At 38.4% G+C, this 140,170-nt stretch overlaps 16 protein-coding genes, 2 long non-coding RNA genes and 1 other non-coding gene across 32 annotated transcripts; 6 read left to right on the top strand and 13 right to left on the bottom strand.

The window, feature by feature from the left end:
* Positions 1 to 6,336: 6,336 nt before the first annotated feature.
* LOC103403322 (ethylene-responsive transcription factor ESR1-like) lies at positions 6,337 to 7,834 on the top strand. The gene has a single exon (XM_008342136.3). It carries the CDS (start codon positions 6,337 to 6,339, stop codon positions 7,627 to 7,629), a length of 1,293 nt encoding a protein of 430 aa, XP_008340358.1. The 3' UTR covers positions 7,630 to 7,834.
* Positions 7,835 to 12,875: 5,041 nt separating this feature from the next.
* LOC103403063 (abscisic stress-ripening protein 1-like) lies at positions 12,876 to 13,431 on the bottom strand. Its single transcript, XM_008341881.4, has one exon. The coding sequence runs from the start codon at positions 13,414 to 13,416 to the stop codon at positions 12,940 to 12,942; it is 477 nt and encodes a 158-aa protein (XP_008340103.1). The 5' UTR covers positions 13,417 to 13,431; the 3' UTR covers positions 12,876 to 12,939.
* Positions 13,432 to 27,495: 14,064 nt separating this feature from the next.
* Positions 27,496 to 29,073, top strand: LOC114822221 (uncharacterized). Of its 3 annotated transcripts, XR_011577425.1 has the most exons (3): positions 27,496 to 27,584; positions 28,014 to 28,306; positions 28,595 to 29,073. It is a non-coding gene; the product is annotated as an uncharacterized lncRNA (long non-coding RNA). The 3 variants fall into 3 exon arrangements; XR_003770380.2 differs by lacking the exon at positions 27,496 to 27,584 and having other exon boundaries at positions 27,595 to 28,291; XR_011577424.1 differs by lacking the exon at positions 27,496 to 27,584 and having other exon boundaries at positions 27,595 to 28,306.
* Positions 29,074 to 31,860: 2,787 nt separating this feature from the next.
* LOC103403059 (BTB/POZ domain-containing protein At1g67900-like) lies at positions 31,861 to 35,774 on the bottom strand. 2 transcript variants are annotated; one of them, XM_008341873.4, is made up of 5 exons: positions 35,423 to 35,647; positions 34,777 to 34,907; positions 34,600 to 34,669; positions 33,198 to 34,469; positions 31,861 to 32,661 (listed from the first exon to the last, which is right to left on the bottom strand). In XM_008341873.4, the coding sequence occupies exons 2-5, from the start codon at positions 34,833 to 34,835 to the stop codon at positions 32,164 to 32,166; spliced, it is 1,899 nt and encodes a 632-aa protein (XP_008340095.1). In that variant the 5' UTR covers positions 34,836 to 34,907; positions 35,423 to 35,647; the 3' UTR covers positions 31,861 to 32,163. The 2 variants fall into 2 exon arrangements, with proteins under 2 accessions (XP_008340095.1, XP_008340094.1); XM_008341872.4 differs by having other exon boundaries at positions 34,777 to 35,774.
* A 12,300-nt stretch (positions 35,775 to 48,074) lies between these two features.
* LOC139192973 (secreted RxLR effector protein 161-like) lies at positions 48,075 to 48,608 on the bottom strand. Its single transcript, XM_070815917.1, has one exon. The coding sequence runs from the start codon at positions 48,606 to 48,608 to the stop codon at positions 48,075 to 48,077; it is 534 nt and encodes a 177-aa protein (XP_070672018.1).
* A 14,478-nt stretch (positions 48,609 to 63,086) lies between these two features.
* On the bottom strand, positions 63,087 to 63,753 carry LOC103403321 (uncharacterized). The gene is made up of 2 exons (XM_008342135.1): positions 63,749 to 63,753; positions 63,087 to 63,612 (listed from the first exon to the last, which is right to left on the bottom strand). Exons 1-2 carry the CDS (start codon positions 63,751 to 63,753, stop codon positions 63,087 to 63,089), a joined length of 531 nt encoding a protein of 176 aa, XP_008340357.1.
* A 2,437-nt stretch (positions 63,754 to 66,190) lies between these two features.
* Positions 66,191 to 69,058, top strand: LOC103403060 (uncharacterized). Its single transcript, XM_008341874.4, has 2 exons — positions 66,191 to 66,801; positions 67,526 to 69,058. Exons 1-2 carry the CDS (start codon positions 66,721 to 66,723, stop codon positions 68,621 to 68,623), a joined length of 1,179 nt encoding a protein of 392 aa, XP_008340096.1. The 5' UTR covers positions 66,191 to 66,720; the 3' UTR covers positions 68,624 to 69,058.
* Positions 69,059 to 73,298: 4,240 nt separating this feature from the next.
* LOC103403061 (probable E3 ubiquitin-protein ligase XERICO) lies at positions 73,299 to 73,995 on the bottom strand. The gene has a single exon (XM_008341875.4). The coding sequence runs from the start codon at positions 73,913 to 73,915 to the stop codon at positions 73,529 to 73,531; it is 387 nt and encodes a 128-aa protein (XP_008340097.1). The 5' UTR covers positions 73,916 to 73,995; the 3' UTR covers positions 73,299 to 73,528.
* Positions 73,996 to 75,493: 1,498 nt separating this feature from the next.
* On the bottom strand, positions 75,494 to 80,372 carry LOC103403062 (uncharacterized). Of its 9 annotated transcripts, none has more exons than XM_070815721.1 (16): positions 80,214 to 80,341; positions 79,988 to 80,137; positions 78,934 to 79,020; positions 78,710 to 78,821; positions 78,475 to 78,630; positions 78,127 to 78,231; positions 77,509 to 77,592; positions 77,315 to 77,430; positions 77,132 to 77,233; positions 76,927 to 77,040; positions 76,771 to 76,827; positions 76,595 to 76,661; positions 76,433 to 76,486; positions 76,240 to 76,314; positions 76,104 to 76,139; positions 75,494 to 75,948 (listed from the first exon to the last, which is right to left on the bottom strand). In XM_070815721.1, the coding sequence occupies exons 3-16, from the start codon at positions 78,978 to 78,980 to the stop codon at positions 75,835 to 75,837; spliced, it is 1,239 nt and encodes a 412-aa protein (XP_070671822.1). In that variant the 5' UTR covers positions 78,981 to 79,020; positions 79,988 to 80,137; positions 80,214 to 80,341; the 3' UTR covers positions 75,494 to 75,834. The 9 variants fall into 9 exon arrangements, with proteins under 9 accessions (XP_070671822.1, XP_070671819.1, XP_070671823.1 ...); XM_070815718.1 differs by having other exon boundaries at positions 78,934 to 78,995; positions 80,214 to 80,340; XM_070815722.1 differs by lacking the exon at positions 78,934 to 79,020 and having other exon boundaries at positions 80,214 to 80,340.
* Positions 80,373 to 91,286: 10,914 nt separating this feature from the next.
* Positions 91,287 to 92,391, top strand: LOC103403320 (uncharacterized). Its single transcript, XM_008342134.1, has 2 exons — positions 91,287 to 92,129; positions 92,302 to 92,391. The coding sequence occupies exons 1-2, from the start codon at positions 91,287 to 91,289 to the stop codon at positions 92,389 to 92,391; spliced, it is 933 nt and encodes a 310-aa protein (XP_008340356.1).
* Positions 92,392 to 93,161: 770 nt separating this feature from the next.
* LOC103403056 (GDSL esterase/lipase At3g26430-like) lies at positions 93,162 to 96,598 on the bottom strand. Its single transcript, XM_029096104.2, has 5 exons — positions 95,648 to 96,598; positions 94,497 to 94,706; positions 94,212 to 94,381; positions 93,758 to 94,028; positions 93,162 to 93,592 (listed from the first exon to the last, which is right to left on the bottom strand). Exons 1-5 carry the CDS (start codon positions 96,069 to 96,071, stop codon positions 93,333 to 93,335), a joined length of 1,335 nt encoding a protein of 444 aa, XP_028951937.2. The 5' UTR covers positions 96,072 to 96,598; the 3' UTR covers positions 93,162 to 93,332.
* Positions 96,178 to 97,121, bottom strand: LOC139192972 (GDSL esterase/lipase At3g26430-like). Its single transcript, XM_070815916.1, has 3 exons — positions 96,866 to 97,121; positions 96,389 to 96,598; positions 96,178 to 96,260 (listed from the first exon to the last, which is right to left on the bottom strand). The coding sequence occupies exons 1-3, from the start codon at positions 97,119 to 97,121 to the stop codon at positions 96,178 to 96,180; spliced, it is 549 nt and encodes a 182-aa protein (XP_070672017.1).
* Positions 97,122 to 97,212: 91 nt separating this feature from the next.
* Positions 97,213 to 98,777, bottom strand: LOC103403319 (GDSL esterase/lipase At3g26430-like). The gene is made up of 4 exons (XM_070815716.1): positions 98,405 to 98,777; positions 98,040 to 98,209; positions 97,682 to 97,952; positions 97,213 to 97,583 (listed from the first exon to the last, which is right to left on the bottom strand). The coding sequence occupies exons 1-4, from the start codon at positions 98,589 to 98,591 to the stop codon at positions 97,309 to 97,311; spliced, it is 903 nt and encodes a 300-aa protein (XP_070671817.1). The 5' UTR covers positions 98,592 to 98,777; the 3' UTR covers positions 97,213 to 97,308.
* An 11,737-nt stretch (positions 98,778 to 110,514) lies between these two features.
* Positions 110,515 to 111,450, top strand: LOC139192647 (uncharacterized). The gene is made up of 3 exons (XR_011576880.1): positions 110,515 to 110,757; positions 110,841 to 110,938; positions 111,114 to 111,450. It is a non-coding gene; the product is annotated as an uncharacterized lncRNA (long non-coding RNA).
* A 4,881-nt stretch (positions 111,451 to 116,331) lies between these two features.
* On the top strand, positions 116,332 to 116,404 carry TRNAR-ACG (transfer RNA arginine (anticodon ACG)). Its single transcript has one exon. It is a non-coding gene; the product is annotated as a tRNA-Arg (tRNA).
* A 77-nt stretch (positions 116,405 to 116,481) lies between these two features.
* Positions 116,482 to 118,862, bottom strand: LOC103407253 (GDSL esterase/lipase At5g14450-like). Of its 2 annotated transcripts, none has more exons than XM_070815715.1 (6): positions 118,636 to 118,862; positions 118,072 to 118,349; positions 117,782 to 117,991; positions 117,520 to 117,692; positions 117,082 to 117,352; positions 116,482 to 116,975 (listed from the first exon to the last, which is right to left on the bottom strand). In XM_070815715.1, exons 2-6 carry the CDS (start codon positions 118,211 to 118,213, stop codon positions 116,725 to 116,727), a joined length of 1,047 nt encoding a protein of 348 aa, XP_070671816.1. In that variant the 5' UTR covers positions 118,214 to 118,349; positions 118,636 to 118,862; the 3' UTR covers positions 116,482 to 116,724. The 2 variants fall into 2 exon arrangements, with proteins under 2 accessions (XP_070671816.1, XP_070671815.1); XM_070815714.1 differs by having other exon boundaries at positions 118,072 to 118,457; positions 118,636 to 118,791.
* Positions 118,863 to 119,383: 521 nt separating this feature from the next.
* Positions 119,384 to 123,154, bottom strand: LOC103407261 (eukaryotic translation initiation factor 4B2-like). The gene is made up of 3 exons (XM_008346209.4): positions 121,767 to 123,154; positions 120,155 to 120,628; positions 119,384 to 119,752 (listed from the first exon to the last, which is right to left on the bottom strand). Exons 1-3 carry the CDS (start codon positions 122,903 to 122,905, stop codon positions 119,728 to 119,730), a joined length of 1,638 nt encoding a protein of 545 aa, XP_008344431.1. The 5' UTR covers positions 122,906 to 123,154; the 3' UTR covers positions 119,384 to 119,727.
* A 1,906-nt stretch (positions 123,155 to 125,060) lies between these two features.
* LOC103407277 (sufE-like protein 2, chloroplastic) lies at positions 125,061 to 126,183 on the bottom strand. Its single transcript, XM_070815713.1, has one exon. The coding sequence runs from the start codon at positions 125,943 to 125,945 to the stop codon at positions 125,259 to 125,261; it is 687 nt and encodes a 228-aa protein (XP_070671814.1). The 5' UTR covers positions 125,946 to 126,183; the 3' UTR covers positions 125,061 to 125,258.
* An 8,346-nt stretch (positions 126,184 to 134,529) lies between these two features.
* LOC103403046 (uncharacterized) lies at positions 134,530 to 139,004 on the bottom strand. 2 transcript variants are annotated; one of them, XR_003770063.2, is made up of 14 exons: positions 138,683 to 139,004; positions 138,136 to 138,274; positions 137,770 to 138,027; positions 137,351 to 137,525; positions 137,143 to 137,204; positions 136,854 to 137,017; positions 136,659 to 136,756; positions 136,249 to 136,307; positions 136,029 to 136,163; positions 135,678 to 135,943; positions 135,419 to 135,578; positions 135,194 to 135,309; positions 135,037 to 135,087; positions 134,530 to 134,949 (listed from the first exon to the last, which is right to left on the bottom strand). XR_003770063.2 is itself a non-coding variant. In XM_008341859.4 (14 exons), the coding sequence occupies exons 1-14, from the start codon at positions 138,742 to 138,744 to the stop codon at positions 134,729 to 134,731; spliced, it is 1,929 nt and encodes a 642-aa protein (XP_008340081.1). In that variant the 5' UTR covers positions 138,745 to 139,004; the 3' UTR covers positions 134,530 to 134,728. The 2 variants fall into 2 exon arrangements, 1 of the variants encoding a protein (XP_008340081.1); XM_008341859.4 differs by having other exon boundaries at positions 135,194 to 135,272.
* Positions 139,005 to 140,170: the final 1,166 nt, after the last annotated feature.

Genomic DNA, 140,170 nt, shown 5'->3' with positions numbered 1-140,170 from the left:
GATTTTCCGGAGGACGAGCCTAGCAAGAAGAACTTTTTCTGAGTAAGGAATTTGAAAGAAGTAAAAAGAATGAGGGGATGAGATATTTGATGAAATGAATTTCAAGACATTCCTTACCACTCCAATTCTCCAAGTCCACAACCAACAAAACCTTGATTCTTGAGAAGCTCAATTATAAAACATTATTTTAGTAATATTTTGACATTCGTATCGATGATATATGGAAGAAGAAAAAGGACGTAAAGTCTCTGGGCGTCTCATTTACCATCCACCCAACTGCAAACAAAAAAGAACAAAGCTGCTCAAATTACTTTCCATTGATTCTATTGCCCCTTCTGACTGACAGCCTTCGATCTCCTTGTCGTTAAAATCTTTGCTGCTCCTCTCTTTTTCTGGTTTGGCGTCTCCGCCCTTCTCATCTCTCTTTAATTAAAAACCCTCCACCGTCGGTCACTTGCTCTCTGAAACCCACCTCTCTCTCTCTCTCTCTCTCTCTCTCTCTGACTACTAATAATAATATTTATTTCTTTTGGGTGGGTGAGTTTTCATGTTCATGAGGCAATGCACATATCATATCGTATGCTAGCTAGGGTTTATAATATTTTAGTCATGTACCCTGAAGTGACCGTCTAAAACAAGGGAGCCACTAGTATTTTTGATAAAATCCCAGATATTTATGAGCATTGCATGACAAAATATGTTCAGATGATCATAGCGTATGTGAACATTAACAGAGATAATTTTTCTTGCGACTTGCGACTCGCGAGATGATCATATACAAGACGTACATCCTCCATGGTTTGACATGAACCAGATTGACGTGGATGTGTGTGCATACTGTCATTCGGTGTTGATTCATGATGGACAACGTTTTCTTAAATTCAAACCAAGTGATCTAAACTGTTGGCAAAGGTGTAATGCCTATATTTATACAAAATATATAATTAAGTAATGCAGTTAAATATACAATTTAATTGGGGACATGAGCCAAATTTTTTTTTTGTTCACCAAAAAAAAAAAATTAATGAAAAGAGTTTGAAAACTTTAAGTTTTAACGATAAGGATAAAATAAAAGATAAAGTAAATAGTATCAATATTGATTTTTTAGTGTAAAAATATAATTTTTCGTTAAAATGAATAATATTGAGAGTTTTTTTGTTAAAATTTCCAAAAAAAAAAAAAAGCAAACATAGAATATAAGTCAGAAAGGGGCCTATCTACATTCCCAGACTAAAAAAAGTTTAGGGAATATTTGTTATTATCACCACCAGCATTGGCGCATACTCTTAATCTCGAGCCATAGAACTTACGATGATACTTAACTATCAGCTGTCATTGGTATAGATTTATAGGTCGCACATCAATGAGGACTGCTGGCAGCAGAACTCAAACCTTTGATGGAGCAATGCATAAGACAAAGACCTCATCAACTAAGTCAACCCTCTTTGGCGAGTTAAACGGAAAGAGATCCTCTTGGATCTCTTTCCGAGTTAAACATAGTTTATTTTCACATGTATATTGTACAAAATAACCTTATACTGTTACACACTGTTGTGGTTCATACGGAACAGCCTCCCTATATATAATCCATGGGCAACGAGTGCAATAACCAGACTGTAAATTGATTTAATTAACCAAATCATTAACTGCCTGAAGGTGATTCACACAAGAACAGTCCAACATGCTGGAAAATTATCTATCCACTTATAACTGAGACTGAAATTAAGTATCTCAACCTATATATTCGAATTATTGGTACCTAATTAATTAAAAGTTTGCAAAACTTGCTGAGCATGAACCGGTTACTTTCCCGATGGATTCCCTTGGCTAAACCCCCAAGGTTTCTTCGTCAGACTAACGGTTTGTTTGGCGCCCTTCGTCCTTGCCTCATTTCTTTTGGTGTCCTAGGATATCCCATGTTTTGAAAAAAACAGAAGGGCACGTATAATCTTGAACGGAACATGCCCAATATGTATTGAAGTTAATTACATTGGGAAGAAAGAAGTTGTACCTTATCTGTGCCTATTTTCAGCTGGATAATACTTGCATCCATCGCACGGGTGTATCTCATTGTACATCTAATTTTGATTGACGTATTTCACTTGTAGAAATGTCATAATTCAAATTGTTCATTTCCTTAAAAACATTTAAAGATGTGTGAGCACAAAATCAAACAAACTGACGGTCGTAATTTATTCATATGTATTAAAATGATCTGTTCATCATGAAATGTTAATTGTTTCTAGACACGTTTATTTGCTCGCACAAGGATTTGCAAAAAAAAAAAAAAGATACTTAAATAACGATTAAGAAATGAAATATTTTGATCATGACATTTGTGCAGTTAAATTAAGAATAATATACTTGCATCCACCTCTTGGGCACACCTTGTGCATCTAAATGTGATTTACATATTTTTACCATAGTTAATGTATAATCATCATTAAATATTATTTATGCAAAAAAATTAATCAAATTGTTGATTGTCTAGTCTCTATAAATTCAAACAAATGGACGGTTGTTCTTGCAAATTAATGTTATTTGTTGCACAAGCCCTTGATTTATTCTATACATTAAACAAAACTAATGGATTGCCAAATTGATTGTTTATTTTTTTTATTTTTTTTTTTTTTTGTGAGGAGATCTTTGAATGATTTCGATGACAACTGATGTTCTTTTTTTATTATGAAATATGTACAATAAATTACATCAACTACCGTTAAGCGAATAAGAAAGTACGACAATATATAATAGATAGACACAAATATTTTCTTTAAAGTGAAGTATTCACACATGTGTTAACAAAGAGATGTACTGATTTTTAAGTTACGGCAAACACTTGTAAACAATGAAAGTTAAACATATGCAATAAATTTAGGAGAGCATTTGGGTTCGTGGAAATTTAACCTTCTTTCCTAGTCTTCTCTTTTGACTAAAACACAAACAACTTTAGTCTCCATCTTACAACCAAACAGAACCTAACAAAAGGTCTAATAACAAACCCTTTCAAAAAAGAACCTATAAAAAACCCCTAACCATGAGACAAGTCCATGTGACCATTAAAATCCTTGGTTTTCAAACCCTAACTCATCTCACACTAATAAATTTGAAACTGCAAATATGGAAAAAATTGCCAGCATGAAGCCATAAAAAAATAGCAAAAACCAAAGTAGGAGGAACAACTTCTGAGCGCCGCCAGTGTAATCATTCAGAATGTTAATCACAGTCGACAGAGAAGGAAGGAGGGAAAGAACTCTTGTTCTCGGGACAACTTGCATAAATCAGTTTCACAGTTATTAAGACACAAAAGCGACACAAACACGATAAATACGGATTTCGATCCTCATCTGAGCTAATGGAGAGGATCCTCCTGACCACTAATCATGAGCCGTTGGATTTTTATCCAACGACTACAAACAAGGGATCCCTTTAAAGTTATAATAATTATAGCCGTTGGATAAAAATCCAACGGCCCATGAGTAGTGGTCAGAAGGATCCTCTCCATTAGCTCAGGAGAGGATCCAAATCCGATAAATACATATAGTTTCTAAGGCTTAATTAGTGATTATAAAAGAAAATGATTCTCTCCCCTCTTAATGTCTCTTTTTTTCTATTTGAACGGTTATAATTTAATCACGTCAATATCTTATATTGATATTTTTATAAAAATAATAAGATAAAAAATAATATGTAAAAGAAAAGAAGAAGAGACGATAAAAATGGAAAAGGAGAGAATCCTATTCTGATAATAAAATCACTTGGTATATGTTTATCCTTCTTCATTTCCGACTCCCCGTAATTCGTTTCTATTAGTTTATTAAAAAACTAAAAAGCTGGCAGCAGCGACCTGTATATACTTGTCCAAAACTCCAGGCTCTTTCGTGCTTCCATTGGGAACCGGATCCCCTCGTTACCTAATAAATTTGAGTCTAAAGGTCAAATGATTTGAAAGTTAAAATTTGATTTAACAGTTATAATTATTATAACTTTTAAAAAGTATCATGTTTGTAGCCGTTAGAGTAAATTTTAACAGTCCGAATCATTTGATCTTTAAACTCAGATTTATTGAGTCCAAAGGGGATCCGGGTCAGTTCCATTGCCTCTTGGATGGAGACGTGTGGATGTTTATAGGGAAAATTTGAAATAGGTTCAATTTTATAGCCATACTTTTGAAATAGGTCTAATTTTTAGTGATTTTTAACTTTTGAAATAAGTATAATTTTTAGTACTTTGGACCCATATCAAAAGACCCCTTGTTTATAACCATTTTCAGAAGGGATGTGCTATCCACACATCTCTTTTTACTTCTCACACACCCCTTGTTGATTTTTCTCCTTTAATCTTCTTCAATTCATCTGATCCAAAAATCAAAAATTAAAAAAATGTGTAAGAAAAAAAAAAGAGTGAATATCACACCCCTTTCAGAAATGTTGTTTCGTTTGGTTTTTTGTTTTTTACTTTGTTTTTGTAGTGTTTCCAGTTTTTTAATTGAAAAATAAAAAATTGGAGGTTGAAAAGAAACCTACAATTTACTCCAATATCATTAAATCTGCAATCTACATCAGTCATATTCTTACTTCCACTTTATATTTCCTGGCAAAGAAATATATAATAATTCTTACTTCCACTTCCTCCACTTTTCTTCTCTGCTCTTGGAAATTGCCGAAGATACTATGCTTTCCCGGTTGTTGTCGTCGGATTAGGATTTTCTTCCTTCCTTTTTACTTTTTACATTTCTTTTCGTTCTTCTCCTTTCACATTTTTTATTTTATTTTTATCTTTTATAAAATATTAATATAAACTATTGATGTAGCTTAATCGTGACCGTTCAAATAAGAAAGGAGGGAAGGAAAGAAAAAAAAAAAAGAAGAGAGAATCATACTTCGTTACTCTCAACTGTCGCAGGAAATGCCCACTCGGATGAAAATTGGTCCATATATTTCAGGCAACGTGGATATTTGAGTAACACGGTTAGAACTTCCGATCAAAATAAAAAAATTTAACTGGCAAATAAGAATAAAAAGTTGTAATAATGGTATCTAAAAATCATTGCTCTATATCGCTACAAATTCAGAAAAAATACTTGCAAATTTTTAGTTCAAAAACTAAATATCCACTTTGATCAATGCTCTAATTGTTTTCTAACCAGGTTGTAGGTGGTTGGTTCTATTTTATGACGATTTTCATCCAACAACTTCTGGGTTGAAATTTCTACTCAAAGAAGTTAACTATGTCGATATGATTTGCTTCTGAGTAATTAAAGAGGGTGTTCCTCCACTTTCTGCTACACCAATGTAAATTATACAGCAAGCTGTGCCAACATTTATTGACCATTTTTTTCATTTATTTACTTTTGAAAAATGGGTAAGATCTAACAAATGATAGACATACTTTAATTAAATTGCAAAAGAAAACAAATACAATCGCCCCAAGAAAATGAAATAAAAATAGGAACATAGATTGAGGAAATGATCATGACCCTCGCAAGTCAGAGACGGTTGGGCCAGTAGAACATCCTAGTCGTTAGAATTTTACTCTGAAAATTAAAAACCCATCCCTTCCGATTCTCCTTTTTCGACTTTTGTGTTTCATTTTCCATACAATATGTTAACACATATTTTTATCATTATTTGTACTATTTTTTTTTAATAAAAGTACAATCTCTAATACAAGTAAGTTTCATTTTTATTAGAAAAATCATACATATGATAATACAAATAGATTGTAAGAATAGTATTTTTATTTTTCACGATCATAATATGCGAGTTGGTGTAAATATTATTTTATTATGAAAATGACCCTTTTTGAGTTAATATTTAAAAAAAAACTAATGAAAATAGTTTGAAAATTTTAAGTTTTAACGATAAGGATAAAATAAATGGTAAAATGAATAATATTAAGATTAACATTTTAGTGTAAAAATATGATTTTTCGTTAAAGTGAACAGTACCAAAAGTTTTTCGTTAAAGTTCCCAATATTTTATATCTCAATAGTTGAATATTTTTTAAAAGTAAATTATACTCCTCTACTTTAATAAGAAGGAAATCACACTTGAATTTCTCTTCTATTTTCCTTCTCGTCTCTCTATCTCCAACATGAGTAATGATTTACTGTATCCGAGTCAAATGATAATTGGTAAAACTATACACAATAAATATAATATAAGTTTCTATATGCATAAAATGGAATGAGAATTTAAAATCAGTCAGTTTCCAGGTCCTCACTTGATCTCCGGCTATAAATATACCCCCACAGGTGCTCTTCCAACCCATCATCATCAACAAACCCAACGCATAAAAGTTTACAAAACCCCATTTCTCTCTCACAAAAAGGAAATGGAAGAAGCGTTTAGAAGAATGAACGGGTTCTCTCATGCATCCGAACCCGACTTGATCACTGACCCTCCAAGCAAGTCAACAACCGCCGCCACCAACAAGCGCGCGCTGAGAGACACGGCGGCAGCCGCTGCCTCGGGCGCAATGAGATACCGCGGCGTGCGACGCAGGCCTTGGGGTCGTTACGCGGCGGAGATCAGAGACCCGCAGTCCAAAGAACGACGTTGGCTTGGGACCTTCGACACGGCAGAGGAAGCCGCCTGCGCCTACGACTGCGCCGCTCGTGCCATGCGCGGCGTCAAGGCGCGGACCAACTTCGTCTACTCTTCTTCCCCGCCTACCGACGTCGTCGCTGACCATCCTTTCCCTCATTTCAGCTTCCACAAGCACTCTCAGCCGTCTGCTAAAACCCGTAACGGCTACGGTGGCGCCAACCACTCTCCTAGTTGGAATTCCGTACCGTTTTCGCAGTATCCATCTCCTAATCAGACTGACGGCTACGGCGGCGCTCCCACTCCTGCTGCAACATCTTTCAACATGCCCTTCCTCCAGAATTTCATGAAATATTCCTCACCAAACCCATCTCCCGTTTACAATAACCAGTTTCCGTACAACATCAACGGCTCTTCTTCAGCATCTTTGGTCAACACCACCTCTTACGGTCAACACCATGAAACCAACATCTCCGGAAGTGCTTATTTTCCTATTGGTTCATCTTCTTCCATGGCTACTGCTCCTACTTCTACTACTACAACTCTTCCCTTCATAGATATTACTTCACCTCCTCCCACAAAACCCACCTCCCACGACGATCAACACGACTACTCCTCCGACTTCTTCCCCACGGAGCCGGCGTATTCCGGGCTGTTGGAGGAGGTGATCCATCGCTTCTTCCCAAAACCCACCAAAAAATCATCAAACGACGATCCCATATCGACTCAAGACTACGGCCATCCTTCAAGTTCCATTCAAACAGCTTGCTTTGACGGGTCTTCAAAGAGGACAGTCGGAGGGTACTCAAAAAATGATCAGAGTCAGGTAAATGTTTGTTACAATTTCCACGAGCTGCTGCCGCTGCCTCAGCCGCAGCAGCATCAGCAAGGAAACAGTCTTAACGGACTAATGGATCATAACCAACAGCAAGTGTCACAGCCACAGGCAGTACCGGTCTACAACGATCACGTGCCATTCAACTTCCAGATGGGCGGCGGTGCAGATCACTCCATGGGAATGGATAACATGTTTCAATACCCTGAGTTTACGGGTGGGTTCGCAGCCAGGGTCCAGAACTAATAATAATTCCTAGCTTCTCTAAAATGTTCTCATATGGTAAGGTAGCTTTATAAGATAGCTACATAAAAAGAAAAAAAAATGGTATGGATCTAACCAGTTTGCATGTAATCTTTCTCTTGTTCTTCCCATTTGAACTTAGGGTTTCTGCCTTTAATTTTTATTTTTAAGAAGGTTGGCGGAAACTGTTTGTGTTTTTAGTTTTTAGTTAGTCGTGAGGAACAGAAAGGAAGATAAAAAAAGATCTGAATTGTCGTATTTTGATTACATAATCGATATAAATAACTGTATGCATAATCTGGGTTTCTAATTATTTACATTTTAGTTTTGGAAATTTGTCTCGTTATAATTTTTCTTTTGTTTATCTGAACTGTGATAATAATTGTTTGGTTGGCTTTACAGTGATACGGTTTGACCTTGGAAATCTGGCAACTTGTAAGGCCATCATTCGACTTTTCGGTTCCATCTTAATTCCTCTCTAATTGTCGATACCTAAATATTTGATGAGCTCCGTATCCAATATTCTTGAACTCAACAGGCAACTAGTGCTAGCTTCTAATAAATAAATAAATATAAAAAATTAAAAGTGAAGTTGCATTAGCTGGAATGAGTTTAATCAAGTTCTCCCTGCTCCAATGTCCGAATTGTTCGTATACAAAAAAAATATTGAGTTGCATTTGCCTTGCATGGCATAAAAATGTTGCACAAGTTTGTTTCAGGACAAAGTTTTTCTTTCCTCTTGATTTTGGTGAAAGTTGGAGTTTTAATATTAAAATCAATACTCGTTATAATCTTTTGCATGGTTAGATCCCTCACCGATGTGAAACTTTATTCTTACATTTTCATTAGTCTCCTCACGTGATAGATTTTCAAGCCTAACATATGGACAATACTAATTGAATGGTTTGGAGCACTTATGGATCTTGCGTTTAACACGTGGGTCAATTTAATCTGATACCATGAATAAAGTTGAAATTCATAAGATCAGTTGACGATATAGGGAATAACCTAACTACTTATAAGCACTTGCATGGTGGTTTGATCCCCCACTGATGTGGGACTTTGATTCCATGAAGGAACTTGTGATTCTACTAGTAGTTCAACTTCTTATAAGCCTTTGCATTATTTCGTTTCTTACCGATATGAAACTTTGTCTTCACATTCTTATAATTTTTTATGTATTCAGTATGCTGGCCGATGGCAAGAGAATAGTCGTGCCTCTTTCGATTCCAGATCGGCCAAGGGTGTTAGGAGAGATGATTTTCGCGTCTCATTTTTATTTCTTCTGCATATCATCTAGTGTCTTTAATTTGGTTTACTCACACATTTTTGAAGTTCATTGAGACATCGAGTAACCTAAAAACAATTTTCACGAACTCCAAAAAGAGAGAAAAAAAAAATCCATGCAAACACAAGAAATATATAATTCATTCAAATTATATGTTTTTGAGTTTGTTAAATTTCTTAGGTTTTATTTCAAACCTAGAAACGTGTATTTGGCACCTCCCTGATGAAAGTGAATCAAGGGATCCTACGAACATCAGGTGACATGTGGGACACCCTTCAAAAAATTGATCCTGATTAATATTTTAAAGGATAATACTTGTGTTCTTCTATTTATAATTAAAGTAGGATTTTTTTTGTTCCATTTTCCATTCTTTTAGTCAATTTCTATTTGAACGATTGCGATTAAATCACGATAACATTTTGTATTCATTTATTTATAGGGAAAGAAAGACAAAAAGAAAAGTGAGAGAGGAAAGGAGGGAGTAGGATAGGAATAGAGTTAGAGAGGAGATAATCTCTCTCTCTCTCTCTCTCTTACGATTAACGAATCTTTACTGTCCAAGCATTGTAATCGGAACCGTTCATTCTCTTTGTCATCATCTAAAGATCAGATGTGCAAAAAAATCATTTGATTTGGAGATTGTTTAGTCATCCATACGTGTTAACGGTTTTAGTAACAAATAACATCATTATGTGAACCATTTACTTGTTTTTATGTGTATGAATGGAGAAAAGAACTCAAAATTGAATATTTATTGCAAATATGATCTTTAGATGATAATAAAAAAAATGAACAATTTTACTTATAGTCTTCAGATGATTAAAAAAACATCAATTGTAAGTGCGTACACAAGTAAAACCCCATAAAGAGGACACAAACATAATCGACTTTAAATTAGGGATGAATCGACCACCATTGCCCAAGTTTTCAGTACTTGCTGTGTTGTTTAAGGACTAGGATTCTTTCCCCTTCTCTTTCAATTCCCTTCCATCCTCTCCTTTTACATTTTCTTATTTTGTCTTTCTCTTGTTATAAAAAATTAATATAAGATGTTGACGTAACATAACCGTGACTGTTCAAATAGGAGGGGAGGGAAGGGAAGGGGAAAAAATAAGGGAGATGTTAATGCACAAAACCGGAGGTCTTGGAACAACGTAAATCCGACCGTGAATCTGCAAGTAACGTAAATGACACAAGATGTATCGTGGTTCACCCCAAGGTTTGGGCTACATCCACACTGATTATGTATTTATTTGAGAGTATTTGTGAGGGAGAGAGTGTGAGAGCTTTGCTCTAGATAGGAGAGACTTAGAGTTTGTGAGGGTGAGGAGGTCCTTTTATAGAATAAGGGCTCCTCCCCTTTTTACATATTTGCCCCTTCCTTTATTACATAATTACATTTAAGTCCCCCGAGTATTTATACGAGGTCTAAATACGAGGCCCTAAATATGGTATAAACAATAGTCCCCCAAGTCTTCAGTTAAGAGAGTCTTTTGGCTGGAGACTTGAAATTCAGTCCATGTGTGGGCCAAAGTAACTAGATGTTGTCTTGAACTGATGCTCGATATAAGGCGGTGCTCAATCTGAAATGATGCTCAACTAGAAGTAGCACATGTTGCGAGGCTGCTCGGTTCGTGGCTTATGTTTGCCTTGGTTGGCTCGGCTTGTGGCGTTTGAAGGTGAGGGAGTCCCTTTTATAGAATAAGGGCTCACTCCTTAATACATGGATGATGGGTTAGAGTTGATGCTCTCTAATGATGGTGAAGGAGTCCCTTTTATAGAATAAGGGCTCGTTCCTCAATACATAAATGATGGGCTAGAGTTGATGCTCATGGCGATGCTCTCTAATGGTGGTGAGGGAGTCCCTTTTATAGAATAAGGGTTCGCTCCTCAATACATAAGTGATGGGTTATGAGTGATGCTCGCGGTGAGGCGGTTGCTCAGCTGGCGGCGTTGCTCTCTAATGATGGTGAGGGAGTCCTTTTTATAAGATAAGGGTTCGCTCCTCAGTACATGAACAATGGGTGCTCTCTAATTAAAGTGAGGGAGTCCCTTTTATAGAATAAGGGCTCGCTCCTCAATACATAAGTAATGGGCTAAGTCCCCCAAGTATTTTTCATGAGGCCCAGTTGAGGCCCAATATATGGTACATAATGTAGTCCCCCAAGTCTTCGATCAACAGAGTCTGTTGGCTGGAGACTTCAAATTGAATCCATGTATGGGCCGAAGTGGCGGTTGTTCGGAGGCGGTATTTGTATACCTTGCACTGAAGCTTTGCAAATGAAGCTTTGAAGCTGGAGCTCTGTAAATTAAGCTTTTGAAGCTACAGCTATTGTAAATGAAGCTTTTGAAGCTTTTGACGTTGATTGACATGAGTGATACTCATGAATGTTTATGTTGATTAACATGAGTGATGCTCATGAATGTTGACATGAATGATGGTCATGAATGTTTATGTATGTTTGTCATGAGTGATGCTCATGAATGTTTATGTATGAATGACATGAGTAATACTCATGTATAATTTTGGAGTATTGGGCGTACTTTTGATAACCTGGTTGGTGACATGAAGGGGAGTACGGGTTGTACATTTCATCACCTGGTTGGTGGCATGAATGGCTAGTTGCCAAATGATATTAGAGTACGGGTTGTACATTTCATCACCTGGTTGGTGGCATGGATGGCTAGTTGCCAAATGATATTAAAGTACGGGTTGTACATTTCATCACTTGGTTGGTGGTAATAGCGGCAGGTTGCCGAATAATTGTGGAGCACTGGGCGTACTTTTGATCACTTGGTTGGTGGTAATAGCGGCAGGTTGTCGAATAATTGTGGAGTACTGGGCGTACTTTTGATGACCTGGTTGGTGCTATTTCGGCTTATGAGCCTTCGCCCTCAACAACATGCCAGCCCATTTATTTTGGGCTTTTCCCTTTTTTTTTTGTTTTTTAATTTTTTTTAATTACCCTCTGATGGGGTTTATACATATTACCCTCTGATAGGGTTTATACAGATATCTTCGAAAGATACGAAAAATAAATTACATCATTTAAAAAATAAGGAAAGTAAACCACATCATTTTGGTGGGGTGTTTATTCTTTGCTTTTGCTTTTTCTTTTGCTTTTCTCTTTTCCCTTTTGCTTTCTCAGAAAATAGGGGCATCTTCTTCGCTGTTTTTCATTTTTTTTTAATACTGAGCACGGCAAGCTCCACGTTACTATTAGAAAATCAGACGCTTTGCAATACTAGTGCTGTTGTGGGACTCTTATCTTCTTATTCCCGTGGCTTTTCCCGTTGGTTTTTGGGGAAAGTGGAGCACTATTCATAAAACAATTGAGGAATAATCATAAAGAAAACAATAAAGTCTTATCTTCTGCTAGCCATGTTAAGGCTATCTGGAAGTGGGAATTGTATCACCTTTACTTTCCAGAAACTTGTTGAACCAAAGTAGCTGAGACAGGATAGACTTGGTGCCTGTCAGTAACCTCGAACATCTTAACGGCTCAATTGAGGAGCGGCTGTTTCGCCTGCCACGTCACGATAGAAGCATTGGCAAGAGCAGCGGTGATAGAAACCACGTCAGTAACCTCTAACATCTTAACGACACGATAGAAGAGCTGGTCATCAATCTCAATGTTCTCGGACTCAGTCTCCCTGTAGAGCTTGAACGTGATTGGAGAATCAATCTTGTTGGAGTGGGTAAGGGACTGAATGATCAAGCTGTAGTTGACAAAATCGAAGCCATAACCGTCCTGGCGCATGCGTGACATCAAATTGAGGCGGTATTCTCGAGTTCATCGTTGTGAGCACAGACGCCGATGAGGGCCTTCCCGGTCTTCTCGTCCGTCTTCAGCACCAGACCTCACTCGGCAGCTCTCGTTTGCGTCGACAGATGAGGAGGAGATTGCCTGCTGAATATTGGATAGTGGCGATGGGGTTGGCATGTGATCACACCACATGATAACTAGTAAAAACACAACATTGCATATGTAGTCAAAAGATGATGTTCCACAATCCACATAGATCTAGAAGTGGTGATGCTTCTTCTTTCCATGAGCCTCTTCCTCTTCTTCCTTTGTCTCTTTCTTCTCATGATGCTCATGGAAAGCAAATCCACCCGAACCAACTGCAGCTGCTGCAACAATCTCATCTTCTATCTTGTGCCTGTGGGCATGCTCTGGGTCTTTCTTTTCATTGTGCTTCTCATGCAAGGTAAAAGCGCCGGCAGCAGCCACACCGACTTTGTCGAGGTGCTTGAGATGCTTGTGGTGCTCCTCCTCCTTCTTGTAATCAAGTTCAGATTCATGAGTGGTGGTGCTGCCATATGCCGCCGTGGTTTCACTGTACCGGCCACCTTCGGGTTTTTCAACTCTTTCCTCAGAGTAAGTAGTGGTCTCGTTATAGCCACTATAGCCGCCGGGACGTCCTTCACCAGAATAAGCATTGGTGTCGCCGTAGCCACCACCTAGGCCGCAGGTACGTCCTTCACTCAGAATAAGCATTGGTGTCGTCGTAGCCACCACCTAGGCCACCGGTACGTTCTTCACCAGAATAATCATTGGTGTCACCGTAACTACCACCGAGGCCACTAGGATGTCCTTCATCAAAGTGGCCAGACTGAGGGTAGTTTGAGGGTTTGTCTTCATCCTTGTGGTGGTGGAAGAGACCGCGATGGTGCTTCTCTTCAGACATGATAGGCTTTTGGATATTATGCGGAAAACAGAATGGTTATGATGAGGATGAGGATTTGTAACGTGGGTTGTGATGGTGTGGTCCGGACTATACAACTTGGTAGGATGCATGATGATATGCCAAAGTTTGGTTTGTTGGGATTATCAGAATGGTTGGTGACTGGTGGGTCCCGATCAGAAGCAACCTGAGCCGTTGATGTTGGATCTGTGGTTGTTAATGAGAGATTAAAGTCGGTCAGCATCTGATTTATCTGTAGATTCACGGTGGAGATCGTGAAGTTTTCATAATGGTGAGATGAAAAAAATGAAAGAGAACCGACATAGCTTTTCGTGTCGTTTCCTACAGACGGCGCCAAATGTTGATGCACAAAACCGGAGGTCTTGGAACAACGTAAATCTGACCGTGAATCTGCAAGTAATGTAAATGACACAAGATGTATCGTGGTTCACCCCAAGGTTTGGGTTACGTCTACATTGATTATGTATTTATTTGAGAGTATTTGTGAGGGAGAGAGTGTGAGAGCTTTGCTCTAGATAGGAGAGATTTAGAGTTTGTGTGGGTGAGGAGGCCCTTTTATAGAATAAGGGATTCTCCCCTTTTTACATATTTACCCCTTCCTTTATTACATAATTACATTTAAGTCCCCCGAGTATTTATACGAGGTCTAAATACGAGGCCCTAAATATGGTATAAACAGGAGATAATCCTACTCCGTTGTTTAAGCACATGACTAAGGTAGCATGCACAAGATATGTGGTCCTCCTAGCCCTAGCATTTTAATTTTGTATCAAGAGTTTAATGCTTGCAAAAAATAATGCAAGCCCTTTTCTCGGAGGCAGATTGTCTGCTCTCCTGTTTGGGTGCCCTTCCCATCCCTTCATATTTTGTGCGGTCACAGTTAAGCCACGTCAACATTTTATATATATATATATATATATATATATATATTATAGAGATAATAAGACAAAAAATAATAAGAATATAAAATTTTGACGTGGCTTAACCGTGACCGCACAAATAGGAGGGGATGAGAATGACACCCAAACAGGAGGGCAGACAATCTGCCTCCCCGTTTCTCTTCATCTTTCCCTTTAATAGATGAGAGATTATATTGACACATTCCAAATTACTTCTTCTATGTTCTTTTAATTTTTTAATATTTTCTACACACCACTAACACTTGATAAAAAAATATTAAAAATTTAAAAAGAATATTAAAAAGTTAAAAAGATATGAGGAAATTAATTTAAGGTGTGTGAATATAATCTCCCTTTATAGAGCTATAGCATACCTAACCCTTTATCTATTTCCGTTTTTGGAACTAAAACTATAGCGTACCCAACTCTTTCTCAACTTCCTATCAAAAGTGGGAAATGTGGACAAATAGCCTAATTTAGACCTCATATAGAATTATAACCATCATTTTAAGTTTATGATAATTAGGAAAGTGTTATTGGTACTTCAAAAATCTTATTCTACACTTCTCATAAGTGTATTTTTCTTTCTAAATATAGAAAGTTTAAAGTATAGATTGAGAATTTTAGAGTGCCAATAACAATTTCCGATAATTATAATAAAAAATTAATATGAAATTATTAATATACTCTTTAATACACATTATAATTTTGTATTAAAATTAATCTCAATAACTGGCCAGTTAAATCCCCTTCCATTGTCAATTCGCCCACCCTCACCACCACTACCCCGCAGGTGGCGCTTCGAATCCGGAAGAGCCTGCCCTCCCCACCCCACCCTGGTTCAAGATCTGGTGGTGGGTAAAAGTTCTGCAACGAATAAAACGCAAGTCCACATCAACCGTGAAAATCAATCACACTAATGAAAACCAAAAAGTTCAAATTGATCACACTAATGAAAACCAAAAAGTTCAAATTGATCATACACCCATTAGCCCATAGCTTTGAAAATAAAAAAATTGAAAACAAAACATAAGATTGCTAGAGGAGGAATTGTTTACTGTACACACAAATGTGGGGGGTGAGGTGGTGAGAGAAGGCTGCAGCCGCCAACGTGTGGTGGTCGGGGGTGGGTGGGCGGGCGGTGGAGGACTGAGTAGTGGGATAGGATAGCTGCTAGGTTACGTGTATTTATTTTTTCAACTTTTAATTTAATTTACATTTGATTTGAATTTTTTTAATCTGTTTTCAAGCTCTATTCTTTTTAAGGAAAACTAATGAAAATGGCTTGAAAACTTTGAGTTTTAATGATAAGGACAAAATAAAAGGTAAAGTGAATAATACCAGGTTTGACTTTTTAGTGTAAAAATATGGTTTTTCGTTAAAGTGAACAGTACCGTGGGCTTTTCGTTAAAACTCCCTTCTTTTTATCTCTCAATTTCTATTCTAAGAGTATATTTGTACTTTTACATCAACTTTTGGTTATAATTACTGTAAATTTAAATTAATAGTTATAATTCTATATGAGGTATAAATTAGTTAGTTTTCAAAATTTCCTATCAAAATTTAAGAATGAATCTCATATTGATAGGAGAAGAGATCTTGCATGAGCTTATAAGTTACTCTTCATATTACCTGCCAATTAGGTTTATGGTGGAACCCAACTGCTTTTTTGGTATTAGAGCAGATTATCACACGTATGAAGCTCAACGGTCACACGTGCTCCGCGTCACTCCTTTGTATTGTTCACATGTAAAGCTTGAAAATTCACCAAATATGATAAGGCGTGTTGAGAATGGATCACATATTAATGAGAGAAATTATCTTGTATAGGTTGATAAGTAAGTTGGGTTACTTCCTAAATTGAGAATTAGTTTTATGATAGAATCTCAACTTTCTTTAAACATTTTTTTATCCGAAACAATAATGGTATTTCATTAAAAGTTAAAACACGATTGCAAAAAGGTTGCCGCTGGGTGCATTTCTCTAGTGACTAAATTCTTGATCTGGAGAGAGTAAGGCACAACAAATAAATCACCAACATGGCCACCACAAACAACACAAAACACAAAAACCGTCGATGCAAATTCATCACAATGGATCAGTTGTGACAAATTCAAGGAGGAACACAAAAAGCCATCACAAAAGTGGGGCCACACAAACCAAACACACTAAAAAATCTCTTGTGAAGTAGCACGTGAGCCCATAGCAACGGTCAACAATGCAAATAACGCGGTTCTATGAAACATGGGAGAGTTCTAACATTTTGACTCCAATGATCACTTTAATTCAATGGTCACAATTTATTTCGAAAGAAAAAAATTTAAAAACAAATCGTTAGAAACTAGGAAAAAAAAATATCAAGAGGAAACAATTAAAAATATTTCCTAACACGCCAAGTGAAAATGCAAAAATTCATCTTCTGTGATAGTAAAGCTATGAGTTTAATTTGTCTCGTGTCTCCAAAAAATATTTCTTAATCTAGAAACAAACACCAAAACCATTATTCATCAAAAGTAAAATTGAACATGTGGCACAATCCTAGCGACCTATTCTAAATTAATTCCACTCCCTCTCAAACCACTTTCATGATCCACCACCTCCGAATTCCTCACACAAAAATCTCTCCACTCCTTGATGCTAATCTATCAAAATAGGTGAAAATCCTCTAACATAAGAGAACTAGTATGTATCATGACTAAGAGAGGTTGTGGATATCAAGGGTAATAATAAGTGTACAACTTGTTCCTCTAACCATACGAATCAAAGACCCTTCCTATTACAACTTGCAATGGGCAGGCTTTTTTTTATATTATTATTTTTATTTATTTATAAATAAATTTTTTACTGTTATTAAGAGGAAGGAAGGGTACATTAATTAAGGAGAGAAGATTTTCGAATCATGAACGCATTGGTAAAAATGTCCAACCTATTACATTAATTAAGGAGAGGAGATTTTCAAACCCTAGGCGCATCGGTAGAAACCTAACACCATATCCACTATTATACTGAACCACATGCAAGGGGATTCTATTTAATTAGAAACTTTGACTTTAATTAGGAATAGTTAATTTATTTGTCCTATCAACTTTAACTTTGACATTGTTTGACAGCTCGGACTATACTGACTATTTCAGTCAGATAAGATAAATAGTTGTCGGATAGTACTGACTAAATTAGTCGGGTGTTTGGTGTAGTATCAGACTAATGACCGTATTATTTATACTGTGTTTGGTACTATATCGGATAAGAGGAATTCAAGTATTATTACTTTTAAGATAAAAATTCCTGATTAATGGAAAAAAAAAATGTTTTTACAATTAATAATAGGGAACTTTAACGAAAAGCACCTGGTACTGTTCACTTTAACGAAAAACCACATTTTTACACTAAAAAGTCAATCCTGGTACTATTCACTTTACCCTTTATTTTGTCCTTATCATTAAAACTCAAAGTTTTCAAGCCATTTTCATTAGTTTTCCTTTAATAATATTCACAACCACAAAGTGGATCAAATATAAAAAAAGAAAAAAAAGAAGCCTTTTGTCATTTTGAACTTCGATATTGCATTTCCTACTTGTCCTCCATTTAAATCAAATTATTTAAAGAAAAGTAAAAAAAATTGAAATCACCCATTCTCCAGATCTCTCTGCCGCACCACCCTCTCCAAACCCTTACTCCCTAACCAATTCTTGGCCCAAAAAGGGTTGAAATGCATCGTAGCATCTCCTAATACATCTGAAACCAAGGTTTTAAAAGATACTAGATGCTAATCAGGCGGCGGGCTGGGGCCTAGCGCTTAGGCGGCTAGGCAAAGCCTAGGCGGAATCTATTGTATTTTGTGTAAATAAGTGTCTGTTTATACTTAAAATATATATAATTTCATCATAAACTAAAAAAATAGAATGACATATATGTGGAACAAAAAATAATCGAGAAAAGTATGGAGGCAACACGTGGATTTTAGTGTAAAAAAGATAAAATTACTCTTAAGGCAAACCGAAACTTCTACGCATAAGTAGCAGACAATCATGGCTTAATCAAGGTCAAAAGTGATCAAAATAGGTATTTATTCAAGACCTATTTCATCCATCATCATCAAAATCTCCCTCACAAGGTAAGTCCCAAATTATTTCTCTTAAATTATATTAATTAGCTAATTAATTGTAAATTACACCAAAAAAACCACTAAATGTGGCCAGTTCCATCTCTCCCAAAGGGGCCGGCCACACCCTTATAAATACCACCCAATTTTCTCCAAAAACCTACGTTGAATCCTCTTGCAAAATTCTCTAAATTCTCCAAACACTTTTCCCTCAAAATTCTAACTTTGGCATTGGAGGTTCCAAATCCCCCCATTCATCATGGGCGCGTGAGGCTCTTGACCTTGACCTAAAGTGTTAATTGTTTTGTAGGTGCAATTCTGTCCAAGAAGAAGAATGCGGAAATTTACATCCACAAATTGGTGCTTTCATTGAGAGTTTGATTCACACTCTCGAAGAAGACTCTCGCATTCAACGTTTATAATTTCTCGTTCGTTTGTAGATTTTTCGTACGTTCTACTTCCTAGAATTTTTTATAAAATTATTTGAATAAACGTAAAAGAAAAATACAATGATAAGAAATTTGGAAACCATAACGAACGAAACTTCTTACGTTCAAAGATTCAGATCAAGTGATGGAGATTGCGATGTAGCCCCACCACGACGATCTACAAGGCTCAACGCGACGGCAAGAGGAACAACTTTGCCACCACGGAACACCACCACTATGGCAGCCATGGGGACCACCGTGGTAGTGGGAAGTGGGCCAGCTCTATGGTAACATACTATGGCCTTATGCGCTGCCATTACGTCAGTCCAAACCCAAGACCAGGCCTAGGCCAAGGCACTGGCAGCAGCTGCGCAAGTAGCTCAGTAGGCAGCCCAATCTGTAACCCACGCCGCAAGGCAGCTGAGCCAAGCCCAGTACGAGCAGGCCCAAATTGCTGCCCAAGACGCATCGCACGCCTAAGCCACTCTGACCATTCCCTCAGGCCATATCTAATGCGCTCCCAACGTCGCATCGCGCCTATTCGCCCCACACGTGGCACGACCCACTTCTGCGGCCTAACCCGCTCCCGTGGCTCACTTGGTGATCTCGATCCCGGAGTCCATTACACTTCCCTTACTCAAGGACACTCATACCGTCAAAGCTCTTGCAACCCGAATGACGAACCACACTTGTCTCGACAAGTCATAAAATTGACAAGCGCCCTCGCACAGTAGACGACCTTGGTGAATTAGATTTTACAACGCACCAAGATGTAATGTGCCCTAGATGAGGTGTCCCGAAGCATGACAAGGGCAGATGACGAACTTCTCCAGCAAAGTCCCGGTAAGCAGCCCCTCAACCAGCCACGATCCAAGCGTTCTAGCAGTTTATGCTCTTGCTTGGGTCATCGAGATAATGTATACTCTCATCTTAACGCGCGGAAGAGTGTGCACTCCCAACCAAGCCCACAGATGAGTATACGTTCACGGTTGAGGCCACACTCTGATTATCAACATGGACAAGCTTCCAGGTGAAGTGTTCATTCACAACTAGGCTCGCAATGAGCATTTTCCACCTCACATTGGAGTAGGCAGCACGGCAGATGAAGAGAAGTAGTCACTCAATCAGACTCAAGTTCAATTGGCAGCCAGCAAATAACTTAATTGCTTTCCAGGAATGTGCTATATGCATCGCAGCTACGAAATAGATGAGTCGAGCATAAGGAATAATAGCCTAGAGCAATAGGTCACGATCGGGGGCAGTTAAAAGTTCCACTGCCCTAGCAGAGGAAAATTCAATAAGAAGTTGAGAGGCTTCTAATTGAACGATTGTACAATTTCTAGTGCAACAAGGCTGCTGACGATGTGATTCGACAAGACATGACCAACATAGACATGTCACCATTCACTGATGAGATCGAGCGGACAGATCCACCTTGCGGGTTCATTATGCCTCACTTCACTCCGTATAAGGGAGACAAATATCCGAATCGACATCTCAATCACTACTGCAGTACCATGATCCTCTTTAGGAAATACGACGCGCTTATGTGCCAAAATTTTACCACAACTCTACAAGGCGAGGCGCAAGACTGGTTTCACACCCTACTACCACAATCAATCCGGAGTTTCAACAAACTTTCCTTAGTTCTCATTAAGGAGTATTCGTCTAACCGCTCAATCAAAAGGACATCCGACTATCTCTTCAGCATCATAAAAGACCCTTGGGCGACAATTCGCGACTATGTCAAGAGGTTCAAAGCGGAGAAGGCCAAGATTGTTGGCTGTAACGAGGACATAGCAACGGCAACATTCAAAAATGGGCATCTCACCAAACACCATTTATATAGAAAATTAATCATGGGAGAAAAATTGACCCTAACAGCTTCGTATGCTTTGGTGGAAAAACACGCACTACAGAACGAGGCTAAACAGTCTAACAAAAATGAGTCAGAAAAGAAGTGCATGGAACGTTCCCCGACTAGAGAAGAATCAACGCCCAAAACATTCAACAAGTTCATAGTTCCAATCGGCCAAATTCTCCTCAAGCTCAAGAACGAACCTTGGTTCGGGCTACCGCCACTCATGAAAGGTGCTCTTACCAGGCTGGATCATACAAAGTATTGCGCATTCCATTAAAGACCGGGCCACACTACCAACGGCTGCCTAAAGTGGAAGCAGTACCTTAAGAAGCTGACAAATGAGGGTCGGTGTGACAAGTATCTTGACAAGTCAACAATACGGCCTGCACAAATAGGGGAAGTAGAACCCCATTAAAGTTTCTCCAAATAAATTCGAAGTCTTAAGCAGCTCGACGAACAAGGCCTCGCAAGTCAATGATTATCCAGTTTGTTATGCAATTTCTACCTTCTAGCATAGTTGATTCATTTATTTATTCTCAATGAAGATTCAAAAAGTTATTCATACGCCTGGCTCAACTGTTGTTTACAACAACTGCTCAAACCCCTATCTGGGTTTGCTCTCTAGTGCAAGAGGGTAAACCAATTCTCTGACACCTATATGGGTATGCTCTCCAGTGCAAGATGATAAACTAATTGCTCCCCAGTGTGAGATGATAAACTAATTGCTCTTCAGTACGAAAGGGTAAACCAATTCCCCAACATCCATATGGGTCTGTTCTCCAGTGCGAGAGGGTAAACCAATTCCTCGACACCTATATAGGTTTGTTCTCTAGTGCGATAGGGTAAACCAATTCCCTGACACCCATATGAGTCTGCTCTTCAGTGCAAGAGGATAAACTAATTACTCTCCAATGCGAGAGGGTAAACTAATTGTTTTTTAGTTCCAGAGGGTAAACTTATTGCTCTCCAGTGCGAGAGGATAAACTAATTCTCCGACACCTATCTGGGTAAGCTCTCTAGCGCAGGAGGATAAACCAATTTCCCAACACCCATTTGGGTAAGCTCTCTAGTACGAGAAGACCACATAGCTTAAAAGATCGAATGCTTGACAACCAACTAAGCAACAAATGGTCAAGAGGCAACAGCCACTTTGTACTTAACAGTTCGCTCATCCGACATTTCATCTTTAGTACCTATATCCTTGACTGATTCATCTACGGCAGTTGAGAAATCAAACTCCAGCAGTGTCTTCATGTTTGGCAAACAACCCAAACCATGGCCCATGCCACGTCACTTCCTAGGCCCATGCTGAGCCAGTCTTTGGCTTTAGTCAAGCTGAGTAGCACAAGCAAATGACCATTGCCACACATTCTCCTTGGCCCATACCAAGCCAACTCCTGGCCCCTGTCAGCCAACGTGCTGCACCACCTCAACGACTATCATTTGGCAGCACCATCCAAGAAGAAGACAAGGAGAATAAAGTTTTTCTTACATTGGAGAGGCGCAGAGAAGGCAAAGAAATCAACGGAAGACCGTTTTTTGCACGGGCAAGAAAATAAAAGTGCTAGAGGAGGGGGAACAAATATCTTCTAGTTTTCTCTCTTTCTTGTAGGGATAAATAATTGCCCTTCGTAGTTGATTTAATCTCCTACTTAAGGTAGGCTTAAATATGCTTTGGATGTGATTTATTTCCCTTTCCTATAAGAATCTAATTCCAAGTCTAAGTGAGAATCTGCATCAAAGTTTGAGATCTCTACACCTGCTGCCCTTTGTTGCGAGCAGCCCAGCAAGTGTGGGGGCATTTGTGGAGCAAAAAATAATCGAGAAAAATATGGAGGTGACATATGGATTCTAGGGTAAAAAGACAAAATTACCCTTAAGGCACACTGAAACTTCTACGCGCACGCAGCGGACAATCATGTCTCAATCAAGGTAAAAAGTAATCAAAATATGTATTTATTCAAAACATATTTCATCCATCCTCATCAAAATCTCCCTCACAAGGTAACTCCCAAATTATTTCTCCTAAATTATATTAATTGATATTAATTTATTAATTAGCTAATTAATTGTAAATTACACCCCAAAAACCACTAAATGTGGCTGGTTCCCATCTTTCCCAAATGGGTTGGCCACACCCCTACAAATACCACCCCATTTTCTCCAAAAACCTAGGTTGAATCCTCTTGCAAAATTCTCTAAATTCTCTAAACACTTTTCTCTCAAAATTCTAACTTTGACATTAGAGGTTCTTCGGCCAAAGCACCCCCCATTCATCGTGGGCGCGTGAGGCTTTTGGCTTGACCTAAGGGGTTAATTGTTTTGTAGGTGCAATTCTGTCCAAGAAGAAAAATGCGGAAATTTGCATCCACAATATATATTATGAAGTATTGGAACATAATGAAAACATGAGGAGCAAACATCTAAGATCTGTTTTTTTAAGTGTTCAAAAAGTCTCTTACAATTTATTGGAAACAATAAAATGCAAAAGGAAAGTATTCTATTTTCTATCTAAGTGAGTTGAAACCTAGGCAGGTGTCTAGGCAGGTCTAGGAGGGCTAGGCGGGTGCTTAAGCGGTCTAGGCGGGTGACTCAGCAAGTCTAAGCACCATTTCTTAATTTTCAAACGCCTAGGCATTAATCGGGGCAGTGGCCAACCCCCTAATGCCTAGGCGGAGATTTTTAGAATAGTGTCTGAAACTAATTCAAAAACCAGAAATTAAGGAAACTAAATTACTATCAAAAAACAAAAAAGAGGAAACAAGCAAAATCATAAAACCCATACGAAATCCTTTCGAATTTTCAAATCTTATCATCGTTTCGCAGTCAAGGTTCCAAAACCCAGATGAAATCTTTCCAAATTTGTGCGGTGGTGGTGCGAGTGGTCTCTGTGAGCATCTCCAACTATCAGACAATGAAGGTGACAGGGAGAACAAATCCGGTTGGTGAAGATGAAGATATGGCGAGAAAAGGAGACGGAGAGAAGGGCGATGGCGAGGGAATTTAAGAGAGAGAGCCCAGTTCGTGCGAGAAAGAAGGAAAGAGACCCGACTAATAATACGCCCATTTTGGACAGTTTTAGTAAGAGGGTGTATGTTGTGTAAAATAAGTGGATCAAATTAAATTAGTCTGGTCCAATTTAATACGAGAAGGTGCCAAACACCCAACTCCGTATTAATAGTCCTATCCGGTTTTATATATGGTATACCAAACGAGACCTTTAAGTTGAATGCTTGAGTAGTGTGGTACAAATCTTTGAGTAAATGACTAATTACTCGCCTACAATGTACAAATGATTTTCATTTGCAACAAGACTCTGCACTACGTAAGCAAAATGACGTATGTGATCTACTATAGATTAGACTTATAATCGGAACTGTAGAATTCAACACTGTATCTACTACGATGTTTGAAACTATTATAATAATAAAATCAGTAATATTACTTAGGACATTTTGTATGCACAAATTATTAAATCAAATAGGAAAACAAAACTGGGATTACTTGATAAATGACTGAGCTAGTTTAAGGGTTGTTTGGTAATATGGAGAGTAACTCAATTTTTTATAAATCCTTACATGATTTGGTACTCACTGACGTCAAACTTTGTCCTCACATTCTCACATACCCTCTCATGGATGACGAATTTTCAAGCCAAACACGTGAACAATACAAATGGAGTGATGTAAAGCACGTGTAGCCGTTGGGCTTCACACGTGAGCCAACATGTTTTGATACCATGAAAAAAGTTGAGGTTCCACCACAAAACCAAATGACAATATAGATAGTAACTCAATCTCTTACAAGTCCTCGCATGCTTAATTGGTCTCTCACATATGTGGGAATTTGTGCTCACATTTTCACACTTAGATATGAAGAAAGTGTATAGGGCAAGAGCTTATCGTGTTTCTTGTACGGCTACATGCATGAGAATGCACCCCACTAAAGCATAGCTAAAGAGCCTTTCTCCTCCACTTACTACGTGTTTAAACTGACTGATGTACCTGTTTAGTGCTTTTAATAATGGTTAATAATTGAGATCAATAGAAGCTGGACCAGGGTTTAGGACTTGAGTGATGAATTTACATACAGATGCAGTTGCCGTCCACAAAGATGTCAACATAACCTTTCTTAGAGCTCCTAATGACTCTACTAATTAGTAGAGGGGAGTTATTAGCTACTTCACTAAACTGTCTTTTGGGAACTACCATTCAAATTCCAAATCAACGGATATAAGAGAAGGAAATTTAGATGGATTGGACTTGAAGAATAATATTCAACTAGAGAATGACCCTTATTAGGTTTGGAGGAAGCTCTCTTGGATCAAGTTTTAGGTCTCATGAGTCGTAGTTACTGTGGCTATGCACTTGTACGCTCTCATCGCTTTCAACTAAAATCTTAACTGCGGAACCTCTTTAGGATTGATTAGTTTGGCGGGTAGGATTAAGTAGTGGGAGTGGATTAGTTGTGTTTTTGTCTCTTTATGTAAAGTCTAGGGTTTAGGTAGGGAGTGGTCTCAATTGAAGATAAAATTAGTTAAGGTGGTAGTATGAACATGTGAATAGAAGACGTACATATACTCCGGTTAGAATATGCGATTATGAGACAAAGACTTTGACAAAGGGTAGAGGACGATCTAGGGAGACTTGGAAGGAGAATAAAAAAAAGAAAGATATGGAGTACTTGGTACTAACGGAAGACTTGATGCAAAAACAAGTCCAATAGCGTTTTAGAATTCATATAGCCAATCTTACTTAGCGGAATAAAGCTTGATGGTTGTTATTGTTATTGTTGTTGTTATGTAAGGTTCCTTGTTTGAATCCTATCTGATGTATGGTACTTAAAAATCAACAACGTTGGTTGAAAATAATCAATACCACACTTCCATGATCATATTATGTGCATTTTCGTAGGATTACTTATCCTACTTGTACTTAATCTCACTACTTCGACCTTGTGGCCTCGGGATTAAGACACCTAACTCAATACAATATTCGGGGACCTCAACGCCATGGATAATGCTCATTAAAATTGAATTCAAAGAATATAGGAGAAATTAGGTTTTCATTCCTCTTTTTGTTACTTCATTGATTAAAATCTTATTTCTTTTTAATTTTTGATTAAGGTCATTGAGTATTAATAACATCATTAATTATTTCAATAATACAATATTTTTAAATATATTCCTTTAGTGTTAAAAATGTTACAATTAGTATATTTATATTTATGGCTATTTTTATCATATATTTTTATTTTTAGTTTGTACCCATTTTTAATTTGCAAACCTTTTTTAATTTGTACCAATTTTCGTTTTCAGTTTTAATTTGTACCCATATATATATATATATATATATATATATATATATATTTTTTTTTTGTATTTGTGCCCATGTGTTTACCTTCACGTGACATTATATAATTAATCAATGATAGAAAAATTACGTATAGTATATTTATGTTTTATGGCTAAACTTTGTATCATATATTTATATTTTTAGTTTGTAGTTTTGTACCCACTTTTAATTTGCAACTTTTTTTTTTTAATTTGTAGTATTTTCTTTTTAGTTTTAATTTGTACCCATGTATTAATTTCTTTTTGTGCCCATATTTTTTTTAAATTTCATTTGTACTCATAATTTTTTAGTTTTAATTTATACCCATTCTTCTTTATTAATGTACCAATTTTTTTCTTGTAAAATGTACCAATTTTTTTTAACACTCTGGATACATTCTTTTGCCATTTATTATTTCTTATTGTTACATAGTTTTTATCCATTTATTCAATCAAAATGTTTGAATTTTTTTTATTGTAGCCGTTTCTAATAGTATTATAATCAAGGATTTTAAATTTATATGATTATAAATCTCATAAAATATCAAACAATTAATGGCAAAACTATAAAAATATAAATAGTAATAGTAATATAATGAGGTGTACAAAGTTAAGGGATTTTGATCAAACTTTGAATATCATTAAGGTTTTAGTCAAAGAGTGTTAAGAACTAAGAACCGCATCCAAAGTATTCCAAGAATATATTACCAATCCATCCCCCTAATCATGTTTAGCATTAAAAGGAGTATTGGATTAACATGCAGAACTCTTTTCTCTTTCCGCACACCCTTATTTGTTATTTTGTCTTTAATGTTACGCACTTACAATTCAATGAATCCATAATCCCATATTTTCTCATCAAGGCGTGTGCTATCCACACATCTTTTTTTACTTCATACACTCCCTCTTAATTTGTGGACGTTGAATCGATTGAATTAAAGAATATCAAATGACAAAAATTAACAAAAAATATGTAAAAAGTAAAAATAAGTGCATGAATATCACAACCCTCTCATCAATGCCATACATTAAGAAGCCCAATTGTCCTTTAACTGGGAAGTTGAAACTGGGTCTGTTGAGCCCTGAATGGAGTTTTCACCCTTCAGAAAGCTTCTCACAAAGGCTTAAGTAATCGTGGTTGACCGTGGGCCACTATAAAGTCAAACAGACGGTACTAGGCCCAGATTGGCAGGCCCAATAGTACTAAACAAGATTGCTAGATGGAATTTCTTCTCATTGCTTGAGAAACACTTTGAGAGAATTTTATTTTTGGCCAAATCGTTTACCTTTTCTGTCCAATTGATGACAATTTGAACCAAGATTTGAGAAGAAATTGAGGTACGTTTCGATGATAAATGTATCAAAAACTTTCTTTTAATCATTTCCTGTAAAAGTGTCTTTAATTAATGTATAACATGTGTTGCATATGAAGGACTTTGTGTTGTCCCAATTTGTAGGATCAGAGCATTTCTGTGAACCCTCACCCCATTTTCTTGTAATAATCTTGACTTTCATGTGAATGTACAACCTAATTGGGCGTGTTGATATAAGAATTAGACCCCTTCTATCTACTAGGGTTTCATTCATATTCTTAGATTGTGAGAATACCTGCAATTACACAGACCCCTAGATTCGAGAGGGGGTATCCCAATAAAGACATCTCCATTTGGAGAAAAAAACTGGATCAATTATTGAAGAAATAACACCGTCTAACAGATACATGAAATCTCTTGTCTTTTGTATTTTTCATTTTATATATGATTTCAGATATGTGAGTTGTTCTAGTAGGACAACGTATCGAAGTTTCTCTCTATATATGATGTAGTTTCATGATCAATGCAACTTTACAAAAAGAGTTGGAGCAGAATTAGCTAATGCTCTCTATGTTATGGATGATGATGATGACGACGATGACGGGTTTCCACAAGTGGTTGGAGCATTATCAAAAGGTGATAGAGATGTAGGTGGGACGTTAATGGACTATTATCACACCCGTGGAGAGAGAGAGAGAGAGATCATGCATGGCCTCCTCATCAACCATCAAGGTTTTTAAATCAAGTGTATACACCCAGCACCTTTTCTTATCTTTTTCTTGTCCCTCTTTTCTTTCTTTCCATCTAATAAGAAAATAGTAGCAGCAGCAGCAGCAGCCATATACATCCTTCAAGCAGAAACTTCACAATTTTTTCGTACCAAAATATTAATTATTGGTTCAAATTTCTATCTTGTCACACCAGTCACCAGTTTTCCAGATCACCAAGTTTTTATTAGGTGCAAAATTTACGACTTCTTTCTTCTTCTCATTGTTTTATTTTCTTTGTTTCTTTCTTTTCCGATATAATTCAAAGTGTGTTGATCGAGTCTAATGGAGAGTGACGAACAAGTAAGCAAGAAGGACGTGATAAAGGTGGGGATTCCATCGGATCATCAGACTGATCAAGTCGTGTGCGCAGGGCTTATGAGACAGCAGAGCATGACCAAGAACAATTGCCTTTGCTCCCCGACCACGCATGAGGGTTCGTTCCGTTGCAGGCTTCACCGGGCCCCGAGCCTCCAGCGGACGAAAAGCCTGAGCTATGCTTCCCCCCGAGCCCAAGACCCAGCGTCTAAGGCTGGCTTCTAATGCAACCTACCTCTGCTCATCACCATGATCCTAAGCTTGTAACGCTAGCTGTAACGATCCAATGAAAAATAAGAGCGTTACTATATGTATTATTTATATCATATATGGCATGGCTCTTTGCTAAAGTTCGGAAATTTTGTATTTTCTCTGTACTTTGTAACCATCCTTATTTTGTATTGAGAATTAAAAAGATGGCATTTTATCTAGGGTTTTATAAGGATCATTCATTTATTAAGTGACATGGGCAATCGCTGTAAAACCTAGCACATCTGTAGTATAATTTATATAGAATTTCTTCACTAAAAGGGCGATCACAAACTAATAAGGCTCTCTGCTTTGTGATGGTCCCAAGGGGGAACGTCTACCGTACACAGTCTTACACTTGCTTTTTGCAAAGAGGCTGTTTCTACTACTTGAAATATATTTTGAATGAAATCTGGTTGGTTCTTCTATGGTTTGTGTCTTATTGCAATACTTGAAGCTCTGTGTGTGTCAATGTTTTTCTATACAATTCGACATTTACTTAAGTTCCTCATATAATGGAATGGCCTTACTAACTGAATGATTGGGGAAAAAAAATTTAAGACAATGAAATTGCAAAGTAAAATACATTTGTTTTCACACAATTCTGGAGAATGTGAAGGAAAACTGTAATAAACCATGATGACGGTAATCATATTGAAAATATTGAAAGGACAACGATCGCCGCCACAATTATGTTATGTGTCGTGTCACCGACTTAGCAAGTGTCCTCTACTAAGTTCAAACCATACAGGGATATTCGTAATTGTAGGTTATTGTAGTATTACCTCAACGTGCTATCCTGCACATCTCGCACATAATTCATTTGGCTTGTATCGAGCTAAACAACACCAAATTATGAAGCACCAAATCAAAGGTTACAAGTACATACGAGGGAAATTCCATCTCTCTCTGTAGTCTGTACGACTTTCCCCAAACAGTAAGATGTCTGTTTCTGCATGCAGAATTCGATCTCAATGATATATTGGCATCTGACTCACTATATTCCTAATAGCATTCCAACAAGACAATAGCAATGGAATTCCTATTGCTCTAATCATTTTTGGATGGCAAACATGGAACTTTACGTATCAACAGGAGAATGAAAGTGACCCCAATTTGTTCTTGCCGATTGGAAGTCTCAGTTGAATTGCCAAGGATGGTTAAAATTATTGCATGTAAAATCCAAAAGCAAGCAAGGTAACATTTGTCTATCGATTGTACTAGTTTCTGCAGATAATCACCAATAATTGTTGTGGGCGTCGTTGAGATTATTGCTAAAATATGAGGAAATATTCTGAATTGTATTTGTCTTCTCCATACGGAAGAATATAAATAGGATTACACGCAGCGGATTATACAAATTAAGTCGTAATTCTAGAAAAATCGAATTTACAATAAGTCAACTAAGCTCAATTGTGTTGAGCTTACCTTAACATCCGGCACCAAAGGATGAACGCGCGATAGCATAACTGCTTAAAAAGTCTTGAGCCGCTCAGTAATTTTGAATTGGATATTTACATTCTAACACGATCGGATGCTTGTATTGTAACATGAGCAACCTTTTAGTAGGTGCCAAATAGGCTTTGACATTATGATTAGTTCCATGCAACACAGGACCAGGTAGTTTGATGTCATCTTCAATTTGATAAAGATTGTAAAAAACAAGAAATTTGAGGTGAATGTCGGCCAGTTGATGGGGTATGATTGTTGTAAAGACCGTATTTGTAAAATATGAACCAAGATCCTCTCCTGAGCAGTTCCCTAGGGATCCTAGGGATCCCGCAATCATGTCCGTTCATCGTATATCGTGCGGTCAGAAATTATTTAAAACTTAAATTTTAAAATTCAAATATAAATAGTATCTAACGAAAACTGACCGCACGATATAAAATGAACGGACAAGATTGCGGGATCCTTAGGATCCCTAGAGAACTGCTCAGGAGAGGATCCTAGTTCGTAAAATATCATTCAATTTGGAGATCATTTTGTCATTTATACATGTTAAACTAATCAACGGTTTTAGTAACAAGTATCATCTTCACGATGAACTGTTCATTTGTGTTATGCATATGAATAGCTAAAACATCTCCATACTAACTAATTTTTTGTAGGATCAGGATCCTCTCTTGAACTTAGGAGGCTGAGCCTCCTGAGAATATCACACGGACCATTGATTTTAGATCAAACGGCTACAATTATTATAACTTTTAGAGGAGCCCTTTGTTTGTAACCATTGGATAAAAAATCAACGATTCGTGTGATTTGCTTAGGAGGCTGAGAAACATCTCCATACTAACTAATTTTTTGTAGGATCAGGATCCTCTCTTGAACTTAGGAGGCTGAGCCTCCTGAGAATATCACACGGACCATTGATTTTGGATCAAACGGCTACAATTATTATAACTTTGAGAGGAGCCCCTTGTTTGTACCCATTGGATAAAAAATCAACGGTTCGTGTGATCCTAAGTTTAGGAGATGATCCTGATCCTTTTTTGTATATATAATCTTTAGATAATGATAAAAATAATGAACGGTTCAAATTATGAGCTCTGACGATATCGTAAATGATGAGACAAGTAAATTCCCCATAAAAGACCCAAACATTATTCATCTAGATTTTACTCCAGGTAAATAATTTTTTGTCTCTTCTTGTATGCTTTTTTGACTTCTTTACTTTAAATCCTTTAATGGTGCTTTGTTCACAGCAACTTGTTTCAACTTTGCAAAAGATTTCCCTAAACCAACCGAAAAAAAAGTACATAATTTTTCTGAGAGAAAATATAAGTTTCTATTATACAGTGGAATTTAATTTGCAGAAATTCCAAAACTACAGCAGTGCATTTAGTCAGGTACATGAACTCCCCTCTCACAACGCAGGAATAAAATCTGATTAGAAGGTGAGGATCCAATGGAGGTGCAGCTAGGAGACAGACAGGTGTTGCAGATTCATGGACAGTGACAACAAAATTGGTCCCACAAATGGTTTGATCTAGTACAACGAATTGAGATTTGCAGCAGCCACTTGATCATGCCCTGAAGATCTTCTTTCTTATTACAAAAGATTACATGACCATTAACTAATGCGCATTGGAATCCTTCTTAATTTTTGTTCCTAGTAAGTTTACAAGGAATGAGGGGAGCGAAAAAGCATAGTATTATATGTTGTTCTTCGGAATATTTGGATTACCGCATTCCAGCTTGGAGAGAACTTACTTACACCGAAGATATCACTAATGGTGTGCTAGGGAAAACAAATTAAACAAAAATTACTCAGTTCTTTTCACTGCTAGTTCTGTTTATGGACCACAACTTACTGAACATTCTTTTGGGTTTAGCAGGAAGTGAGCAAAGAGATTTGAACTTAGAATTTCTCCCAATTCCATCAGGATGCATATCATTGTCGTCCAAATCATCGTCTTCATCCAGTTTCATTCGTAAAGTTGACGACTTTGACTTTGGCGATTTCAGGCCTGAAACGCTCCATTGATCCTCCGCCGGAACAATACTAGCGTTGCTTATAGAGGGCGGAGGCCTCGATGGATCAATGTTATGTGTGGCTAGCAGTGCCCTAATGTTGCTAGGCAGCTCGGTCACTTTGCCGCCAGCCATGGCGGCTTTAGCTTGCTCAAAGAAAAGAACTTGGACCACCACTCTTAGTGGGAGCAGCTCATTTTGTGCAGCATGCATGCAGACCTCCATTGAGAGCTTTTTGCAGTCTAGAATTCTGCAAAGCCTCTTCCTTTCACTTTTGTTTAGGTCCGGATGTGCCTGATTCGAGGGCATAACAATAATTAGCGAATTTTCTATAAGTAACATCAATAAAGACCAACTCAGAGCATAGAACAAAATTTAATGAAAAGAAATTATGATTAATTATTATGCTATTGAAAATGTGGACTCACCCCTTCTAAATTTCCAGTGGATCAACCTAATCCTAACTTATAACAAGTTGTGATGATGACAAGATTTTAAGGTCAAGAGAGTTGGTTATCTAATGGTGTCCCACATTTGGAAATTTGACAATGAAATATACCTAGAAATCTAACACCATAGTGGCCCGTCCATCGATGGATAAAACAGATTGTCAATATGTTATGGATAATAGTCAATGTTATTGTCGTCAAAAAATGTATAGACATGTTATATTTTCATTTTCGAACAGACTGTCAATATGCTATAGATAATATGTCAGTGTTATTGAGTAGACATGTTATATCTTCGTTTATGAACGTCCTGTGCAGATATTTTGTAAGACAGTAAAACATGAATTGAGGTAAATTTGAGATCAAGTAACTTGTTATTACCTTGAGGTAAATGTCAATTGCTCTGTAGAGATCATCATGGTCAAGCCTTGCAAACTCTGGTATTGCCTCAGCAATTGCAATGAATTTTGAGAGGGACAGATTGACATCCCGGGCAATCTCCTGAAGATATACATCTATAATCTTGGCCACCTTCAGCTTCGAGCTATGTGACGCCGAGGAAGATCTCCGGCTCTCCTGAAACTCAAAATCAATGTTCTCCGCAGAGCGAGACCTCCTCCTTTCGAAACCAAGCTTGGACCTCGGAGGACTAGTTGGGGGGCTCTGCCCCTGCTGCAAGAAGTGCTCCAAAATTGTCATGACTATGTCCACATCATATCGCGTGTCGCTTTCGCACGACGCAGAGGGGATTAGCAAGTCATTGACTGTTGCATCATCCAATTGAAGCCCTACCCTTCTAGCCAACTCCATTTTTGAAGAAGAAGAAGCATTGAGAATGTTGGCTGCCTTTAAAAGTTTAAGCAGAAAGCTAGTGGAAGCAGCACCTTTTTCGACTGGAACTAAACTGACGATGGACTCCAAGATCAACCTATGCTTTGAGGTTAAATCATTGGCAGAGTCTGAATCCGAATCCGACGCTGCTTGTCGATGATCACATTCGTTTTTTGATATTTTAGGCAACCATCGAGCCGCATAAATTTTCAATGCATCTCCAATGAGACTAGAGGGAATTTTCCCACCAGATTTTATAGCAATCATAGTTCTCCAATACAAATCAATCCCCAATTCTGCAATGTCCTCAGCCCACCATCCCCTGCCTGCAGGCCTACCATTATGCCGGAGGCTCTCGGAGCCATTGCACGACACAATGTCATCTCTGCCCCTCCTGGAATAGCTGTGCGACAGGCTAACTTTGGAAGGGTTTGTGAGGACTTTTGTGGCAATTGCTTCAATGCACCTCGATGTGATTCCAAGCTCCTCCGACCACAGAGGAAATGCCTTTGTGCTCTGAAGCGTGGCAATTGAGTCCCTCCAACCGTGGAGGATGCAGGAGTTGAAGAACACCTCCAGTTTGTATATAAGGTTTCCCTTCTCGACGTCCTCGGTCATCTGCAGGTACTCAGCGGCACAGCGAGAAGCGACAATGTTGTAGGCGCTGAGAGTGATAGTGATGCCGTAGCAGAACTTTGCGCAGAGCTCGAAAGCCTCGACGCTACTGGGAAAGTCATGGAGCTGGATTATGTGGTGGTTTGAAGATTCTTGGTACTCAGAGCAGAGCCTCTGCAGCCTCAAACACTTGGATAACAGAGGAAACTGTGTGACAAGTGGAAAAAAGAACAATTTTGAGAAAACCCCATGTGTGACATTGAACTTAAATTACATCAAAACATGAACTTCAAGAAATCCCATAAATTTATTTTTGTGAAAAGTAGTACGTGTGTACCTTGTGAAGCAAATATCTGCTTCCTTTCACTTGAATTATGAGATCACTTGAAACTTCAGAGGAGACTGACCTGAATCGAACAACAACAAAAACAACAAAAAAATATCTTTAGTACCTCTGATTAATTGAACAAAAATAATTTTCATATTGAATCGGAAAATTCATAAAAAATCTTACCTTACAGCCTCAGTAGTGTAGAAAGTATCCGGCCGGGATCCAAGTTTCATAAACTTCATGGCTTATTCCTCTGTTTTCTTCTTATGTGCTCATCAGAAGCTCCTTAACAGATTTTAAACTATAATTTCCCCCTATTTAATTAGAGATTAAGTCAAAGAGAGCTCAGCCTTAAAAAAAAAAAACTTCAATAACAGAAAAGAAAAAGAAAAAGAAAAAGAAGGGTTTTGTTGGATGAGATATGATGATATATCGAAGAACAGAGGAAACCAAGAGCTATTGTTTTGTGGGTGTGAGAGTAAATGAGTTTTTATATATGTGTGTGTGTGTGTGTATATATAATCAGAAAGTTGTTTAAAATGGCAAAACTCAGACTCAGAGGAGGATCAAATTGAACAACAGCAAAGTCCAGGTCCTATCAGTCAAATTCTATACCCCATGTGACCTGGACATGCAAACAAAGAAACCCAAGTCACTCTGCAATCCCAACCAAATCACACACACACACAGCAAATCCCCAACAGGTCAATCAAATTAAAAAAAAACAAAACAAAACACTGAACTAAAACTGCTCTAAACCAAGTAGACAAATCAAGATTATGTGTAGAGAAAATCAGTAACGGAATGATCTCTCAAGATTGCAAATTACAGGGACAGAAGCTGCTGCCAAACACTGGTGGGTGAATGAAAACTTTTCCTAGAAAATAAAAATTTCCTGGAAAAAGTAAGGTTTGTGGTAACTCGGAAGGGAAAATATGGCATGGCTATGACAGCGTGCATTTTCCCATAGGAAAGTCCCACGTGCTTGTCAAGAGCCCACTTGCGCCCATCTCTCTTATGATTGCCGCACCATTTTTAAGGGAATTGTTAGCAGTAAGAACCCCTGCTCATCCCCTCTTTTTATTATTTTTGTCAAACACTATTTTATACGCAATATCGTATGTCTCTTTGCTTTGCAATTATTAATTTCTAAAAGGGAAATACCAGAGAGGGGTTGAATTAATTGAAAAACTAAAGAGAATTGTGTTTATACTTTTGAATTAAAAAAAAAAACAATATATATAATAGAGAAATATTAGCAATGCCCCCATGAAATAAAGTGTCGTAACTGCCCTTGTGTTTTGCTGCATTATCGAAACTACCCTTTTATTTGCATTTATAGTATATGGCCCATGAATGTGAAACTTTGAATATTATTGGTGTGTGACATGAAGAAGCATGCATGAATTATGAATATGATGTTATATATATATAATGGGGCAAATGATAGCTTTTCTTTGGTCCTAAACATTATTTAATTAATGGGATATAAATCATATTCCGTGAATTATGAATGTGATGTTATAATGTGACCAACTAATATCATATTTTGGCAGTTGAAGGTCATCCTACCACATTATTTCACATCGGATTATTTAGGGTTTGAGATTTTTTTTCTTTTGGGTTCATATTTGTGTACATTTCTTGATACAGTAGAATTATCAGAGAGACGGGCCATACATCCCACTTCCAACAACATCGATATTGTCTCCAACTTGATAATTATCACCTGCACAATCCATCAGGTATAGGGTTTTATTATAAAAGGTCTCGGTATTAGTTGGAGTGAGGTTACAATATTTAAACTCTTCTTTCTTTATTTTTCTAGCCGATGTGGGATTTCAACACGCCCCCTCACTTGGGACCCAATTAGTGGGTCACACGTGGGAGATCCACACATTGGCAACCACGTGGAGCCAAGGAGACTCACCCTACATGCGGGGGAAAGTGACCCACCATTATCGCGTGGGGCCAAAGGGACCCATCCATCACGTGGCAGTAGGTACGGGCACACTCCCTAGCTCTAATACATGTAGAATTATAAGAGAGACGGGTCATACGGCCCACTTCCAACAATATCGATATTGTCCCCAACTTGGTAATTACCACCTGCACAATCCATCAGATATGGGGTTTTCTCACAAAATACCTCGGTATTAGTTGGAGTATAGGTTAGGATATTTCAACTCTTCTCTCTTTATTTCTTTAGCCGATGTGGGATTTCAATAGATACATGATCGTAATAATGAGCTACTGACAACAATGTAAGGCCACAATAGTGTAAGCATACGATTTATACCTAGTCAGGGGATATAAACCGTACCTCTTGTAATACCAAAAAAAAAAAAATACATGAAAAAGAAGGGTGACATAAATCTTATCCCTCTAGAAATGAAAACAAAAAAGATACAAAGAAAAGAGGGGGAACATGAAACCTAACCCCTCTAAAGCCAAACCTAAAAGGTACAACACCACAAGGTTGGGAAAAAAAGCCAAAAAGTGAGACAACCTATATGTTGAGATGAATTTAAGAAGCAGAAGCCAGGCAAGCCAACAAAGTTCAAAAATAAAGCAGCACGAGCCGCCAGCGGAGAGGAATCATGCCATATCAAAGTTGAAGAATACAAACCCATGCTAGCAAAAGTATCTGCAACAACGTTTTCTTTATTATATATGTGAGAGGCATAGAATGTCATTTTCCAGACGCAATCCAAACAAATAGACCATTGTGCACGAAGAGGCCAAAGAAGATCAAAATCAGTCAATTCAAGAGTGAAGATAAGACAATGTGCCAACCCTGCTATTATGCAAACTCTACCCCAATAATAATTGGTGAGAATTCAACAAAAAAAATAATTGCGATTATCAATCCATTGGCATAAACTACCAACAAACTGACTATAGCAATCCTTGAAAACTCCTCCATAAGCAGTAGGACTAGAATTTCCCTTCGACAAACCATCTGTATTAAGTTCAATCCAAGAAAACCAAGGAGGAGACCAAATCACAGGAAGAATAGTAGGCTCCTCACAAGAGATAGGTCGGATCCCCAAAGAAGAAATGATACGGGTGTCAAAGCCTTAAAAGTGACAAGGAATAGATTTCCTACCATGAACGTTTCAAAATTGATAAACATGCAAATACAATGAAAAGAGATTGGTTTACGCTAAAAAAATAAACATATTTCGAGCTTTTCAAATAGCCGAAATAGTAGAAAGACCTGCAAAAACCCAAAAATTGTGCAATTGCTGAAAAAATTAAACTGTAATATTATAGAAAAATAACGACTCAAAAAACAAAGCAGCACGAGTCGTCGACGGATAAAACAATTTGAGCCCCTTGATATATGATCATATAAAGTTTGGGGCCCTTGGGAAAAAATTAAACTGTAATATATGATCATATGATTCTACTAAGTGACCCTTGGTAGTTGAACTAACTTCATAGAAAGTAACATTGGTGTTGTTTATCCATAATTTTTTTTTCTTTCAGTTTTTCTCTTTTGCCTAGACAAAGTTTGGGCGCGTTTAGGGCGACTCTCATATATGCCATATATCCACCGGAACTCACGAGAAATGCACCGATATTATTATGTTACCAAGTCCCAACACACTCTCAGGCAACTCCATACTCACTTTAACCGATATTATTGTCGTCCAATAACGGTTTAGCTTTATAGTGAGGAAGGACCAGAATCGCTTTTAGGATTTATCCTATGCGCTTCGTGAGGGTGTGAGGAGCATATGCTGCACCTTCCCCTATCATAAATGGTTGGTTACTTGCAAACAAATTATAGGTCAAATTTGTAAAGAGAGGTAGATTTATCAAAAGAGAAATGTCGAAGGGTTTGTCTACTTAAGTGTTGCACCATATTCAGGCATGATAACGGAGGAGAACAACCCATTTTACGTTAAGTCCCGATCAATGTCCTCCATATAACATAACCTAAGCTTTGTAATAGTTCGATCAATGTCCACCCTTTGTTTCATTTTGTTTTAATCCTTTGTGACAGTGGTCCATGCCTAACTCAAATTTAGGCAATTGGCACTTTGTGACATTTGATACTTGGGGCAAGTGGCAATGCCAAATATAAGAGAAATTTTTACGTATGTTGAGAACACTTGTTATGTGATGTATCACTTTACATGTTATAATATGAGTGTATGAGAATGACAAAATTAATATGTCTCACTTATAAAATATATTAATAACAAAATAGATACACATATTATAATTCAAATAAAATAATAACATTACATTATGGTGTTCTTAATAGAACGAGAAGTCTCTCCAAATCTAGGGCAACTGGCAGGTTCGATATTTTATCCGTGAGTGGAGGGTAAGGTGTGGAATGAGTGGTGCTGAATGCTGGTAAAGGTGATTGTGAGCGTAAGTTGATGTCCACCCTACGTGAGAAAGAGGGTGCACCACAAATGCCGTAATGGTCCTCTTAATGCTGCCCAACGGGGTGGCCAACCGACAATATGGGACCTCCAATAGGCCCAGATTCCTCTATATGCTTCACTACTTTTCTTTTGTACATGGGACCCTCATTGTCTAAGACTTGGGGCCTTTTACAGTTTGCAATTTTGCATGTAGTAGACGACTGCAGTTGCCAACCAGTTCTAAAATCTGAAAGGGTTTCGGCACTACACCTTCAGACTCTCACTGACTTTCACTTCCCTGCGAGATTCTTCATACTATAAATCCTAATAAAACCAAACCAATGATTTTCTTGTATGATTTCCTCCTCAAAATTTACCACCATTTCATTACCAAGTAATGGTTGGGGAAAATTATCAAGCATGCCACAAGTTTGATAAAGAGATACAAACTAAGCGAGAATTCATCACAGAATGTGAAAAAATCTCAAAGTTTAGTGAATGAATAATATGAAAGATAACAAACTCTTGCAACTTAAAAGTTCTTTATATAATGTCTAGCCCTAAGCTTTCTAGAAGTATATATAGAAAACTAATTAGGAATGTAACAAAAAAAATGATCATATCCTAAAATCTCAAAAGGCTGATACAACATAATAACTAGAGAATTCAGCAAAAAAAGCCCCATATATCACATGCTTCATAGCAAACCAGTGAGTTGTGCTCGTGATACCACCGTCATGAGTAAAATATAGAAATATGACTATTGTATTGATTTGTTTAAAATTTTACAATATATATAGGTTGCATAAATTTTTATTTAGGTAGGAATTCAACATTAATCAATTGGAATTACATTCTTATATACAATAATTATGGAAATGATTCCAGATTAATTTCCTTAATTTAACAATATATTCTCTTCAAAACGTTTAATCAGTTAGTCATGCATGAGCCAAATTGGACACCGAGACTCAAATATGCAAACCTTTAATCTTTCAAATTTTCAGTTTAAAATTTGATCTTTAATCTTGATTCACATCAAAACATATATGTATTAATATATTAATGTCGTCATGACCATAAATTTGAATCACGGATTTGGCAAGAATCATCGATTGGAAGCACGGAACAGTGAGGCAAGCTGAGATTCATAAAAAAAACACAAGGACCCCCACGAATTGTATGCATACAAACCCTGTTATCAAAGTGAGAGTTTATGAGAAGGGGCACCACAATCCCACATTGGAAAAGCTGAAAAAGACTCTGGTCAGTGCACTGGGGGATAGAAGACGGTTCCTGCTGTAACTATGAATGATACAACTCATAAGGTCTCGAACGCAACAAGATTGCACCACAAGAATCGTATCTGGCTCACTTGAATACGTACAAAATTTGATGTGCCAGAAAAACTAATAAAAAGATCGATGAAAGTAAGAGACAGACAGAGACAGTGATTACACAAAAAACTGTGCATGCTTGACATTTGATCTTTCATGTGAGCCTAACAAGGCTTTCGCGCGATTGGATTAGTACAATCAGATACTTGCAAGTGACTGTGGCCCTGACTGACCATATTTAATCAGTGTCTCATCTCATTTAATTTTCTCTTGTTTTATTAGGGTTTTATTATTTTTTAGTGCCTAAACTTTTACTTGTATTCTAATGATTCAGGAGAACTTCCATGGAATGAAACACCACGGTTAAGAAGTATTTGTTTTATGTAAGTTATTTTCTTAATTCAATACATAAACTATAGGAGAAATTAGGTATACATTCTTCTTTTTGCTACTTCATTGATTAAAATCCTATTCATTTTCAATTTTTGATCAAGGTCCTTGGGTATTAATAACATCAATAATTATTTGAATAATAAAATATTTTTATTTTTAAATATATTCCTTTGGTGTTAAAAATGTTACAATTAGTATATTTATATTTATGGCTAAATTTTTTATCATATATTTTTATTTTTAGTTTGTACCAATTTTTTTTCATTTTTAATTTGTACCCATATATTAGTTTCTTTTTGTGCCCATATTTTATTAAGTTTTATATGTGTTTGTACCCATGTGTATACCGTCACGTGACATTGTATATTTATTCAATGATAGAAAAATTACATATGGTATATTTATGTTTTATGCCTAAACTTTGTATCATATATTTATATTTTTAGTTTGTACCCACTTTTAATTTGCAACATTTTTTAAAATTTGTAGTATTTTCTTTTTAGTTTTATTTTGTACCCATGTATTAATTTCTTTTAACGCCTATATATTTTTTTAAATTCATTTGTACTCATAATTTTTAATCTTTTATCTGTACCCTAATTTATTTATAATGTACCCATTCTTCTTTATTAATGTACCACTTTGTTATATGTGAAATGTACCAATTTTTTTTAACACTATGGATACATTCTTTTGCCATTTATTATTTCTTATTTTTACATAGTTTTTATCCATTTATTAAATCAAAATGTTTGAATTTTTTTATTGTAACCGTTTCTAATAGTATTATAATGAGGGATTTTAAATTTAAAGGATTATAAATCTCATAAAATATCAAACAATTAATGTCAAAACTATAAAAATATAAATATTAATTGTAATGTAGTGTACAAAGTCAAGGGACTTTGATCAAACTTTGAATATCATTAAGGTTTTAGTCAAAAAATGTTAAGAATTATGGACCGTATCTAAAGTATCCATAAACTATATATTGTTTCAATTTAGTCCATGATTAATTTGTTACCGTACAGTATTGTTCTTTAATCATCCACTAATATGTTCTCTCAGGTTATACAAGACATAAATTTCGTGATGATGATCTGTCTCTTTCATACAATATTTTTAATTTCTTTTGCTGAATGAGAGCTTGTAAATGAACAGAGAAAGCATATAATTACTGCGTCATGCTTAATTATTTTGGTTTATAAAAACATGAGACGGTTGATTGCAGTTTGGCATGCATATCACGTTCATAGTTCTTCCCCAACAAGGTATATATTCTTTATTAGGTAACTATTTAATAGGTCAGAATCTAACGTCAAAGAACCCTGAAAAAAAAGGCTAACTTCCAAAACGAACAGTTAATCATTTCAGGGATCCCACAGGGCCACAGCCACTCCAGGGCTGCTAAGCAGCTGCAGCCTGCAATTATATGGTTTTATCGTACTATTAGATTCTCTATGATTACTAATAAGAGTGTAGTTATCGAGTTCAATAAGGAGACGTGAAAAGGAAAACAGCAACAAAAATTCAAATGCACAATGATACATGGCCTGTCGTTTGCATTGTATTTTGAACTTAATTTACGTTACAACTAGAAGCGGAACAAAGATAAATTCAAAGAAAATGACGAGAGTTTCATGGGTTATAAAAAGATGAATGGTGACCCATATTAACTCTTAAATCCCATGAAAGATTCAGTTGCTAGAATCACAATTAAACAAGATACGAAAACATCAATCCATATAATGACTAAAGCATGCTAATTTGAAGAACTTATGTTGGGCGCAGCCATGGTCAAACTTGTACCACCTGTGAACGCAACAATTCTTCTTCTCTCTGTTAGGATACTTATTGCTCAAACCAAGAATAGGGCTTGGTTCCTTGTGAGCATGAACCTGCAAGAGAAGAGATTGCCATATATGCGCGCGTGCGCGCACACACACACATATCCTTCTCATATTAGAATGTGGATTCCCTATTAGAATCCTTATGGAAAACAACTTAAGTTTTCCCAATTCATATCAGTTCACTACTGCAATTACGCTACGAGCTACGCATATGCTCTTCCAGCAGTAGGAAGCATGAGAGCTAACACGGGCCTCCATGAATGGGGAGTTTGGATAGTATTTCGCCTTCAGTACAGTGGCCACCAGAGAGTTCGGTTTGGATAGAAGTCTCCAGCCCTGTTTCACCAGTAATGCTAGGTTGAAAGCGTAAAGACTGCAAAACCCAAGGCCACCCTCCAACTTAGCTGTGCACAGCTTCTTCCAAGAACACCAGTGGATCCGTTTTTTTCCCTCGTCACCGTTCCACCAGTAGAATGCAATGAGTCTATTCAAATCGTCACAGAAATACTTTGGGAGAAGAAAACACCCCATTGTGTAGATTGGAATCACCTCGGCAATGGTTTTCACTAGGATTTCTTTGCCCGCCGCATTAAGGAGCTTTCCTTTCCAACTTTGGAGGTGTTTCCAGACACGTTCCTTGATGAGTCCAAAACATCTACTACGGTTTCGACCCACGATGGTGGGCATCCCAAGGTATTTCTCATGACGGCTAACATTGTTTACCCCCAACAGCTGCGTAAGCAAAGACCGAGTCGAGCCATCCACACTTCTGCTACAACACACCTCGCTTTTGATGAAGTTGACTTTTTTACCAGATGCTAGTTCGTACGACTGAAGATAGTTGAGGATGTGTTGGCACTCTTCAAACTTGTCACGGCAGAAGAGGAGGTTATTGTCAGTGAAGAATAAATGACTCATAAGAGGTGCACCATTGCACAGGGTGATACCCTAGATTAACCCCTCCCGCTCAAGGGAAGTTATTTGGGAAGACAGACCTTCAACACATAGTAAAAAAAGATAAGGGGATATGGGATCCCCTTGACGAAGTTCCTGAGAATGATGCAGGTAACCCCGAGTTCCTCCATTAACAATAAATGAGTATGATACGGTTGAGACACAAGTCATGATCGATTCCATTCATTTGTTGGAGAAACCTAGTTTCGATAAGACTCCTTTTAGATAGAGTCATTTGATTCGGTCATAGGCTTTGCTGATATCCAACTTGAGAGACAATAGACCGTTTGAGCCACGCCAACGCTTGGATATTAAGTTCGATAATTCAGATGCTAGGATAACATTGTCCGTAATGTTCCTACCAGGGACGAAAGCACTCTGGGTTGGTGAGATTATTACTAACAGGATGACTTTGAATCTATTGGCAAGCACCTTGGAAGCAATTTTAAAGAGAACGTTGCAGAGGATTATGGGGCGCAATTGGGGCATGTCCTTTGGGTCTTGTTGTTTGGGGATAAGAGAAACGAGAGTGTAATTAATCTGCTTCAGAATTCACCTTAAGTTTAGGAAGGAAAATATGCCTTTAGTGACATATGCACCAATAATGTGCCAAAATCGTTGGAAGAAGAAGGGCGTGATCCCATAAGGACTCGGGGCTGTTGACGGCTTCATTTGGAAAATGGCATTCCTAACTTCATCAAAATGGAAGACACGATCAAGGGCCGAGTTCATCTCGCCAATCGCACGGGGTTCCATGGTGTTGAGAATTTGATCACAATTGGATACGCCAGCCGAAGAAAATAGGTTGTTAAAGTAACCCAGGACCATGGATTCAATTCCACGATCATCCGAGACCCAGACACCAGCTTCATTGGACAGACCCTTAATTTTATTTTTAGCTTTCCTGTTTGACGCCCTTTGGTGAAAAAAATCTTGTGTTGCGATCACCCTCTCAAAACCATAGCACACGAGACTTGAGGCGCCAGTGAGATTCCTCTTGACCAAGCAGTTCTTCGAGACGAGACATGAGGTTATTTCGCTCGACAATCGACTCTGGTGAGAGAGGCTGAGCCATTATGCATCCCAACTTAGCTTTGACTTTAACCATTTCCTCCTGGCGACCCTTGAAAAAGGTTGGCTCCATTTGAGGAAGGCATTCCATGTGGCTTTGATCTTTTGGACAACGTGGAACATAGGCACTCCCACTACAAGGTTCGACCAAGCCTTCTGAATCACAGATTCACATTCATCATAGTTAGCCCAAAATTCCTTAAACCTGAAGGTCATCTTCCATCTCCGTCGCGGAGACCGAGCACTGAGCAATTGTAAAAAGAGTGGAATGTGATCTGACTTGGAAAGGTCAATGTGAGATACTACAGCGCCCCATAATAGATCATTCCAGGTGGCAGATGCCAGGAAGCGGTCTAGTCTCTCTTTAATTCCTCATGATCTTGTTGTAATCCAAGTGAATGATTGCCCGGATAATCCAAGATTGTGCAGGTTACAATCATTAATAGCCTCCCTGAAGCTGAGGACTTGATTAATCGATCTTGGTAGACCTCTATCTTTTTCATCAGGGTGCAAGAGTTCGTTGAAGTCACCACCAATAACTCATGGAAGTGGGCTTGACTGAGCTAAAGACCTGAAAGTGCTCTATGAGAAGTGGCGATTCCTGGTGGCTGGGTGACCATAGAATCCCGTGAATCGCCAGTGGTTTGTCTCGCTAATAGCCCCAACTTCCACATCAATGAAGTGATCCGATGATCCAATAACCCCAACATTTAGAGCCAATGACCAAAAGATACAAAGCCTCCCAGATTAACCTTTGGAAGGTACACTAAAACATCTGTCGAGCCTTGATTTTATTAAAGAAAAACCAAGGTGAGATCTTGTTGCCGGATAAGATCCTACAAGGCCTGAATTTTCCGGAGGTTCCCAAGCCCCCGACAGTTCCAAGCTAAGAGATTCATGGCTGGTAGCAGGGCTGAGATCCTTCAGCCGCCGCTGATCTTGAGTACCTTGCACCTCTCTTGCTGCCCAACATCCTCTGTCATTCAGCATTGACTAACTCCTTGGACGGGTTGATAACCACATCGCATAAGCCTAATTCCACGTCAATAACATGGGGAAACATATTGGATTGGGGGGCTCTTCTTGGTCCCCTGCCACCACCACGACCGCTTGGCCGAGATTTGGAACCCCATGATTTATTTTGGGGAGATGGATAGGCGGACCACACTAGGGGTCGAGGGTAACCCGAGCCCTTTTCGAGGGAGGTGAGGGGAGAGCGTTGTCGAAAAACTTGCCACCGTTGGATTCCCTGACCCACTTCACAGTGATGTTATAAGCTTTTTCGTCTAAATCTTGGACCTTAGTCCCTGGTGGGAAGTAATCTAAGATCTTGAAATTGGTTGGGCTGAGCCGAGTTTCTGTTGAGGCCTTAAGGAGGTCCATGATGTTTTGAATGGCCCAAAGGGGAAGTTACCAGTCTTTTTCAAGGGAAAGCCCGTTAACCACAAATGTTAGAGTATCATTGGATAATTAGGTACCAAAACTATTCGGGTGCCACATGTGGCCTAAATCATAAACAGACTTAACTCACGGGGTGGTCGATTGGCATGGTTGGTTGGTACAAGAGCCAGGTTGCTTAGCCACGGAGGAGAAGACCAATGTGTCAAATAGTACAATGTACCCAGAATGAGCAGCATGAGGTTTGTCATGGTTAGTACCACTGGCAGCACGTTCGGCTAATTCCTTGTCATTTCGCATACGTTGGAAATGGTTCGTCGGAATATCTGAGTCATCATCTGGCAACCCATATAATCCATCTTCCCAGCATTCTCATTTTCTTCGCTAGTGGCCTTCATCAGCGCCATTGGTTAGGCAGTTCGTGGTTTAAAGAGAAGTGAGTTTGTTCTGGAGGACAGGTTCGCCATGAGGGATTCAGAGTATCTGCTTACGCTGAAAGGCAGCAGCGCTGACGGACTATGGTAACCACTGAAATGACCTAATCGACCGCACCAGTAGCAGAAGATCTGGAGGCTCTCATATTTTAGCCTAATGGTGTAAGATCCACTAACAGGACATGGTACTGAGAAGTTGATCAGCAAGGACTTCCTGGCGTTGAAGTCGACCCGAAGGCGGAGAAAGCCATGAAAACCAGATTTCAGGGGGTCCTCAACTTCCAAAATGACACCAATCTTGGAGAGCCCATGTTCCTGGCATTTTTACCAGTACAGAACTAGCATGGGATTCCATGCGCTTGGATCCAATATATCACCCTATCAGCCTCGATATCGTCAAAAGAGTGAAAGGATGGCCAGAATTTCACTGTAAAAGTGTAGTCTTTGACAAACCATGGATTACCTTCCAGGAATCTTCTGGCCACCGCTTCCTTGTCCACCATGATGGCATAGATGTTCTCTTTGGCCCTGATAATCTGAATCCATCTCATCTTGTTCCAGGCTGAGCGGATGATTTCTTTTATGACCTTTTGGGAGGGTTTGTGGTCAGCGATGAGTCGTCCCACAAGGTGGATGGGGTTATCTAACCGTTCTTCCAAGTCAAGGGTATTTTCTAAAGTGATGTTGAGCCCATCAATGATTTCGTCTTCATGATTCATGGTTACAATCCTGGCAAAACCAGCAAAACTGGACAGTAATATACTAAGGATACAAGATGAACCTCACTTAGGAGGAATAAAACCTGACAACCACCGTTCAACTCTAACAGGATTCATGGTTACATTCTCCCACTTGAACATGAGACAATGATCAAACATATCATTCACCAATTATAAGAAGTGATCATATAGCCTCACAAGATTTTACCATCATGACTATCGTCCCATTACATCTCAAAATACATAAACCAAGATTCACATACTACAACCAAAATGCAGTATTGAATCTAAGCTCACATGTATTCAATCTGAAAATATGACTCATGACTTAAAACAACATAAATAGTCTAGATTATGCTCCCACTTCTCAAAAGATCACAGCACATATCAATCTTCAATGAAAAGCAACATTTTATTGACTGAATAAAATTCATTAACCATAAACTTTAAAATAGATAAACTGTTTTTCCAAAGTATCAAATGAATCTAACTTCTAACATAGTTCATCACCAAAACTACAATACTTTCGAAACTAAAGCATTGAGTCTCGAGACAATGACACTTATTAAAACACAAAACCAAACTAGCAAACTAGTTATAACTCAACCTCAGCTTGTTAGAAATGCACTCATTGTTCTAAATCCTTCACAGCTGCAACTCCGAGACCTCAAAACATCCTTGATTACTTCCGTTGATCAAAACTTTCTAGCACTTCTATCAAAGAAACATGTTTTTTTAATTCTCTAATAGGCAATGCCTTAGTTAACGGATCAGCAATCATCATTGCAGTGCTTATGTGTTGCACTTCAATAACTCATTTCTTGACCTGTTCTCTGACCTTAAGAAATTTCACATCCATCACATGAAAAGCTGAAGTACACCTATTAATCTTGGTAAAGAATACAGCTGAGTTGTTATCACAAAACATCTTAACATGCTTCTAAATCAAATTCACAATCTTTAAATCTGTCAAGAAATTCTTCAACCATGCTGCATGTTTCATGCCTTCAAAACAAGCTACAAATTCAACCTCCATAGTAAATGTAGTTATAAAAGTTTGTTTTGCACTTTTCCATGAAATTGCCCTTCCATTGAGCATAAAGATATAACCCCATGTTGACTTCCGGTCATCCATATCTCCAGCCAAATTTGAGTCTGTATATCCCATAAGTTCCAAAGAATTGCTTCTACCATACACCAACATATGACTTTTGGTTCTCTGCAAGTATCGCAGAACTTTCATGGCTGCTACCCAATGTGCTTCACCTGGATTTGCTTGAAATCTGCCTAACAAGCCAACAATAAAGGCAATATCAAGCCTTGTACATATGGTTGCATACATGAGACTTCCAACCAATGAGGCATAAGGTTTAGCTTGCATTTTCTTCACTTCTAAATCAATTCTTGGACACTGACTCTTTGATAACTTATCACTTTTATTAACTGGAACTTGACCATTATTGCAACTTTCCATATGAAATCTCACCAATACTCTATTAATATATCCCTTTTGAGATAAGCCAAGAAGCCTCATCTGTCAATCTCGAACAATCTCTATTCCCAATACATAATGTGCTTTACCAAGGTCTTTCATTTCAAAGTTATCACTGAGCATTCTTTTAGTACTTTGAAGCAATTGAGGACATGAACTAGCAAGAAGAATATCATCAACATAAAGCACCAAGAAAATGAATTTGGATCCAGAGAACTTAATGTATATGCAATCATCAAGCTTATTTTCTACAAAACCTTGTGCAGAGACAATTTGATCAAATTTCAAGTACCATTGCCTTGATGCATGTTTCAAGCCATATATTGACTTATTAAGCTTGCATACCATACTCTTCTTCCCCTTTTCAACAAATTCAACAGGTTGTTTCATATAGATATCTTCATGTAAGTCTCCATTAAGAAAAGTTGTTTTTACATCCATTTAATGTAACTCAAGATCAAAATGGGCAGCTAAAGACATTATAACTCGCATACAATCTCTAGAGGAAACTGGAGAAAAGGTGTCATTGTAGTCAATTCCCTCTCTCTAAGTAAACCCTTTAGCAACCAACCATGCTTTATATCTCTCAATTCTTCCATTAGCATCCCTTTTAGTTTTATACACCCACTTGCAACCTATTGGCCTAATTTCAGAGTTTGATTTCACCAATGTCCAAACTTGATTCTTGAACATTGAATCTAACTCATCCTTCATAGCATAGTTCCACATAAATGATTGAGGACTTTCAATTGTCTAAGTGTATGTGAGAGGGTCATCGATGTCACCTATATCGAACTCACTTTCTTGCAAGTACACATAGTCACTGATTGCAGTTGATTTTCGAGCTCTTGTAGATTTGCTTAGTTCAACTGGAGGTGGAACTTATGCTTGTGATTCTTCAAAGGAAGTCAATGTTGCAGGTTGTGTTAATTGATCAACCTCCATAGTGTTGTCAACTTGAACCCATAAATCTTCACTCATATCCTCAATGGCAGGTGATAATGGATGAGAAAACAATGGAACTTGAATGTAATCCATTGCTACATGGTTATCACCAACTTGATGCATTTCTTCAAATACAAAATTTTCCCTTGATAAATGTGAGAAATCTTGATCTTCTAAAATGGCTACATTATGTGTTTCTTGAATTCGAGTGTGACTCTGAGGGACATAGAACCTGTATCCTTTTGATTTCTCAAGATAGCCTATGAAGTAACATGACTAAATCCTTGAATCCAGTTTTCTCTCATTAGGATTATAGAACCTAGCTTTTGCTTTACAACCCCAAACATGGAAATAAGTAAAACTAGGAACTCTCCCATACCATAACTCAAAATGTGTTGAAGATACTACCTTGCTTGGAACTCGGTTCAATATGTAATTGGCTATTCTCATGTTCATATTCTTACAACCCATTCTTAGATTTATCAAAAATGTTATTCTTGCAATCAAGTAATCAAAAGATGCATGGTGACCCATTCTTAGATTTATTATCAATAGAAATGTTTTAGTATTTTAATATCTATCTTAAAAATCGAATCTAATGATCAGTGACCATAAATCATTCATTATCAAGTGACCAACCAAACTCTAGTATGTGTGTTCCATTTTGCTCTAAAAAAATTTCATAAATTATTAAAATTCAAGAGTAGGGCCATCAAGAACAATATAAGGGAGCATTTTTGCTCACCACCATAAACTATGATGTATGCTCACCATACACCTAATAATCTGTCATGTGCCATTTCACTTAACTTTGGTTATTTTTTAAAAAGAAAAATTGAAAAAGTAACATTTAATGTAAAAGTTAACAAGAATTAAGTAGAATGACATGTGGCAAATGATCAAGTGTGTAGTGAGCATACACTATAGTTATAATGGTGAGCAAAAATGCTCCCATAATATAATTAAAGTGTTTTCTTAAACACTTTCTCTTTGTTGAATTACAAAATGTCAATTGCCGCATTGTTCTACAAGGGCAAAAAACTAATGATAGAGCCATTGACGATCCAACAAGATGGAGGACGAATGTTCAGAAAAACAGAAATACTTCTCTATTCTTACGAAAGACATTTTTTTTTCTTTCTCAGTCGTTACGTGATATTTATATTATATTAAAAATTCTCTTTTGAAGTAATTTAAAAGGTAAATTGCATGATAAATCGGTGATGACCTTTTTATTTTTCACGATACATGAATAGAGATTTTTTTTTTTTTTATAAATATCAGAAATACAAGTTATATAATGTATTTTTTTCACGTGTTATAATAAAATTAATTTACATACAAATAACCAAATACCATATACTAGGGATTAATTGGTCTCTGATTTTCTGTATTAGATGGTTTAATCACAAAGTAATGGTTGAGATCCAAGGGACAATTAGTCAAAAACAAGAGGTTAAAGGCTTGAAAATCACAGTTGTAGTTGGTAAATGATGAGGAACATCTCGCTTTCCTAAGATACCCACCCTCCCCTCCCCTCTAATTTGTCAAAGATTCGCGTGCAACGCATGTAATAGGCAGGATAAGTGTGACATGACAAATGTGTTTTTAGCTTTTGCATATTATTGAATATTGACCTTGAAAATAAAATAAGGTGATGATATAAACTCCTGTTTATATGCATAATTAGTACTAATCCAATTATCTTAAGCATGCTTTTCCTCTCAAGGCTTCCTTCGACATAAAAAGATCTGCATCATCATGCATGGCATCTTTTCTTTCCTGTTTGCTGGCTGGCTTTAAATTCACACTCTAGGTCTGCATTAATGCTCGAGACCCAATGAAAACAAAGTTACTTTTGCGCATAGTGGAATAGATTTAAATGTCTTCATTTTATCAAAGATAGAATTAATGTCTTCTCATTTGACCAATGATTTCTTTTGTTGTATATAGTCTACATAGATTTATTACGAGTTAAAAAAAATTAGGAATTGTTTTTGACGTGTCTTTACCAACTAAACATTGTTTAGGGTTTTTTTACGCATGTTTACTAACTAGTTCTTAGTATATTTCTTTTTCTTTTGAATGTTGGAAGAGATCATAAATTTGATTTTTTTTTTCAATCAAGCAACGATAAAGCTAAATAAATAATAACAGACTACTCAAAACGATGAATGAAATCACATAATAATAGAGCCAACGCTTTGCAATTGATCTGTGATCATGAACTAAACAAAAACTTAATTAGAAAAGTCATAATGGTGCTTTCTCCATTCCTTGATTAAGACTACAAAATTGACAATAAGAATGTACGTATTTTCAAAGTTTGGCTGCCTTCTCCATTCCTTTATCATTCTTTATAGTTTATGTAGATTTGTCTTACTCCCAAAGGGGATCCTTTATCGTGATGCCGTTCTAAGATTTGTAGCTTTCCTTTTTCAGAAACAGTCAAATGTTGATCTCTTTTGTTTACTATAAACTCTTTTTGCCTCGTAGGTGCAATATCATTGCTCTAATCTTCGATCATACCTCAATCAACTTTTTCATTGTTTCGCCTAACATTGATCAGTCTACCTCACGTCTATCGTAAGTAGGGCGTTTATAGAAAAAAAAATTATACACATGCACGCAAAGGAGCACTTAAACGCGTAGATGAGTAATTACTGTCATATATAGATTTAAGGTTTAAGACACTGTTGTTGTGATGTGACACACAATTTCGACGTAAATTCTTTAGGGTACCAAACTATTGCCATTTTTGTTGAGGTTGTGTGACTCTATCCATGTTATGAGCGCCGGTAAGAAATGTAACACAATAATTTATAATATATAACTTGGAGGGTGCCCTTCTAATTGCGTCGCAAAAAGTAGTGTTGAATAAAATCTCACATCTAATGGATGAATTACTCTATTTTTTTAGTAAATATGCATAATTTCTTGTTAGAACATGAGCAATATTTTAAGCTGAAGGCGGAGAGGTTGAAGTAAACTTTGTTGATGCGCCTTCGAGATATTTCCACTAGTAAGTTTGTACGCGTACCATATTCCATTTCCCGCAAACCCTAATCTTACACATTTTTCTAGCAGTGTGTTCCACCAAAATGGTGAAAGCAAAAGAAAAGCAGTTCATCTTGGCATGGATTTATATCAACTTTATTAAAGGTGTTAGATTAACATAATCTGAACAAAATATACTAATTCGTTTCTCAATGTTGACGGGGTGAGGTTAAGATAAACTCGATCTTGATGATGATGAGATCGATCAAGCATACGCGTGTTATTCAACTCCCATTCTCCCATTGCGCTTTAGGGTATAAAGCTTGAATTATTGCATCATTCATGGGTAACATCTCCCATATATATTGATAAATATCACCAAAAGCTGAATTGACCAAAAAAAAAAAAACCCCCGAAAATCAGATGGTGGTTTTGAGGTTGGTATAAATTCCAGGCAATGTTTGGATGAGATTTCTAGCTAGGCCATAAGGGATTGATGCTCAGTACGTAAGAATCATAAAATGTTAGAAGAAAAAATCGATATGCATTGTATGAGTATTACAAAAACATGTAAGAATAATTCGTAAATGACTCATTTTAAGTAAGGATTTGCAAATCTCTCTCACTTAACTTTAAAATGGTCATAAGATGCATTTCTAATTTCTTATATCTGACATATGATCCATTCTTTACTAACTTGATCTCAATCCAATAAAACTTGAAAATTCCTCACACTATCACAACCTAACGGAATTGTTTTAAACCATAAAGTTGGCATATAATTATATACCAGAGCATAATACTAGTCTATATTTTCAAATTTTAATAGAGGAGGAGCATATATATATAACCCACACAAAGAAAAAGATAGTAGTAATCATTGAGGCCCCATTCATTAGCAATGAACACCAAATAGCAAGTCTTGGTCAACTTTGAGTAAATTAATTAAAGGAAGTGGGAAATGAAAGAAAGGGAAGAAAAGCTTTGATAGGGTTTGGAATGCTAAATTGGGGTTGAGGGAATGGCACCTGTACATGATATGAGTATTCTTTCCTTTATTTGATTTAAGGTTTAGCCTTTTGAGCAAGTTATCTCTCATCTCATTATTCACAGTGGACCTTATTGTGGCTGAAACTGCATATGGTGTGGTGATTAGGTCACACAACAGTAATGTGCTTGATGAATTCTATTGGACCACCATATGTGTACGGGCAGGTGTCTGTAATAAGTGTAGAGTATTGCTCTTCCACACACCCATATGGCAGAAAGTTGAAGATGAAATTGTTAAGATTTCATATAGACGGGTCATCAGTTCATCATCAATCACATCAAATACTCTATTTTAACTATTTGTGCAATTTAATAGGTGAGGGATTTCATTACAAAAGATTTCGGTGTAATTATAAGAAAATATTCGACCTAAGTTAAATGTCATCCAATCATATTTTCAATGTGAAACTCATTATTCAACAGAAATTACTTTGAAAATAGAGTTCTTCGTAGTTAACACATATTATTGGCACAGTGAGTGAAAAGAAACTTGAAGTCATTCCAATCGGACCAGAGTTTTCAAACACATTTCCCGATTGAGGAAATTTCAGGGTCACCAAACCCTAATACCTAGCAAAGTAGCTAGTTATAACCAACTCAATCTATTAAATGATCAATTCGGTTCGATTACATTCATTATAAGCTGGTTTGAACAATTCCGCTGAAATTCTGTCCAGTCGATGCAGACCTGGCTAGGTTAAAGTATGTCAGCCCTCATACATGAATAAAGCAGTTTGTCTAGTCAAAATTAATTAAACAACATGATTATCTTAATGTTCAATCAGAAGTTGCATGCAAACTTAGTGGAATGTGATGAATCTTGATACTACTACACAAGACTACAAAAGGAAGGGGCTGATATAAAAAGCAGCCACCAGAAATTGGGCTCCATTTTACAGTACACAAAGCGTTGGGTGACAACACTATCCCACATGACCATGCATGCACACATGGTACATATCAACAAGACTGAGAACGACTGACACTCAATATCTAGCACATACCATCCAAACATGTGGATACTGTCTCTGAATATTGTCACATTAGCTTTTGCTTAATGCCTTTGTTATATCAAATTCCTCGGTAGGAACCAGGCGGCCAGTTGGTGAGGGAACATTGACAAACCCTCACACCAAAACGGTTCAAATTTCACACGTGCGGCCTTGCTTGTACATACCCTCCCTTGACGTTTGTCTGTGACCGTCGTGTGCCAACATTGTCACTGTGTCGCATGGGATTTCGCCGGTGGTTGCCTCAACATACTAGTCTCTCCATAAGCTCTCACATATGCTAAGATTTTTATTTATTTTTTATCACCCGCGCTTTGCTTTAGTTTAGTCTGGGGAGCAAATGTTCTAATTAAGTAGCCTTAGATAGAGATTGATTGTACCATGTAACGAGGGTATATCCCATTTTTCTCTCTCATATTACTGATATATTACCAATTATATCCAAGATTTGGGCGTTAATTTGAAACCAAAGGTTTTGATAAGTTTTATCAGATTATTGGGCTTTAGATTTTCTTGGGCTAATCTTGGGTTATGGGTTTGGTTGATTTTTCGGTTGTATATTCTTGTTGGGAAAATTTATAACAATTATTGGACCGACACCCACTGGGCATCGAAACGAGACAAAAGCATGGTGCCAAGAAAGAAAAGAAGAGCGCAGAGGCCACAAGGCCATATATGACCCAAAGAACGTGGAGGCCTGACTTCTTCGGTATGGAGTTCATAGCTGACGTTGGCCTTTATAGCATTAGGTCATCTCCAACCGATGGCTGGCCAGATGGTTCATTTTAACCATTTGGCTCTCCAAGATTCTCCAATATATTAATATTTTAATGAACAGTACATGGTCATATTTGCCTCCGTCTCCAACCGAGGGCCAAAGGGCCAAATGGCTCGTTTTAGCCCTGTCACAAAAAACCGTCTCCAACCGAGGGCCAAAGGGCCATAGGGCCAAACATAATTTATTATTTAAAAACTACAACTTAAATTCAAATCCAACAGCTAGAAGTTATAGGAAAAAAATGGAATTTAAAAAAATTATGAAACAAATTTTGTGAAATAGAAGTTATAGGAAAAAAATGGAATTTAAAAAAAATATGAAACAAATTTTGTGAAATAGAAGTTATAGGAAAAAAAGAATTTAAAAAAAAAATATGAAACAAATTTTGTAAAATAGAAGTTATACGAAAAAAAATATGAACCAAATTTTGTAAAATATAAGTTATAGAAAAAAAGTTATAGGAAGTTATAGAAAAAAAAAGGTTTAAATTCATAAAAACAAAAAAAAATTGAATACAACGGCTAGTGACTGGCTAGCCATTGGAATTCAAATTCAAATTAGTGTCGGTTTTAACCGACATTGTTCAAACTGATATTATATTAACATTGCTATTAGTGTTGGTTATAACCGACACTAATAATATAGTGAATATTATTTATGTCGGCTATAACCGACAGAAATAACAAAACATTAAAAAAAAAAATGGCCAGCCCCAGCCAGCCCTCCAGCCCTCTCCGATTCCGTGGGGTCCTCCTAGATTCCAGAGCCCTCTGGCCTAGCCCTCGATTGGAGACAATTTTCGAACTATTTTCGGTCCTCTGACCCTCTGGACCCTTCGGTTGGAGATAGCCTTACTATCTTATTCAGACGTAATGGGAAGCCTCACTGTTTGACTTTGAGTTGTATATAACAGAGCAATTGATACAAGTGTTTCTCTCAAAATGCATGTCGAATTGTTTTTGCAAGAAATATTTCTGCGCATAAGCGATTTTGGTTATCTTTTTAGCGTTATTAGCCAACAACATGAACATTTTGGTAGTAATTTTTACTCTCCGACTTGTTTTCTCCTTTTACTCGTTAACTCTCTTTTGATATATTCAATCTAAAAAGGATTGTGCAAAAGTGCGAGATCTCTATGTAACGCTTTACCTTCACCTTCATCTAGTAGCCTCCAAAGTCTAATTAGCCGTCGCCCTCAAGTTAAAATTTATAGTAAAAGTAGAGGAGGTTCAAAAAATAAACATGCATGCATGGTAAGAAAATTGGATAGTACGTAACGATTGACGTGAAAACATCAAAGAAGTGGAAATTTTTCCAAGTCAGAAATATGGTATTAAACGAAAATGACAATAAGAACAAACCCGCAAGGAGCCACCGTCCTGGGCATAATTACAAACCATCCAACTGTTTTGTTATTTAAAAAGATTGGATAGAGAAGCAATCTAGTGTCCACACAATGGCACAGGCCTTAATTATATAACCTAACTTGTATTATTATATATGCATATTCATCTGGTTCCAGCTTTATAGATACAAATTGTATTAACTATGTTTCATTTGATGTTATTCGCATATAATTTGACAGATACGTTAATTTGTTCCTTGTAAATTATAGAGTCTATTCTTAATTCTTGATGCTTTAGTGGTATGACCAAGAAAGCTACTTAATATTTCCAATGGATGTAAACACTGAATTCTGATACATTTACACATAGGAGTTGAGGATTTAGATTAAGACACAATAAATTAGCCATAATATTTTGCAACAAATCCACCTACAAAAATACAGTCTAAAACTTCTTATTTACAAGTAAACTGAAATATTACTAAAATTTAATGCTTTGAATTAAATTGTTTTAAAACACATTGAACTATCAATTAGGGAATATTTTTGCTACCCACAAGTGATGATAATGTTCGTCATCCTATTTATTACCGTTTGATGACTTTAAATTTTCTTATATGTAGAGTGGATAAACACAAATTTTAAAATTTAGACTCGTCAAACTATGATAAATAGAGTAATGACCACTATCACAACTGCCTGAGAGCTGCACTCATCAAGTACTTTGAGACCGTTGGGCATCTAAATTGCTTTTGTTCTCCTTTATCCAGCAGGTAGAAATGCATTTACAGATTTTGTAGTTCAAGCCTTTTTATTATTTTATCTCGAATTGTCCCATTTTATTTGAATGAAAAGTATTTCCATGTCAGTATAAAAATAAAATAAAATAAAATAAAAAACTATTTATATGTCTATCTTCCTAAAGAGAAAAACGAATAGCAAATTGAAAAAGAATATAAGCACATGACATGTTACTGGAAAGCCAAGCAAAGCAGGTCCTTGGTTGTCCTGTATTTGTTTCTCCAAATTTTTCATCACCCTCCTAAAGTTTGAGTGAAGACTTTACACCAACTTACTATTAAGGAAATTAACACCAGGTGGCAATATTTTATTTGTAATCGATAAAACCTCCATTAGGGTTTCCTTTGTGTTTCTCGTCAACCAAAACTTAGCTAACTGCCCGCTCGTCCAAAACAGGAAAATACAAACCCTACGTCGACCAAACACAACGAATGCAGGCTCTTTTGCTGGTATCATTATTAGTGGGCCTTCGAGGACTTGGGATATTGACTTTCTCAAGCCTTTTATTTCGGATGAGGTGTGCAAGGCGATTGTTGACATTAGCATTGGTGATCATATAAGAAGGGACATGTTGGTGAATAGGAATGGGGTCTATACTGTGAGATCAATTTACCACTGGGTGCATTCATGTACGATGCCAATGGTAGTTAGGGCGACTTCCACATCTTTCTCGATTCATTCCCACGTTTGGAAGGTCATTTGGAAGTTGAAGACCCCACCCCCCCCCCCCCCCCCCCGGCGGGAAAATTCATTGTTTTATGTGGAGGGCGTTGGCTACAATGAAAGCTCTCTATAGGCGTCGAAGTTCTCCTACTCTGTTTTGCCGTCTCTGTAATGCTTATGAGGAATTTGTTGAGCATTTGCTCCTATTATGCCTGTGGGTTGAAACCATCTGGTTTGGGGGTTCTCTAAGTTATAAAGTGGATAGGGATGACATCACAACTTTGGCTAATTAGTTATCTTCTTTCATTAGTTCTAATATGGGGTATGTCGAAGAAGCTAATTAGTTTTTGTCTTATGCAGCTTTCACTTGTTAGCACATATGGAAGGCTAGATGTAACTACCTATTTAACCAGAAGGCCATCACACCACAGCAAGTCATTTTGTCTATCTCTTCCTCGGTTGGAGCTTTTTTGGAGACCTCTCATTCACCAATGGGGAACTCTCTTTCGCAGGCCTTCACTTCGAGCTTGGTCCGTTGGTCTCTCCTTAGTTATCCTTTTACTAAGCTGAATGTGGATACGAGCTGGGCTGCTACCAATGGTGAGGGTATTGTATAGGTCGTTACTAATATTGATGAGGGAAGGTTCGTGGCGCCGAAGAAGCTAAAGATTCATGCTCCAAGTACCGCTGCGGCGGAGACTATTGCTTTATTAATGGGTTGTGAGTTTGCTAGATCACTGGGTTTACAAAGGATTGTAGTTGAGTTGGACTCGAAGAAGAATATCTCATGTCTGGTGAAGGATATTTCCTCTAGCAACTGGGAGGCTTTCCCTATGTTGACAAGAATATTACAACTTCGGGACTCATTTCAGACGTGTCGCTGGTTTTGGGTTCCGAGATCAACCAAGATAATGGGGGATCGTTTAATGTCGAGGTGTAATATAGAGATGTGCGGTTCCACTTGGGTTAACCATCCCCCATCTTCGTTGGTGTTTGTATTGAACAAGGATGGGCTCTCATGTCCTCTGTAATATTGCTTTGGTAGTGAAAGGGGCGACACCCTTACACTTGGTGCAGTGTCTTTAGCCTTTGAACCCTTCTTCACTGCATTGTGTATGTTTTTCCTTAGTTCTTGCCTCCTTGTTGTCTTGGTTCCAGCCATGGTTATGCGAAATGCAAATTAAGGTTCGGTGTTTTAGTCAAAGTAGCATCTGAGATTGACATAACTCCTTACTCTAATCACTGACAATGAAAATCGATAGAAGTGGTTTTTCAGTTTGTCACTGTAAATCATTTAAATTTTTTGCATGAAAAATCTGTCAATATCCTCATTAAATTGTCATATGAACAACCACGTGACCACATTTTTAAGGGCATTTTTGTCAAACCAACCTCTCAACTTAATGAGCGTATTAGCATATTTTTCACGTAAAGTGTAAAATAATCTATGGTAGACATACTCATAATCTACTTCTATCAATTTTCATTGTGAAAGACCAAAGTGAAGACTTTGCAAATTTTAAGGACCATTATGGCTCCAAACCCTTAAGGTTTTTCTTTTGGGAGTTTTAACAAAATAATCTCGGTACTATTCATTTTAAACGAAAAATCTCATTTTTACATTTAACTGATACTATTCATTATACCTTTAAAAATATAGTTTTATTACAAAAGAAGTTTTTTTGAACTTTTCGTTAGTTTTTCTTTTACTTATTTTGGTTGAGGTCAAATAAGTATAATCTGAGTCTAGTTGACGTGAGTCTTGAGTCGTTGCCCCAAACACTATACATTCCGTAGTCAATGGTCTATTTGAACGTTTACGTCAAGTCGACGCACAACTCCACCAAACCAAATATTACCATTGCTATTTTCTAATTAATTAATGTTCATTTTTAAGATTAAACGTTATTTTCACTAATTAACAATGATTAACATTCGTAATAACCGAGCGTGTTGATGTGTCAGTTGCTGCACACATGGCAGATTTTGAGTCACATTGAAAAACCCAAAAAGGAAAAGTAATGCTTCACTTATTACATTTTACAAGTTATATTTGTACTATTTATTTGATAAGAGAAATTTTTCAAAGTGCTGAGAACACGTTTAGGTACCCTAATGTCATAATACAAATGGTTAAATATTGGGATGTGTTCATGATGCATCGAAAAATCTCTCATCTAATAGAAGTATGGTCCACTAATACATGCATGTCTTATCTTTATTAAAAAGATTATATAAATATGATATAAGAATATAAAATAGTAGCATTTTTTAGGAAGGAAAGACACTAATTTTTGGATTTACGAAAGAGAGAAGAAATGGGAAGGAAATTGCAATAGAAAGTTGGATACACGACCGTTTTTTATTTGTAGGTTGAGCTAATTTTTTATTTTTAATTTGGAATTTGGAATTTGGAATTTGGAATTTGAAACTTGAAACTTGTATCAACATATCCTAGTTCACAGTTGACCGGTCGCCTTGGAATTGTTCCAACTTGCAACCAAACTCTGATTCTATAAGGATTTAGACCTTAAAATGATCGGTTGAATTGTCCACCTATCTTAATTATTATTCTCAGCCTGAAAACTTTTAATAACGATTTTGAAAGAAAAGATCAAAGCAAGTAGAGTAATGTTTTTTCTTTTTTAGTATATCGATATTTTTTACATTGAGGAGAAGAAAAGTTTGGTTAAACTACATAATGGGCAACTTAATTTGGTATCGAATTTGCCATCTACAAGATTCGAACCTAAAACTTTTCACTTCCAAGTGAAGATGAATACTACCACCGGACCATAAAACTGAGTGGCAGCATGTAGAGTAATGTTATTTACCAAAGTATGTTCGATTTGGAAAATGTGTGTTCATAGTTAGAAGAGGACTTGAATGGTTTCATGAATATATTCAATGAGTCGTTCGTGTATCTAACACTTTTAATTAACAAAATTGGAATATTTTCTGAGAAGAAAAATATTACGAAGGAAGAAATACAGAATTGAGACGCATCTTAAGTTTAAAGTAATATCAAAGTAATTTGTAAAATATATGGACATAACTAAATTCAATTTCTCTCATTCTGTTTACGATTTAGTAAACTAGTCATTGATTGAATTAGTCAGAAAAGGGAAGGAATACTCAAATCCCAAATTCATTAGGTAACCACTTCACCAGAATCACCACCCTTCATGCGTATTCCAAACCATAAACCCTAAAGAACAGTTAAGGATGATTGGGCAATATAATAATGAAGATGATTTAATTAGTTAGAGTAATTAAATTATTGGTAAATAATGCATAGTTGATGAAGGTATGTTATTGTAATTATAACCCATGTGCTTATCTGCCATCAAATGGGGTGTTATTCTCTCTCTGCCCCTCAATAATATCAACAACATTTGCACCACCCACCCTCGCAGCCCCTCCTTCCATTGGAATTTTGAGACCTAATCAATCAAATGAAACCAAACCCTCATGGTAGGACCCACCAGTATTGCAAAAAAAATGACAATCCCCAGACAACAAGGCTCTCTGTACAGGGACGAAGCCAGAGATTTGTGTGAATGAGAGCATCCTCAAACAACAAAGTCATAATTAAAAAGCTCAAGAATTTACTAAACACAATACTTATATATTAATCCATAAAGTTTTTCATACAATTGTCCCTTACAATATCCATCGACACGTTTTCATGTTCTGAAAGCATTGCATGACAACATCATTACCAATACCATCAAATATGTCTCTCTCTATAAAAATAATCATGTTATCATTCATCCATTGATCTCCCATCCGATTTCTCAATCGATTCTTCAGAATTTTCATGGCCGAAAATGGTCTTTCAATGGTTGCAGTATCAACTGGAAAAGTTAGTGCTAATGTCACAAGCAAGTAAACCAGCGAATACACCTTGTGTTTCTTGCATTGAACCATTTTTTTTTTTTTTGCAAGATCTCCAATCTCTTTTAAACCTGAAAACTCAATGCTAGACCGCATATCCAAAATGTAAGTCTCAAGTTGAATCTTAAGTATCACCAGCTCATTCATAGAGAAGTCTTTAGGATAAAACTGGGCAAGACGCAATAGCTTTTGGCTATCAAAAGCAGAGAAGGAGTCGGTTGGAGTAACTCAGTATTGGTCTCATTGAAACGATTATTTCGTTCTTGAAGCTGCCAATCCAAAACCACATAAAATATCCCAACACAATAATGATGCATATTTGTGACTGCTTGTTCTTTTCGTTGCCCTCGCCTTCAAGAAAGAAACATATCATCCATATTGGGCACATCAATATCATGTTTAAGACAAAATTCTGAGATTTCACTAAGTAAAGAATCCCAACCACTTTTCCTCATTGTCTCCAACCTTTGCTTACAAACTCCAACCAACTTCATGGCATTTACAATATCATGATCCTTCATTTGCAATGCTTATGACAATTCATTAGTTATTCCTAGTATATCTTTCATCAAGTGTAGATTAAACACAAAATCAAATGATTGCATGGAATCCAATAAATTATTCGCTTCACATCTTTGTTGAAAGCTTACTCCATCATCTGCTATTACTTCAAGTACATCAAGTATGGATGAAAACATAGTCGTTATACTTACTAAAGTACCAAAGTGTGAACCCCAACGTGTTTCTCCAGCATGTTTCAAAGTAGTTTCTTGATTTTTGTCTTTCCCACTTGTAAACTCACCACTGTTTAGTGCTTCAATAACTGCAATAGATTGCTTTTCTCGAAAAAGATCATAACACTTCGATGAAGCTCCAACAACATTTACCAAAATAGTAACTATACTAAAAAGAGACTAAATTTGGATGTTTTTCTTTGCCACAGCTACAAGAGCTAATTGAAGTTGATGTGCAAATCAATAAATATAATAGGCACAACCACTTTCTTTCATAATAAGAGCTTTAAGACCATTGAACTCACTTTGCATATTGTTGGCCCCATCGTAAACTTGCCCTCTCAACCTAGACATGCTCAATTTATGCCTAGAAAATACCTCATCAATGGTTTCCTTGAGTGAGAGAGCAACAGTACTAGTAACATTTTCAATGCCAATAAAACGCTCAACGACATGCCCATTCTTGTCCACATAATGCAATACAATAGCCATTTGTTCCTTCGTTGATACGTCGCGAGATTCTACAATCAAAATAGAGAACAACGAAGTGCCAACGTCTTCAATAATAGCCTTGATCCTCTCAGTTGCACAAGCACTTACAATGTCTTTTTGAATATCTGGTGATGTCAATTTGTGATTCTCCGGAGCATTTTTCAAAGTAACGGCTTTCACATCCTCATTATGGTCGGCAAGAAACTGTAGAAGCTCAAGAAAGTTTCCATGGTTGCTTGAATGTTCATATTCATCATTACCACGAAATGCAAGCCTTTGTCTCAAAAGAAATCGACAACAATCGATTGATACATTCAACCGAGCTCTATATTGAATTCGAGCTTCATCATGAGTTTTAGAGAAAAAAGACTGGATATGTTGCTTTTGACTCCTTAAAGCTTCAAAATTACTCCATGCTTGATTGTGTGCACTATTGACGCCTCCAATATGAGTTAGAAGTCTTTCTTTCTTCTTCCAGTTAGAAAATCCTTCGCCAACAAAGAAATCACCACCTACTTGTTCTCTAATGTTTGGTTTAAAAGGCAACAACACAAACAAAAGGCAGCATCTTTTTCTACAATATATTCCAACCAAGTAGGAAAATCATCAAACCAAGTAGGGTTGAATTGTCTTTGCGTGTCTCCATATTTCTTGTAAGGAAAATTATGGGTTTTAGGTTGTTGAGGACCAACTAGCACATACGTTCTTCGTACTTGATCTCGAATATTAGGATTGTAATCCAAAATTCAAATTCGCTTACCAGGATCTGATGGAAGATTTGATAAAATAAATTATGTACTATCTTGTCCACGAGTATCATTATTTTTCTCAATAACTGGGGATGGCGGCACTGATATGTTTTTTTGAAAAACCTCTCCATGATGTTTTAGTCTGCAAAATCATTCACATTGATACCAATAACATATAAGGTTCATACGTAATTTGTAGAATTTATAGAATAAAAATCTCAATAAAATTCTTAGAATAAAATTCTCAATAAAAATCCCATCTTTTCTAACATTCAGGATGAAAACACATGAGAAACAAGTTAGATATGCAATTGAGACCTTTTGAAACCAAGTCGCTAAAGAACACTTATGTAAAACTTTAACCCTATAACATACTACATGGGACATTTTGATTAACATAGCAATCTAATCAAACCAAGATCCAACCAAGGCAACAATTCAATTAACCAATACCAATAAGTATACAAATTATTCAACAAATAAACATTTAATTCAACTAATCATATGAATAAATGTATACCCATATTCATAGAATTCGTAATTTCATTCATCAATAATCATAGAATTCATATCAATAATCAATAAGTCAATAACCATATTAGTGCATGACCATATCCATATGATTCTATATTTCTATACCAATTAAACAAAAATTCGTCGTAAATAATTAATTAGGGTTAGGGATTATAGATTTAGGAATTAAAAAATTTACCTAAATATATATATGTCGGCTAGAGAGTGGCTGGCTGAAGTGGAGTGGCTGGCTGCTGCATACTGGCGTGGCTACGGGAAGAGCAACTTTGCTCATGTTCCGTTCCGTTTCAAGCCGTTGGGGGAAGAGCAGCTCCACGCTGCTCTCTGATTGGCAAGCTGCAATAATGAAAACAAAATAGAGAGATGGAATGGGAGTCTAGGACCGTGGGGACAAGCGGTCCCCCACTATAACATACTTTTTTCTTTCAAACATATACGAAACAATACCGTTTTGTTTACATTTTTTTAATTTTTTGTTACCAGGACCAAAACGACGTCGTTTTGGCCTGGTTTTGAAAAAAAAACAAAACAAAGACCCAGCTCTGCTTATGCAAAACCAAGTTGGAGGAACCTGAAAAATCTCAATGGGGGCTTTGCTGCTGCAGAACTAGGTCAATTTGAGCAGCATACCAACATCAGAAAAATCTTAGTGGGGGCATCTGCCCCTAGGCCCATGGTAGCTCCGCCCTTGTCTCTGTTACGCGAGGGTCGAGAAGGGAACGTATATTGTATGCAATCTTATTTTTACTTTGCAAAGAGACTGTTTCCATGACTCGAATCCACGACATTTCAATCACAAAGAGTAAACTTTTCTGCTGCACCAAGGCTCACCCTTGACCCACAAGTATTACTGTTTAATAATTTTCTCTTCACTTGTAAATTATAAGTTTCAAGTTCGACTCACATAAATAAAAATGATGTATTAAATTTATGTATAGTTTAATTCTGATTAGCAATTGACTTATTATGTGACCTAACTCAAATTTTGTTTCGTAAAGAGAAACAAAAATTTAGAAAAAATAAATAATCACTTGAGCGAACAAGAAAGAGGAACTGGATTCTCTCTGGATCCAAAGGAACTGAGCCCACTCATCAAATGATCCGGACCATTGAAATTTGATCAAACATCTATAAATAGAAGATCCTTTAAAGTTATAATAATTGTAGCTGTTGGATCAAATATTAATAGTCTAGATGAGATCTGGTTTCGAAGAAAAATAGATAAAGGAGGAGATCCAAAGCCCAAAAGGGCCCAAAAACGTTCAGGACCTAGAAATATACTGCAGCAAACAACATATGTCAACCTCAGGGACAGAAGGCCACGTGTCGGAAGAGAGAGCCGGGTGGAAGTAGCAACGCGCCAACTGTCAGCAAAATAAAGCAGGAGACGACACATCGTCATGGTGTAATTGTCTTAGAGGAGAGGCTGTCACAGCACCGCGTGGGCCCCCCCCCCATTTACCGACCTTCCCCACCCAGACCCGGCCAATGCCGTATCCTTCCCCGTGTTCTCCCACGCCTCCTCCACACAATGACATAAACACCCCTCCCCTCCCTCGTTAAGGAAGCGAGCACATGGGCATGCGCGTAAAATTAAAGGTAATTAGGAAATAAATTTAAATGGGAATTTGAAAGAAAATATAAAGAGGGGGGGGGAGGAGGGGGCGTGGGGTAGACGACAAGTGAAACGGCTCGATTTGTGCAGGTGGAGAGAGTTGCTTTGTGAGGACAACTGCCACCCAATACCAGAGAGGCAGCACCCCCTTTTCCTTCTTCTTATTCTTTTGGCCTTCCTTTCCCAACCGTCTCTTTCCTTCTTTCTTTTTTCTCTCTATTTATTTATTTTTTCCTCCAATACCCAACAAAAAGCTCATATTTTTGGAAATTCTTAGGCGTCTTTGATCTGTTGATTCACTTCTCCCCGAGTGACACGGAAGCTTCAGGTTGCCTGATTAGTGATTAACCAGAAGGGGATCGGGGGAAGCAAACAAATCTGGGTAAAGTTTCGATTTTGACATCGGGTTTCTGGAAGCCCGATCGATCTGCCGCGTTCGGAACTCCCGTGGGTCGTGGAGGCATTGAAAGGGAGAGGATACAGAATGTGGTGGATGATGGCTGAGGGAGGGGGCCATTACTGCTCTAAGAAGACTGATGATATCTGCGGCAATGTTTGCGGCCAGGTAGTTGAATTTTCTTTTCATTGTTTTTATTTTTTCGAATTAAAGTTTGGTGATTTTTGTTATTCTTTGTGTATGGTTTGGTGGTTTGATGGTTTTTGTTTTCTGGGTTTGCATATTTGGTTGCTCTGGTAATGTAGCAGCAATGGGATTATTGGGAAATTGTGAAAATATGGTTTACCGGAAATTTGAGTTAAAAGCTATGAACTTTTTGTACGATATTTCCTATGCAATTTTTTGTTTTTAGGGGAATTTTAGAGTTCAACCCTTTTTTATGAATAAAGTTTTCGATTTATTGACCTGAGTTTTCTTAGCAACCAAAGGTAATCTGTGTATTTTTTCATCAAGTGTGGCCAGTCAGATCAGATGGATTTTCCTAATCCATGTCTTGTTGATATGAAATTTTGCGTAACAAGAGTCTTGGTTTTTCGATCCGTAACACGTTTGTACTGGAATTTTCTTGAATCGGATTACTTTCAGCCTCTGGTTTGGAATTGACAATTGTTTTTGCTAATTAAACGGATATTATAGCGTTCATGTTGGTATCGAAAAGAAAGTGGCTTGTGAACTACTAAGCCTATGAATTATTTGGAGTATTATCATCTGCCGTTGTGTTTGTGTTGTGCATTGAATCTATGCCTGAATTACTGCAAGTTGTTGGAATTCCTTGACTGGTGGATTTCATGTTGTCTTGCGTCTGACAAATATTGTCTTTATGATTGTGCAGGAATCAGGCAGAATGTTGAGCATGTCAAGAGTTCGCTGCATTCTACGTGGATTTGACTTCAAAGTTCTCCTCATTCTGTTTACACTTGTTCCGATGTGTGTCTTTGGCATTTACGTGCATGGACAGAAGATCTCATACTTCTTGCGGCCGCTATGGGAATCGCCACCTAAACCTTTCCATGATATTCCACACTATTATCACGAGAATGTGTCCATGGAGAACCTCTGCAAACTTCATGGTTGGGGGATCCGTGAGTACCCTAGGCGTGTTTTTGATGCTGTGTTGTTCAGTAATGAGATGGACATCCTTACCATAAGATGGAAAGAGTTGTATCCCTACATAACGCAGTTTGTTCTCCTTGAATCAAATTCAACATTTACTGGATTTCCAAAGCCTCTGTTCTTCTCCCGTTATCGCGAGCAGTTCAAGTTTGTGGAGCCCCGATTAACTTATGGGACTGTTGGAGGAAGATTCAAGAGAGGGGAAAATCCATTTGTTGAGGAGGCATATCAACGAGTAGCACTGGACCAGCTTCTCAAAATAGCTGGTATTACTGAGGACGACTTGTTGATAATGTCTGACGTTGATGAGATCCCAAGCAGACACACCATCAATCTTCTGAGGTGGTGTGACGAAGTTCCTCAGATCTTGCATCTTCAGTTGAAGAACTATCTCTATTCCTTTGAGTTTCTGGTGGACAATAACAGTTGGAGAGCTTCAGTACACAGGTACCGGGAAGGGGAGACGAGATATGCACACTATCGCCAGACAGATGACATCTTAGCAGATGCAGGGTGGCATTGTAGCTTTTGTTTCCGCTATATCAGTGAGTTCATCTTTAAGATGAAAGCATACAGCCATTACGATAGAGTCAGGTTTTCAAAGTATCTAAACCCAGAAAGAGTTCAGAAAGTGATCTGCAAGGGGTCTGATTTATTTGATATGCTTCCCGAAGAGTACACCTTCAAGGAAATCATTGGGAAAATGGGACCTATTCCTCATTCCTTCTCTGGTGTCCATCTTCCATCCTTTCTGTTGGAGAATGCAGAGAAGTACAAATTTCTTTTGCCTGGGAATTGCAGAAGAGAGAGTGGCTGACCTTTATTTCAGCAAGGTTTGATGTCTGTTTCTGTAAAGATAGTTGACCATGCAGCTTCTGTGACTACTCAAGAAGGGTTCGACTGAACAACGATGACTGGTGTGTCGCTGACATAGCTGTGCCTCATGCTCGGTTAAATTTACATTATTCTTTGGAAATGTTTGGGGGCTGGACAGACTTATGAGTTCTTAGGGTAATGTTTTTGTACATAACTTTTACTGGAGTGGGGTTTAGTATAAGCGGAGCATGTCTATCTAGTATCTACTTAGAGGGGGCCTACCTGTGCTGGGAACAGTGTCACAACGTACTGGCGTATCGCGTGATTCCCGGGATACCCTGAAAAGATAGTACAACAGTCCTGCATTCCCCTTGCCGGGAAGTTTTGTTTATGAGACAAATTATTCGTTTATGCGATGAACTGACTTTGTATGTGACATCTGAATTGCTTTTAGATCGTTTTATTGATCAAAATGCATCACTAGATAGTGACTATGTGCAATTTAGGATGTTCTGTTTTCCTGTCGTGTTCCTTTTGGTTCAAGATATTCATTGGGAAATATTTTTGTTTCTCCATTAGTCTGTCAATTATGTCAATGATCTGCACTGCCCCTGCAAGTTTTTCGTTTTCTTTGTCAAGTTTCGCTTTTTATGGGTTGTGCTCTAGTCGGGAACGGCTTACCTGGGCGCCACCGTACGCAAGTCTCGCTTGAGTCAGGTGGATATGTAGTTAATCAAATGTTGGAAACATCATCGATATATTTACCCTGTTCCGTTCTTTGCTTGAAATGGAAGAATAATAAGATCCTTAGCCACAATGGGAATCATATCCCTTTTCTGGTGTAATTTTCTTCTTATCAAGTGACAACTTACATATACTTCCAAACCAAGCCTATAAATATCCCCAAACAAACAAGAGGTGTGAGAAACAGATCGAAATCGTACAGATACAAGCAGCAACCGGAAAAGAAGAAAAAATGCGCCGTGCTTTTTCGGGTGGCAGCAGCAGCAGAGCTACTCCATGCCTTAAGGAGGCAGCTTGGAACTCATAGTATGATTATCTCTATCACAACAACCATGTTTCAGGTGTGCCAATTATGCCTACCTTACGCCTCGACTGGTTCATGAAGCGAAACTCCATGTTTGACGGGAAGCAGGCTCTGCCGTTGCATGGCGGCAGCTGGTATGCCGAAAGCACGAACCAAAACGGATGGTATGGCTTCGGTGCCAACAATGCCTCGCAGTTTTCATTTGGTGGCCCTATGAACTTGAACAATGCATTGATGAAATTGGAGAATGCTGAATATGAAGCTAGTTTCCAGGAGGTGCATCGTCTTCCGGCAACGATGAGAGTGCAGGAAACCAGATACGAGCGCAGGATTTGGGGTTATTGTGATGAGTATCATGGCCTTCAGTACTGCCATAATTTTATGACAATGTGATGCTAATTATGTACTCAGTTACTCAATCGAAAGGTCCAAAACTAGAAAAATGGGAGAACAAGCTAAACTTGAGATAAAAGACATCTCCGACATGTGTTTCGTGAACTTTAAGAAGCTTACGGTTTGACGAAAATTATATGAAAAAAGATTTATGATGGTTTTTGTAGAACATCACAAAAGCAACAAAATCCAAACGATCTTCCTTTTGAGTCCCAACATATCCGAAATATCCTCCATGATATTTAAGAAGCTTATAGTACGGTTAAAATTTCACAAAGTAAGTTTTATCATGATTTTGGCGAACATCGCAAAAACGATAAGATATCATGAATAACAGTTTTTGTAAAAAAAAGGTAATTATCAAGTTTTTTAGTGTGTTTGGAATACAAAAAGGAATACCACATGTCATTGTACAATTAGAGAGACTTAAAAAAAATTCCTTCAATTGTATAATAACATGTGTTGTTCCTCTCCATATTCTGGCACGCTTGAAAAATATCTCTTAAAATATCTACAATATTCCAAATACTTTCCGAACAGCTCTTTTGCTAAAACGTGTGATAATATGATCGCCCTTCCTTTTATGTTATGCCAGTTACTGTGTCCAGAGATTCTAAACTCCAGAACCAATCAGGGGCTTAGCTTTCAGAGAAGCATATATATCACTACCCGGAAAAACTTGTGGACGATATCTGGAACACGCTACGTACTATAATCAACATACGTCTTTAGTTTGAATGGACGACGGCTTCAAACAGTATTAATATTCTATTAACAAAGTAGATGCACGAGACCTAATGAATTTTGAACGCTCAAATTCCTGCCTGCCCAACTTTTTTATCCAAAGAGAACCCTTCGGTGCTGTTGCTTTGTGGGATTCTATATACCACCAAGTTTGGCCAGAAAGAAGGGCATTCGATTCAAACTTATCCTTCAAGAATAATGGAAACCCTACCTTTCTTATCCAGCCGCAATGCAGCTCAAAAATTCAAACCCTACGCGTTCCTCTGCCATTACCATATATAAATACAGCTCCTTCCCCATCCTACAACGTAAACAAAGCAACCCAAAACTAACATACAAGAAAATGTCGTATTGGAGCAGTAACTCAAACGACTTCCAGTTCTTCGCATCCACCGTGGATCCTATGCCTGATAGGTTCAATTCTCATGCCCAACATCGACCAAAACACCATGTGACGTTCAGCGATGAGTACGAGGAACGTGTTGTAGAATCCCCGAGGACAACAAGGAGGGCACCAGTGATAGACCCCCCAACAAGGAGGGCACCAGTGATAGAACCCCCAACAAGGAGGGCACCAGTGATAGAACCCCCAACAAGGAGGGCACCAGTGATAGAACCCCCAACAAGGAGGGCACCAGTGATAGAACCCCCGAGGACAACGAGGAAGACGCACGTGACGCATTATGTGGCTCGTGATCAGGCGGAGGATGTCGATGAAGAAGCTGCGGAGTTCATTAAGTTTGAGCACAATAAATTCCTCATGAACCAGCAAAGCATGCGAAATGATTAAGCACAAAACCCCCCCTATTTATACCCAAGGTTAATTATTATATATAATCCTTAATAGCATAAGTTACCAACTAAATAATGAAGAAGCTAACAAATTGCTTTGAAATTTGTACCTCATATTTGGTTTGTACTGCTGATGATTTCTTATAGATGAAACCACAGTTTATGTTTGTACTGATCTGTGTTATAATCTTCTTCCTCTCTCTTTCCATCCCTTTGAGTGGATGTTTGCCGCTTTTAAACTTTGTGTAATGGTTATATTAAATCAAACTCCGAGAATAAATTAAATGGAATTAAATTTATTTTATGTTGTCAGGTTGCGAATCTAAAAAATAATTTGTAGCGAATTATCATAGCGTAGAACTAACTTTCCGATCCATTGCAAGTTCGAACCCTGGCCTTTTTGTGAGGTTTTTAGATTCGTGAAAGTTTTTTTTTTTTTTTTCTGGTGCAAGTTTCAAGTTTATGCGAGAAATTCACATTTTTTGGGTTACATATGTATTTGAAAACACAAACAACTCATACACAAAGCCTTGCTGTTGAAAACACACAAATTTTGTTTTTAAAGTATTTGAATTTTTTAGATCCATCCGCTTGTCTTTTCAGAGCCACCACCAACTCCACCCTTCTCCCTGTGGGCTGAGATAAATCGACGGCGAACGGCCACTGTCGATGGTTCCGCACCGGATTAGAATCGAAGGTGCGATTTAGTTTATCGTCTCCTTGGTACTATAGATCGCTGGACTTTGAATCCGAAACCGGCGACCCGACGGGCATCTCTTCCTGTCGACGCGAGTTTGGAGTAAGAGAAATAAAGAGGGAGTAAGGCGAGAGACAGAGAGAAAACGAGAGATGACTGGCCGGGGGTTTACGGGGTCGGGATAGGCCAGCGAAGTGGGCGGCGAGGGAGGGGAAGTTGGGGTTATCGGGGATTCAAGGATGATTTTGGAGTTTGATTTTTTTTTTTTTTTTTTTTTTGGGAATTTTATATTTTATTTCTTGTTGGATACAATTTTTTTCAAAATTCATTAAAGTTTCGATTTCTGTTCTCGGTAAGCAAACATGTCTCCATGATGGCACTTATGGGATTTTATAATAGAAGAAATCCAAATGAAGTTTTGAAGATAATTAGTTTGGACTAAAAATAGCCATTTGCAAACCCCAAAAAGCTAAAAGGAAAGGAAATCAAATTTTTTTTAAATTGCATACTAAATAAGTTTTTTAATTTAAAAAAAAATTGAGGTTTTGAGAAAAATCTAATTTTTGAATTTAATTTCAAATAAGATATCAAACGGACGCTTTAAATTCAATATAGTTTCGATTTCTATTCTCGGTAAGTAAGCATGTCTTTATATATAGCACTTTTGGGATTTTATAGTAGAAGAAATCCAAATGAAGTTTTGAAGATAATTAGTTTGAACCAAAAAGAGCTATTGCGAACCAAAAAAAGCAAAAGAGGAAAGGCATCAAATTTTACTTTTTTTTATAAAAATATTCACTAACCAATAAATGGTGTCTCTTTCTCAAATGGCATAAATTAAACATGCTGAAATTTTTGAAGACGTGTGTTCCACCCACTTATTTTTTTTTAATAAATTATCTGACACTGATTTTATCCGTGTCCAATTCCCAATCCCGAGTCCCATACTTTCTTCTGCTCCAGATTGAAGATTTGGTGGCAGAAAACACGAGCCAATAGAAATTACCAAACCTTCAAAATTTTCAATTCTCCAATGCTCCAATGCCTCCCTTCCCTTATTTTTTATTTTTAATCCTCTTGGTACAAGTACAAACATAAATTAAACCAGAAAGCAAACATTTTTAATTAACTTTCTCTAATTTGTGCGAAAAAATAACAGGATACTATACGCAAGAACAAGAAAAAGTAGAGCTGATGAACCCAAAACTCCATAGCACAAAGAACTTATCTTTTTAGTCAACAGAGCGGCAGAGAGGGCAAGTCGTACTGTTGTTGTGCTCGAACCACTTTTCCAGACAACTTTTGTGGAAGAAGTGCTTGCAGGACAACTCGCTCACTTCTTCCTCTGCTTCGAACCCGCAGAGACAGACGCAGCACTCTGTTTGTCCCCTGTTTCTGCAGAACGATTTGAACTGGGTCATTGAGATTCTTCTCCCTCTAGACATTTCCTCAGGACACCCATCAGGGTTCTCGTCGAAAGTGTGGGAATTGATATTGGCACCCATCACTTGGAGCACAGATCTCGCCATGTTCTTTAGCAGAGCCACCGAAAAAACTGTGTTCATTACTAGCAATGGCAGCACGCCCCCTACTGCAGGCGGGAAGTTCGAAATCCCCATTTGAGAAAGTGCTTCTGCTTTTTTGTTAGAGAGCGGAAGAGAGAGAACACAGAAGCCAAAAGCTAAAAGCAGAGAAGAGTTTTAACCATGGGCTTAAATTTTTAGTTGGGCTTGTTGCTTATAAATATACACGGCCACTCAACACTGTTAACCGTGGTTAGATGGGGGTGGGTTAAGTTTTACCCACGGTTGGATGGGCCCGGATGCAACACATGGGGTTTGTGTGAGACGTGATTGATTGATATAATAGAGTGAGGGAAAGGGATTTTCTCGGATCCATTCCTCCTAATCAAACAATTTCGGCGATCTAAATTATTGAAATTTGATATAACGATTATAAATAGAATTTCATTTTAAAAGTTATAATAACTTTAACTATTTGATCAAATTTTAATACCTTAAATCCCCAAACATAATAGATTATGAGGAATGAATTCGAAGAGGGTCCCATAGTGAAAGAACTGACATTTTCACCGGCCCAAAAAGGCTAAATTTGACGTAGCCACGGCCCAAAAGCAATACGAACTAAACATGTGCATTGAGTCTCACCTTAAATCAAGTTTCATGTTTTTTCATACCTTTATTTTACTAGTAAATTTTTATTGATCATAGTATTCTCAATGAACGAAAAAAAAATCTCTTAAATCTAATATGATGTTCCTCTAGTTTTCTGTGTCGTAGAGAGAATTGGTAGATTTGATCGAAAAGTTTTCTAATTCATTAGTTTATTGAAAAAACCTATTATGTAAAGATACAAAATTAAAAAGATCTCGTCACTTATGGCTTTCATTCTTAGTTTACATCGAGAGAAACGGCTCTTATAAGTGTAACAAGACACGGTGATTTAACAATCATACTGAAAGAAAAAATGTCAGTATTTTTAAATGGGATAGGATTAGACCTGTAAACAGGTCGGGTTTATTGGATTTGGGTTGGGTTCAACCCGATCCGTTAAGTTAACGGGTCATCTGAACCCAACCCGTTAAGCTAACGGGCCACCCGTTTCACCCGTTAACAATTTTTTATTTTTTTTTTGCGTAGAGTTTATATTTTGTTGTTAAGATTTTATTGAAATTACTAAAACATCCTCAACTAACGGGTGCTAACGGGTTGACCCAAAGTGACCCGTTATTTAAAGGGTTGTTAACGGGTTCACCAATTGGCGACCCAACCGGTTAAACATCCACCCAAATACTAATATTAATGGGTCGGGTGAACGGGTCGAGTCCAAAATACCAGGTCTAGATAGGATAAAGGGATAAATATTTTTACACTGCTTTGTAGCATTTAGATTTTATAACATTCAACGGTCTATATTAAGAGTGATATGAAGAGTTTTAAACATTAAATGACTTGGATGATGATGTGGGTTATAATTAATAAGGAAAATACTAATCTAAATGAAACACGAATATCTAATAGAAAAAGAAAAAAAAAAAAAATCTCTTCTCCGTCGATGAGGTATGCAATGTTCAAATAATCAGAATTTGAACCCCAAATAAGTGCAAAGCTTGATGATACCAACAAAGTTTTTGACATGTTTACGAAACACGAAACCCAGGGGAAACAAGATTCGTGTTTTTCCGGCAATGGCAAAATCGATCACCTCTTCCGAGTTCCGATTTATTGGTATCTAGTATACGTTTAACAAGCACAATATCTCATACAGTAGTAATGATATGAATCCTAATAAGAATATGTTACACCGAGTCAGAGGAGTTGTCACCAAAGCACTGAAATTCTGAAGGACGATTTAATCAACGCTGTGTTTTTACTCAAGGACCTAATTCTGTGATTTGGTCAATTAATGAATTTCACAAATCGGAACGGATTTTACAAATTTATGTAAAACACTAATCGACATGGTGGTCCGGACTCATCGATTGTGTAGAGTACCGCTGTCATCGCTGCTGTTTCCCCTAATGGGCCTTTGAAGTTGAGGGATCTACCCCGATAGCCTTGAAGTAGGCATTTTCTGCATTTGATACTCGCTTCTGAAACATCGTCCATTCCTTTCTGCACCTTTCCCTTACCTGGAATCAGCAGTAAAGACAACAGCGATATCAGCAAACTTTGAGTAAAAAAATTGCGCGTTTTTGTTGTTTATAAGATAACTTTTGTGTGAGTAATTGACGTTTTTAAGATATAAATGCAAAACAATGGCGTTAGAATAAGAGTTCTTGCATACCCCTTGCCATGGCGCCTTTCCATTTTCTGATTCACCCTACAGAAAGCCGAAATAAATTAAGCTTTTTCGTACCAATATCTAAAATATGTTTATTAAGGAAACGAGATGATGACAGCGGCTAAAAAGTGATATTTACCTGGCTCCCCAATGAAGGAACAGTTTGATGAACGATCCACTGAGAATCTACAACGCCGATCTTATCATGCGCAGGCTGTTTGCAATGAAAAAATGCATTTAATTAGGAGTTCCATTCAAATCCGGCCATGTGCAGATTACGAAATAAAGAACAAAACAGAAGCATCAAGGAGGTTAGGAAGTGGGTCACCAACCTCTACACATTTTCTCAGGGCAAAGTCAAGACCCCAGCCGTGGACCAAGTCATTCTGCAAACACCAAGCATAGCAATCACAGAATTAAGTAACAAGACAGCTAATTTAATCAAGGGCTAACAAGTGGTGATAATGGAAAAAGATATCGGTGATCTTTAACACCTGAATCATATGCCACACACAGCGCCAGGCACTACGAGAAAATACTGGAGCCATGATTTCAATAAAGCTGAACCAATAAGACAGAAACAAGAAACATTTATTAAACACAAATGTCAGATAAAGGGGAAGACAAACAACAGCACTAAAATGTCCTCTATAATTTCTTAAAGTCTTACGCTGCACATGGAGGCAGAAGTGGGTCAGTGCACCAGCCCGGTTTCTCCTCTGTTTGTCTGGATTAATTCGAGACAAGGGTTACAGGATTACTTCATACTTCATAAACTAAACCCGAAACAAATAAATAAGTTTCAGTTTAGGTTCCATGATTTTACTTGTGAACTTCACGATCGCCTCTCCTCTTTGTCATCTGCCATGTTAAACCTTTGTTGGGTTCCAAACCAGGCTGTGAAATCTCCAAACCATGCTTCCTCACTAGTCTAATGTATCTGAAATTGGATTGAAAAGGGAGGCATAAGAGATTAATTTAGTAGACTAACTAGCTCAACGCAAAAGAATTACTTTGTAATGAAAACTCACTCTTCTGAATTAAAATGCTCTACTCCCAGGTCTTCATCCCAGATAAATATGTAGTCGTATGGGGCCACAATGTCAGGATGCAAAAACCGCTTGGCATACCACCTTTGACAAAAAGTTTAAATTAAAAAACCAGTGAAACTATTCATTATTGAAGTACAAATAGGAGTTAGCAATTTTTCATACCATTTAGTCTGCTTACGAACACTAACATGTATAGCACGCTTAGACCACTCCAGGTCATCCCACTCAGTTGTTTGGCCATCATAATGAAAAAGGAGAATCGTAAAGTTCTCTGAAAACTGTGAGAGAATGATATTTATTCACACACATCCACCAGAGAGAGAGAGAGAGAGAGAGAGAGAGAGAGAGAGAGAAACCTTTTTCACTGCTGCATCGATATTCCTTTTCTGATTCAAACCCACAGTGAATGTCACAAGGTACCTTGGTTTGATGGTCACGTCCTGCAATTGTCATCTTAATCAAAAGACTTGCACTTTGAATAACGACACATTGAAATGAGAAGTATCGTGTGCTGCCAAAAATAAAGGATTTAACTTGGCAGTGTCATTGGGACTAGAGAGGATTCAATAAAATAGAAAATAGAATTCTTGTCATGTTATTCAACTGTTTCCCATTTATGTTTCAACCTAAATTTAGCAGACGACAGACTTCAAATAAGACGATGAATACGTATGCTAAAAAGACTATTCTCTTTTATATGAATTCCTAGACAAATCAAATGTGTAACACAGAAGATTCCAGTTCCAGCTTTATTTGCAACAAACACATCCCATTATTTCATAGTAACGTCGGAAAGGACATGTCAAATAATTTCCTTTTTATCCCATATACATTACAGAGAATTCAATTCAAGACATCAGAGAATCTGTAATTATGCTGCATTCTCTTCAGTATCTATTATAGACCATTCCTGGCATTGCGTAAAGTCCAAACTGTAACTATTTTGCTTGTATAAGTAAAAATAGAATACACACCTCACTAGGATTGCCCCATAATCTGCGCAAGTAGAAGTCTGACTCGGCTGCAACAATTCCTGGTGGTAGCATTTCTGCACCTCTGGGATTTGATGGCACCCAAATCTGCAGGAAATGTAAGCTTCAGTCCAGATGAGTAATGCCTATATAAGGAGAATAGGCATGGAACAACAGGAAGCTGTAATCTATAACGGAAATGACACTCAGATTTTTAGCAATTATAGACCTGGTTCAACATTTGTATTACGAAATAGCCAAGATTCAATACACTCCTCAATAACATACAACATTAATACTGATGCAAGTCATTTCCGACGCTACTGTTAATGTCAGGGAGACGAGGTATACCCTCAATGTGCCATTTGAACTCTGATCTTGACTTGTGCTATTTTTACTCCTTGCAGAAGACCAAGAACTTAGAAGTGCTTGGCTGGAGATGTCTGATTTCAGATCCTCGTTGTATGACAGATCAATAGTTGGACGAAGGCTGGATGAGAGATTCAGCTGTCAAAGTGTACACGTATTAAATACATTTTGTAAGCAACAGAGAGGAGTATAACAGATACCCAAAAGAACTGAGTACCTTTGTTAGTGACAATGTTGGAAAGGATGCACCTATCAAGAACCCAAAAACTACTCCTACAAAAGTTGTCACAATAAGCCTCATAGTCTCATTTGGTTTCCTACCACCCGCACTGCAGCCAACAACATGTAAATGTAATTAGCGGTGATCAGATCTCCATAATAAACTTAAAGACAACAAAATTTAGCTTGTTTCGATGAAAATAGACTGTCACAAAAGTTAACCTGCGTGAAAGGATTCCCATTTTATTTACAAGCTTCTGACTATACATTCACGGAAAAATGAACTGCAAGTAGAAAGCAATAGCTGATCTGCATTATTTAACAGGTTTTCAGTTGCAAATTCCTTAAATGAAACGACGAACCTCATGAAGGAACAAAAAACCTGGTTTATCGTATACACAGAAACATAAGTTTGAGCACACTACTTCAGGAATTCAACCAAAATTCTACGACTCAGAAATACAAGAATATACAACTACAAAAATGACCCATAACAATTTTTGTAAATCAATGCACAAACCGTATCAATAGATGGGTAGCACTTGAAACTCACAGCCCAAAGTTGCTGTAAGATGGAAACACGTTATCTCTCTCAATAACATCTCGCTTTCCGCTGCATTTCAATTCGAATTCACATACTACATTGACCATTTAACAGCGGAAAGCGCATACTTATACCCTAACCTATCAAGCAGAATTCTTCAAACACTATATAAAGAAGCAACAAGCAAGAAGTCATATGCCCGTTCCTCAATCCCCGTCTACATACGGAGAAACGAAGCGACCATGTGCTTCCATTTGACAATGAGCAGCTTACACAAAGTCACAAAATCTAACACCCATTCATTGACATCATCCACGTGCTCCCTTTGAATTAAGCATCCCACTACCTTAAATTAAGACGGAATAACAGCGGTTCTTCCTTAATCTCAAAGACAACGAACAAACCGACCAGAAAAAATATATATATAAATCCAATAACTAAGCAGGCTCATGTGACAATTCCCGATCAAAAATCTCCAGTAACTTCAAAATCAAAACATTAAACTCCACGACCAAAATCGATAAAAAATTGAACAAATTAAATTGATATATCGGATTGCTTTTAGTTAAACTGCTTGAAATCAAATCAATTCAAACTAAAAAATTGAGAAAAATGGAATTTCAGGAAGCTAAATAATAACTTAATCGAGCTTAGCTGAGCAGCATTCTACCTAATTTTCTCGGTAACCAAACAGAATACGCAACGAGTGAATCGAGAGACAAATGAACCGACCTCGTATTGCCCGAGCAAGATCTGCTGAAGAGAAAAGCCGTTGAGGAGCTGGGAATCACGCGGAAAAGCACTTTCTGCGAATCCAAGCTTTTGGTGCTTATAGGTGTGATCTCGGGGTGCAAATAGCGTGAGAGGAAAGATTAAAAAAATCTAAAAATCAAAAAGCAGTTTCAGTTTAACGGCAAGAATACTATGATTCCTGATGGTTCCGGGGTTCGAGGTTCACGTGTTTTTAGGCGGTTGGCTGCGGGGACTTCGGCCGGAGGTGGAGGTGGAGGTGGTGGTGGAGGAGGCGGACTTTGGCTGGACTCGAGAGGGAAACACAGGGAGAACCGGAGAAGTGAGAAGAAAGATGGTCTTTTATAGTCTATTTTTAATTATGTAGAGATCACAACGATAAATTAGCGTAGATTATATCGTTTGTTAAAAAATAAAATTATTAATTTGTAATGATAGGAATGTGTAGGACTCTAGTGGACTCTCATGGACTATTGTCGAGTTTAAATTTTCTACTTTCAAAATCTTATGTAGTTTTTTTATGACCTCTTTCACACTGTGACGTTTGTTAACTCGCTTAAAACCGTCTGGAATAAAAATTAAAAAAATGAATTTAGTGGGGAGATATATATCAAAATTGTTAGTTGTGGACAAGTGTCAGAATGATGAGAAAGGCTATAGAAAATTTTATCATTTTACAATTTAATATTAAATAACATGTCAATATTTACAAATTTTTTTCTCAAGAATTTATAAATATTCTCATTTTTCGAGAAATCTCATTAGCATTTAGCTGTCAAGTGATAAGCAGCCAACTTATTTTCAAAACTTTAATTAGAGTTTTGACCATAATCAGACTCCTGAGGCCTTAACCGGTAGCCCAACTTATACTTATTTAATTTTTTTTATTACATTAAATTTCTTTTGCTGCTTTTGATGCTTTTGCTTTTCGACTTTTTTCTTGTTTTTAGCCTAATGGTGGGTTTTTCGGTTCTTCGTTTTAATTTTTTTGGATTTTTTTGAAGAAATTTGTGGGAAGGATGCCAAAGTCAATTACCAATTGCCCGTGTAATTGAAGTCCGGCCAAATAAAATGTATGACTACAATTTTATAGGAAAATATAGAGGCTTGATTTCTGTACAATTTTCTCTTTACACAAATTTATAGAAAGAAAAAAAAATGTTTGTACAAATCATTTAAAAGATAGTAGAATAAATTACTACCAAAACTTAAATTATTGTATCATTTTTTTGAGTGAAACTTAGTACAATATTTTTGGTACAAAAAATAATTTGTTATATATAGGTGAAATAGTAAAGTCAAAATAATAATGGAAAACTAAGAAAAACATTATCTGTCACATCCCCGGCTCAACTCCGTCGTAGCACGATATTGTCCGTTTTGGGTCCCGACCACGCCCTCACGGTTTTGTTTTTGGGAACTCACACGAGAACTTCTCATTTGATCACCCATCATGGAATTGCTCTCGTGCGAACTCACTTAACTTCGGAGTTCCGATGAAACCCGGGATGTGGTGCGAGTGTGCTGACGAAGACGTCGGGCTCTTAAAGGGGGGTGGATTGTGACATCTCAAATCGTCTAGGGAAGTGAATCCTCTATGCCTTATATGTACTGGGAAGTTCTCGTATGAGTTTCCAGAAACAAAACCGTGAGAGCATGGTCGGTGCCCAAAGCGGACAATATCGTGATACGGTAGAGTCGAGCTCAGGATGTGACATTATCTAACTTAACAGATTATGTAGATTATGCACAATATCTAGCTAACTCTATCTTTAAAAGAAAATCTACGGTAAATATGGTAAAATGTGGTAAAATGACTGAAAATACTTTTAATTAAAGTGCTTTTGTGATTTTAAAAGCACTATAAGAGCATTTTAGAGGAAGCATTAGTTATATGTTTCTTGCATAAAACACTTCAAATGTTTTTTCATGATTCACTTGCATTTTTACTAAAGATTTCAAAATCGGTTTATCAAAAATGATTTCAGTCATTTTAAATGCACTTATAAGCACAATAGCTACAACCTCTTGTCACGGAAGAGTCTTTGTAATTGACTTTTTAATTGAAATTTATAGTGGCTATCCACATAAGATAAGAATATAATAGCATTTTGTTTCCACCTTTGTCTTTCCCTCCAATGGTATTCATAATTATTAATTAGAGAATTTTTTTTAAACCAATTCAAAAGATAATAATTGAAGGGAGTCAGCATTCTTTCGGAGATACGCTTGACAAAGGCAATTTCTAAATTTTCTATCAGGCTGCCTGAATCGTTGACTATTCATGGATTGACGTACATCGGACGGTACATAGGATTCAATGAAGCGTGGGAAGCAATCACGGACCATCCCTTTGATTGACTTTGAAATTTGACCCGGCCCGATAATAAGGGCTCTATGTCCCACGGCTACCCCGCAATTAACGTTGAGGGGGCAGGCGGCCGGTCCGGAAGGGGCCCACTTCATCTCCACCATCTCCGTGCTTACACGTGGTACCATGATACTATGTAGGTGGGACCAACAATGTCATGTTCCCAAATACTGTGCTAGAATCCAGGTCACGCTTGGATCGACATGTCGTATAAACATGTACACATGTCATCAAAGTTTGCCCACTTGATACTTCCAACTGACGTTTTGGTTTGATACCTTTTTTTTTTTTTGAAACCAAAAAAGAAATTAATCGGTAGTTTTGTCACGACAGCCTATCATTTCAAAAGATCAGAAATCAAGTAATATTACTTATGCGGATATAAACAAATTAATGTGAGAAATACACTGCCATGCTTGCTTGCAAAGTAGATAAATTGTAATGGGTCAATAACAATGTTGTGAGAAAAGTCTCATTCTTTGAAATTGAGATAAGGAAAGGGGGAATTTGAGTGGCCACCTATATGATTGTGACATCATTGCCATACATCCTTTCTCATAATTTATTTGAGGTTGTTCTAGGAATGAAATTAGTACACTGGAAAAAAGTGTTAAACTAATCACAAGATCGTTAATAGGAAACACGATGGTAAGGCTACACTTAGACATAGTTGAGTCATAAGCTGCACGAACAAAAAATCGTGTTACGGTTTCATGTACTTGTGTTCGGAGGTAGATTGTCTGCATTTCTGTTTGGATGTCCTCCTTATCCCCTCCTATTTGTGCGGTCACGGTTAAGCCACATCAAAATTTTATATTAATTTATTTTATAGATATTGTTTATACCATATTTAGGGCCTCGTATATTTGGGCCTTGGGCCTTGTATTTGGGCCTCACACTAAAGCCCATACTTTGTAAAAGAGGAGGAGCCCCTTATTCTATAAAAGGGGACTCCTACCCTCATTCTAGGAGAGGCCTCACTCTCACTCTCAGAGGCCATTTCTGAAGCCTCTCACCCCCTCTCAAAGCTCCTCACATCCCCTAAGCTCTCTCTCCCTCTTCAACAGAGAAATATAATAAAATCAGTGTGGACGTAGCCCAAACCTTGGGGTGAACCACGATAACTCTTGTGTCATTTACATTTCATGCAGATTCACGGTCGGATTTACGTTGTACCAAGACCATCCGGTTTTGTGCATCAACATTTGGCGCCGTCTGTGGGAATCGACACGAAAAGTTACATCGGTTCTCTTTCAATCTTTCATCACACCACCGTGAAACCTTCACAATCTTCCCCGTGTATCTGCAAAAAGAACCCAGAAAAAACCCATCAAACCATCATCTCATTTTCATCAGATCTCTGCGTCTCTCCGTGAGTGCACCGACACTCTCCCGTTTTTCCCAACAAAAATCACAACTCTCCATCAGATCATTCTCTCTATCTCTCTGAGATACAAAAAAAAGAAAAAAAAAAAGAAAAGCCAATCCCATCTCTTCATCTCTTTGCTGCACGGTCTCAGCTTCTCCCTCCGTCTCTCTTAGACGTTCCCTCCACCTTCGAGCCTGCTGACTCGTTAACCCGGCCCAACTCGCCCGATGATCCGGATCTGACACCTCTCCAGCTTCAACACCCATCACGCCTCAGCAGATCCAAACCAAAAGATTCAGGCTTCAGCAGCTGCGAGCCCAGACATATACCCAGGCCCGCACCCACCTCCCGGAGCCCATTAACAAGGACCATCATCTCCGTCCTCTCTCGGATTCGCCACCACGAACCCCACACATGTGCTCCTCGTCATCTTCTCCACACCATCTCCTCTCCAAGATCTGCGCTTCAGCTCTCCGCCGCAAACACCAGCCGCCATGATGCTCCAGTACCAGCTTTGAGCGCAGAAATTGTAGTAGACGGAGATGATCAGCAAGCACAAGCCAAAATCCCGAAACCAGATTGCAGCAATGACGATCCGTGACACATGCGAGGAATCTTTTGTCCTCGAAAATAACGACGAGGTGGAGGACAAAAGCTTTTGTCGCTCGGCTCTGTTACAGAATCAAAGCTTTCCCAATTCAAGACCCTCTCTTTCTCTCTCCGATGGCTCCGAAGAAACTTGTAGAAAACCTGCCAGCCGCCGTGGTGGAGGACTCCGACAATGAAACCGTAGGTGAAGAGGAAGAAGAAGAGGATGAAGAAAAACCCTTTGCGGCAGTCACGAAGTCAAATCCCCAATTGGGTTCTGCCTCTGAAGACGATTCCAGATCCAGGTCAGAGACAGAGTCCAACAACCAGCTCACCTCCAGCTTCAACCTCAACATCATTGCTCGAATCCCTAACTAAAGGTTCAGTCATTTAGCATCTAAAAGCGTCACATTCCAAGCCAACTAATACCCAGATTCTCAAATTCTCAAACTTTCAACCTAATGGCAAGACTTGGTCTGATTTCTGTCCTCCTTGCTGGGTTCCTTCTGTTTTCTACAATGGCTGCCAAGAAATCTGATGATTTGGGCAGGGATACAGAACACTTTGCTTCCACTGCGGCAGAGCCGTCGTCGGATAGTGAGAGCATGGAATAAGTCGCAGCGACGGAAGCTCCATCTTTCCGACGTTTGGGACCTGTTGGAAAGGGTGGAAACACTGGAGAAGGTGAAAGGAAAGCTAATAATTCGGTGGCTAGTGGTGGTATTATTATTGCCAGGCTTGTCACTACCATTTCTGCAGCTGTCTTCCTCTACATCAGGGTCACCAGAAGAAGGGGTGGAGTTATGCTCACATTCATAAGAGACAGAGACAGAGAGAAAGGCAGTGGGAACATAATAGAAAAAGAAAAAGAAAAAGATCATGATGTTACTAAAGAATAGAAAAAGAAAAAGAAAAAGGGAGACTAAAATTGGTATGCTTTTACTTTTGCCCGGCGATGCTTTCCATTAATTCTCTATGATTAAATGGATCAGGTGCATGCAAGCACATATAGGTTGATGACCTCCAAAGAAAGTGGTCGCGGAGCTTATGAGTGATGACCTCCAAAGATGCTTTTTACAAATGGACAGCAGAGACAGAGACAGAGAGGAAGGTGCAGTGGAAAGCAAAAGCAAAGCAAAGTAAAAGAGCAAAGCAGAAAGCATGGCTACCCTTTCAACATGAGATTTGCGGTGGAAAAGAGCAAAGCAGAAAATATGGCTACCCACTGAGATAATTACAAAAGAAAAGTAGAAAAGAAAGAGAAAAACAAAAGTAAGGAATAAACATTCTACCAGAATGATGTAATTTATTATCTTTCGGAGACATATGTATAAACCCCATCCGAGGGTAATATGTATAAACCCCATCAGAGGGTAAAAAAAAAAAAAAAAAAAAAAAAAAAAAAAAAAAAAAAAACGACAAGCCCAAAATAAATGGGTTGGACTGGAATGTTGTGGAGGGCGAAGGCCCATAAGCCCAAAATCGCTCCAACCAGGCGATCAAAAGTACGCCCAGTATTCCAAATTATACTTGAGCACTACTCATGTCATTTATACATAAACATTCATGAGCATCACTCATGACAATCATACATAAACATTCATGAGCATCACTCATGTCAACATTCATGAGCATCACTCATGTCAACATCCATGAGCATCACTCATGTCAATCACAATAAACATCCATAAGCATCACTCATGTCAACATCCATGAGCATCACTCATGTCAATCAACATACACATGCATGAGCATCACTCATGTCAAATCAGCTTCAAAGACTTCATTTACAGAACTCTAGCTTCAAAAGCTTCATTTACAAGAGCTCTAGCTTCAAAGCTTCACTTGCAAAGCTTCACTTACAAAGCTTCAGTGCAAGGTATACAAATACCACATCTGAACAACCGTCACTTCGGCCCATACATGGATTCAATTTGAAGTCTCCAGCCAACAGACTCTATTGACCGAAGACTTGGGGGACTACATTATGTACCATATATTGGGCCTCAACTGGGCCTCATAAAAAATACTTGGGAGACTCTAGCCCATCACTTATGTATTAAGGAGCGAGCCCTTATTCTATAAAAGGGACTCCTTCACTTTTAGAAAGCACTCATGAAAAATACTTGGGGGACTCTAGCCCATTATTTATGTATTAAGGAGCGAACCCTTATTCTATAAAAGGGACTCCCTCACCTTCAAACGCCACAAGCCGAGCCAACCAAGGCAACACAAGCTACAAGCAAAGCGGCCTCGCAGCATGTGCTACTTCTAGTTGAGCATCATTTCAGATTGGGCACCGCCTCATATTAAGCATTAGTTCTAGACGACATCTAGTTACTTCGGCCCACACATGGACTGAATTTCAAGTCTCCAGCCAAAAGACTCTCTTGACTGAAGACTTGGGGGACTACTGTTTATACCATATTTAGGGCCTCGTATATTTGGGCCTTGGGCCTTGTATTTGGGCCTCACACTAAAGCCCATACTTTGTAAAAGAGGAGGAGCCCCTTATTCTATAAAAGGGGACTCCTACCCTCATTCTAGGAGAGGCCTCACTCTCACTCTCAGAGGCCATTTCTGAAGCCTCTCACCCCCTCTCAAAGCTCCTCACATCCCCTAAGCTCTCTCTCCCTCTTCAACAGAGAAATATAATAAAATCAGTGTGGACGTAGCCCAAACCTTGGGGTGAACCACGATAACTCTTGTGTCATTTACATTTCATGCAGATTCACGGTCGGATTTACGTTGTACCAAGACCATCCGGTTTTGTGCATCAACAGATATAATAAGACAAAAGGTAATAAAAATATAAAATGTTGACGTGACTTAATCGTGACTGCACAAATAGAAGAAGATGAAAAAAAAAAAAAAGCACCCAAATAGAAGGACAAACAATCTGCCTCCCTTGTGTTTTGTCTCTCTCATACTTAAAGTAAGTGGCATATTCCAACTATTATTACTTCTCTTTGTGTAAAAGAAAAAGCAATAAAAAAAGCAACAAATCAAATCTGCCAAACCCAAGCTCTGGGAATGGCTTTGACGTGTTAAGATGTTGGGCAGGTGTGCATTAGTGTGGGGGTCTGGTCTAGTGTTTTTTTTTCAACTATTGTTTGGTAAATGTTTACATCTTTTGTCATAAACAAGTCCTGTGTATTCAATTAGGATGTTGAAATTTTTTATTTTTAATTTTTACAAAGGATAATACTATTTACACATCATTTTTAACTTTGGCGGTCGGATCCAATGCATTACAAATGATTAATGAACCAAAACTAATAAGGGTGACTGAAAAGTAAAAAATGATGTGTGAATAGCACTACCTTTTACAAATTCCGGGGGGGGGGGTACCAAATTAGAATTTTAAGTGATTATCTAAAAATTTATGTGTATTCAATCAGGATTTTAAATGAGTTAATAACCTTTTAAGTATGTGTATTCAATTAGAAATTAATTTTAAAGGATTTTAAAAATATGTGAATTATTGAAGAGATTTCATAATTTATTTTAAGCATTATTAAATCTCACATCTCCCTTGAGAATTTGAGGGAATTCACTCAAAGTTTTACATAGAATTTTTAAAAGGCTAAATCGCAAAAATGGTCCCTGAGATTTGCATGACTCCTCATTTTGGTCCCTGAGATTTCAAATCAATAGAAGCGGTCCATGAGATTGTCCACCATCCATCATTTTCGTCCTTCCGTTAAGTGTCCCGGAGCTCTTGGCCGGAAGTTTGGGCAATTTTCAAAGCTTCGTAACTCAATTGTTTCTTAACCAAATTCGACCCATAATATATCAAAATGAAGATAGGAAAATGTAGAATAAGATTATACCTATTTGGAAGTCCAATGGTTGCAGGAGATGGTCATAAAATAGCCTCCAAGTTGACTGGTCCGAGGAAAAATTTGAAAACTCGTCGAAAACTGGGTAAATTTTAAATATTCATAACTTCTTCAATACTCAACGAAATCAAGTGATTCAAAAATGAAAAATCATACTTCTCAATGAGATGAAGAGAATGATACCTTTTTTTTTATGGCTAACTCATCGTGGTTTGGTCGAAAAACGCCTCGAAAGTGGCTAACTTAAGACCAAGACAGCCACTTTTGAGCCGCTTTTCGGCCAAACTATGATGATTTAGCCACTAAAAAAGATACCATTCTCTTTGTCTCATCGAGAAGTATAATTTTCGTTTTTGAATCACTTGATTTCATTGAGTATTGAAAAAGTTATGAAGGTTTAAAGTTTACCCAGTTTCCAGCGAGTTTTCCAGTTTTCCCTTGAACCAGTCAACTTTAAGTCTATTTTCCGGCTATCTCTGGCAACCATTGGGCTTCCAAATAGGTATAATCTTATTTTACACTTTCCTATCTTCATTTTGATATATTATGGGTCAAATTTGGTTAAAAACGATTGAGTTACGAAGCTTTGAAAATTGCCCAAACTTTCAGCTAAAAGCTCCGGGACACTTAACGGAGTTTTTAACGGAAAGACAAAAATAATGGATGGTGGACAATCTCAGGGACCACTTCTATTGATTTGAAATCTCAGGGACCAAAGTGATGTGTTATACAAATCTCAGAGACCATTTTCACGATTTAGCCTTTTTAAAAATCAATTAAACCCTATCAAAATCGATGGATTTATAAATCTATTAAAATTCTTCAAAATTCTAATTGAATTGACCCTCCGTAGACTACTCTATCCCTTTTTACCTTTTTATTATTTTTTTAATTCTCCTGGTTTTGGTCAGAATTTAATTTTGTAAAAGCCCAAAAGGCACAGAACAAAACAGGGCCCAAACACATTAAATCTAATCAATCATTAAAACATGAAATCTTAAACTATTCAATCCTTAAAACTTGCATCCAAACCTGAACCATATGACCAAAACTTTCATTATAATATATGCGTAACTCCACCTAAAGGACTGCATAATAATAATGGGCAAATTCGATTTCGAAATGACATTATCTGTCATATAACATGAAATCATGTCTGTTATTTCATCCAGACGACTGATCCATATATGCATGCTGCTTTCCATAGCACGTTTGACCATTTTCAAAAGAAATACTAAATTAAAAGTGATGGCTTATGTCATTTTAATTGAGCACTCTCGATTAAAATGCTCAGTTGATATATAATTGCATGAATTATTTCTTGATTTTTCTATGTGATTTAAAATAGCAATTAGACCCTAAGTTTTCCAACAGGTTCTCCTACAGCAACTTGCAAAGATTTTCCAAGTTCATTCAGTTCGATCACGCGCTGCTGGTTTTTCAGCAAGATGTCTTACAGCTTCAACCAAATCTACCAGTATATCAGAAACATTGCATGGTCTTCCTGAAAGCATCCTTGAGTTGCTGAAGGTTATCCTTCATATGATCGCCTTGCACCCGTATACTTCATCAATTTCATAAGAAATCTACATAAGCATATTATTCCAGAAAGCTAGCTATAGAGAAAGCTGTGCAGGTACCATAGCTATATGTTAGATTCTTTAACTGCAAGTCTGCAAGTAACAGGAAGTCGCTTTCTCTCTTTCCAAAAGCTCAATGATAGCGCTCGTGGACCACCATTATTTCCTCAGTGCTTCTTGCTCACCTTTGATGTATATGTTGTGTGCGCGCGTGAGCAACTGTAATTGCCCTACTGAACATAAGTCGTGATAAATGAAGCTTCAGTAATCAATCAAACTGACTCTTGAGAAAGGTAACAATCGATTCATTTAATCTGTTGCTTTGTCTTAATTGTATCACAGAAATGTTATTCTTTCCATTTCACCAAATTTTCTATATACAGACTGTAAATCTCCCCGCCCGCCATAATCCCTTAGAGCTCGTTTAATAACCATTTCAGCTTCTTCGAGAGTGGTGGAGACTCTGAGTTGGAGCAAAGCAGATTCCTCTCATCTTTCTGCAGCTGCCACCCAGGATTCCTGCTATCTACTCACTTCCCCACACACAACTCACTCCCTACCGTTCAATCCTGGAGTAAAAAAAGATGTAGTAAAACAGTAGAAATTTTAATTAAAACACGTAAACCATGTGGAAACATAATTACCGACATCGTTAATCCAAAATATTTAATATTTAATCTAAATTAGTCTCCCTTACCCCACCCATATGCCCTCCCTAACATTAACCTGTTGGAGTTGTTTATTTTTCTGGTACGGTGTCACTGAACTTCGTACGTGATGGAAAAGGTGCTCGTTTGCTTTTTTCCATGCATGAAAAAGATATATTTTATTGAGATCGAACTTATCCTCCATACCCAAACCACTTCCAAGACGAAATAAAGTAGGTTTTGTTATAAACAGAAAGCCAGTAAAAGATAGGAAAAAAGCTCGCATAGTTTACATGAAACGTAAGCATTTTACGTTTTAAGTTTAGTGCAGAGTAGACCTGTAAATGGGTCGGGTTTATTGGGTTTGGGTCGGGTTCAACCCGACCCGTTAAGCTAACGGGTCACCCGTTTCACCCGTTAACAATTATTATTATTTTTTTTTTTCATAAAGTTTATTTTTTGTTATTAAGACTTTACTAAAATTACTAAAATATCCTCAACTAACGGGTGCTAACGGGTGTTAACGGGTCCTAACGGGTCTAACAGGTTGATCCAAAGTGACCCGTTATTTAACGGGTTCACCCGTTAGCGACCCGACCCGTTAAGCATCTACCCAAATACAAATATTAACGGGTTGGGTCGGGTCGGGTTAACGGGTTGGGTCCAAAATGCCAGGCCTAGTGCAGAGTATCGCTTGTACTATCATAATATAAACTGTTTACTCTCGGGCTCGCTTCTCTCTTCCTCTAAGTCTGCCAGTTTGGGTTGGATGCCATGCTGTAAGAAAACCTGCGAAATTCTTTCCGGGAGGATCTTAGCTAATCGAACGCATTCCTCTTTCGTTCGTTAAATCAATTGGTTTTCTTACATTTCGTTGAGTTACCATGCACGATTCAATTGGAATTCCGGCCTGCTTCACAGCCGGCACTCCAAGGCCGGCCGACGATCCAACCCCAACCGGCGTGATCAGGTCGGGGCAGAGCGTGTTCATGTCAGTGTACAGCACAAAGATAGCCGGCCGGTGCCGGCTGATCACCGTCACCTGGTGCAAGAATCTGTTACTCCACGGCCTCTCTGTTTCGGTGCAAGGCCAGAACAGAGACGAAGAGTACCGGTGCAAAGTTGAGCTCAAGCCGTGGTACTTCTGGCGCAAGCAAGGCTCCAAGCAATTCACGGTGGACGGCATCACCGTGGACGTCGTCTGGGACCTCAAGGCCGCCAAATTCAACGGCGAAACGGAGCCACAATCGGACTACTACGTCGCCATTGTCTGCGAAGAGGAGGTGGTTTTGCTCGTTGGCGATCAGAAAAAAGACGCATTCAGAAAAACTGGCTGCCGGCCGTCGCTCATAGAGCCGATTCTGGTTTCGAGGAGGGAGCATTTGTTCGGGAAGAGGAAGTTTTCAACACGAATCAAGTTTCACGAGAAGGAGAATTTCCATGAGATTTTGATCGAGTGCAGCAACGGCTCAGATGGGTCTGATCCGGAGTTGGAGATAAAGATTGATGGGATCCAAGCCGTTCGTGTGAAGCGGCTTCACTGGAAGTTCAGAGGCAATGATTGTGTTGATGTGAACAGAAACAGAGTTGAAGTTTTCTGGGATGTTCATGATTGGCTGTTTTGCTCCGGTCCGAGGCACGGAATGTTTATATTTAAGCCGGTGTCGGCGGAGCATACGGCTGAGCCCCCGTCGCTTTCGGCCGTTGACCAATCTTTGACCGAAAAGGTAGGTTCTGGTGTGGTAGTCGAGCATGATAACGCGGGTGGGGCATCCTCTGTGTTTTCTTTATTTGTCTATGCGTGGAGGGTGGAATGAGGTGATTAGCGGCATGATTGGATTAAGTTAATCAAAGTGATTAAGGATAAATGTGGGTGATTAAGGGTCCACGTTGATGCAGATTAAGAGTGAGATTTCGAGATATGATGTGAATTATGAAGAGGTGGGGCCAAGTGGTTTGGGAGTTTTTGCTACAGCTGGAATTGAGTAACATGGAACATGGTTGGACAAGGACACATTGGATCACTGTCCCATAATCCTCCAAGTCCTATTTATCCAATTACCTATTTATGACGTATATTTGGATCATATATTTGTTTTTCTTTTTGTACTTAGTTTTATTATTGGTTTTTTAGTATAATTTTTTCTGATGGTTTGTGTGAGAGTCAAATTCGTTTGTACGACAGTCGAATTTGATTATGAGATAACTGTGTTTGTATCACTTAAATTTCATGGTCAAGCGCTAGTCGAACGTTAGGCAGATACTTAGTGCCGAGGCGTCTAAGTGGAATAGATGCAATTTTTTTAATTTTAGTTAAATTTACTATAAAGTACCTCTTTCTTTAGAGTAAATAATATCGTTTGTTAAAAAAATACGTATTTATATTAATTGTATTGGGTTATAAAAATTGTAAAATAGAATGACAAATAAATTATAAAGTACTATAACATATTAAAAACATTGAGAACAAATATATAATTAGTGTACATCTAAATATTTAACAAGTTACTTACAATTTATTAAAAGTAAAATAAAAATAAAATGATCTATTTTCTATCTTTATAAGAGTCGCAATCTAAACGGTACATTTATCCACAACCTTCGGATATAAAGTAATATTCGTATCCAAGGATCTGACCGTTCAATCTGCTGAAAAGTGCAAGTACCAAAGTGAAAACAAGAAACATATAAAAATCTAGGGTTGGCCCACAACAGCATGCAAACCTCTAAAACGACAGGAACATAAATCCTCGAGGGCGTGGATGATGATGGGCCTCTTTGGTGGCCCATCCACTTTTGTTTGATATTCCTCTTTGGCAAAAAAACAAGCCCAATAATACATTCCAAGTGAAAAGTCTGTTTGGGTAAAAGCAAAAGGAAAAAAACACCCACAGAACACAAGTGCGAGTTTAGTGATTCAGCGGTCCCTTCTAACCGCAACGACAGGCCGTTTTCAAAGGGTTTGGTGGGTCCGAAAAGGAGCCGTTCACAATTTGTTGGAATATCCACTTGTTGGCTGCCTCCGTGAAGTGGGTCCCGTCCCAGTTGATCCGAACCGTTGGATCATCGCATGATTTGGCTATCAACGTCTCCGTGCCGTTGATCATTTTCTTGGCCCCGCACTTTGCGTACCGGTCGAAGTTATATTTACCACCGTGACCGCAACACGCGATGAGGGGATTCTCAAAACCTACATATTCAAAATTGTGAATTTTTTTTACTAAGCATCAGTGTATAAAATACATTACTCAGCTGGACGGCCAAATTTTATATGAAATCAAATGGCAATGTGAGTAATACATTGATGCATCACGGAACTTCTGATTCCAATCACATAAACGAAGTGAGGCGTTACCATATTTTTTGGCTTGGGTGATGAGGGTGTACTTTACTGAGTAGACATCCACATAGGTGATTGCAGCCAACGGAAGATCTTTCTTGAGTTGAACCACAGCTTCCTTTAATCTTTGATTGAAAAATTTGGCCACCTCATCGATCTGATCTGCACACCCATATTTATTTATTTGGGCCGGATCAGTGACGAACCGGACCAAAACATAAGGGAGGCAGCCCAATGGGCCTGTGTTATGTATCCAAAACGATCTTCCTCCTTGATCATATACACTCTGTAAAAAGAATAATGTCAAATTGTAAGTAGAGTTAACATCAGCCGTTCACGGTGAACCATTTCTAATCATTGATAGATTGCAGGTCTCATATGCATTTACTATCAACTCATCTTGTGCGCGTGAGCTACTGACGGTGAGAATATAAAGAAAACATGAAATGAAAACAAAAGGAAGATCAACCTTGATGGCATTTGAGAGCTGGGTGAGTACATATGGAAGATATGCCTTGACTTGTTCTGCGGTCCAATTGAGTTTGTAGCCAGCAGTGATATCATTTTGGCCGATGTCAAAGGTATATAGGGCTTGAGAAAAGTACTCTTCCTTCGGCAGCGATTTCTCGAATAATTCGCCTATGTCAAAGGTAGATATTCTATATAGTACGTTAAATATGTATTGCTGAATTTAACGGTCAGACGAAGGCTCGAGAAGTAAAAGGAATTCAAGGCTGGTAGAGGAGTAACCAACTTTTTGTGCGATAAATTTGGGATCGTGTGCGGAAGTCGGAGAATTGAAGAAGCTGCACGTCTAATGAGATGGGACTCGCCCCACCTTGGGAAATGGTTGTGTTTGGAGGTATAACGGTTGATCCAGCTGTGGCAAAATTGGCTCCATGGCTGAAGTTTGATCCCATCGAGTCAAGAAATGCACTCAGATGAGGCAACCCCAAGCTTTCCGCTTTCAAACAACAACAGCAAGAAAATAACATCTTAATTAGTATAATTTGGACATGTAAATAAAACTGAATTCATGTGTCGGGTCACAAGTACAGCGGTGTCTTGATTGTGTTATTAGTAAGACACATTCTACATATAAGATCTTTTTGTATTTTATCTTGTTTGATCTCGCACGGTCTCCCCCTATTGTATAAGTTATCCTCGTAAATTGTCAAGCAACAAGGAGACCCAAACCCAAAAATTGTCACGCAACAACAAGACCTAAACCCAAAGAATTTGGGTTTTGACCCAATGGGGGAGCCACCTCTTTTTTAAAAAAAGGCATAGCACATTGATGTGATGGCCAAAAGTTCGGCTCCTCATGTCCAACGTCCAGATCAAAATTCTATTTTTAGGGTAATTTTTGAAATTGATCTAATGATCCAGATTTTTTTTTTCAAATCCGAGGATAAACACATCTAATAGCCAAAATTTAAATCCAAAACGGTCAAAATAAGAAAATGAATTTTAAAAAAAACACAAAATTTTAATGTATATTGAAGTTTGGCTGGTTGGTATGATTTGTTCGGTTTTAAAAATTTTGTTGGAATATAATTTTTTTTCTAGGTTAAAACATTCGTAAAACTAAATTAAGATAGCTAACTCAAAGTTACCAAAAAAAAAAAAAACTTATTGAAAAAAAATTAAGGTTAAAACCATTCTACAGTAATTAAAACATTTTAGGTCATAAAATTTAAATTTGAATGGTTGGTGACATTCACTATCCAAAGATCTAATTGAGACAATTGAGATCGATGCATGTGACATTTTCACATTAATTATTATAGTCCTCAAGTGAAACAAACATTATAGCAAAGGAAAACGGAGAGATTAAAGTTTCCGATTGAGAATCTAATCATAACATCATAGCTGGCAAACAGAAAGAAGTTGCAGAAGCAGTACCTATGAAATCGATTACAAGACGGCCGTCGGAGAAACGGCCGGACGGGACGTGAAAGTAGGTCTCTCCGTTGGGGTAAGGGGCTTGTCCGAATGCTGCAGATAAACCCCCGGTGTCCGAGTTCGAATCTCCGAAATTGAATATGGCCGGAAAAGAGCATGGCCCTGTGCAAATGCCGGGACTCGGAAGCAGTGTTGCCCAAATTACAAGGCCGAAGAGAACATGATGTTTTAAGAAAACAAATTCCATGTGTTGAGTGCATAGAGAGAGACTCAAGGGGAGAAGTGTAGACAAGTAGACGGCCTTGTTTTTATAGAGAGACGACGAAAGAGGGTCTTTCTTTATCTTTTCCTTGCTAACCGCATTGACCACTTTGATAGCATGGTCTTGGAAAAAATAATTTAAAAAGAAAGATAGTACTTGCATGTATATGAGTTCATTTGTTTGATAGATATTGATGATTAAACGATTTTAATTTCATTGATCTTTTGTACTGGTGATCCTTAAATTATGACTAAGAAAATTGATGTTTTCAGTTATGATCAATGTCAAACGTGTACAAAGCGCGAGAGATAAGATATTTTACTTTAGGCATTAGCTGTTCAAATACCCCACCTACATTGAAGTTTATAAGATCGAAGTATGAACAATATTGGCTTGACAGTCGACACATTTGCTATTTAAAAGACTACAATTAGCTGCACTAGAGAAAACTAGATATTAATCCAAGTAGTACTACGAACCTCGACTACGAACGATTTGGGATCTCGAAGGAAAATCGTAGAACTGGTCGTATTGGACGTTCAAGGAGATTGGACTAATTCCAATTTGACGAAGAGTTGTGTTCGGGGGTCTTACGGTTGGGGATGACGTTGCAAAGTTGGTTCCATGAGTGAAGTTGCTGCCCATTGAATCAAGATATGCACTAAGAAATGGAAATCCGAGGCTTTTAGCTGAAAACAAAACATTCAATTGAGCGTTAAATATCAGATAATTTTTCTTGAGCAATTATTTAGAGGCGTTACTAATCCACGTGTTATAATGTAGATCGTTTTCGATCACATGCCATGGCGGAAACTAAAAATAAAATTAAAAAAACAGTAAAAAAGTCAATGAGCTGTATGTCCGTTGAGGTTAGAGTTTTAGGTAATAACTACCAGTCCAGTAGTCTACCATACTTCACAAGCTGAATGGATGAGAAGATGGCAAATGGAGTGTACCTATGAAATCAATCAATGACAAGGAGGCCATCGCAATAACGACCGGCCGGTGGTGAAAATAAGACTGACCATGAGGCGGACCCGCCTGGCCGAAAACTGCAGAGAAGCCACTGGTGTCGGAGTTTGAGTCACCGAAGTTGAAAATAGCCGGAAACTTGCATGAAGTCGAGGCCAAAACCAATGATACCGGTGCCAAGCTCGACGTGAGCGACACCAAAATTGTCACAACTAGTATTCTTGAGGAATGTGGTTCCATAGGGAATGCATATACACAGAGACTGAAGGAGAAAGCGGATGAAAAAATGAATTTAAAGACTTTGGAGAGACATTAGGTCACCACTTGGTCCTTAATCCAACCAAAAATGAAGATTAAATTAACAAAAGATTCTGATGACATTATTTTATTTGAATTTTAGAAAAAAAGATAGCATCAGATCTAAATTCTAATGAGGTTGCTGCTGCTTTCCATGGCAAGCAAATTTCAATGGAGTTGGTGGGTCTGAGAGTGAACCATCTACAATCTGATCGAAGACTCTCTTGTTAGCAGCCTCAGTGAAATGCACACCATCCCAATTCACCCAAAGTGATGGGTCTTGGCATGCCTTTCCCACTAACACATCTTTTCCATGAACCCTAATCTTTCCTCCACATCCAATGTGCTTGTTGAAGTTGTACTTCCCACCATGACCACAACATGCTCTTATCGGTTGCTTGAATCCTGCGACATTTTGTATTACATGTCAGCAAACCGTCGAAGAATACAAAACACCACATCATAAACTTGACAAAAGTGGATTCAATCTACGAAGGGCTCACCATGCTTTTGTGGTTGGCTAATGAGGGAGTACTTGGCTGAATAAACATCAACATAAGTGATTGCAGCCAATGGTAGTTCTTTTCTTAACTGAACCACAGCTTGTTTCAATCCCCGGTTGAAAAACCGAGCAAGTTTATTGTAAGGCGTGGCGCATCCGGCCTTGTCAAGCTGCGCGGCTGGGATTGGTAAGCGGTCCAATACGTAGGGAAGACAACCAATGGGGCCTGTATTGTGTATCCAAAAGTATCTACCTCCTTGATTGTATACAGACTGCGTGAGTACACATACAAAGCACATCACAACCAAATTAATGACTAATTAAATCCAAACTTAGGCACAGTTTGAATTGCTAATTACCTGAACAATGCTGTTAAACTGGTTTAGCACATCAGGAACATATGCCTTGACTTGGGTAATGGACATGTTCAAGAACAAACCGGATGTTAAATCATTCTGGCCAATATCAAATGTGTATAAAGCACGAGAGAAATCTTCTGCTTTAGGCATTAGCTGTTCAAAAACTCCACCTGCATTGCAACTGATCTTCTGGTTTAGCCTACATTGATACAAGTTTTCTCACCGAATAAACTGTGTAGATGTGCGTAAGGACACTGCTCGGTTTCCTTACGTGCAAATCATAGTTTGCCACATATGCTAAACGCACAAATGCAACTCGTTAAAATACAGAAAGAAAAGTATATGTACACATGTCAAATTGTGACCTCGACTACGAGCAGTTTGGGATCTTGGTTGAAAATCGTAAAACTCATTGTACTGAACGTCCAAGGATACGGGACTAAACCCGCTCTGGCGAATGGTTGTGTTTTGCGGCCTGATGGTTGAGCCCGCCGTGGCAAAGTTGGCTCCGTGAGTGAAGTTGCTTCCCACAGAATCAAAATATGCGCTCATATACGGTAATTCGAGGCTGTTAGCTGCAAACAGAGCATTCAATCAAAATATTATATTTTTATTATACAATTATATTCTACTTTAAACCGATGAATTTAAGCTCAACCATACAATATGATCAAAATTTTAATCAAACATCAAACTCAAAACAACTATAAACGTCAACGTCGTTCATGTGAGTCGACCAAGTACCGCTAAACTAGGCCCGTAGTACTAATATTACAGATTCAGTCCAATTACTAATTGTCAGATAATCTGATTTGGTTAGATTCTTTTCCTGTATAAAACCATGTGATTTCATGTAAGTTAAAACAGAGGCAGGTTGGCGTTTTTGGTAGCTTCCCACACTGACTCAATTATCTTACCCATATTTACACGTCACACTTTTTTTTAGAAGGTTAGGCAAAAATAGTTTTTCATCAATAATTTATGTTCGAATTACCCACCCTCTCCCAAAGAAAAAATGACGGTTACAGTGTTACACTCAAAAACCCCCCCGCACATCACGTTATCAAAGAATAATTGGATTGAAATTACAAAACCCTAACAACTTTGTTCGAACTTTAAACATATTTTAACATTAAAAAGGTAACACTAAAGTAAGCGCTACTTTTGCTGCAAGTCACATAAACGTACCGCTATTAAGTTCCTGAGTTGGGACATAATATTTTATTTCACTCTACAATCAACCTGAGCGTCGGTGGAATACTTCTATTCAAACGATCGACAAACAAGTACATGAAATGAATAATAAGAACTTTAATGAAAAGTTTTCGGTACTATTTATTTTAATGAAAAATTATATGTTTACATTAAAAAGTCAATCATGATACTATTCATTTTACCCTTTATTTTGTCTTTATCGTTAAAATTCAAAGTTTTCAAACTATTTTCATTAGTTTTTCTATGAATAATTGCACGACCAAAAAAAGAAATGAATAGTGTTTACCAAAAAAAAAATTGAATAGTTGAATCGATCATCATGGTAAAAAAAAAGGAAACTAATGAAAAGGCCTTGAAAACTTTGAGTTTTAATAATAAGAACAAAATAAAGGGTAAAGTGAATAGTACCAGGATTGACTTTTTAGTGTAAAAATGTGGTTTTTCGTTAAAGTGAACAGTACCGGGTGCTTTTCGTTAAAGTTCCCTAAAAAAAATTGAGAGTAAGAACAAAGTTATAAAGACGCTAGTTTGGTTGTGGGTATAAATTTAGCACCTAGGCATTTAGGCAAAGGTTTAAGCGGTTTTTTAATTCAACCAAATTTATTATATAATATATAAATAAATGTATAGTTATACTTAAAAATATATAATTGTATCGGATACATTAATTGTAAGACAGAATGACGTTTAAATTATTAAATACTAGAATATATTAAAAACACTAGAATAAGAATATATTAAAAACACTAGGATAAGCATATAATTATGAGTGTTCATATTGTTATCCAATAAGTCTTTTACATTTTATTAAAAAGAATAACACACAAAAAAAGTTATTTAGTTTCTATCAAAGTGTAACTCGTAATTTAGGAGGTTGAGGCAAGTGTCTAGACATGTTTAAGCGGGACGTTTTAGAACACTGGAAGAAGATGAAAAATGTAGTAAAGTACCTATAAAATCAATGACAAGACGGCCATCGCAGTAACGGCCGGCGGGGCTATGGAAGTAGGACTCTCCGTGAGGCAAACGCGCCTGGCCGAAGAGCGCAGACAAGCCGCCTGTGTCAGAGTTTGAGTCGCCGAAGTTGAATATGGCTGGAAATTTGCATGGAGACGATGAGGCTGCCAAGCTCACTGATAGAAACATTAACATAGCAGTTGCAACTAGTAGTTTTGAGAACTGTGATTTCATACTGTCTGTCTGAGGAAACAAAGAAGAAGAGAAAGAGAAGACAATCACTTATCTCGCTGAAATCGGCTTTTGGCTTTTGGAGCCGAATTTGTCGATTTGTATTTGTTTAGTTTCCCTATAACTCACTTTTGTCAATTTTTGCTGGAAGCGCTCTGGCATTTTTCACGAGGGATCTTTAAATATCGAAGAAACTTGATATGAATCCAATTTTGTGAGTCATTTTAAGATGAGTCCAATCATATTCCATGTTAGTTTTTTTTTCATTTTCATACCAATTTACCGCTAAAATTACTTATAAGTAATCAATATTATCCCTTGATTTTAGGATTAGTAATTGTGATAAGTTTTACCTATTTGAGGTTTAAAGAATAAAATTCTCTTAATGATAGGTTAATTGTTGGAATAAAATTACTTCCTATATATCTCCAAGTGAGGATACGCCTCTTCATTTCTTCTTCATTTATCTATTCTTTATTTTTATTTTGTTATCTAAAACATTTTTCTTAGTTAGGATTTATCATTTGCCTTGCGAATGTTTCAGTTTTCCTCTTCTCTTTTTAGGCTTCCACTATATATGAAATTTGATTCTATTTGATCAAAGAATGGAGGTTGGTTGGCTTCTTTCATCAAATTGCTTGTTGTGTTCAAATTAGTTAATTTGGTGGTCAAAGTTGGATCTTCATTTGAGTTGTATTTTTACTCAAATTAATTGATTTCATGGCCGATATTTATCTACATGTATCACAAGATTTTGTTATATAACCTACCTCTATTATAGGCATTTTATATTTTTCTATTTTTATTATCTATCTCTATCACAAATTGCTTCTGTATGTTTTCCTATATTACATAGTAATTTATCTTGCTTATAGGTAGGTAAATTGTGTATTTGTATGCCACAGCCCGTCCCGGGATTCTTTATATCGGGGACGTGAAATGACGAAATTACCCTCGACGGGTATTAAGGTATGTGTGTGTGTGACATATTATTTGGACTAAATTCATATATTTCAAGCTTTTGGAAAATTATTAAGTTGGATTAAAAATTGGTTTGTAATTTATGTGGTTAGGGAGTTAGAAAAAAAAAATGGATGGTGATGGTTTGGGATGGACCACACACACACACACCATTCCTTCCCTCTCTCACTCACCCCGTGCCCTTTCTCTCTCCTCCCTCACGGCTCTCTCTTTCTCTCCCTCTTGAAACCGTACGGACGAGGCCAATACCCTCGAACTTTCACGAATCGACGCCAAAAAGGTATGGTTCTTCATCCTTTCGACCTCCTGAGTCGTTTGGTACTAGTTTTAAGACGTGAAACCTTCGAAATCACGTGAAACCCGAACCCCAGTTTTATGTCACTGTTCATGCAATCGTGATATGTTGATTTTCAGGGAATTCTAAGCTTATAGTGAGCTTAGTGAGGTCCCAAGGAAGCTCGGAGTGCTTTTTTTGAAGGTTTTGGACGTCGGGATCATTAGGTTCGAAATTGGCCGGTTTTCTTGGAATTTCTCCGGTGAGATTTTGTAGTTTTTAGAGCCTTAAAGTAGTGTAACGTGAAACTACATGCTTAGGGTTTCATTTTGATATAAAATACGAAGAAAATGGTTGAGAAATGACAAAGAACAAGGAGATCGAAAAATCTCCAGTTTTCCGGCCACCGGAAAAACCAGTTCGGCGAGCCGAGGTAGGAGATGCTCGTGGGGGGCGCGTGGACCCGTGCCTGTCCCGGCGCGTGGGGGAGTGTGCAGCCTCAGAAATTTTTTCTAAAAAATTCTTGACGTCCGTGACGTCGAGTAGGTCGATGTGGTATATTCATATACCCAATTTGAGCACCGTATGAGAAGTTATCACGAATTGTTGGTTATGTGCTTTAATTAACGTTTTTATAGTTGTTTCGCATATAGGTGACACCTATCCCGAGGACGAGCGTATCCAGGGACGTCACGGGGGTTACGACCCATCGACTTACCAGTGAGTGGGCAATTTTGTTTTCCGTATATACCTATATACTATTGATTTTCCCAGAAATTGAATTTATATGAAAGTATGTTTTAAATTGCCATGCATGCATATTGTGAATTATATGAATTGATGTTTGATGCATATATATATGTGAATTGGTGTTGTGGGCGCATAGGTGAGTATCATGTGAGTTTTATGTTATTCATACGATTTATTATAATGTGAATTGCGTTGAGAGCTCATAACCCGCACCCCTGGTGTTAGTACTTATATTATTCACCGCACCGCACACTCACCTTGGATCCAAGTAGGTGCATGTCGTACAGACCATGTGAGGGTTCCGACATGCTAGTCGTATAGATCACTAGAGGTGGTTCCGACTAGTTGGTGACCTTAGATTATGCGCGCAGACGATTGATGAGAGAAGCACTAGAGCGTATTCTTACACATTTCTTATCGTACAGACTACTTTACGTAGTTCCGATTTATGTGCAGAGTAGTGCCGTATAGGTCACCGTGGTGACTCCGGCTGTGTTGGATATTGAGCTATAGAATGAACCATACAGGACCAACGGAGGGGCCTCCGGTTGTTTCATTATATCACATGTTATATTGATGCATCCATAATCTGTCATTAACATTATTGCATGACATACTTGCTGGATTTTGGTACAGATTAATGTTTTGAGAGATTTGATCAAATATTATGCTATTATGTTATTTTCTGGGAAAGTATACAGGTTTTACAGTGAGGGGTTAGAAATGTTTTAAATGAAATGTTTTGGAAAACTTTGGTTTTACTGACCCACTCAATTTTGTTTTGCGCCCCTCCAGGTTCTAATTAGCAGTTGGTGGCTCACGAGGTTTTCTTCGGCGTTCTGACAGACTTCCTGCATGTAGGACTCACCTGCGGGTGTTGTAATTTAATTATAGTCCTACTTGACTGCACCTAGTATTTATGCTCTGAAATTGTGTACTGCACACTTAAACTCACTCTAACATGCTAGTTGGATATTATTGCTAGTAGTTGGTTTTAATTCCTTCATATTCCCATATTCTTTGCTTCCGCATCGCACTTTTGGTTACGTCACGCTCACGTGACGGCCAACACGCCTTGATTCTAGGATCGGGGTGTGTCATTGTACCTTTCAGTTCGTTTATCTACCTATTGATTAGATATATTTTCTTCGTTTGATATCTTACTTATAGGTATATGTATATTTACGTATTAGTACCCTTTAATTAGGTTGTATATTTTTGCAACTTAATCTATGATAAAAATATTTTATTTTATTAAAAGGTAAAGAATTTAAACGTTTTTTAAATGCTTAGAAGATTGCAAATGTTTATATATTCAAAATTTGAAAACAAAGGATAAAACAGGTTTAAAAAATAGTTAAGTGGACCTAAATCAGAAATTTCAAAAAATTGGATTAAAGCCAATAATACGTCAATTTTTTGGACCTATATGACTTAATTATTTAATCGCTAAGATTCATCCAGTTAAACTAACTAGAACCCCAAATTGAAATATTCCAATATTGAAATAATAATTAATACTATTATTGAATCCGCAAAACGACTTCGATATCTCTTTTTGAGTTCCTACCCACAAAGTTTTTGTGAATCTGTATGACTTTTGTTCTTTCCTTACATTTCATTCTTTTTTTCGAACCATTCTTTGTTCTTTTTCATGATTTAAATTCATTCAATATTCAATTCACAATTACAGACGAAACGGAAGGACTTCCATTGGAATCCCTATCTAAATTAGGACAAATTAGATATATCTTTCGTTCATATATACCTAGTTAATATCTAATATCACATATACATGCCTTTCCCCCATACTGTAAACCAAATATTGTATCTTAGATTCAATGGGATTCAAGAATCCATTCTTCGAAACATGGACAAGAGTTGTCTTATAGCGATTAGATTACATACACCTAGTTCAACCCCCCCCCCTCTTATTTTCTCCGCTAACCAATCTTTCTTTTTTTTTATAAATCTCGTTTTTTGTAAATCCTTAATCTTCCATTTTTATTATCCCACAAGGATAGGTACAATCAATTTAAATGGAAGAATTTGTTAGCCCAAATCATTACATAGAAATATCAGTATTTGATTGATCTAAATTCATGTAATTTAGTATTTATTCAATTTACCGATTGACCAAAAAAAAAAAGGAATAAAATCGACTGAAATGAGAATTATTTTCTATACCATAAAAATCGCATGTCGTAAACAGATACAGTAAAAATTCTTATTGGGAGGAGTATGACTCCTAATATTTAATATATCTCCTAATACTTTATATTGGATATTGGAACTGAATAAACAAAACACTATAAAGAGAATATTCATTGGAGAGAGTATAAATGGGCCAAAAAACAATTTTAGGAAAATGATCTTTTAGCTCTTTTTCCCTTTTTTTTTCTCAATTCCCTAATATCGTATCGTAATCTTTTTTACTATAGATTGTATATACCTTTATTTATACCTTAAATATTTTCCATAAGTGGATTACCTTGAGTCGCGCATACATTGCATCAGGCTAAGACTATGTAACTAGTCAATGATGACCCTGCATGGATTCGCCTATATAAGCCACAACTAAGGTTGCAAAAATAAGAGCTTGAATACCGCTTGTAAATAATCCAAGGAACATGATAGGTATAGGAACTAATGAAGGTACTAAAGAAACAAGAACAACCACTACTAATTCATCAGCTAAAATATTTTCGAAAAGTCAAAAACTAAGTGATAAGGGTTTTGTGAAATCTTCTAAGATGTTAATGGGTAAAAGGATTGGAGTTGGTTGAATGTATTTACCGAAATAACATAATCCTTTTTTTGTAAGGCTAGCATAGAAATATGCTACTGAAGTGAGCAAAGCTAAAGCAACCATAGTATTTATATCATTTGTGAGTGCAGCTAACTCCCTATGAGGTAACTGTATGATTTTCCAAGGTAAAAGAGCCCTTGACCAATTCGAAACAAAAATAAATAGAAACATAGTTCCAATAAAGGGAACCCATGGACCATATTTTTCTCCAATATGAGTTTTGCTCACGTCCCGAATGAATTCAAGGACATATTCAAAGAAATTATGACCGTCAGTAGGAATGGTTTGTGGATTACAAACGGCTATAATGGCTGACCCTAATAAAATAGCAATTACGACCCAATAAGTAATAAGTACTTAGGCATGGACTTGGAAACTTCCTATTTGCCAATAGAAATGTTGGCCTACCTCCACACCGGATATATCGTACAACCCTTTTAGTGTTTTGATCGAACATAATAGAACATTCATATTACCCTTTGAAATAAATAAAACTTTTAAAGGAATTATTTTGATTCAACCATCGTTTTTTGACTTGCCTATTTGAATTGTATGTTTTGAATATCAACTAATCACATAATATCCCCACAGTTATTTTTATCTCTTTTGTACTATTCAAGAATAATAACCGATGCAATAAATCTATTCTATGGAGTTCCCCCAAAAATTTACTTATCTTATTTTTAATCAAGAATTTCGTATATAGCTAGAACGACCCTCACAAATTGCAAATACTAATTTGTTAAGAATTAATCGGATTGAAGCTTTAGCGTCATCATTCGTTGGAATCGAAATATCTATGAGATCCGGGTCACAATTTGTATCAATTAAACAAATCGTTGGAATTCCCAAAGTGATACATTCTCGAAGAGCCGTATATTCTTCTTGTTGATCAACGATTATTACAATATCGGGTAACCCCATCATATATTTAATTCCGCCGATATATGTTTGCAAGTGAAATGATTGTCTCTTCAACACAGCCGCATCCCTTTTCGGAAGACGGTTGAGTCTCCCCCGTCTTTTGTTCTATTCTCAAGTCCTTGAACTTATGAAGTCTCGTTTTTGTAGTATACCAATTCGTTAGCATACCACTGAGCCATTTTTTATTAACATAATGACACCGAGCCTTTATTGCAGCCCGTGCTACTAAATCAGCTGCTTTATTTTTGGTACCAACAATTAAGAATTGTGTTGATGCACAAAATCAGCGAAGACTTTGGTACAACAGAAAGTGTCAGGTTTTGTGACCTTCGCTTGGTTGCTTCGGTCACTAGTGAGGATAAGTACGTAAATGAATAGAGACAGATAAGCAAACACAGGATGTACGTGGTTCACCCAGATTGGCTACGTCCACGGAGTAGAGGAGTTCTTATTAGTAGTGAAGGGCTTACACAAGTACAAAGGATCAAGCTCTCAATTTAGTGAGTTCTTGTGAATGATTTAACACAAATGGCATTAGGCAATATTGTGGGGGAATGACCCCTATTTATAGAAAAACTTGTAGCTTTGTCACATTGACATGTGTCATGTTGTGATTGGTTCTTGATGTCGACACGTGCTGCGCTCTGATTGGCTTCTAATCTTGACACGTGTCGAGTAGTGATTGGCCTCCCGGTCGGAGGGGAACTCTTCTGGGTCCTTGACAGTATAGCGTTGGCCGGTGCTCGGTAGTTTCGGGATTGGTCAAGTATGGTACAAACAGTGCTCCCCTAAGTTCCCGAGTGAGGGAAACTCCTCGGTTGGGGACTTGCAAGATCCAATCCCTTGAGTAATCACGAAACTTCTAAGTACCGAAGTGTGGTCTGATCTTCATCTGCCCTTCTCTGGAAGTACCTTTCCTCCATCCGGGAATGGTGTATTTAGCTGATGTTGACGCACAAGGTAATGTATCAATTTCACTTGAAGCTTAGTTGTAGTTTCGGGCTTAGTCAAGTGTGATACAAACCCTATAGTAGGAGTCCCCCAAGTCGCCGAGCTAGGAGATCTGCCGAAAGAGGTGACAGACAAGGTAAGCAGTCAAACTTCCAAGTAAGCAACCCAGGATCAGAGATTTGACTTCGGCTTCCGGTTGATTGTTCTTCTTCTCCTTGTCTCTCATTCAACTGTCAGGATAAGGAGAAGCAAATGGATAAGAGATGATATGAGATACTTTTGCTTTTGAAGAAGTAACTTTCCACAGGCTTATTCTTGAACTGTGCTGGAGGGTTTTCTGGTGCCCTTCAGAGTATAAGGCCGACTCAAAAATTTGAGGGTCAAAACAAGTCCATCAAATCTAGAGTACGTTCAACCTTGATGATATGGGATACTTTTGCTGTTGACGGAATAATGAATGTGGTATGGAAATGTGTCGTGCTGTAGTGATCTGTTTCAGCCCACCGTTGAACCTTCTGCTTCAATCTTTTGCATGGCAGAAGTGGTGTGCAACCTTTGCATTTAAATGGTCCTTCAGAACATTCCTTCATAGTGACTCATCCACGCTTGGCAGCTTCAGTGTAAAGAGCCAATATCTGATCAACTGTCATGAGGTATTTTCCGGTGGAATTCGTGACCTTGACAGCAGTTGAGGATGAGTACTCGAGAGCAATGCTAAGTAAGCAACCAGGCAAAGGCTCCAGGCAGTCAGTTCCAAATTGGAGGTTTGATTTCAGGTTCCGACTGACTGCTCTCTTTCTCCTTGTCCTGCAGGTGTGGACAAGGACAAAGACAAAGATAGGGAGAAAGCATGATATGGGATACTCTTGCTTTCGACCCTGATGATATGAGATACTCTTGTTCTTGGTGTGGCTTATTTGCTGAGGTATTATCGGGGGGAAATAAAGCTGAGTATTTCGAGAGGTTATGTTGAGGGTGCCTTTTCGAATGCGAGAAAGGGTTGAGCATTTTTGCAGGTTTGCCTGTCCGTTGAGGAGGGAGGTCAATGTATATAGGGATTTCCCAATAACAAGTAGTAATGCTATTCCTTTACCCTTCTTGGTCACAGCAATGTAGTGGGAGCTGCCAGCTTCACGTGTTTTAATTTTGTCAGAGCACTTTGAAAAAGTGGTATGTGGTATCTGGAAAGCTGATGTTACGTGTGAAGATTACAGACAAGCTTTATCTAAGGAAATCTGGCTCTCGAAGTTCTGAGAGTTGTGCCTCTTCGGTTTTCGAACAAGCAATCCCGTCGAGGATCTGACTCTCAAGATTCGGAAAGCGGTGCTACTCCGGTTTTTGAGAAAGTAATTATGTTGGGAGTCTTTTCTCGAATGTGAGTAAAGGTTGGACGTTCTTGCCAATCTGTCTTGCCGCAAAACCCAGAGGTCGACACACATAGGGACTTTCCAGTTGTCAAGCAGTGGTGCTGTTCCTTTACCCTTATGGGTAATAGTAGGGTAGCTGGAACTTCGAAATTCTCGTGCCTAAACTTTGTCAGAGATCTTTGACAAAGTTATATGTGGTACCCGAGGAGTTGATGGTGCATATGGAGAGCGGTGATTGAACAATAAGATTCACGTGCTTTCTACTTCACCAGAAATCTTCGACAGATTGCCCGTAATTTCCGCAAAGCTGAGTGTGCATGTGACAGGTGCTGACGAGGCTGAAAAAGCAGGTGCTTCTTCGATTTCTGAGATCGGCCCTCGTGGTCTCTGAGCAGCCCAGCTTTTGAGAAAGCAAACGCCTCTTCGATTTCTGAGATCGGCCCTCGTGGTCTCTGAGCAGCCCAGCTTTTGAGAAAGCAAACGCCTCTTCGATTTCTGAGATCGGCCCTCGTGGTCTCTGAGCAGCCCAGCTTTTGAGAAAGCAAACGTCTCTTCGATTTCTGAAGCTCCGTCGAGTGCAGATTTTTATAGAGGCTGGCATTAAGTTCCACAGCACACTTGAATCTCTACCAGTAGAAGCTCATTTCTTGCACTTCTAAGATCTTGATTTGTCTGACCTCTTCCTTCTTCAACACATTTGAAAATGTCTGGACCCTCCGACCGTCGTTTTGACTTGAACCTTGGAGAAGAGACAACCACGCCTTCTCCAGACAACATATGGCGCCCATCCTTCATATCCCCTACTGGTCCTCTTACCGTTGGGGATTCTGTGATGAAGAATGATATGACCGCTGCAGTGGTGGCCAGGAACCTTCTCACTCCCAAAGATAACAGACTACTTTCCAAACGGTCTGATGAGTTGGCTGTTAAGGACTCTCTGGCTCTTAGTGTTCAGTGTGCAGGTTCTGTGTCTAATATGGCCCAACGCCTATTTGCTAGAACCCGCCAAGTTGAATCATTGGCTGCTGAAGTGATGAGTCTCAAACAGGAGATTAGAGGGCTCAAGCATGAGAATAAGTAGTTGCACCGGCTCGCCCATGACTATGCTACAAACATGAAGAGGAAGCTTGACCAGATGAAGGAATCTGATGGTAAGGTTTTACTTGATCATCAGCTGTTTGTGGGTTTGTTCCAAAGGCATTTATTGCCTTCGTCCTCTGGGGCTGTACCTGGTAATGAAGCTTCAAATGATGAACCTCCAATGCCTCCTCCTTCTGGGGTTTTGTCAAGTACTGAGGCTCCGGATAACCACCCTCCGGTGCTTTCTCTTTCTGGGGCTCTACCGACTGCTGAGACTTCCCCTAAGCAACCTTTGTGAAGGCTCCCTTTTGTTTGTTTATTTTGACTTATGTATATGTACATATTTGTGGCTTATCGAAAATATTAATAAATAAGCTTTGCTTCATTTCAACATATTGTGTTAAATACACCAAAGCCTTCTTCATAAAGTTCTTTGAATTTTTGCTTTTGTTGAAACCTGTATTGTTGAAGCTTTGTGAGTGAAGCATGTAGTTTGAGGTAGTGTTCCCTTAATTTCCCGAGTGAGGAAAACTTCTCGGTTGGAGACTTGAAAAATCCAAGTCACTGAGTGGTTGTGAGACTGCCGAGTATCAAGGTGCAGTAGCATATGGTGGGAGTCCCCCAAGTCTTCAGGCGAAGAGAGTTGCCGAATGAGGTGTCTCGCGTGTTACTAATTTGTCAAAGTAACGAATTCTTGTTTCGATGTCACACATTCGTATATGCTTTATCTAAAAATATTTCCAACTTTTGTGTGTTTGATGCTGCATGCTATTGACTAGACAAGATCAAGTGCAATTAGTAGCTTTTCTCTCTTTTTCATCTTTTCTTTGGTGGAATTGCTTTTCGTTTCCACTAATCAGCCTGAGTGGATGCAAGATAACACCTTTCTCTATAGCTCAGATTGCAAAGTCGTCTTCATGAAAGTTTTTCCTTATCTTGTGAACTACAACATATCCAAATTTGAGATCCATCGGAGTAGTACAACTTCAGAAATTCAAGTATGATGAGTAACTGTTCATCAATGTTCTGTTAATCCGTCAGATTTGTTGTGAGCTTTGAAACTCTATTTTCTCTTGCTCAGATCAGCATGCTTTCTTCATTGAAGTTGTTCCTCAGCTTGTGAACTACAACATATCCAAATTTGAGATCCCTCGGAGCAGTATAACTCCAGAAATCCAGGTATGATGAATGACTGGTTATTATTTTTCTGTCAACCCGTCAGATTTGTTGTGAGCTTCGAAACTCCATTTTCTCTTGTTCAGATCGGTATACTTTCTTCATCGAAGTTATTCCCTAACTTGTTAACTACAACATATCCAAATTTGAGGTCCCTCGGAGCAGTATAACTCCAGAAATCCAGGTATGATGAGTGACTGTTTATTATTTTTCTGTCAACCCGTCAGATTTGTTATGAGCTTCGAAACTCCATTTTCTCTTGTTCAGATCGGTATGCTTTCTTCATTGAAGTTGTTCCTCATCGACTCTTTCATAACATATCAAAAATTCAGGATGAACTAACGGTTAAATATTTCCAGATCTTCGAAACATCACAACAGCTTCGAAATCTGCAAGAAGCCGACTATCATGTTTGGAGCTTCAACACTTTAATTTCCGTCGCTCAAACAGAAATGGTTCCTTCTTGAAAGTTGTTCATATGCTCAAGAACTATAGGGTGTCCAAAATTCAGCTCCATTGGAGAAGAGCAGAGGTTGCAGAAATTTGATAGATGAAAGGAGGCGGAAGAGGGAGAGAGAGAAAAAGTCTCTTGGGTTGGATTTCTATTTTGGGGCAGATTCCAATTTTTGTAGCACCTTCATTATTGATGAATTGCTTGTACTTTTGTCCATTATGAAACTTGGGACTTTGGCTTGTTGTTGGATCTATTATAATATGTTTGGGAACATATATAAGTGAATAAATAAGAAGGAAAATTTTGGGCCCTTGTGGGTGTAAAACAAAAAATGTGTTTACCCAAGTGTTTTTGTACAAGTTCAAGGGCATCTTGGGTTTTGTGAACAAAATTTGTTTATTTGGAGCAAGGTTTTGTGTTGAAGCTTTGTAGGTGAAGCTTTGGTGTTGAAGCTTTCTAGGTGAAGCTTTGATGGTGAAGCTTTGTAGATGAAGCTTTCTAGGTGAAGCTTTGATGGTGAAGCTTTGATGGTGAAAGTATGTAGAGGGAGCTTTCTAGGTGAAGATTTTTTAGGTGAAGCTTTGTAGGTGAAGCTTTTTTTTTTGGGTGAAGCTTTGTGGGTGAAGCTTTTTAGGTGAAGCTTTGTGGGTGAAGCTTTGGAGGTGAAGCTTTTCGGGTGAAGCTTGTTGGGTGAAGCTTTTTAGGTGAAGCTTTGTGGGTGAAGCTTTTTAGGTGAAGCTTTGTGGGTGAAGCTTTGGAGGTGAAGCTTTTCGGGTGAAGCTTTTTGGGTGAAGCTTTTTAGGTGAAGCTTTGTGGGTGAAGCTTTGGAGGTGAAGCTTTTCGGGTGAAGCTTTGGAGGTGAAGCTTTTCGGGTGAAGCTTTTTGGATGAAGCTTTTTTTTTTTTTTTTTTTTTTTTTTTTTTGGCGCTTGACACGGTCTTCATTTGCTTGTTTTGTAGTGACTGTGGAAGACGGATTGCTTTCTGATTGAGAAGGGTTCTGGCATCGCTTGCTATGAATGTAAAAGAGTGAGGGCTGAGTTGGCTAAATTACCTCTTTATTGAATTCATTGCCAAATGGCCTTCATTACATAGGATGCCGAACGGCTATAGCTCAACACTTGTACATCGTGAGTCTATTTGTAGTAGTACTTCAAGTGATCAGCGTTCCATGGATGGCCAAGGGTCTTGCCATCAGAGCTTCTAAGTGTGTAAGAGCCAGGGCGACTGATGTCAATGACTTCATACGGTCCATCCCAGTTTGGACTAAGTGTGCCTTCACTCGGGACTCTGTCGCAGAGTAATCTTTTCTTTAAGACCCAGTCTCCTATTTTGAAAGAACGAGGCTTGACCCTAGAGTCATAATAGTTGGAGATGCGCTGCTTGTAGGCGACATTCCTCAAGTGAGCTTGGTTTCTGTGTTCCTCGACTAAATCCAAGTTGAGGGTGAGTTGTTTGTCATTTTCACTTTGAATGTAGTTCTGGACTCGGAATGTTGCTTGCTCGAGCTCAACAGGGACAACCGCCTCTGTGCCAAAGGCAAGTGAGAATGGAGTTTCTCCTGTTGAAGTCCGATATGAAGTGCGATATGACCAAAGAACTTGGGGTACAAATTCTGGCCAACAGCCTTTAGCTTTGTCCAAGCTGGTTTTCAAAGTGCGCTTGATTATTTTGTTGATGGCCTCAACTTGTCCATTAGACTGGGGATGAGCTGGAGAGGCAAAACATAAGTTGATGTTGAACTTAGAGCAGAACAACCTGAACTTCTTGTTGTCAAACTGTCGCCCATTGTCAGTGACTATCGCATTGGGAATGCCGAATCTACAAAGGATGTTCTTCCACACGAAGTCTTCTATCTTTGCCTCAGTAATGGTTGCCAAGGGTTCTACTTCGGCCCACTTTGTGAAGTAGTCCACTGCAACGACTGCGTAACAGACTTTGCCCTTCCCTGCCGGCATTGGGCCGATCAAATCAAGTCCCCACTGGGCGAAGGGCCAATGGCTGATCATAGGAGTAAGAGGCTCTGGAGGGGATGAGGAATAGTTGCATATCGTTGACATTTGTCACATGAGCGGGATACTTTGATGGCATCCTGGTGGAGTGTTGGCCAGTAATATCCTTGGCGAAAAGTCTTGTGTGCTAGGGACCGAGATCCAGCATGATCTCCACAGACTCCCTCATGTATTTCCCGAAGGACGATTTCCGCCTCGGCAGGCGTAAGACACGTTAAGTATGGCAGGCTAAAACCTCGCTATTGTGGCGATACCCTTGACGCGGGTTTGACCCACTGCATTGACTGCCTGGGGGCGAGCGCTATTGTGGCGATACCCTTGGTTATCGGGATAGTGTCCCTTACTCTTTTTACTGAAAGGAGAGTGGTGAGGATGGAAATCCTTCCTCTTGCCTTGAAATTGATATGTCTGTTGATTCGGTGAAGCATTATGCAAGGCATGGGGAGGTGCCACTGCTGTTTGGAAAGTCGAGGTCTTCTCATTTAGGTGAGTCTGGCTTCCACCTCCCACTTGTTGATAAATGATGGTTGTAGGGGGTTTCTCCTGATATGTCTTTGCCTCGGCGGAGGCATGGTTATAAGCCTGCGCCATCACCTCAGAGTAAGTCTTCCAAGTATTGGCATTGATCATGTATTTAAAGAAACAATCACGTAGGCCTGCCGTGAAGGCTTTGAGGGCAGTCTTGTCGTCTGCCTCGGCACACCGGGAGTATTCATGGCTGAAGCGGCCAACATACATACGTAATGACTCGTCTGGCTTCTGGCGGATAGTGTACAAGTCATCTGCAGAGTGCAAGCGATCGGTTTGGAAAATGTGTTGGGAAATAAATAGTTTCCTCAATTCCTCAAATGAGTCTACCGTCTCAGGTGTAAGACGACAATACCAATTTAGAGCTCCACTAGAGAGGGTAGAGGGGAAGAGAAGACATCGCTCTTCGTCGGTGTGCATCCGGTATGCCATGGTGGATTCAAAGAGGTTAAGGTGCTCAATCGGGTCCTCTCTTCCAGTATAAAGTTGCAAGCCAAGCTTTTGCTTTGTCTTTGCTTGAAGGGGGGTGTTGAGGATCCTCCTTGTAAGAGGGCCATGCCTAGGTTGGTTCCAGTCAGGTATTTCAGCCTGACGTTCAGCCTTCAACTTGTTTACTTCCTCAAGAAGTTGTAGGACAAGGGGGTCCTGAGCGGAGTTATGTGCCACTGGAGCTTTCTTTCGTAAATCTCCATCTCCTCTTGGAATTAGGAAGGTTTGATCAAGGGCATGTGATTTTTCCCTGGACTCGCTGTACTGGCTTCCAGGGTATGTCTGTCGGAACACCTCTGAGTCCCCTGTACCCTCATGTCTCTCTAGGACTTGTTGCCCCTTCCCCAAATTGGTGGCCGGCTCGGGCCGTGGCAGGGGACCGAGTCTCTCAGAAATCCTTGGGTCATTGATCTTTGAGCTTATATGGATGGAATTCTCTCGACGTTGCTTCAGGAAATCCCGACAATCGCGAAAGACGGCTTTCGATCCTTCTGCCCCTTCAGCAAAGAGGTGTCTCCCTCCACTTCTCATGGTTCGGGTCGAAGCAACTGGGTTAAGAGAAGCCTCATGTTGATTATCAAGTCGAGGGGTAATCTGTTCCCTATCAGGGATATCTATGTCGAATGCATGTGACCCTCCATGTTGGAGGGCACCTAGTTGATGGTTGACTTCCACGGGGGCAACAAGCTCGCGTGTCTGAGCTTGCCTAGCTTCGTGGAGTGTCTCGAAGAGCTTCTCATATTGCTCCTGGAGAACCTCATTCCTCATTGCTATCTTGTTGTTCTGAGCTTCCAACTCATCGACTTTAGCTTGAAGAAGAACTCGTTTTCCTTCCTTCTTTCGTTGCTTCGCACTATGTGCAAGGGGGGTGTCATTCTGTGTGCTGTGGCTTCCTTCGCTTCCCATGTTGGAGAGGGATGCATGGTCAAAAGAAAGTGTACGAATGATAGAAACCAGCTTGACACAGCTGAAGAGAGTAGGAATAAGTGTCGTTCCCACAGACGGCACCAAATGTTGATGCACAAAATCAGCGAAGACTTTGGTACAACAGAAAGTGTCAGGTTTTGTGACCTTCGCTTGGTTGCTTCGGTCACTAGTGAGGATAAATACGTAAATGAATAGAGACAGAGAAGCAAACACAGGATGTACGTGGTTCACCCAGATTGGCTACGTCCACGGAGTAGAGGAGTTCTTATTAGTAGTGAAGGGCTTACACAAGTACAAAGGATCAAGCTCTCAATTTAGTGAGTTCTTGTGAATGATTTAACACAAATGGCATTAGGCAATATTGTGGGGGAATGACCCCTATTTATAGAAAAACTTGTAGCTTTGTCACATTGACATGTGTCATGTTGTGATTGGTTCTTGATGTCGACACGTGCTGCGCTCTGATTGGCTTCTAATCTTGACACGTGTCGAGTAGTGATTGGCCTCCCGGTCGGAGGGGAACTCTTCTGGGTCCTTGACAGTATAGCGTTGGCCGGTGCTCGGTAGTTTCGGGATTGGTCAAGTATGGTACAAACAAATTGTTTTCCCCTACTTGCTGCGTCAAAAACTAAATCACAAGCTTCTGCTAAAAACCGAGCAGTTCTAGTAAGATTTATAATATGAATGCCTTTACGCTTTGTAGAGATATAAGGTGTCATTCTAGGATTTCGTTTCCAAGTACCATGACCAAAATGAACTCCTGCTTCCATCATCTCTTCCAAATTGATGTTCCAATATCTTCTTGTCATTTCTCCCCACACTTCTTTTCTTCTCTTTTTTTTTTTATAAAAAAAAAATGAGATGAAGTACCTTGAAAATAGAAATAAATAATTGTTCCCATGGAACCTTCTATTCTAACGGAAATTGGCCGTTGGTACAGATCCAAACCATTCATTTCTTTCCATTCGTTAGTATCTTTATTACTATTACCAAATCAAATGACTGTAAAAGAATGAATTCTCTCTTTCGAATCATTAAATCCCATAAAGGATAAATTAACTCTTAGGAATCCTAAAAATGATTGTCTTAATGCCCCTTAAATCGTTTGCTTCCAACTTTTGGCCCTTTTATAGTTAAATTAATTAAATCCTAGACACATCAACATCCGGACTTCATGGCCCAATGGATAAGGCGCTGGTCTACGAAACCAGAGATTCTGGGTTCGATCCCCAGTGAAGTCGTCCTTTTTCTCTATTTTACAGTTCCAATTTTTTTTCGCCCTTTCCCTCTTTCAGGTACCCAGATCTGTTCAGTTAAATACAAGAAACTATTATCAACGTCAATTGAACGATATTTCTGCTTGTTTTTTACAGAGGTGATCTTTAAAGGTGACCTTAAATTCCGATCAGCGTTCATGCTACAAAATAAACCCCGAAAATGTGTTATCGTCATTGCTTCAAATTTGATAGAGATTCTTTTTGTTTGTTTCTTTTTTCTGTTGAGTATTCTTTGACATGCTCGAAGCAATGCTACAACCCCAACTGGGATACTTGAAGTTGAATCAAAACCGTGGAGTTTTGTGACATGCTTCAGTGATTGAAACCGGAGGATCAGAGAATGCGCCGTCCATAATGCGGGTGGCTAGCCACTCGTTCGCAGCATCAGAATAGTGTCCTCCATCCCAGTTAATGTGCTGAGAAGGATTGCTACAAGGACCTCCAACTTCAGTGCCATTAACAATAGCTTTCACCCCACAACGGACAGGGACATCACCGTAGCTTCCACAGCATTGAGCTAGAGGACTCGTAAAACCTGCGCATTCCACACAACGGAGAAAAAAGGGTTTAGAGTTTTGGATACACCGAAGAAATGAAGTATAGAAACCCTAGCTAAATGCATGAAGAGGGAAAAGACTTACCATACTTCTCCGCTTCACTGATTAGTGTGTATTTTGCTGCATAGACATCGATGTAAGTAAAAACTGCTTCTGAAAGTTTGGCTCTTAGTTTAAGCACTCTCTCCTTGAGCTGCCTGTTAAATTCTTGACACACTTCATTGTACCGCTTCAAGCAACCGTTTTGATCCAGGTCGCCGGGTTCTGCCATCTTATACGCCAGAGTTGAAGGCAAGCACCCGAGCGGACCTGTGTTGTGAATCCAAAAAACTCTTGCCCCTTGTTGGTAGAGTTGCTGCACATATTAAACAATCTGTTTATCGAGCCATCGGGATTTTAGGCATTTCATGTGACAACTATGACGGAAAAAAATTCTGGACAGATTGTTTCTGACTTCGTGTTAATAAAGTTAACCCGACAATAGTGGTTCATGAAATGAATAAGAAGATCTAAACTGGTTACCTCGATTGTCAAGGCTAACTGCGCTGTTATGCTGGAAACGTTTTCCAGCAGCTGGTCTGCCGTCTTCCAGCTTAACCCGGCACTAAGATCGTTTTGTCCAATGTCTAAAGTGTACAAGGCCTTGGAGAAGTCCTCTGCTCTTGGGAGGCCGGCCTTGACGTATGACCTTTCATCTGAAGACCAATCCGTCATTCAGTGCAACAGCAGCATAATGAACAAATATTATTCCAGTAAAACGTCTTCAGCAAACGTCTATCCTTACCTCGAGGGAAAAACTCATTTACACGTGCTTTGAACTGCGCAAATTGCGAAAGCTGTACGTTAAGAGAGATGGGGCTATATCCATCTCCAAACGTCCTGACATCTAGTGGCTGAATCGTAGATGCTACAATCGCGAAATTCGCTCCACAACGGAAGTTTGCTCCAATAGAATTCAGATAAGCACTTAAAAATGGAAACCCCAACTTTTGAGCTGCAAAAGAAAGGCAAATAAAAGTCTATAGGTAGCCTTAAATTTGAAGACAATGTAATGACAACAGTTGATGCTCTAACCTATAAAATCGATGATGATACGCCCGTCTGAGAACCTGCCAGAAGGTTTACCAAAGAAGGTATAGCCATAGGGAGAAGGAAGCCGATAAAATGTCGCTGAGAAACTACCAGTGTCCGAATTTGAATCCCCAAAGTTATACATTGCCGGGAATTGACAAGCACTGCGCGATTTCTTCTGTGGTACAAGGCCGAAGGAAGTTGAAAGAGCAGCAACTAAAACAACTCCAACTGCCACTGCTTCCACACTCTTCTTCAGTCCCCATGGTCCTCTCCACCACCTGCCGATAGAAATAAACCTCGCACGGTCCATAAGAACTTCGTACTTCGTGAAATCGATAGAATAGCCTTATAGATTTGAAGGTCAACGGGCAGGCAAGTAGCATAATCTGGAAACAAATATTATGAAATAAAAGATGCATTGTGATATCATCACAAATATTATTGGATTTCATTTGTTAGGGGTGTCCACATCGGTTGTTTAAATTTATTCAAGAACAAAACAAGGTTGGATCCTTAATTTAAACACTCTCACTTCAATGATTAAGTACAATATTAAAGCCGTACCAAACTTATAGAACAAGTTATCCGCTTGAAGTTGAATCAGAACGTGGAGGATTGCGACATGCTTCAGCGATTGAGACTGGAGAGTCGGAGAAAGAGCCGCCCATAATTTGGTTGGCTATCAAGTTGTTTGCAGCATCGGAATAGTGCACCCCACCCCATCTCAACTTCAGTGCCGTTAACAATCGCTTTCCTCCGACCGCCGTGGGGACCTGTGTTGTGAATCCAATGAACTCTTGCTCCTTGTTGGTAGAGTTGCTGCAAGACTACCAATATCACTATTTTGTTCAAGATTGTAATCTCTTTAAGAACATTTACAAGTTCATGCGAAGATGCAACATTGTAGCTGTTTTCATGGTTAACCATTTTCTACGCAAAGAAATTACAGGTTACGCCCGAAGCACTAGCCATTGATGAAATGAACGTAGCCATATCGGAGACCATAAGACTTCAAGGCTTACCAAAGAATGTATTGCGGTAGGGAGAAGGAAGTTGAAAAATGTAGCTGATAAATCATCCGTGTTGGAATTAGAATCGCCAAAGTTAAAACCTTGATGGGACTTGGCAACCACTCCAATTGCCACTGCCTCCACTCTTCACTCCCCATGGCCCTCTCCACCACCTTTTGGTAGAACCAAAGTCAATGAGAAACTTGGGATGGAATTTGGATCGATGGTTTATCCCGTAGGATTCAGAGAGTCAAGCAATCGCGCAACAAAAATTGAGAAAATTGAGTTCCGCAACGAGGTCATGCACAAAAGAACCAAAATATCAGTATAATTCCCAGACGATTGTCACAAAAATAGACTAGCGAGTCCCGTAGTGTTCAGTAAAATTGGAACCTAAGAACAATACAGGCTCCTTCACATAAAAAAAAAAACAGACAACAAAGAAAACGGAAAACTGCAATTTTACATAGTGTCACGATGTAACAGTAGATCTTCAACGCAAGAGTTTTCCAAGTGCCGGTAATCAATAATGCTTGCTCCATTTCCCAGAGCAAAATGAAGAAAACAAAAAGAGTGAGGCAAAATATTATTTGGTCCTGTTTGTCAGAAGCGCAATTCAACGAATCCATAGAAACGGCGCAGTTGTTCACCATCTTTCTCTTGACCTTGCCCTGCCAAATAAACAACCACCAAACGTCATATGCATTTTGTGGCATTCATAGATTCATAGACAAACATTTAGCTCTGAAAGTACATATTATGCTGACTACACAGGCGTAAATCGTCGAGAATGGATTGTTAAGTCATTTAAAATGCTATTTTGAGATGTCCCAATTCTTTAATAATCAAATGGTCATTCTTTGAAAGTTTCTGATCCAATTTTAAACTTTTTCTTACAACTATTTATCAACTTTTTTCCCAATGCATTCTTTGAGAGTTCCGGGATCAGGCTACTAAATAGCATATTGAAAAAATTTCTTTCCTAAAAGCATAACAGATCAAGTTACTTCTTAAACAGGTTAACTTCCTCCATAAGACTGTAACAGGAAAGCACAGAAGCACATTATTCTCACCTGCCCATGTCTCTGCTCCCCAGAAATCCTCCTCTTTCCCTGCCACCATGGAATGACCTTCTGTCATCAAAAGGCCTTGCCCACGGATCTCCCTTGCCTTGCAAGGGAGACCTATCTACGTATTCCACACTTCTAGAATCTTCAAATGACCCGGAATAAGACGGCGTCCTCTCATGAAAGTTACCAGCCCTCCCTGCTGAAGACCCAGGCCTTCCTGCCCCAGAACCAGGCCTACCAGCCCCAGACCCTGGCCTATCGATGGCCTTCTGCCCAAAGCGAACTTTGTCATCAAATTCTCGGATCAATGCCTCCAATTCCCTTTCCTTCTGTAGTATTATATCGCGTAGACTTGGCCGGTCACCACCAGACTCTTGCACAGTTTCACTGTTCACTTTATCCGTAGATTCTTTCTCGAGTTCCTTCTTTAGATGATCTATTTCTTCCTTCAATATCTTTTCCTCCTCTGTTTCAGGTCTGCAACAAAAGGCTTAAGAGGTCAATTCAACAGGACACCCACGGGTTACATATAACCACGACAAGAAAGTTGAAAATAAACAGTTTGCCTACTGCTTACAAGGCAAACTACTTGAGTTTATTGATAAGGTTTCATTGGCCTACTGCATTTTGCAATGCTAAATTACCGCCAAGTGGAAAAGGTAATCCAGTGAATAATATATTTAACCAATTAAAATGTAATTCTAATAATTTCCACGTAGGTGCAATCAGGTTTGAATATTTATAAAAGCAAACAAAATTAGTATCTTGTGATTAGATCAGACTCATTCAGCAAAGAAAAAGACACCAGGCTGTTTCAGCATAACATCCAGCAAAGAAAAAGACATGGTCTTGTGCAATGTCTCTGACTGCCTAGTTGTATGCAATGAATATCTACTTCATCGGGGAGGGGAAGAAAAAAGTTACGTAAACTCTTTTCACCCCCACACCACAAACACACAATAAGACAAGAATGTGCCCAAGAGGAGGCACTAACCCAAACATAATCTCCTTGTTTCAACCATACACTAGTCTACTCATTTCTATAGACCCCTTTCAATCGAAACATAAACCAAAGGTGACAAACGGCACTAACCCATCTAGCTTCTTTGCATACACTTGTAGTTGCTGGGAATAATTCCAGCAGTATTCTCCCGATGATTAACTAGTAAGACAACTTATGGCAAGTAAGTAGGGACTAAGATGAAGAAATGAAGAAGCAATGCAAGTAACAAATGAAGTCGAGCAATAAAAAAAGAGTTCGAAGCGCTACTTGAAGGAAAAAGAAACTATCGCTTAAAATGGCGAACAGTCGAATTTCAATACAGGATCTCACGGGGGCATGCTTAGAACAGTCCTCATGACAAATCATGACATAGCATTTTGTTTTTAGTGTTAGCAAAGCACTAATGAATTAAAAGGTTCCCCATTCCACTTGAAGAAAGTAGACCGATAAATTTCCTCCTAAAACTATACATGACTAATATTCTAAGCATCAGCAACTGGGCAATTCTTAATAGCAAAAAAACAATCAACCAACCATTACCATACATATTGAAACCATTACTTAGCTGAATGCACTACCTACAAAATCGACAAAATACAAAGCAAAACCAACCTGTCAATACCCTGATGCTCCAGCTCGAGATCAATCTTCCGCCAATCCTTACCCCGCTCCTCCAGCAAAACCTCCCTTGGCTTGGCATCACCAAAGGGGTTTACTTTCGGCCGCGGCTTCACCACATTATCACTTGCATGCAGCCCGGGCCCTTCAGACCGGCTTGACTGAGCACTCGAAGGCCTGCTTGAGTGGGCACTCGTCGGCCTACTCGTCTTCTTGGCTTCTATTTCCGACTCCAACTTCTTCCAATCCAACCCTTTCTCAGCCAAAATCTCCTCCCTAGGTCGAGCTGCTCCGAAGGGGTTCGGCTTATTGGTCTTCACAACCTGCGATGGCTCATTCACGCCGGACTCGGCTTTCGGAGGATCCAAAACCAATTTGGGTCGCTCTCTCTCAACTCTGTCGACCTCGCGTCCGCCTCTCACCCAGCGATCCGGTTCCGGACCCGAATGAAATTCAGACCCAAATGGGGATGACCTAGAAGGAGTAGGCTTTTTTCCAACAGCCCAGTTATCAACCTCGTCTGCCCTAGACCAAGCTGGGCCGCCCATACCACCACCTACACCATCACCACCCCCACCCCCAGCACCAACACTACCGAGCGAGCTATACCGGTTCTGCCTACCGGAATCTACAGAAGGAAGAGACTTTTTAGTCATTGCCCAATTGTCAACCTCGTCCGCCCTTGACGGTTGATCTAAATCAGAAACCCTAGAAGGCGGGCCCCTCCTGTCGTCGTCGAATCCACCGTAGGATCTTCTTCCTCCACCACCCCACGACCCGTCCCCGCCCTCTCTGTCCCCGCCCCGACCCGGATTCGTACCAGAGCGACCGTAGGAGGGAAACCCGCCACCGAGGCGACCGTACTGCATTTCTTCGGCAGAGCGCTCCTTGGGGCCGGTAGGGAGGCGCATCATCTCGTCGGGAGTGAGGCCGACACGATTAGAGGCGGGGGTGCCGGAGGCGTTGTAGAATTCAGAGAGGCTCATCTTCTTCTTCTTGGGCTTGGCGCTGACGGCTTCCTTTAGACTGGGAAAGCTCTGGGACTCGGCCTTGGCGGCCGCCGCGAGCTCCTCGGCCTCTTCTCGCTCAGCCTCGGCGGCCCAGTTGCCGACAGTACCCCAGGGTTTGGCCATCTTCGACGGTTTGCGAGATCTGTGAACGCAGTTCGAAATGAAAGGGAGAAAAATGACCAGAAAAATTTGAAAAAAAAATGGAACGGGACGAAGGCGAAAATAAAATAAAAAGAAACTAGAAGGTGAGATGCGAGCTGGGGCTCCGTTATTGTAGCCGGAGCTCCGAGAACATGAGAAGAAGAGGGAAGAGCAAGGAGAGTGGGCGCGTGAGCTTTTGTGTGTAGGAAATACAACTCACCAGCTATATCAGCTACGTGGTGATTTCCTGAGGCGGTCTGATTGTCAAAGTGGGCCCGGGAGGTCGAACTGTGAACCGTTGATTTTGTGGGCCCCGAGTAAGTCGTGGGCCTCATGCAAGTTGGAGCGTTGGGGTGTTTGCGTGACTTGTTGGGTTTTGTGCTTGGTAGTTTGACGGTTGTGATGCTCTTTACAGTGCACCTTTTTCTGGAGAAAAGAACAAAAAAAAACTAATAAAAAATGTTTGAAAATTTTGAATTTTAACAATAAAGATAAAATAAAGGGTAAAGTAAATAGTACTATGATTAATTTTTTTAGTGTAAAAATATAGATTTTCTTTAAAATAAACAGTTCTATAAGCTTTTAGTTAAAGTTCTAAAAAAAAACCCTTCAAAAATTCAATGAGAGTTTTTCATTATTATTATTATTATTATTATTATTATTATTTTCAAAGGATAAATTTGTTAAATTAGATGGTAAATTTATGAGTTGACTATAGGTTTTGGGAAGAAAGCAGATTGCATAGTATGTTTCCTGATAATTTTCCTGAGAATAATATTACATAATTCAGGAGATAAGGAGTTTCGAATCCGGAATGCATGGGTGAAAATCCATTAAGATATTGGACTACATGCAAAAAACAAAAAACAAAAGGAAAAAAATGATTTAAGTTGCTTATTTCTTATTTATAACACATTATTTAATTTATAAATTTAGTATGTCTAACCTTAGTCGGTTGAATTTAATTGCTTTACAATTACAAGTGGAAGTGGAAAGCTAGCCTTAGTCGGTTCATCTCCCATTACACTATCTTGGGCATATCCCCTATATGCTACCAGTGCCGCCAGGCTGCATATCTTGGGCAAGAACGCCACACTTGGGTTGGGCCAATTTGAGATTTTACGCTTTTAATATGTACAGTTGGAATATGTGACGGTTAGAAATCTAATTGTACACGTCACGTCGCGTGCACTAGCCACTGGATTAGAAATCAAAACTTTCTTTACCATTGGAAAACCAATGGTCCAAATTTTCATTGAAAATTCATCGTTCGAAAATGGGCCATGTCGCCCATATATACAACCCGCGCTTAGTGCACTGCAAGTTGGGCCCCACTGACCTTGTTTGTTTGCCAAAACACACCACCCACTCGGGTGTTTGTGCGCGCGCCTAACGTAAAAAAAAAAAAAAAATTAATAATGTGACTGACGTTATGTTGATCTGACACATGTGACATCAGATGGCACTCAGAGAAGTGGTCGGGACAGGAACTGGATCCTCTCCCTATCCAACGGATCTGAGCCAACTGAGCAATGCATCCGGACCATTGAAATTTGATCCAACGGTTACAAACAGGGGCCCCTCTAAAGTTATACTAATTGTAGCCGTTTGATCAAATTTCAATGGCCCGGATACATTGCTCAGTAGGCTCAGATCATTTTGGATCCAGAGAGGATCCAGTTGTGTCGGGTCAGAATGCTTGATGGGCCTGTCGGGCAGGCTTGGGCCCACTATTTGCCTGACTTTTTGGGTCCATTATTTGCCTGACTTGCTCTAAATGCCACCGCATGTAAATTAGATGGGTGTCCGTGTATTGCATGAAAAGGGCTATTTGTTTTGAAGACTTTTGGGCATTGTTCACTGTTTATTGCGCCTTGCTAAACGAGTTAAGCGTCCGGAATCCATCGCCATCGCAAGAAGGACCGAAGAAAAGAAAGGTTGAATAGGGTCCGATATAGGTTCATTGCTACCTAGATTTTACGGTACAAATGTTTTAACTGTTAAATCTAATTTTCACAATTGTTTAAATTTTTTAAATATTTATTTTTCGAATTACTTAATGTTACATACCATCGAAGAAAAATGAGATAAAATTATCTAATTTCTCTCTGTATGTATTCTAATACAACACAATAAATTTGATTCAACGCAATATATTTCAATAACACATAATAATGTGCTTCAATTTCTGCTAACTTGATTCACAAGTTACCAAAAATATTGATAGACGTATATCTCAGTTACCTAGCGTCTGATGTCTCGAGTTCGATTATTGTTTTCACCGGTTTGATTTACCCTCTCTCGCCATTATTGCTTGTATAATATATATACCTCATTACTGATTAGTCCCCCGTATCCCCTGCTTTCGCTCCGTCACCAAAGCCTGAGCCTTCCTCTGCATCGCCAGCAGCACGTTGTGCCACGTGTTCACTCTCGAATTCACCTTCCCGTACACCCCCACATTCACGTCCTGCAAATCATGCGTCTCCACTGCCAGAACCTCACCCGCCTCTGCGCCGTCGAGCATCCAAATCAGGCACGAGCAGAACCCCTTCGAGATCTCCGAGTCGCTGTCCGCCCGGAACCTAATCCTCCCCGCCTCGTCCATCTCCGCCTCCACCCACACCTGCGTCGAGCACCCCTGGACTCGGCTCTCTGGCTCCCGCGCCGACACATTGTCCGGCGGGAGCCTCGCTGCGTAGTGTAGTAGCCGCTTCACGCGGTCGATTGGCTCCGCCAGGGACTTGAATTCCAAAACGAGCCGTTTTATCTTGTCAGCCACCATCTCCGTGGCCTTCGACGGAGGTGCCTCCGCCGCCGTCAAGGCCAACGCGCTCGTGATTCGAATTCCTCGACTGGGGCTGCATTTTATGGATAAGGAACATCTGTTGTTTTGTTTGTCGAGTTTCAACTTGGCCGGTATAAGGTTGTGCAATTGGCGGTTTGAGGATGATTCGGCGGCGGCGGAGCGGGAGGATGAGAAATGAGGCAGTGTTGTTGTTGTAATTACCGTAGCGTTCATGTTTGGATGCAGAGAAAGCGATGGAAAGAGGAAAAGAAAAGTCGGGAAAATGTTAGAGAGAGAGAGAGAGAGAGAGAGAGAGAGAGAGAGAGAGAGAGAGAGAGAGAAGTGGGGGAGTTGGTTAAACTGGAAGGTATGGAGAGCAAGAAAATTGGAGATCCTTAGAGTGCGCACCGTCTACCCTCGTTGTCTGCCGCGAAAGTTTCAATGAGGATAGAGGAGTGAAGAATTTACGATACTTATAGATGAGGGGTTGGTTCAATGGTTCGCCACGAGGGAGAGTCAATACGAGGCGCCAAACATTACAAAATTGATGTCGTAACGTATTGTGCATGTGGTACAAATATTCTTGTGAACAGTCTTGGGTTATCTCAGTTTGAAACACATCATCTTTAAATTATTACAATCGTTTCGAGCTATTCTCATTTTTTAATAAGGGAAGTGTTATTAGCCCTCCAAAAATCTTATTTTACACTCCTCACAAGTGTATTTTTCTTTCTAAATATAAAAAGTTAGGAGTGTAGAATGAAAATTTTGGAGTGCTAAAAACAATTCCCTTTAATAATAGTAAATTTCTAAAAAATATTATATTTTTTGGAATTAAATTTATTTTTTTGGTAGAATTATAGTCTTAATGGATTAAATAGTTAATTGTTAGTGACGTTGAGAATTAATAAGAACGATTCTTCACATAGTGCATAGACATAATTAATTTTAACTACTACAGTAAAACGTCATTTCTGGAGATTAAATTTATTTGTTATTTTTTAATCATTTTCTATGGGTAAATAGAAAACAATTATTAATACTAATTGAACGATGCCTCCTTTCATCGTTGACGGATATGAAATCCACGGCAATTACAACAACAAAATAAAAATATTCATATTACAAATCAACTAAATTTTTTTTTGACTATTGTCCAATTATCAAATATACGAATTCAATGTTTTTGGATTGAGTTAGAGCTCGTTTGGAAGTGCTTAACTAACTTAAAATGATGTTAGAAAAATATTTTTGAAATCAATTCTTAATACAAATGCAAGTTAATTTTGAAAAAACATATAAAGTGCTTCCTGCAAGAAACACAAAATTAATGCTTCTTGAAAAAATCACTTATGTACTTTTAGTGTTTTTGCAACAAAAAATATTTACTTTTAAAGCATTTTCAATCATTAAAAAACACTTCTCAAACACTCCCTTAATTCACCACCGCTAGTGACAATAATAATTTTAATAAATATAATATTCCAAACTCCAAGTTGGGGCTGCCGCACGTGATGATATGATATGTATGTCTTAAGTGGAACTAAAATGTGACAGTTAATTAACTAATTAATTTTATAAAATTATTTTTACACAGTGTGTGACTTGTGTGCTTACGTAGCCGAATAGAATTAGATATTTTTCATCAGCCACCTTTGTTGCTTTAATTATTTCATGCTTCAAGCTTTGTTCATCCGCTAATTATGTGCACATATGAGAGATGATCGTGAGGTTATATTATTAAATGGCATTTATTTCTAAATTGTATCGAGACTTTTTGAATTCAAATTTTATACTGTGAAAAGTTTATTAGATTTTACTCATCATGTGACTGATATGAAATGTAAAAAAGTTGATGTTACGCTCTATTCTTGTTCAAATTATTTTCTTTTTATCATCGTTTCAGATTGGCGTCCAACATACCGTAATCATTCCTATAATTACCAAAAATATCCAAAAATGTACATGATGAAGTTATATGTAGTTGCTTGTTGGAAATGTAACGTGCTTAGTGATGTAGCTTTTGGAGTACAATGTGTGTTTCTTTCCTTTAAATTTGTATCCATTACGTGGCGGCCTTACAATATCATTGTGAGATCCCAATAATTTATTACCAAAGAAGAGAATTATTTGGAAATTATTTATCGAAAAGGTTCTTATATGAAGATAGTAGGAATTATAATGAGCTCATGGCATTTTTGAAATACATTTCGAACTCTCTACGATTTCAGAATTTACAATTGAACTAGGAAATTGTAAACAAATGTCATTCATTGAGTGGCTAAGTTTGCCACGTGGTGTTTACTGCCTACCTTAAGGACACTAATCCTATTATTAGCATGTTTGGTGGAAAGTCTGTAGCTTAGGTGTTATCACTTGGTGTTTTTAGAGTGCTTAGAAAGCACTGTAGGGTGATGATTATTGAAGGCTATGTTGATGACTAATGATGCCTATAGCTAACGTGAAATGGTGTAATAGCAAGTGGAGTTGATTGTAGAGAAACTTATAAACCAATGAGAACAACTAGTTTGCTGCCTTATTTATGGTATAAATAGGAGATCGTCTCCATTTGTTTTCGAGGGAGAGCTAGCATGCAATGCATGCTCTGCAGCTCATGTGTGTATATATATAAGTGTCTATATATATTTATAACGATATGTTCGTATGCATACTATATGATATATATGTATGCATGTACTTGTATGTATACCTACGCACATACATATAGAGAGAGATTAGAAAATAAAAGAAAGTAAAATAAATATATGGTGTTAGGAGCAATCAGGGAGCTTCCTCAAGTACATGGAACTTAACTATTTCGGTAGTGACATGGATAAGTACGTGAAGCTTAGCTATTCCGGTAGTGACGTTGATCTTCATTTTAGCTTTGGAATCCATGCAGGGGAAATACGGCAGACCTTTACGGAAATTGATTTTATTAAATTTCGTGAAGTGCTATAATATTCTTGATCTTTTTGGTTGATTAATGCAATTGGATATTAATTGGCTAATTGCTTCAATAAGTGTTTACTTGTTATTGGTTATGAAATTATTGCTGGAATGCTATTCATTAAGGGTGTTTGTACCATATTTAGGGCCTCTGTATTTAGATTTCGTATAAATACTCGGGGGACTCAAATGTAATTATGTAATAAAGGTAGGGGCAAATATGTAATAAGTGAGGAGCCCTTATTCTATAAAAGGACCCCTCACTATCCTCATTAAGGGAGACCAATTCTTAGGCCACACCCTCACCCTCTCAGAGCTCTCATCCTCATAGAGAAGCTCCCTCTCTCCCTCATAATCCTCTCAGAGAAATACAATATCAGTGTGGACATAGCCCAAACATTGGGATGAACCACGATACATCTTGTGTTATTTACATTTTCTGCAGATTCACGGTCGGATTTACGTTGTTCCAAGACCTCCGGTTTTGTGCATCAACATTTGGCGCCGTCTGTGGGAATCGATATGAAAAGTTGTGTCGATTCTCCTTCATTTTTTCACCTCCACCGTGAATCTGCAAAATCACAAAAAACCCAGAAACAGAAAAAATCTAAATCTCAAACACTTTTATCCTTCGCCGGGATTTCATAGTCCCCAACAAAAAGACTCTGCAACAAAAGCGATTTCACAGGGATTTCAACCCAACTAACACTATGATTTCCAAAGCTACAAGCTAAGCTTATCTTTTGCTTTTCACAGTCCCCAACAAAAGCTATAGATCTGTCTGGTGGTCTTGTTCTCCGCAGAGACATTCAAGATACCGTTAGCGTCAATGTCGAAGCAGACGATGATCTGGGGTACTCCTCTGGGTGCAGTCGGGATTCCGGAGAGCTCGAATTTTCCGAGCAAGTTGTTGTCCCTGATCCTGGTTCTCTTTCCTTCGTACACCTGGATCAAGACTCTGGGCTGGTCGTCGGAGTAGGTTGAGAAGACTTGTTCTTTCTTGGTGGGGATGGTGATGCCTACGGTGCTACAGTTCAGGGCGTCATTCTTAGCGGAGAGGGCAACGAGAAGGTTCAAGACTAGCCCGCCTCCCCCACGCGTATCTCTATGTACGCCCACTCTCCATTCTCTCTACAACGCAGAGGCAAAACTGACCCGACTCGTCGAACCGAGCCTAACCCGTGTGATTCATCTCCTTCATAGCTGCCGTCATTTCCGCCAATTGAGTTACCATCGCCTCCGTCAGTTGATTTCTCTGAAATTGGTAGCATTTTTGTCAGAATCCGACGATGGGGACTCGAGAGATATACGAACAGAAGCTGATGAGCAGGAACTTGCACCACGATCCCAGAAAGTCGGGGGAGAGGGCTCTGTCAGGGGACTTCCTCAACCTCACCGCCGTCGGAGACACAGTCATTTTCGTCGGCTGTCAGTCCCACTCAGGTTCAGAGTTCCAAGGTCCTCTCAGGTCGGATCGATGACTTCCAGTCCTCTCATGTCTGATCGACGACCTCCTAGCGGCCGTGTCATTGACAGGAAATTCGACAACTTGTCGTCTCGTGCTTCATTCTCTTCATTTTCCGTCTCTAAAAGGCAGAATGTGGCTTTAAGGAGGACACGGTCTCCCAGAATCTGTACCATGGCCAAGGAATTGTAGTTCAACAAGGATGGCTCTGCCATCAAGAAACTACAGACTAATGTCAACAAGCTCGTCGACCTTGTTGAGGGCGGTCTTGTTCTACCACGACATCACGAATTACAGAGTTTCGATCTGAAACTCCACACAGCGAGGATGATCGTGGTAAGTTTCAGGTTGGCGAATATTGTAGGTGGACCCGATGGCCTACTTTGCAGGTGGACCGGGTGGCGAACAACATGAGCAAATTGATCAATGATGTGTTCGGGGGTAAGATTATGCTCCAAACAAAAACCCCACCCACTAAGATAATTGCAGAAAGAAGAAAAAAACAAGAAAAAGCTGAAAGTATAGCTATCCACTAATGCACATCAGCCCAAGCTCCAAGTTGATTAAGGGAATCAACTTGGCACGATGACAGCGCAAAAGATGCCCACCAACTTTCATCATGCATGTTCCCACTCCTCACAGACGACACCATGATGTTAAAGAAAAAGAAAAAGAAGGAGGAAAAGAATAGAAAAAGAAAAAGACATAATTGTGGTGAGGATAACATGCAGAAGAGGGAATTATAGGCGTGACCCATTGAGCAGATGGTCGACTTTATTTTTTAATGATGTAATTTATTTTTCTTATCTTTCGGAGACATCTGTATAAACCCTATCAGAGGGTAATAGTAAAAAAAAAACCCAAAATAATGGGTTGGAATGTTATGTGGAGGGCGAAAGCCCATATGCCCAAAAGAGCGAGGCCCTCTATTATCACCAATCAGATGATCAAAAGTACGCCCAGTACTACAAAAAATTATTCGGCTGCCTGCCGCTATTATTACCCACTAGGTGATCAAAAGTACGTCTAGTACTCCAAAATTATATATGAGCATCACTCATGTCAATCATACATAAACATTCATGAGCATCACTCATATCAATCATACATAAACATTCATAACCATCATTCATGTCAACATTCATAAGCATCACTCATGTCAACATTCATGAGCATCACTCATGTCAACATCCATGAGCATCACTCATGTCAATCAACATAAACATTCATGAGCATCACTTATGTCAATCAGCTTCAAAAGCTTCATTTACAGAGCTCTAGCTTCGAAAGCTTCATTTACAAAAGCTCTAGCTTCAAAAGCTTCATTTACAGAGCTCTAGCTTCAAAAACTTCATTTACAGAGCTCTAGCTTCAAAAAATTCATTTATAAAAGCTCTACCTTCAAAAGCTTCATTTACAGAGCTCCAGCTTCAAAAACTTCATTTACAAAAGCTCCAGCTTTAAAGCTTCACTTGCAAAGCTTCACCTACAAAGCTTCAGTGCAGGGTATACAAATATCACATCCGAACAACCGCCACTTCGGCCCATACATGGATTCAATTTGAAGTCTCCAGCCAACAGACTCTATTGACCGAAGATTTGAGGGACTAGATTATGTACCATATATTGAGCCTCAACTGGGCTTCATGAGAAATACTTGGGGGACTTAGCCCATCACTTATGTATTGAGGAGCGAGCCCTTATTTTTTAAAAGGGACTCCCTCATCATCATTAGAGAGCATCGCTGCTTGCTGAGCAACCACCTCGCCACGAGCATCACTCCTAACCCATTATTCATGTACCGAGGAGCGAGCCCTTATTTTATAAAAGGGACTCCCTCACCATCATTAGAGAGCACCATCGCCTACTGAGCAACCTCCTCGCCGCGAGCATCACTCCTAACCCATTATTCATGTACTGAGGAGCGATCCCTTATTTTATAAAAGGGATTCCCTCACCTTCATTAGAGAGCATCGCCGCCTGCTAAGCAACCGCCTCGCCGCAAGCATCACTCCTAGCCCATCATTTATGTATTGAGAAGCGAACCCTTATTCTATAAAAGAGACTCCCTCACCATCATTAGAGAACATCGCTGCCTGCTAAGCAACCGTCTCGCCGTGAGCATCGACTCTAGCCCATCATTTTTGTATTGAGAAGCGAGCCTTTATTCTATAAAAGGGACTCCCTCACCTTTAACGCCACAAGCCGAGTCAACCAAGGAAACATAAGCCACAAATAGAGTAGCCTCGCAACCTGTGCTACTTCTAGTTGAGCATCATTTCAAATTGAGCACCGTCTCATATCGAGTATTAATTCTAGACGACATCTAGTTATTTCGGCCCACACATGGACTGAATTTTAAGTCTCCAGCCAAAAGACTCTCATGATTGAAGACTTGGGGGACTACTGTTTGTACCATACTTAGGGCCTCCGTATTTAGATCTCGTATAAATACTCGGGGGGACTCAAATGTAATTATGTAATAAAGGTAGGGGCAAATATGTAATAAGTGAGGAACCCTTATTCTATAAAAGGACCCCTCACTCTCCTCATTAAGGGAGGCCAATTCTTAGGCCACACCTTCACCCTCTCATAGCTCTCATCCTCATAGAGAAGCTCCCTCTCTCCTTCATAATCCTCTCAGAGAAATACAATATTAGTGTGGACGTAGCCCAAACATTGGGGTGAACCACGATACATCTTGTGTTATTTACATTTTCTGCAGATTCACGGTCGGATTTATGTTGTTCCAAGACCTCTGGTTTTGTGCCTCAACAAAAGGTTTAGGCAGGATGAGATGTGGTTGGAAATTCAGTATTGAGATTTGAATTCGGGAAATGAGGGTAGTTGGAAATGATCTTTTGTGTAGTTGACTCTATTAATTGTGAAACCAGTTCCAAGCAAGCTCAATGTGCACAGTAGAATAGGATATCGATGGGAATTGTTGATGTGGCTTATTTGGGTTGGAGATCAATGAATTAGATAAGATAACTAGCAAAAGGGGTTTATGAACTTGGGATATCATATGGGGGTTAGTTTCTATAATAGAACATTTGAACCACCTCTGCAGTAGTAAAATGCATGGTATGGGACGTGCAAGTCCGCGTGTTTTATTATATAAATTAATGGGGGTAGCTGAAGAGGTTGCATTACATTCATGCATTATTATCAATAATGAATCAATATTGATTTGATATTTGGCTATATGATTTCATGACACTTAATTTAATATTGTCAATTTACTATGATAAGGTTATGTCCCTATTGAGCTGTTGAAGTTCATCCCGCTATTGTTATGCAAGCTTACGAACTAGACATTCAAGAGGGTAGGTAGGATGAGATCAAATTAGATTGGAGTAGAGAAAGTTTACTCATCTGTTTACTGCAGGTTGTAAAGAATTCCTGATTTGTTTAAGAATCATGAGTCATTTTATAAGAAGAAATTTATTTTCCAACCCGTTTCTATTTCCTTTTATTTACGTTTCAGATTCGGGTTTGAGTTTTTATTATCGACCCCAGATCCGTGGTGTGACAATCATTGAATTATGTTTGACGACCAAAATTTAAAAAGGAAAACTAATGAAAATTGCTTGAAAACTTTGAGTTTTAACAATAATGACAAAATAAAGGGTAAAATAAATAGTACCAAGATTGACTTTTTAGTGTAAAAATGTGGTTTTTCGTTAAAGCGAACAATATTAGGAGTTTTTCGTTAAAATTCTCAATTTAAAAATTTGACATTTATACTAACAAAGAAGAGAGAAATTAAGGGAAGTTTGAACTTAAACTGTAAGTATGAACAAGGTTCACCACAAGTCTTTAATTGATAGCTTTTAACCACGATGGGTCAAATTTAAAGGGCGATATCATCACAGGAACTAAGAAAAAAGTCAGCCTATTGTTATGTATTTATTTAAATTCGCTTGCCACTTTTGTCTTTATATTTGTTTTCTTTGGAGTGGCAGGTATTTCAAATGAACTATGGAATCGCAATTCCATCCAAATTTGAGGGTGCAAAATATAATAAACCAAATTATCATTCTCACTGATTCTTAAAGGTTAAGGGGGTGTTTTCAATTGAGATTTTGAGGGATTTTAATTATTTTAATGAATTTAGGGGTATTCAATCAAAATTTTAAGTGATTTTTTGAAATTCAAAGTGTACTCAATTAGAATTTTAATATAGTTTATTAAAATCCTTAGAAATCCGGATGCATTCAATTAGGATTTTAAAGAAATTTATAACATTCCAGGTGTATTCAATTAGAAATTGATTTTAAAGAATTTGAAAAAGTTGAGGAATTAAAGGGAATTTGAGAGATTTTGTAGTATATTTTAAGCATCCACAAATCTCATATCTTCCCATGAGATTTCGAGAGAATTGAATTAAGATTCTATATGGAATCTCTACAAATCAATTAAACTTTATAAAAATCAATGGATTTATAAATCCATTAAATTATCTCAAATTCTCAATCGAATACACCCCCCTAAATATTACAGCATGTGCCACATCCCTTTCCCTCTTATTTGCTGAAAAATAAAGAACATGAAGAACAAGCAGCAAAACTACACCTAAAAAATGCTTTGGATTATCCTGCACCTAACTACAGTGCAGGACAATCAGTGCAACCCCGTGCGGTATAACCGAAAAAGAAATTGCGTCGCCTATTACCCCTAAGTCTTGTCCGGTCCATACTTCCGATCCCGTGCAAGAACCTCTGGCCAATTTTGTCATTGGAAGTTCTTTGACTATGTCTGCTCTTTGTGCAGTTATAGTAGCCCAATCACTGAACAAATTGAAAAACGCTATGTATATTTCTCCTGTAATTGCAGAAACGCAAACAGAATCAGAATTGACAATCGAGAAATATGCACCAGTTACGTTGAGAATTGAGAAATATGCTAAACCTTTTGTTCCAGTTGCAATCCAAGAGCGAGCAACATCAGTGACGGCTTTAGCTGAACAGGTGATCAACTTGTAAGTTTAAACCATGATTTAAACATGATTTCAAGACTCGCTGACAGAATCAATGTACGAAAAGGCACTCGCGTTTTAATTTGTTACCTTCAAATAAAGAATCAATTCTTGCACAGAGGCCAGAATAACTATTCACCAAGGTTCCGTTGGGGTTCAACTCCCACATCTGTTAAGTTCGAATACGTCATTTCAAAATGTCACTCCTTCACGATACAATTCATTCCGTACAACTTGTTCAGATTAGACACTCAATGGTGTATGCAAGATATCAATTCTGTATGGATTAAATCTATGTATCGGGACTGAAGATACCTGGTTTGCATCCCATCTACAAGGTGAAAGGAAACCTCTCTTAACGTCCTTCGAAGTAAGCTTTTGTTTAGGAGAAGCATGCAAACAGCGATCCGTTCCATCATTTGCTAATAAATTGACCTTCCCCAGATATTGCTGTTTGTCCGTTATGTCTTCATCTCTATATCAGCAGTGAAACCAGATTTATCAAGTTTGTAACAGCGCAAGTAAACATAATAAAATTGAGAAAACAGATCAGGGAAAGATAAAAAAATATTACATTGCCAGGAGAGATTCTGTCTTGTTTAAGCAAAAAGGTGCCTGATGTTTGCCCCTTGAGTTTGCCGTCCAGCAGATGTGTTCGCGATCTTGGTCAAGAGCTTGAGAGGACCAACCAATTGCTTTTGCATCTGCACAGGTAGTGAGACCAAGAACATGTGTATTTGTAGTTTTTGCATTTGTCAGATGTCTTCTTGATTGCCAGGTGTGAACGTGATCATCATTCTTAACGGCCTTTGCACTCACATTACTTGTAATGTATGAAAACTGTAAATGCAACAAAATAAGATTTTATGTGCTACCACGAACAAATTTTTTTCTTATGATTTTATGAATTGTCTATTCAACATACCTCCCTATTATTTGAGCTAAAAGAATTTATCTCCAGCACGGTAGGGTTTGCAAGGAGTTCCATTGTGACATCATTAAGCTGTCTCATATCCCCTCCAAACATGAGAGGAGACCTGGCCATAGACCACAAAGTCATCTGTGAAAATAAATGCACAAGGTCAAAAACATTGCTCAGCGAATAAAAAAGGACTTAAAAGACTCAATCGTCCTCATGTAAGTACCTGCGTTCTTTGCTCCCTTAAACCGAGATTAGTCCATCTGTGTGGACCGTCATTTGAACCTAATATTTCAAAATATGAAATGAAATTATGAGAACCACTCATCAAATATCAAACTCAAAGTGCATTTCAGATTTTGTAAATTTCGAGGAGATAAATAACCCTGCAATGCCTTATAATGATATTCTAGAACTATCCGGTTGAAGTTGCTCAGCCGAATTGACATGGATACAGTTGGTCCTAGATATTGAACTTGATCGTTTTCACACTCAAATGCAGTGCGATGACAACCCATCAGTATGAAACCAAGCACATCAGGCAAGCGTCAATAGAGCTCAGTCATCTATCTTAGAATCTTGAAAGGAAAATATTCATTGCCATATAAAGGAAATAAAAATGCTAAGTCCTCTGACCTGGATCACTAAGCCATCCCAACGGAAGCATATCTAAGTCCGGCCATGACTTCCCCAGCAAGCCTTTGGCTCCTATCATATCAGCAGCAGCAAAATCCCTGGTACGGAATTTATTGTGTTCAGCACACACGAAAAACAAAGAATATGCGAAAGTTAATCTGAACGAAACCTTGTACTGAAAAACAAGTCAATCACCTGGTGACATCAAAATGGGCTAGAACATCTCCCCATGAATCCCAATCATCCCCAGTTATACGGTACATGTTGACCATTCCACTTATAGCCTTGGCCATATCAGGTGTTACTCTGGTTCCAGGAGATAGAGAATACAATATAGGACGGTCAAGTTGCTTCAGAATCTGGAGAAGTATGCATTATTTGTTAAGCACCCACTCTCCATCACAATATTGATGAAGATGCATGTTTTGTGTGTGTGTGTGTGTGTGTGTGTGTGAGAGAGAGAGAGAGAGAGCGAGAGAGTTACGTCTGAAATGTAGGTTATTTCGGGTACGTCTAAGTCTTCACCAAACACGCAGTCATTTTTCACTGCGGGGGGTGGGTAAAAGAAGCAACCAATGACAGAGTTAGCAAGAGATAAATAATATCAGAGGAGTATCCTGATGCTTTACGTCGTCATCCATAACTGACGCAATCTTAATATTGAACAAAATACGGGAACTTTTGTTAATTACCAAAATCAACACCCCATTCAGCATACTGTTTATAGAGTGACCTCAAGAAGGCCTTTCCAGCGCCCAACTTGGTATTCACACTCATGAAACCATTGTGCATCCATGCACAAGTCCTCTCCTTGATCCCTATATCTTTTGCAGTCCAATTTCTTCCAGCCTCTTTGTAAGCAGACCCCTGATAAAAGACGAGAATGAAAACTAAAGCACTGAGACCAAGACTTCAATTTCCCCCATTGCACCACTTATGTTTTCAAAGATAAAAATGAATTACATATGTGTGTGCTTTCTGAATCTTTGTTAACGATAAACTAGTACATTATTTGATGCATCCTCCAAACTTATGTAAAATATAATCACTACAAAAATGAGAGGCTATGTACTTTTTCAGAATCTTTGTTGGTGTGATTAAGTAGTATTACCGTGTTGGTGTCCAAGATCAAGGTACTCGCATTTACTGCCTGTGTACTTATTCCTCTCATGACATGAATCCCGAATTTCAAACCGAGGCTATGTACTTTTGCTGCCACTTCAGCGAACCCTTTCCCACCTCTCGACGAAGGCCACCTATCTGGATCAGGTATCGGCCTCCCCCACTCATCGATCACATCAAACCCAAGAGAATCAACATAAGCACCTGGAACTTTTCTCCTATACCACAGGTAATCCACCACAGCATACTGCATTGAAGTGAAAATACAAAGATGCATAAAACCACTCTCACACGTACAAATGAATGCGAAAAAAGAAACAAAAAAACCAAATTCTTATCGTATTCCATCAAACACCTCATATCCATGAGGAAGGAGCTGCTTTGCCATAATTTTGGCATTTTGGGAGAATTCTTCCTCTGAAATAGTCCAGATAAACGAGTCATACGAGTTCCAACCTCTCGGCGGGGTGCTGGCGCGATCTTGTGATGACACCCTGAAATCAGCATACATTTGCAACCACGATTTGCATCACAAAACCAGAAACATTGAGATCATCAAATAAAACAAATTAGCAACAGAAAAAAAAAAACCAAAGTAAACAAGGAAAAAACAAAATAATAGTGATAGCATTTAATCCAACACACAACATTCCTCAGTTACACACAAATTTTCAGATTAGTAAATTTGAGCTCAGAAACCCAAAAGAATAATGCCACAAATGCAAATACTAATAAATGAGTGGGCAAGTTGCAATTAACAATTCCGAAATGGAATCTCGCAGAAACACTGAAACAAATTCTGGGTTGTCGAGTAGATGATCATGCTTATCATCAACAGGAAACACCGAGCAAGTGAAGAACAGAAGATGATGAAATGGTAAAAAGTAAAAGTGGGTTTTTACCTCTGGGTGAACAGACCGAGTAAGAAGCAGAGAGAGGTGAAGAGGAACAAGCAGACATTCATGGCTCAAGGCTGAAGCTTTGACTCAAGCACTGGGAATTCGATTCCGACCAGACCAGACTGGAATTCAGACGACGGAATCAAACAGGCGGCAATGGAGTTAGGTATGACACCGACATGTTACAGCCTTGATCCTTCTTGGGGGAGGCAATCTACTTCATAACCACTTTGTGGTCTCCGTGAGGAAATGACGAAATGCTATTTAAAAGAACAGAAATTTTTTAGCGTTGAAATTCTACATGTCATAATACATGAATATATACGAAAAAAAAATATATCAAATTTTTTATTTATATAGTTATATATGAAATATATGAAGTACCGTTTGAATAGCTGATACTTACAATTATAAAAAAAAGAATTTTAACGAAAAATTCTAGGTACTGTTCATTTTAATAAAAAATTTACAATTTTATACTAAAAAGTTATACATTAAGTACTGTTTGAATAGCTGATACTTACAATTATAAAAAAAGAATTTTAACGAAAAGTTCTAGGTACTATTTATTTTAATAAAAATTCACAGTTTTACATTAAAAAATCAATCATGATATTGTTCATTTTACCATTTATTTTATCTTTATCGTTAAAACTCAAAATTTTCAAATTATTTTTGTTAGTTTTCCTTTACAAAAATTCATCTGGGATGAAGAAAAAGATTAAAAAATATATATATTTTTTATGGAATTTTGTTTGTTGTGCCTCGCTTGGCGCTGACGTGGGAAATATGTACTTTTACTGATATGAATGTTCGATTTTATCTGACGATGTTGGTCAAAGCCAAGTGCCAAATTCCAAATATTTTGACGGGGTTCTTTAGTTCCAAAATTCTGATCGTTTACAAATTGAATGTCGGCCACTGTTTTTGTCTTTAATTCTGCCTTTTTGAGATGGCTTAGAATCAATAATTCATTATCTAATAGATTTTTTTTTGTTCTAATACTCCATCTAAGAGTTATCAATATTTATCAAAGTTGTTCCCATCTAACTGAAAGGAGTTAAATTGATTCTTCTCGTTCGACAGTTATAGATTCTCTAGTATTTTAGCACGATTATTACATACTTGTTTGAAAGTATTTTTAAAATAATTAATAATATTTTTTATGAAATTGATTTTGAGTTACAAAAGCACTTTAATTGCTTTTAGAAGGAAACATCATATATGTGTTTCTTACAGGAAGCACTTAAAGTGTGCATAATCTATTTCAATTTTTACCAAATATTGGTTTTCAAAAATATTTTCACCAAAAACGCTTTTAATTATTTTAAATGCACTTCCTAAAGAGTTGTGCAAGATCCCATGTTGCGCTCACTGGCTTCGGGTTCCATCAGAACGTCGAAGTTAAGCGAGTAGCGTGCGAGAGCAATCCCATGATGGGTGACCCACTGGGAAGTTCTTGTGTGAGTTTCCAGAAACAAAACCGTGAGG

The sequence above is a fragment of the Malus domestica genome, chromosome 16 (genome assembly GCF_042453785.1).
Source record: "Malus domestica chromosome 16, GDT2T_hap1".
NCBI classification, from domain to species: domain Eukaryota; kingdom Viridiplantae; phylum Streptophyta; class Magnoliopsida; order Rosales; family Rosaceae; genus Malus; species Malus domestica.
This window is presented reverse-complemented; position numbering and strand designations above follow the sequence as displayed.

Excerpts from the sequence above, each read along its gene's own strand:
- LOC103403046 (XM_008341859.4), bottom strand. The coding sequence starts at position 138,744 with ATGAATGTCTGCTTGTTCCTCTTCACCTCTCTCTGCTTCTTACTCGGT. Across the intron at positions 136,757-136,853 it reads GCCCATTTTGATGTCACCAG|GGATTTTGCTGCTGCTGATA; the intron begins GTGATTGACTTG and ends ATTCCGTACCAG. Across the intron at positions 136,308-136,658 it reads GGGATGGCTTAGTGATCCAG|GTTCAAATGACGGTCCACAC; the intron begins GTCAGAGGACTT and ends TTGAAATATTAG.
- LOC103403056 (XM_029096104.2), bottom strand. The coding sequence starts at position 96,071 with ATGCAAGTACTATCTTTCTTTTTAAATTATTTTTTCCAAGACCATGCT. Across the intron at positions 94,029-94,211 it reads AGCTCTCAAATGCCATCAAG|AGTGTATATGATCAAGGAGG; the intron begins GTTGATCTTCCT and ends TTCTTTTTACAG. Across the intron at positions 93,593-93,757 it reads CACCCAAGCCAAAAAATATG|GTTTTGAGAATCCCCTCATC; the intron begins GTAACGCCTCAC and ends TTGAATATGTAG.
- LOC103403059 (XM_008341872.4), bottom strand. The coding sequence starts at position 34,835 with ATGAAGTTTATGAAACTTGGATCCCGGCCGGATACTTTCTACACTACT. Across the intron at positions 34,670-34,776 it reads TACACTACTGAGGCTGTAAG|GTCAGTCTCCTCTGAAGTTT; the intron begins GTAAGATTTTTT and ends TGTTCGATTCAG. Across the intron at positions 32,662-33,197 it reads CAATTGACATTTACCTCAAG|GCACATCCGGACCTAAACAA; the intron begins GTAATAACAAGT and ends CCCTCGAATCAG.
- LOC103407261 (XM_008346209.4), bottom strand. The coding sequence starts at position 122,905 with ATGGCCAAACCCTGGGGTACTGTCGGCAACTGGGCCGCCGAGGCTGAG. Across the intron at positions 120,629-121,766 it reads GAGCATCAGGGTATTGACAG|ACCTGAAACAGAGGAGGAAA; the intron begins GTTGGTTTTGCT and ends CTTTTGTTGCAG. Across the intron at positions 119,753-120,154 it reads GGGAGCAGAGACATGGGCAG|GGCAAGGTCAAGAGAAAGAT; the intron begins GTGAGAATAATG and ends TTTATTTGGCAG.
- LOC103403320 (XM_008342134.1), top strand. The coding sequence starts at position 91,287 with ATGCACGATTCAATTGGAATTCCGGCCTGCTTCACAGCCGGCACTCCA. Across the intron at positions 92,130-92,301 it reads ACCAATCTTTGACCGAAAAG|ATTAAGAGTGAGATTTCGAG; the intron begins GTAGGTTCTGGT and ends ACGTTGATGCAG.
- LOC103403319 (XM_070815716.1), bottom strand. The coding sequence starts at position 98,591 with ATGAGCGCATATTTTGATTCTGTGGGAAGCAACTTCACTCACGGAGCC. Across the intron at positions 98,210-98,404 it reads CCAAACTGCTCGTAGTCGAG|GTGGAGTTTTTGAACAGCTA; the intron begins GTCACAATTTGA and ends GTTGCAATGCAG. Across the intron at positions 97,584-97,681 it reads TAGCCAACCACAAAAGCATG|GATTCAAGCAACCGATAAGA; the intron begins GTGAGCCCTTCG and ends AAAATGTCGCAG.
- LOC103407277 (XM_070815713.1), bottom strand. The coding sequence starts at position 125,945 with ATGAACGCTACGGTAATTACAACAACAACACTGCCTCATTTCTCATCC.
- LOC103403060 (XM_008341874.4), top strand. The coding sequence starts at position 66,721 with ATGTGGTGGATGATGGCTGAGGGAGGGGGCCATTACTGCTCTAAGAAG. Across the intron at positions 66,802-67,525 it reads GCGGCAATGTTTGCGGCCAG|GAATCAGGCAGAATGTTGAG; the intron begins GTAGTTGAATTT and ends ATGATTGTGCAG.
- LOC103403061 (XM_008341875.4), bottom strand. The coding sequence starts at position 73,915 with ATGGGGATTTCGAACTTCCCGCCTGCAGTAGGGGGCGTGCTGCCATTG.
- LOC103403063 (XM_008341881.4), bottom strand. The coding sequence starts at position 13,416 with ATGCTTATTCTGAGTGAAGGACGTACCTGCGGCCTAGGTGGTGGCTAC.
- LOC103403322 (XM_008342136.3), top strand. The coding sequence starts at position 6,337 with ATGGAAGAAGCGTTTAGAAGAATGAACGGGTTCTCTCATGCATCCGAA.
- LOC139192972 (XM_070815916.1), bottom strand. The coding sequence starts at position 97,121 with ATGGAACCACATTCCTCAAGAATACTAGTTGTGACAATTTTGGTGTCG. Across the intron at positions 96,599-96,865 it reads GTCATTGATTGATTTCATAG|CTAAAAGCCTCGGATTTCCA; the intron begins GTACACTCCATT and ends TTTTGTTTTCAG. Across the intron at positions 96,261-96,388 it reads CCAAATCGTTCGTAGTCGAG|GTGGGGTATTTGAACAGCTA; the intron begins GTTCGTAGTACT and ends ACTTCAATGTAG.
- LOC103407253 (XM_070815714.1), bottom strand. The coding sequence starts at position 118,381 with ATGGACCGTGCGAGGTTTATTTCTATCGGCAGGTGGTGGAGAGGACCA. Across the intron at positions 117,992-118,071 it reads TATCATCATCGATTTTATAG|CTCAAAAGTTGGGGTTTCCA; the intron begins GTTAGAGCATCA and ends TTTCTTTTGCAG. Across the intron at positions 117,693-117,781 it reads AAATGAGTTTTTCCCTCGAG|ATGAAAGGTCATACGTCAAG; the intron begins GTAAGGATAGAC and ends ATTGGTCTTCAG.
- LOC139192973 (XM_070815917.1), bottom strand. The coding sequence starts at position 48,608 with ATGGAAAGTTGCAATAATGGTCAAGTTCCAGTTAATAAAAGTGATAAG.
- LOC103403062 (XM_070815721.1), bottom strand. The coding sequence starts at position 78,980 with ATGTATAGTCAGAAGCTTGTAAATAAAATGGGAATCCTTTCACGCAG. Across the intron at positions 77,234-77,314 it reads GTTCGTAAGCAGACTAAATG|GTGGTATGCCAAGCGGTTTT; the intron begins GTATGAAAAATT and ends TTTTTGTCAAAG. Across the intron at positions 76,828-76,926 it reads GGCGATCGTGAAGTTCACAA|ACAAACAGAGGAGAAACCGG; the intron begins GTAAAATCATGG and ends GAATTAATCCAG.